Source organism: Phaseolus vulgaris, chromosome 2 (assembly GCF_051622355.1).
Source record: "Phaseolus vulgaris cultivar YP4 chromosome 2, ASM5162235v1, whole genome shotgun sequence".
In the NCBI taxonomy this organism is placed as follows: domain Eukaryota; kingdom Viridiplantae; phylum Streptophyta; class Magnoliopsida; order Fabales; family Fabaceae; genus Phaseolus; species Phaseolus vulgaris.
Genome location: NC_143499.1, coordinates 34906689 through 35024680, shown reverse-complemented (window position 1 = coordinate 35024680; position 117992 = coordinate 34906689). Strand labels below are relative to the sequence as shown.

Below are 117992 nucleotides of genomic sequence, written 5' to 3'. Positions count from 1 at the left end.
TGTTGATTCCACTTAAAAAAAAATATATAATATGCATGAAGTTGATTTTTCTAAAATTAAAATGACATTTCTTATGATCTCAAAACATAATTTTCATTATATAAAACATATTACACTAAAATTTAAAAACATCTTATTTCCATTCAATTGATTTAAAAGATAACATATTGAAAAACTCTAACTTTTTAAAAAAACAAAATTAAAATCAATTGAAAAACATTTTAACCAATTGAAAAATGTTTTAACCAGTTGAAAAAACATTTTAACCAATTGAAAAACAATTTGTTCATGGATTCATCGTCATTTTTTAAGGTAAAAGATAAATCAAAACATACAAAATAAAAACTAAACTACATAGACACATAAGACATTAAGTCTTCATCATGATGACTTCATCAAACATCAAAGTATTGGATCCTTGAGATGCCCAACAACAATAACAACAATAATGATATTTATTATCATTAATACTATTATTATTATTAATATGAATATTATTAATAAATTACAAAAAAGTTATTAAATAGAGTCTAATTTTGAGATTAAAAAAATAATTAGTTACTACATTAACTAAATTAGATATTATTTTAGAGACTAAAAGAATTGTTGTTATCTTAAGTAGTTTCTAGTTTCTATTATGAATAAATAATTTCTAAATTGGTGTCTAATTAACTACCAAAGTTTTAGTTATCGACTAATTATATTTTAAAGTTGATAGTTAATTAAATATCAATTTAGAAACTATTTCAGAATAATAGAGATTATTTTAGATACCAAAAATTTTTTTAGTCTCTAAAATAATATATAATTTAATTAATATAGTGACTAATTATTTTTTATCTAAAATTAGTCTCTATTTAATTATTTTCTTGTAAGATATTATTCTTAATATTATTAATTTTTTTATTAATATTACTATTACTATTATTATTTTTTTTATTCTTATTAATATTATAAATTTTATTATTAGTACTATTAATGTTATTAATAATATTGTTAATTTTATTATTTATTAACATTATGAATAATTTCACAATTATTATTATTAATGATAATAATAATAATAATATTAATGTTATTAACTATTATCATATTTATTATTAGTATTATTAACATTATAAATATCCTTATTGGTATTATTAATGTTATTAATAATATTATTAATAATCTTACTAACATTATTAATAATATTACTATTAATATTATTATTATTCTTAACATTATTAATATACTATTTCTATTAATAATAAAAATAATCATAAGAATAATTATAATAATAATAGTAATAATCATTATTATAAAAACAATAACAATATGATATGATTAAAATCTTAACTATAAATATTATTAATAAAAAATATAATAGAAAATATTTTTATGAATTTTTAGTTTCTAAATATATATATATATATATTTTGAAATTTTCAATCCAAATTCAAATATTTAGATTAGAATTTGGATTAGATTTTAAATTCAAATCCATACTTTTTATAAAAATAATTTTAATTTTTTATAAATTCAAATTCAAATATTTGGATTGAATTTTAAATTAAAATTCATATTCTTTTTAAAATTAACATAATATTAATATAATAATGTATAATTTTGTTAATATTATAAAAATATTAAGGAAATATAATAAAATTATAATTTAATAATACAAAAAATTAAAAATAACATAATACATAAATTCTTAATATTTAAATACATCTATAATATTTTAATTGAACTTGAAATTATTTATCAAGACTTTTTTTTATTGAAGAAGCAGTTTAGACTTAAAACTGCAACTAACATGTTTATGTAATTGTTTCATTGAAAAAAATAATTACGTGAGTCAGAATTTAATTTTTTCATGAAACATATTTGGCAAGCTGGTTGAATTGTAGTATACTTTCTGAGTTGGGTAGATTTAGTACGAACATCGAAAGAAAACTATTATTATTCATTGGAACTATATTATTGAAATTTTAATTTAAGACCCCTTGTTAGCAATTTAAACTATTAAACACAAATTGTAATAAATAAAAGTATATAAGTATTTATTACATTTTTAACGTCAATACACGTATTAAAGAGCATTCAATAAATATAAAACATTACCGATTTTGAATTAAAATATATGTCTCATTAATCATGTCAAACCAATTATTAAATAGATTAATAGATTAGAAAATAATTAATTGCAATTTAGAACATTTTAAAAAGACAAACATCAATAAATATATAGCCAAAGTTACGCTTATTTTTTAAAAGAATAAAATTAATTAATAAATAAATAAAACCTATTCAATGTGAAATAAATAAAATATTAATTCGTACATCAGTTAGCGCTTAAAATAATAGCGTTAGTGTTCATTTTCTTACAGAGATTTAATAGAATTTGATTAATAAAAGATATTCATATTTAATGTGAAAATTGATTTGTGAATTCCAGTGCTTAGTTACTAATTGGGCATAGTTCGGTATATTTTTTTAGTTTTTTCTTTGCAAAATTTTGGTGTTGTTTAGTGGCAATTGGAGTTGCTTTAGTGAGTAACTGACTGTTTTCTGATTTAATTTGGTTCTAAAGAGCATGTCGTTTTGGTGGAGATGGTGGAGAGAAATTTTGAAATTTTAGGATTAGAAATTCAGATTTTTTAATTTTTAAAATTTATATAAACAAAATAAAAATCTGATTTAAAAAAATTATAAAATGATCAAAATAAAAGTTAAATTTAAATAAATGGATCAAATAAAAAATGAGCAGTTTGATCTAATAATATATATATATATATATATAATTTCCTTTTAAATTAAAATACTTATCAAAATGCAATATATTTTATTTATATACACTCATATCATTTGAACAAAGTTCTCGCTCTTGTCCTTATTATAAAATATTATTAAAAAAAGAAACAGAGAAGTTAGTTGATTTTTTATATTTTTTTTAATGATTTAATATTATTTTGGTCCGAATATAAGTTGTTAAAAATAAATTTGGTTCTAATTTTTATTTTGTTTAATGTGATCCAATTTTGTTTAAAATAATTCAATTTAATCTTTTCTATTAGATTTTGTTCAAGGTCGTTAAATGATAATAACATAATAGATAAAGTTAGAGACATTAAATTACATTTGATGAACTAAAATTTGTTTCTTTTATATAGTTGTGTACCACTACTGGGCGAGGCTGGGACCCACCTGGCTGTCCGATGCTTAGTCAACCTGGCCGAGAGGTCGAGTGGCCGAGACTTTTGGAGACTTGGCCGAACGACCGAGAGGCCGAGACCTTTGGAGACTTGGCCGAGTGACCGAGTGGCCGAGACCTTTGGAAACTTGGCCGAGAGACCGAGACCTTAGAAGACTTAACTGAGACGGCCGAAGACCACAGGTATTTGGCCGATGGCCTACCCTCACCATGATAATTTGGCCGATGGCCGAACCCCATTACAATTAACGCTCAAACCGAGATCAGTAAAGCTAATCCATCATCAAGAATTAGGTAATGCAACCCTAAGCGGTATCCACCTCGATAAACGGGCCCAACAAGGTAGATCCATTAGAATAATATAAATAGCACGCATTCCAAGGAGTGAGGTATGTCATTTATTACTGTTCACCTACCTGAGAGCTGACCACCCGCTTTACTGACTTGAGCATCGGAGTGCCTTCGCAGGTACCCCCACCATCCGGTGATTCGCCCAACGACCGAGAGCCGAGTACCGAAGGATAAGCCAGAAGACGAGAAGAATCACAGTTCATCACACAGTCACCTGTCCGACCGAAGGAAGGAGAAGAAGACTTCAATAGTTCTCTAGGTCCGATCTCCCTAGCAAGAACAATTAGCGCCCATCGTGGGGCCGAGGGAAACTAGCTGAAGGAAAAAAGTAGATGGTTTCAACAAGAAGCATGGAAAGAATGACTGAAGCCGACCAAACAATGCTGCTGCTGTCTCTCCATAGGGAGATGACCGAGATGCGAAGAAAGGCCGAGGAGGCCACTTAGAAAAATGAGCAAGAGCTTCAAGTTCTCCGCAGGGAGAACGAAGATATGAGAAAGAAGCTAGGGGAGGGGGGACCCTCTGTCATACCGACGAACGTGGTCGGCAAGTCCTACCTCTCTCCTCCCAACCCAGATGTGGCCGAGGAAACGAGAGGCCGACCCCTTCCCCGCGAGACTGAGATGGGCGACGAGTCGTGCCTAATTAGGTCCACCCGGACGACCCTGACGGCCGACCCGAACCGCCGACATCCCTTTTCAAACAACATCATCGAAGTCCCACTTCCTGAGAAGTGGAAGGGTTTCAACCGAGACCGGTACGACGGGTCGACCGACCCGGACGAGCATATGGATGCCTACACCACCCATATGAGTTTCTACACCTCGGACGACGCCGTCTTGTGCCGAGTGTTCCCCACATCCTTGAAGGGTGCAGCCCTTAGTTGGTTCACCAAGCTCTCACCCAACTCCATCGACAGCTTTGCCACGCTCGTCGCAAAGTTCGAAACACAGTTCGCGACCAGCCGGCCGCACCATCTGACCTCCATTGCTGAGAACCTTCGTGGATAGGTTCAGTAAAGTGGCGATGAGCATCCGAAATCTGAGTCCGGACGTCGCCATGCACCACATGCTGACGACCCTGCGTCCGGGGCCCTTTGCCGACAAACTGTGCATGCAGCCGGCCGACAGCCTAGACGAGCTGAGAAAGAGAGCTGCTAAGTACATGCAGCTGGAGGAGCTAAGAGAGTTTCGCAACCAGGCCCGTGCCGAGGCCGGCGGAGAGAGGAAGGAAGAGAAGGACCGCCAGATGCGGCCGATACAAAGAACTGACCGGCGACGGGAGAATCGAGACCGACCAATTCGATTCTCGAGATACACACCGTTGACGACTGAGAGAGGGAGGATCCTGGACGAGGCCCTCAACGCCGAGTTGATCCCTCCCCCAAGGAAGGTGGCCAGCCCAAATAATGCCAACCGGAGGAAGCAGTGTCGGTACCACCAAAACACCGGACACTCAACCGACGAGTGTCAGGCTCTTAAGGATAAGATCGAGGAACTCATCCAAGCCGGCATCTCCGACGTTTCGTCAGGAATGGCCGAGACCCACCCGGCCGGGAGGATCCACCCAGGCAGACGAGGTCACCTCAACGCGGCCAAAATGACCGAAATACCAGAGGTGACCGACAACCCGCAAGGGCCGACCCCCCTCGGAGAGACGATCCCCCCAGGAAGACCGATCAGAGAGGTAACCGAGAGGTTATCAATACTATAGCCGGCGGCTTCGCTGGAGGAGGAAGCACGAACAACGCTCGGAAGAGACACCTCCGGGCGGTACATCAGGTGAACGCGGTGGCATTCCGACCGAGGATGCCACCCATCACTTTCACGGACGAGGACTTCAAGGGCGTAGACTACCGCCAGCAAGACGACCCGATGGTGATAGCGGTCGACATAGACCGATTCACCATACGAAAGACCCTCGTGGACCAAGGAAGTTCGGTAAATATCCTTTACTGGAAAACCTTCAAGGCTATGAGGATGGCCGAGACCGAGATGATGCCATACGACGACCACGTGATAGGATTCTCGGGCGAGAGGGTGGGTACCAAGGCTTATATCGACTTGTACACCACCTTCGGAGAGGGGAAGAGCACCAGGACCATCAAAATTCGATACCTGGTCATCGATGCCAATACCTCCTACAACATCCTTCTCGGCCGACCCTCTATCAACCGGCTGATGGCCATAGTATCAACCCCTCACCTTGCAATGAAATTCCCTTCGAAGACATGGGACATTCTCACAGTCCACGTAGACCAGAAAGAAGCACGAGAGTGCTACGCCGAGAGCCTCCGGGTGGAGCCTCTAAGGGCCGACACCTCTCCCCTTCGGGCGAGAAAATCCTCCCGAAAGAACCGCTCCCCCAGGAAGGACCGGCCGAGGGAGGTCCAGCCAATCGTGGCACTGGTAGACCTCGATCCCCGGGCAACCGAGGACAGGCTAGAGTCAAGAGAGGAGTTGAGGAGAGTCCCCATCCTCGACGAAGAGCACAACACGGCTGTAGGGATAGCCTTGGCGGCGGCCGAGGCCGAGATCATGCATGCCGCACTAAAAAAGAATGTCGACATGTTCGCATGGACGCCGGCTGACATGCCGGGGGTGAGCCCGGATTTCATCACCCATCGACTGTCCATATTCAAGGAAGCCCGACCGATCTCCCAAAAGAAGAGAGAATTGGACAACGAAAAGCGACTCGCGGCGAAGGAGGAGGCCGAGAAGCTCCTGGCGGCCGGATTCATAAGGGAGGCCCGATACACGACATGGCTGGCCAACGTCGTCATGGTCACCAAGCCTAATGGTAACTGGAGAATGTGCGTCGACTGCAGAAACATCAACAGCGCATGTCCGAAGGACACCTACCCCCTCCCGAACATTGACCGCCTGGTGGATGGGGCGGCTGGCCACAAAATTATGAGCTTCCTGGACGCTTACTCTGGCTATAACCAGATAAGCATGCACCCGAGGGACAAGGAGAAGACAGCCTTCATGACGGCCGACGCCAACTACTACTACGAGGTCATGCCGTTCGGCCTCAAGAACGCAGGGGCGACCTACCAGCGTCTCATGGACAAAGTTTTCAAGGGTCTGACAAGCCGGGCGGTAGAAGTCTATGTGGACGACATAGTCGTGAAGTCCGACTCGTTCGAGCAACATCTGAAGGATCTGGACGAGGTCTTCAGGGCTTTAAGGGGAGTCAACATGAAACTCAACCCCGAAAAATGTACTTTCGGGGTGGAGGGAGGAAAGTTCCTAGGCTTCATGCTCACCCACCGAGGGATAGAGGCCAACCCCGACAATTGTCAGGCCATACTCAACATGAGAAGTCCGAACACCGTGAAGGAGGTACAACAACTCCTTGGGCGGCTGACCGCCCTCTCTCGATTTGTCCCCCGCCTGGCCGAGAGGACGAGGCCGTTCGTTCAGTTGCTCCAAAAGGGCAAAAAATTCATCTGGGACGACCAATGTGAGGAAATCTTCAAACAATTCAAGGAGTTTCTCACATCTCCGGCCGTCATCCAGAAGCCGAGGCCCGACAACCCAATCCTGGTATATCTAGCAGTCTTGGAAGAAGCAGTCAGCGCTGCACTAGTGCAGGTTACCGAGGGCGAGGAGCGGCCCGTATACTTTGTCAGCCGAACCCTCCACTCGGCCGAGACCCGATATCAGATGATTGAGAAGATGGCTCTCGCACTCGTCCTCACGGCAAGGCGGATGCGCCCCTACTTCCAAAATCACTCCATAACTGTAAGAACCGACTACCCTATTTTTAAAATTTTATCTAAACCGGACCTTGCAGGGAGGATGATAGGATGGTCGGTCGAACTCTCCGAGTTCGACATACACTATGAGCCGAGGGACGCCATCAAGTCTCAATGCTTGGCCGACTTCTCGGCGGAGCTGACACCGCTATCCACCCTCTCGGGCGGGTGGACTCTCTATGTGGACGGCTCCTCAAATAAAACAGCCTGTGGAGCGGGAGTCGTCCTGGAGGGGCCGAGCGACCTCTTCTTGGAACAAGCCCTCCAGTTTGGATTCCGGGCGACCAACAACCAGGCCGAGTACGAGGCCTTGCTGGCCGGGCTGAACCTAGCCTACGACATAGGAGCGCGCGAGGTTACATGCAAAAGCGACTCTCAGGTGATGGGTCGGCCAAGTCAATGGAGATTTCGAGGTTAAAGAGCCCTTGCTGCAGCGGTACTACCACGTGGCCAAAAACAGTATCGCCCGCTTCAGCAAAGCACCCTTGCAACACATACCGAGGGAGGACAACAAGAGGGCCGACATCCTATCCAAGCTCTCGGTCACAAAAACGAAAAGCCATCAGAGGTCAGTCATACAAATATGGCTGAGACACCCTAGTGTGACGGAGGCCGAGGCCGAGTGTCTGGCTATAGAAAAGGAAGAAGCCGAGGCCGACAACTGGATGACACCCGTCATCCAATACCTAATGGACGACACATGCAAGGCCGACCAAGAGAGGGCGATGAAGCAACAATGCACCCGGTACACCATGATCAACGAAGATTTGTACCGGAGAGGCTACTCGACCCCCCTGCTAAAATGCATCACCAATAAAAGGGTCGGGTACATTCTGATCGAGATCCATGAGGGAATATACGGAAATCACGCCGGGGCAAGGACGATGGCCGCCAAGGTCTTGAGAGCCGGCTACAACTGGCCGACCATACAGAGCAACTGTGCCGAATACGTGAAGAAATGTGCCAAGTGCCAAGAGTTCGGCCCCCTTCACCACATCAGGCCGGAAGAACTGCACAACATCATCTCCCCGTGGCCGTTCGCCATATGGGGGATGGACATTATCGGTCCATTCTCCCCAGGGAAGGGGCAGACCAAGTTCCTCCTGGTGGGAGTCGACTACTTCACCAAATGGATCGAGGCCGAACCCCTCGCCTCCATCTCGGCAAAGAATGTACAAAACTTCGTATGGAGGAGCATTGTCTGCCGATTCGGCGTCCCACACACAATAGTAACTGACAATGGCCGACAGTTCATCGACCAAGGCCTACAGTCCTTCTATGACGACCTGGGCATCAAGTCCATCACGACCTCGGTAGAACACCCACAAACCAATGGGCAGGCCGAGGCCGCCAACAAGGTCATACTCAACGAGCTGAAGAAGCGGCTGGGCAAAGCAAAGGGCTGATGGACCGAGGAACTGATCGAGGTACTTTGGGCGTACAGGTGCACCCCCCAAACTACCACACAGGAAACACCCTACAGCCTGACGTACGGGATCGAGGCCATGATCCCAATTGAGGTGGCCGAGCCCACCATACGACGGCAAATGTTCGATCTCACCCTAAACGAGGAAAGCCTAGCGGTCAACCTCGACCTGGTAAGTGAGCTCCGTGACAAAAGCAAGATTCGGGAGGCTGCCTGCAAAGCCCGGGCGTTCAGACGGTACAACACCAAAGTCCAGCCGAGGGGTTTCTAGAAGGGCGATCTCGTCTGGAGAATGCGCAGCGATGCAAGAAAAAATGAAGGGAAGTTCTCGTCCAACTGGGAGGGGCCTTTCCGAGTCCGAGAAGTCGCACAAGGAGGAGCCTATCATCTAGAATGGCTTTCAGAAAAAATTGTACCGAGGATGTGGAATGCCACGCACCTCAAGTTCTATTACAGCTAAAATCAATAAAATCACGCACTCTTTCCTCACCCAACCAGGGAGGTTTTAACGAGGCGTTTTCATCAAAGTGTTGGAAATATTCTACCGAATAAGCAATGGTCGGCCGAACGCCCACCAAACTTGCTCGATTGACATCGCAAGTATTGGCCGAACGCCCACTTGCTCAATTAACATCGCAAGTGTCGGCCAACCACCCACCAAACTTGCTCGATTGACATCGCAAGTATTGGCCGAACGCCCACTTGCTCGATTAACATCGCAAGTGCCGGCCGACCACCCACCAAACTTGCTCGATTGACATCGCAAATATTGGCCGAACACCCACCAAACTTGCTCGATTGACATCGCAAGTATTGGCCGACCGACTGCCCACTTGCTCGATTAAACATCGCAAGTGCCGACCAATACGCTTGCTCGAATTTAACGCTCGCAGTTAATGACCGATCGCCCATATCTTAGTTGCTCGAGTTCAACGTTCGCAATTAATGGCCGATCTCCCATATTTTACTTGCTCGAATTTAAACACTCGCAGATGATGGCCGACCGCCAATATTTTACTTGCTCGAATTTAACATTTGCAATTAAATGGCCGGTCGCCCATATTTTTGGGAGACCGATTGATTAACTTGTCAATTTTTATGTCAAACTGAATGAAAGGAAAGTTGGTTCATATATTAATGAGAGGAAACAAGGTGATACAATGAAAAACAAAAAGAAAAGGCCACACCCCGGCCTCGGAGGAAATTAAAAATCAAGAAAAGGCCACAACCCGGCCAAAGGTGAACCTAATCTTGAATCTCGACGAACTCACCCTCCTCAGCCTCAACCTCCCCTCTCTGGACCTCGGCCTCGGCCGGTTCAGCCTCTTGAAGAGCCAAAGCAGCTGCCTCAGCACTTGGCATTAACCGACCCTGATAAACTTCGCAATCAAGGTTGAAGTTACCAGTGGCCGGCGGCCCGCCGTAAAGCACATGCGCTTGATGCACGGCCCTCTCGAAGCATTGCTTCAGCAACTCCTCGGCCTCCTCATAATTTTCATCAAGCTCGGCCTCGGCTTGCTCCTTTGCGAGTTGGAGGGCGACCATCTCAGTGGCCGAGGCAGAGAGCTGCCCATTCTTCTCCTCGACCAACTTTTTCAGATTGGCGATCTCGGCAGCCGCCTTTAGCTTCTCAGCTTGCAGCTGACGTTTCGCCTCGACCGCCTCCTTCTGCGCCAACTCCTTCTCGGCCACCTCTGTAGCAATCAAGGCCGATAGGTTGGTGTTCGCAGCTAGGGACCGCTTCAAGCCCTCGATAGCCTCAGAGGGTTTATGCTCCAAGGCTGACACGTCCTCGGCCTGACGGTCTCGGCCTTGAAGCCCGCTCTGAACAAGGACGACCGAGCGGCACATCAACTCGAAGTCGCTCCTCAGGAGTTCCGAGGGAGAGACGTCGCGTAGGGGGTCCTGAGCCTCCTCCAGAAGCACAACACGAACCCTCCGAGAGAATCGGTACCCAGCCCCCAAGATATCGAAGGGCGTGGGCGCCGCCCGGGCATCGACCACAGATGGACCGGCCTCCGCGCGCACCAAGGCCCCAGGAGAGCCCGACATCGCCTCAGCCGACACCCGTCGAGAAGGAGGAGGCGTTGGCATGGACCCAGGAGATCGGGTGGTGGTGGCAATATTGCTGGCGCCCCTCGGACGCTTCTTGGACTTGTGGGTGGGGCCAGTCGCCCCCTTGGACTTGTGAGATGGGCCGGATCTCGACCTTCACAAACCTCTCCTTAAAACGCTTATAAGAAAGGGGAAAGAGATAAAAAAGAATACTACCGGGCCGGCCGGCCAGCGAATGCCAAGCGGCCTTCTTGGCAGGATGGGAGCTATAGTAAGAAAGAAAACATGAGGGCGTGGGGTGAAGACGCATAACGTCACACAACAAACGAAAGGCTTGAAGGGACGCCCAGGTATTCGGGTGAACCTGGGTGGGAGCAACGTTGAGCGTCCGAAGGACGCCCATCGTAAACTCATCAAAAGGAAGAGAAACGAAAAGATCAACAAAAAAGCAAGTGTACATATAAAAGAAAGGGGGGCTGGAACCGGGCCGCCCCATGCACACCCTCTCGGCCGCCCCACAAAGTAGAATGCTAAAGTGGGAAGAAAACTCCTCCGCCTTTAAAACCGGTCGCCTGAGCAGAAATTTTGACACAGACTCCTCGGTCCCATAGGTAGACGAGATATCCATCACCCTAGGATCCACCCAACTAAAATCCCCTAAGGGAACGGCCATTGGGGGCGAGCTCGATCGGTCAACAGCATTGGCCGGGGCATCCTCCCTCACAACCTCCACCGGGGGTGGAGCATCGGCCACCCCAACCGAAACAGGGTCGGTGGTGAATGACGAAGAGGAAGGAGAAGAAGAGGATGACGATTCAGAAGACTCCCTCGAAGAAGAGTGACCGACGGGAGAGGACAGGTCGCCCAAGGGAGGGGGGGAAAGACTAGGCTCACAACACATAACTAACCTCGACTGATAAACTAAGCTGGGCGAAGAAAGACGACTGAACGGTCACTCAACTCTCAGAGCAGTGGACGAAGGATCACTCGATTGCCAGAAAAACTCACGAACACAAATATGGGATCTCGACGCTGGTAGACCCCTATTTATAAGGCCCATGGGCCTCGGAATACGAAACGTCAAACCAATCTCAACCGTTGGATCTTGTAGATCTAACGGTCCATAAACTCCCCCGCCCAAAAACCCCCTCAGCAATGCACGTCACGTCGCGCCGTCTGAGGTCATGTCACGCCGCCTAGTCAAGTCATACCTCGAGAAATGAGACGCCCGCGCGACCAAGGGAGGCCGACCGACTCCCATCATTAAAGACTCATCGGACATAACTTACGCATCTGCCCTTAAGCCTGGGGGGCAAGTGTACCGGTACTGGGCGAGGCTGGGACCCACCTGGCTGCCCGATGCCTAGTCAACCTGGCCGAGAGGCCGAGTGGCCGAGACCTTTAGAGACTTGGCCGAGAGACCGAGACCTTAGAAGACTTAACTGAGACGGCCGAAGACCACAGGTATTTGGTCGATGGCCTACCCTCACCATGATAATTTGGCCGATGGCCGAACCCCATTACAATTAACGCTCAAACCGAGATCAGTAAAGCTAATCCATCATCAAGAATTAGGTAATGCAACCCTAAGCGGTATCCACCTCGATAAACGGGCCCAACAAGGTAGGTCCATTAGAATAATATAAATAGCACGCATTCCAAGGAGTGAGGTATGTCATTTATTACTGTTCACCTACCTGAGAGCTGACCACCCGCTTTACTGACTTGAGCGTCGGAGTGCCTTCGCAGGTACCCCCACCATCCGGTGATTCGCCCGACGACCGAGAGCCGAGTACCGAAGGATAAGCCAGAAGACGAGAAGAATCACAGTTCATCACACAGTCACCTGCCCGACCGAAGGAAGGAGAAGAAGACTTCAATAGTTCTGTAGGTCCCATCTCCCTAACAGGAACAAGTTGTATAAGATATCTTCTTCTATTTCAATTTCGTTCTCAACCCATAAATGTTTTGATATCAATTTTCATTATGTTGCTTGCGTAATGATCAGCTGCAAACACCAATATTGAAGTAGTATACAAAATTCATAGTTAATAATGTTAGGGGTTTTGTGAGATTGATCAAGTGATCCTTTTTATACTGAAATATTTATAAAATATTTTACTTAAAAAAATCACCAAGAGTAGTAATACATTGACGAAATTAGAATTAAAATATATAAATAATATTCTCAATGTGAATGACCTATATACTTAATATTTATTAACAAGTCTAAATGCTTATATAAAATTTATATTGATATATAACTTAGCCTAATTGCCACCATACCTCATGAACCAACAACAATAATACCATTAGCCTAATTGCCACCAATACAATGCAAAAATATCACTATTAAAGTTTGGCAAACACTTCTTCAATAAAACTCCAAATTCATTCTCTCCTCACTGTAGGAAAAAAAAACGTTTTCTCCAAAAGTTACACATTTTCCTCACTGTAGATCCAAAATTACACATTTTCCATGTCAGCTTAAAATGTCACACGTATATCACGTACTCAATTGTTACTTAGATTAAGGAAATTAACAAAAATACCAAATTAAATGATTTAAACAAATTTAAAATCACATTCAACAAACTAAAAATCGAGGGAAAAATTGATTTATATTGATCCCAAAATTGATATTAAACATTTTTAAAAAACATTACCGACTTACCTATTTGACCCATTAAAGTATAAAGTGTCGTATAAAAGTACCATTTAAAACTTGTAGAATGAAAGTAAAAAAAATAATAAAGCTAAGGGCAGGGTAGTCTACAGGGATGCTCCTGCAGCCTCAACCTGAAGAAGGGAAGGAAACCTGAAATTAATGCCTACAAATTTGAAAAAGAAAAAGAAAAAGAAAAAAGAAAATGTTAGATTGGTAGCACACACTCTAAATATGGATGTCGTAACGTTCGGAATCATAGTGGGCATTATAATCCTCTTCTTAGTCATTGTTTGCTTCATCACAATCGAAGGCACTTGCAAGTCACGCTCCTAATTCAACTTTCTGCTACCTTTCTCTTCTTCAATTCTTTCCAATTCCCATGGCATTCGGTACAAAGAGTGTGGATTATTTGTCATTCCTTCTCCTCTGTTTGGCTCTTCTCTTATGTTTGGATCTGGGAATAGCTCACCAGTCTCACTCCCATTCCCATTCCCATTCTGATTTCTGTGGATCCGATGCCCATCATCACTGTGAAGATCACCACCATCATCACCATGACCATGACCATGACCATGGCCAAGCCCACGCGCATGGCCATAAGAACAAGATTGATGGTAAGTATAAGCTTCCCGAAGAGTTGGCGGAGGAGGAGGATATGAAACTATACGGCTTCGGTTTACCGCATCATCATCACCCTCACGATACTACAGAACTATCGGGTTTCGGTATGTTTGCAGATTTTCCCTCACGTCTTTCTCACCCTTCCTTTTTTTTGTGTGTTTTCTGAAGCTCTTTGTGACGATTTGAAAATTCGTAATTTCAATTGCAACTCGTGTAAAGTAGTTCAGTGTGGTGTTTTGATTGCCAGATTAAGGGAATTAGATCTATAAAAGCTTCGTGGGGAGATGTTGTCCTAGCTGATGTAGGTTTTACGTGCAGAGTGTGGAGAGGGTTTATAGACTGATGGAGAATTTTGTTATCATTGTAGAGTTGAAATGATGAAGCCTGTGTTTAGTGCAACTTATAATGATTTTTTTACTTAAAATGGGGCGATTGGGATTCCGCAAATGTTCGGCAGATACTTACATAACATGTATAAAAGTCACCAAGTTAATTTCCTTGCCGTAGCTATTTCCCTATGAAACTTTGAATTTTATTTTTCTGTTAATTTATGTTGTATAGTACGGTTATTGGGTGATAAATGACTACTAGCTTACCTCCAATTAGTGGAAAACTGTTTGTTTAAGTCAGTCCTGTTATAGCAGATCATACTCATGGTTTCCCTTGTCCGAAAGAAGTACAATTGGACCAATTCAACTTTTTCAATACATATTGGAGTTGAATGCTCCTCTCCTCCATTAGGCTTGTGCATATTTCTGTCTATTAAAAGCAGCCTCCTTTTACTAGACTTTTCATCTCAGTAACAGGAAAAAGAAAAGTCCCATTCATTATGTTATTCGGAAACTCTTATTTTTTTGTATGGAGATTAAGATTATCTTGTAAATGTCTCTTCCTCTTCAGGAATTTCTAATAGAATGCATGTTCCCTTTTAACAGTTTTATTTTTGGATAAAAACATATAAAAAATAATAGCATGAGATGCAGGCTGTTTATGCTATTTCTAAAAGGTTGAATCTTCTGATTGTTTCCAATTTGATGTTTATATAGTTCATTTATTTTTGTTGCAGGCCTTTGGTTGAATGCATTGGGCTGTTCATTTCTGGTGAGCATGGCTTCTCTTACTTGCCTCATTGTCCTGCCTGTAATTTTTGGTAAGTAGTTTTTTTTGTTTTGCATTTTGTACAGTAGAAATTATTTATTTCTCGATATGAAAGGCTTATCTACAGTATACAAAACTGAATTCTCTGGATCATTCACCTATTTCAGTACAAGGGAAACCATCCAAGGCTGTTGTTGATTCATTGGCTTTATTTGGGGTCAGGTTTCTTCTACCAACTTTCTTTGGTCTCACTATCTTGAGGTTTCTTTTATTACTTTTCTTTCACTATGTTTATCAATTTTCATTTTCAGTTGAGTGTCTACTGTCTAGTTTGTGAATTGATTGAAACTGGACTGGATCTAAGAAAGAACAAGTTGTATACGATGCATATTTATTGCTTTTGATAAACATAACCCTATGTGTTCAGTATACACAAGGCATTTATCCTCATCTTCTTTTCTTTTATTTTAATATGGTATCATAGTCATTTAAAATCTATCTTAGCGAGAGTTTGTCGGGCTTATCAGGTCATCTACTATCGGTCTGTTATCAGACCACCCATAATATATAGTCACATATATGAGTTGGAGGGTCTCCGCGTGAGGGGGTGTGTTGGAGATCCCACATCTTCTAGAAATAAAGACATTTCATAGTATATAAGTGAGTGTAAACCTCACCTTATAAACTGATTTTATAAGTTTGAGTCAAACTTAAAATTCACTTATTAATATGATATCAAGACTGAGTTTGTTATTTCAAATGATCAATTAGCAGATATTTTTACTAAACCCTTACGAGAGCATAGGATTGATTACATTTGTAACAAGCTGAGTGCATATGAGCTTGAGGGAGAGTGTTAGATATTATGAGATATTGTAGATATTATTAAATATTATAGATATTGTTAGATATTTCTATCATGTAATGGGCTTAACCCATATTTTCAGTATGTTTCTTTTTCTATATAAACATAATCCCATGTATTCAATATACACAAGGGATTTATCCTATTTTCTTTTATTTTATTTTAATACTATGAAAAGAAATACAGATGGCTACTAACCAAACAAGAGACCTTAATCTTTCCAAGTCTCTCTACATAGTTCTTTCTTGACTTTATTCTTTCTCGCCCTCCTCTCCCCTTTTATTGTGTCATTTCCTTCTTACAGAATTCTCCCCTTGGGTACCCTATGCTGCCTGCCTCATGTGCAGGTGGTTATTCCCTTTGCCACCAGTTGCATTACTTATGTCAGCTTCTAATCCTCTGCTTTGTCTTCCTTTCTTCCTGTGGTATGCCTGTTATAGATAGTTTGTTGAAGAAATTTATTTGTTTTACTTTGTGGAAGATACGATACTTAGAGATCATTAAACAGCACCACCTAAGGCCCTGTTTTGGGAGATCAATGGAATAAACTCTTTGATGCTTAATTCATAACTTCTTAATATTGTCTCCTCTTTCTTAGCAGAATTTGTAAAAAAAGAAGAGCCTTGGTACTTGAGATTTCAAACATGTTGGATTTTAAACTGAAGTTTGATTTTCTCTTTTAAATTGCTGGTGACTGATGGTGATTTCAGTGATGGCTCCTGCACCATCAAATTTCTTACTTTCCTTTTTTATTTTTTATTTTTCTTTTCATTAATGGGAGCAATTTGGGGGTAAAATTTGGTACTACTGTAATTCTTGTCATACATATTGTTAAAATTTGAAGAAATGATAAAATATTCTGCAAATATAAATTTGATAGGATATTCTTTATTTTTTTGGGTAAAAAAAATAAAGAATATCCTATGAAATTTATATTTGCAGAATATTTTATCAATCACTTCAAATATAATTCTTAGATTTAATTGAGGACAAAACAAGCATACAATTACTATGTGCTTAACATTTGTCATTTCCTGGGCTGGGGGTTGCATTATTTGGCATTGTGCAAATATTGTATGCCGTTATTTTATGATTTCATATGCAGAAGAGTGCCATTATTTTGATAGATCAGATTTTTCAGCTCTACTTGAAGAATATATTGATGTTCTTACTTCCTACATGGGGAATCTGCTTTTGGCTATTTAGAGGTGTTTCATTGAACATACAAAAGGCTGACAAGCTTTAGTTTTATTATAGGAAGATAACTAGTTAGCTTGATCTGTGCTACTTTTCCTCTTTTTTTTTTTTCTAATTGTTGCTTGTTTCTTATTTTATCTATTAAAAGTAGTCCCTAAAAGTTATGTCATCATTCTAGAAAGCTCCTTTAAGCTGTGCCCAATGAAAACTATTTTCCTGCATTCTACATTGACACAATTCATTATGCTGTTATTTCTGTGATTGATTTGACTGGAGCCTGAAACTTTGAATCCTAGTTACTTCACCACATGAAACAAGGACAATGATTGGGTTATTGGTGGCAAACCAAAAATTGAAGTTGCAAAAGGAAACAGAGAACATAGGAAAAATGGTAATACTGTATTGTTGGATCAAAAGGCAGAAGGGAAAATACAGGAAACATGGTTCCTGTTCGTAGAGCAAAGCTTCTTCAAAGAGTTATTGCTCTCTATCCATAACCAACTCTAAATAAAGAACAAGATGCCTCTCTCGCCTCACACTCCCTAATATAACCTTTCCAACTAATTGGCCCCACATACAATGTGTGTATCACTCTCCCTAAGCCAGTTCATCATTCCCTTGCACTCCTATTCCTCCTTTCATACATTCTCCAAATCTATTTGCAATTTGAGGAAAAATACTAGTCTTTGGGCCTAAAGGTTTATTTGGGCTGCTAACAATTACAAACTATTTGCTTTTTTCTTCTTTTTCACAATGATGACAATTATAACCTGTTTTCCAAAGCAAATACAAGATTCTAATTATTATCTCCACATTAAGTGCCTCCAACCCAAGTTTGTTCTATAACAAACAAATCTGATATACCTGAAGTATTTACCATGTCATTTACACTCCCATTTCACTTAGTTCATGCATTCTTATATACGTGTCTACAATGTTAAAGGACATCTTAGTGTGTGTTTTCTGTGTTTACTGCACATCTTTTCTCTAGTGTTGTTGTTGGCATTTCTTCTATAGTAATCTTCTTTCTAGATGCATGATACGTGGTTGCTTTGATGTAGTTTTGTGTATATTTAAAAATTTATCTTATTTCTTGCGGTGGCACATCTCATGTCTTTTGTGTTTAAATTCTTGAAAAATCTGTATGTGCCATTTTTTCTTTCTTTCTTGTCATCTTTGGTATTATTCTTCCTTATTTCGTTGTCATGACATTTTATACTTTTATATGGTTTGGAAATTGTGAGGGTCAGCACAATGCTAACTAGGAAAAGTTACTAAATTACCTTTTTCAATAACTTCTTAAATATCTACTTTTGTTTCTGCTTCATTTCATTCTCATTGACCATGTCTTATGCAGGCAGGAGCTATGTTGGGGGATGCATTTCTTCACCAATTACCGCATGCTTTTGGTATGAAACGCATCAGAACCTATCTTCTATATTAGTTTTTCTTTGTTAATTTATTTTTTGTTGTAAATTGGGGATTATTAGGTTAAAAATATCCTAATATCTCTATAGTAATTAGGAAAACCTTTGAATCTTCACATTCATTTCATTAGATTTTATTTCCTTTTTCAATAGAATGTGATTATTACAAATAGAGTTGAGAATCTAATTAGCTTTATTCAAGTTGGTATCAAAGCTCCTAATCTTGGGAGTTTGTTCCTTAGCCATAGTTGCCGCCTTGTCTGCCACTGTCCTTGAAGACTGTGGTGTAACAGAAAGGTGTGTCCCACACCAATGATCATAACGCTGAACCCTAACAAAAATGCCATGTGCCACCACCAATGTTAGCATGTGTAGCCCATGCATCTTGTTCCGGTTACACTAACACATTGCCTTTGCCACCACAGATAGGATTGTATTGAACCCTGAGTCCATCCCAAGGGGTGGTAATATCTTATTTGGCTTTGATTTGAGTAGATGAGTTCCTTGTTCTCTTGACAAACAATTCTTCTTTTACATTTGTAGTTTGTGTTTTTTCCTCAATGGAGGCAAAATTTACTCCCATGGTACTATTGATCTTCCTAATGTGGTGGGTCCCTACCAATTTGATAGCCAAAATTATTTGCAATGGAGCTAGTACATTTTAGAGGATTCCAAAAGGACGGTAAGGATCAAACCACATCAATAGTGGAGGATTGGGGTGAAATGACCCTAATTTTGAGATTTGGGATAATGAAGATTCTAATCATGACCCTGGTTCTCGACATAAGTTGAAATGATATGTTTTCTTAGAAAATTCTATAGATCTCTGAGATGATTACTTTATGGTTAGAATTCTTTATATATAGAGGCCGATGTACTGTTTCAAATCAACCAATTAAGTAAGATCTACCCTCATTCAAATAAATACCTATGGTATCAGAGCTCCCAAGAGACTCTGCTTTCACATTTCTTCTCTACTGTCTTAACTATGGTTATGTTTTTTTTATGGTTGCCTGAGGTTCAATCATTTCCTTTGATTACTGGGGTTGCCTGAAGTGCACCTAACTTGTGATTCTATCACTGTTGTTTTTGCTGTTGTTGGAGCCTGAAGTGCACCAAGAGACAGCTTTTTTTTTTAAGTTTTGTTTGGGTTTGGGTTGTATGATCAAAAGCTTGGGGTGTTAACTAGGGTTCTCTGGTCTTGAGAGCTATACCTTGTAGGATGTGATGGCATTCAAATTCATAAGTTTTGTACCCCTCTTTGTCTTGTGGATGTGTTTGATACTCATTAAGGTACAATACAAGGAGAATAACACAGAACAAATACCGAAGTTATGAGACAACTTTTTGCACATTGCATTATTTGGTGTGTTTGCGAATGTAACATAATTTATTTAATGGGTGAAAATTACTTGATAAATATTAGCTGTGTTTGTTTCAAGTAAGATAATTTCTCCATTTTAAATGTTTTGGAAGAAAAGGGATTAAGGATAAGGTACTGGATGTTGTTTACTTTAGTCCATTATTTATTGTGCACTTTACTTTTAGAAGCAAGTTTCTATGTTATGCTTTACATATAGATGCCTAGGCTTGCAGTGTTGTGGGTTGAGTTGATTCCTTTCAATTATCTTGTTTTTTCTTCCTATTTTATTAAGGATATCTCTATCCTTTACCTAATTCTCCTGTCTCTTTTCTCTTTCTAATTTTTTTTGGGCAAAAATTATTATTCTTTGACATGATATGATTATCTTTTATTGTAGGTGGAGAACACTCCCATTCTCATGATAGCCATGAAGATCATGACCATCATGCTAGTTCTGGACATGGTCATTCACATTCTTTGGCCGATCTCTCTATAGGGATATCCATCCTTGGTTAGTAGTGATATGCTTGATGTTCTTACCGATCATGTTGATTATTATTCACTTTAAATTATTGGTGTCCTATTTTTGACAAATTAGTTGAACCAAGCAATGTAGTCAAAATTGAGATCTTAAGATCGGAAAGGGAAGTATGGATTGTAAATTAGGTGATTGTAACATTTACAGTAAGATCCTACAAAATTTATGAAATTCATATATGCACTCACTAATTATATCTCACTTGAAACTCATAATTGAACTTCAATTCAATATGACAAACAAAAAACTATATAATAAACTTATAAACAATTTGTCAATAGGTGTAAATGCCCCATCCTAGTTACGTAAAAGTAACTCCTTCCTAGTTACAAAAGGAAAACCAATAGCTCCATTGAAAGGTATAACATTGAAAAACCTAGCAATAGCACTGAATTCTTATTATGTTTTTTGATTAAGCGGCTGAATTTTCACATGAGAAGATTGAAAACCACTAGAAGGTAAACCATTCATAATCTCATGGTGGGAAATAATGATGCATATAATAGGAATTAAAAGCATCATTGGCGGGAGTTAATTGTTAGTGGACATTAAAAAACTATTTAGTGGAAATTAATTGATTTTTAGTGGGCTTTATTGCTACATAATTTAGCCTATAAAAAGATGTACTTGTAATGCAATGGGATATATACATGAATTTTGAAAGAAAATTAAGTTTTCTCATTGTGAGAACATTATGGAGTTCCGAGTTATAGGAACCCAAATCTTGATCTTATCACGATAACCTATGGTGATCAACTCCATGACTTATCACTCACCTTCTCATATTTCTTAAGTGTGGTATCAATATCCTTCTCCAAACTAAATATCAGAATGGGTTTCCTTCTATTTTCTCATCAAATACTTCCACCGGATTCTCCATCATGATTGGGGATCCAGCACGTCGGACTAAATGTTACGAACCAAAAGGTGAATAGAGAGGAAATAAGGATTTTCATTGAATAGGATGAAAAGAACAATAAATAGTAGAACGCTCTCTCTTGTAAGGGTTTTCCCATTACAAAGGATATCTCTTTTCACAAAGAGCTAATAATGCTCTACCTTCCATTGCTACTATTGCCGCTTGTAACTTTTCTAAAACATATCCTTTAATTTGAAATACCTCTCCACTAGGTTAATCCAACCATACATGTCATCTCCTGAAACAACAAAGTTTATAATTTCCTCCATCGATCTTTATTCAACCCATACATCAATTTTGTTCTTGTTTCGTCCTTCCCTTCTACTATGTAGAAGTTATTTCATTGAGAACTGCTAGAATTCTCATCTTGGTTGTACTACAATTGAGGTTCTCTAGTAGTTCATCAAGCCTTCTCATAGCATCTTATTTATCATCCTCAACTCAAATTTCTTCATTGGATTCTTGAAATCCCTATCTGAACTTTCCATTCTTATGTACACCATGAATGGCTGCCCAGATTCGAGGGCTTTGATGCCAATGTAAGAAATGAGTTGAATATAAAAGAAAGTATATAATGAAGAACGAACCTTATTATATTCACTCAGTTGGGAACAAAATATACCTACTGCAGTAAAAGATTCAAGAATGTTTAATTTGGGAGCCTAATGTCTCCCTTACAACCAAAGAATACCTCCCTCTCCAAACTTTCATTTCTCCTCCTTCCTATTATTATATATAACTGACATTACTAATTACTGGACTTTGGGCCTTTTGGGCCTGAATCCCTTCCCTTCATATCTCTTCTTACATAAACTCTACTAACGGGGGGTCTGTTGCTAACAGAAACCATCAAAACAAACAACTTTCATAGCTGTGAGGAAAAAGGGTGATGGGGAATTCAAGGTTGAATTTATTTTCTGTTAAAGCCATGCGTGTAGCTGTGATTGATCACTTTCTTTACATGACTTCATATTTTTCTTTCATCCATATATTTCTCTCTAGTCATTTTTAGTGTTAAAAAATTAGGCTTATGCAGATGGATTCTTTAAGAACCACTGTTTCTTACAATGTTTTATGGTTCTTTCAGCTGGAATTGTACTCTTTCTTCTTGTGGAGAAGGTAGTGAGGTATGTCGAAGAAAACTCGGGAGAAGCTAATTCATGGACACATGGACATCATCACCATAACCACAGTAGCAAGAAAAAATTGAAAGACGATGACATTTCTAATAATGCAAAGGAAGACAGATTGCTAGATGAGAGAAAAGAAGATGATGAAGTGTCATGTGACTCTTCGAAGGAAGATAATCCTTCTAAATCTGAAACCGTACTCAGAAAGGTAAGACCGGCAATGAAATGTCACTTCAGCTGACTGAAGTTGAGATGCACCATTGGTTTGGTTTGAACCATTTTGATGTCACACATGCTATTACTTTTATTTGCATGCATTGTTGTTTTACCCTTCAGATGTTTGACCAGTTGTGCTGGCAAATTTGATCAGTAGAAAGAATATGATAATAAATATGCAAAACCTGAAGAGCTGTAATAGTTTGTTTACACTTGTATAATGCTGTATTACACATTTAGTTTAAATGGAATATTGGAGGGAATGGGGAAATTTATCTGACATTTGATATACTTGTATCACAGAGAATCGGAAGCAATGTGACCAAAAGTACTGTTGATAGCTCCTCAGATAATATAAAATCTTCAAATGTTAAGGAACCAGTTAGATTACCAACAAGCCTTGTGTTTGGTTATCTCAATCTTTTCTCAGATGGAGTGGTAAGCTATATTTTGGCCTTTTATTGGCTGTAAAATGAAGAAAAGCTTTCAAGTGTATTTATGCAGAATATGTTAATATTGCAGCATAATTTTACAGATGGAATGGCTTTAGGAAGTGCATTCTTGCTTTATGGATCTGTTGGTGGCTGGTCTAGAACTCTGTTTTTGCTGGCACATGAGCTTCCTCAAGAGGTTCAAAATCATCTTTGCTCTGTCGCATGTTCAGTATTATGCTATCTACAGAACATTTTCATCTCATTTTAGGCATAACTTAAAAGTGTAACGTGCAGTTTCCTGAAGGCCTGAAAAGTTTGTTTGTTTAATTCCACAAAGTGCAGCAATTGTATGTCTTTGTTAATGGAGTTTATTTTTCTTATTGACTAATTTTTTCAAAAGTTCATAAAAATAAAAGTGATTAATTCTTTTATTACTTGATTTTAATAAGAAAAAATTAGCACAGATATGCTAAAACATGCAAGATTATGGTGTCAGAATAGCCAAAACACATGATTCATATGATTACACTGAATTAAATTAAATTTTCTTTATAATCTTTTACTGTTGTTTATTTCTTACAAGGCATGAAAAATGTTCTACAGATTTCATCTGGGGATATACGCATATATGTGTGCATAATATACATGGCTGATTTATATTCAGATTTGAAATAGCTGTTCTATTTTCTTACCTATAATCCTTATCACTACTCATCTAGTTACTTTTATGAAATACATGTCTATGTCATTTGACCGGATGTGTATTATCATGCACATTCAATCCTATTAATTTGAGTCCATGTTATGATTCTGTTTCTTATATGATTCTTTTAAACTGGTGTTTACTTGAATCTCGTACATTTTTAAGCAATGTTGACATTCTAGTTTCTCGGGAGTCTTGACAGTCTTTGAGCCTATGAACAAGTCCAAGAGCTAACTTGGTGCATGTATAAAATGTGTGGAATTTTCATAGTAATTGGAAAAAAAATTGGCGACACCTGGTGCATTAATCATAGTTGTTTTACAATTCTCTTTTAAGAGTGAGTTCCACATTGTTGTCAAATAATTATGATTCTCTACCTTTTCTATTTTATCCCTTTAAAGCAGTTACAAGTCTTGAAATGACTCCAAAATCTTTATTAGCTCTTCACTCGTGATCTTATGTTGACTCAATTTTATTCACTCTGTTAAAATCAGCTTCTTGTTTTCTCTACTTATTGTATCCCCTACGATCCATTTTGTAGAGGGCTAAAGAAGAAGATTCTTTGTATGATTTCAATTTAATGTGTTATCTAGAGCATTGAACACTTGCTGATGCTGTCAGCTTTAAAGAAAATTAAGAGAAAATATGAAGATGGCTTCTTCATGTCAAGGAGGTGCACTAAATATTGCACACCCTTGCTGGGCACATCAAAGGGATATTTTAATGGTGCTCTATATGTGTACAGCTTAACTTTTGGTTACTGAGAAAACAGCATTTGTGATGCATTATTTGTCCTGTGAACTTCGAACTATAGCAATTTTATTTCTCTTGTTTGTGCCACTCAATGCATGCATAATTCGGATGACATCCTTTTTTAAAAGCTTCTAGGGTTCTCTTCAGAAATTAAAAACTAAAAATAGGGGTATTTTATAAAATATATTTCCGCCGAATTTCTGAGTTTTATTTAAGTAGATAAAAAATAGTTGCTTTTTATACTGTGAATGGATAAATATTTTTCTTGCTTTGCCAGTTAACTTCCTCCTCTATGAAGGATAATTTTTTACATGGATCAGCAGGCCTAATGCTTGCTATTGCAAGTCGGATCAATCTGGCATGAGAGCTGCCAGATCTTAAGTGTCCTGCATTAGTGACACGTTTAGGAAATATAAGTTGAGCATACAGTGTTAACATTTCCTAATTGGGGAAACAAAACTGCCTCAAATGATCATATTTCTGCAATTTCGAGTTTCATGTTTTCTTATTGTCATTTTGGAATGCTTTCAGTTTAGTATTTCTCTTTCTATTTTGGTTTTATTTATTATTGTTGGAGATCTCACATCAACTAAAAATTAAGACATTTCATAATATATAAATAAGTGCAAACCTCACCTTTATAAGGTTGAGTTTGACTTAAAGTTTGTTTCTTAATATGATACCAGAGCCAATATAGAGCCTATCCAAGTGAGAGTTTGTTGGGTTTATCACGTCACCCACTATCGGGCTGTTATTGGACCACCCATAAATATATAGTCTCACACACGAGTTGACAGCTTCGGCTTGAGGCAGGTGTTGGGGATCTCACATCGGCTAGAGATTAAGATATTTTATAGTATATAAGTGGGTGCAAACCTCACTTTATAAGTTAGTTTTATAAGGTTTATAAGATTGAGTTAGGTTAAAGTCCGCTTCTTAATAATTCTTCATATCTACATTTAATTGGTCTTATTGGTTTTAGATCTTACTTTTATCCCCCAAAACGTTTTATGCTTTTTGTTTCTTTCATGTACAGATTGGTGATTTTGGCATTCTGATTAGATCTGGTTTCAGTGTACCAAAAGCTTTGTTCTTCAACTTTCTGTCAGCACTGGTAGCACTTGCAGGGACTGCATTGGTGAGTGTTGTCTTCATTCAACATTTCACATGAATGCATTGTTTAGCGGATCCTCAAACAGCTTTTCGCACAATTAACATTGTAAAGTTTTTTTTAATTAAGACACTACAGATCATATATTGTGTACTGAATTGGTGATTGGAACAGCATAGTTAAGTAAATAAGCACATGAGAAACAAAAGGGCAGTCAACTTACATATTTCTGAAATAATTTTTTTTTATTTTCTTAATAAATTAAAATGTCCAAAACATGAAAAGAGAAATTCATTATGCCTTAGATTTCTATACAGTAAGAACATGAGAATTGTCCAACTTTTATGTACTATAATTCTTCTGAAATCGTATTGTTGAGGAATTTGCTGATTGGTCTTGGATAATTGTTAGTATCATATGTACGTACATTTCAATATCCTAGGTTCTCTTCATTGTTTATTATGCACAATGAACATAGAATGAAATAGAATAACTCATTGTTCTTGGTGCAGGCTCTGCTGTGGGGGAAAGATCCTGGACAGTCATCGTTAATTGAGGTAAGGAATGTATCGTAACGTATTTGTAGGTTGATTTCAAATTTCATTGATTTAAGCAATAACTTGTCTCTCTTTTGACAGGGGTTTACAGCAGGTGGATTTATATACATCTCAATTGCGGGAGTACTTGCAGAAATGAATAGCGATGGGAATACAAAATTAAGAAGTACAGTTGTCCAAATAATCTCGCTGACAATGGGCATGGCTGTGGCCCTTGGTATTTCCCTTGTAGAATGAACGAAATGTTGTCACTTCAGGACTTGCTCCTCTTGATTCCTTACGTGCCAATTATTTCACAAAAAATATGCAACCAGTCTACAAATGTTTTCTTTATATTTTGCTTTATGCTAAACGGTGAAGCCAGAAAAAGGCTTGCAAGGAAGGCGAACTGCGAGAAAATGATGCATCAATCAGAAGGTCAGGCTTTAACACCGAATGATTCCTTACTCCCTAACAGAGTGCAAACTTTGTACAGTAAATGCATTTCTTTACCGTCACTAATTCTAACTTATCACAACCCGTTTGTCTTTGTCAAACTGTATTTTGTGACATTTTTCTCTCTTTTGAGCTGTATAGCAGTCAAAATGCTTTCCTCTTTCCGATGCACATAAGACGAAGACACTAATTGTGTCTGATTGATATTTATCATTTTCTATCCTTGTCTTTATATTTTTGGTTTATGTTGCCTTTTTATTTTATTCTCTTTCAATGGAAATAGTGCCTGCGCCTGCACGCCTATATTTGGACAAGGACGGTTGATCTTATATAAAACTCACAGCACATGTTATGATGGGTAGAAGGTATTGTGAAATTTTAAGCAGAACACTTTATTTGCAATTATTCTTTAGAAATATCGGCAATATAACTGTCTTTTTACAATCCTGTTACAAATCATAAAATTGTGTATTTTTCATTCATGATTTAATGAATTTCATTTGCGATTTCATAGTCTTTAATAAATTTTAATTAGAGGATTAGGAGACTGGACTAGGAATTGTATGATTTGCACATTTGCAAACGCTGAAGTATAAAAATATCTGGATTTAGTAGAAAACACGAGGTACATTTTTTTGACGACCCACATAAGATGAATACTTAGGATCTTCCTTCTCCAATGCTTTTCGTTTTGCTCTATTGAATCTGACTCAGCTTATAACCAAAATGCATCCTTAGTTCCATGGATTGTTGTGATGGAATTTATTTCTTTGTTAAGACTCAAACTTGTCCAACTGTTGCAGCACCTGAAAGATGGTGATATTCTGGGATGGTAGGGGAGGGAGAGGTGGCATTCTCATTAATGGAGTCATCACAAGATCTCCGCCTCCGTTTGTGAGGGTGTGATGCCGCTTTCGTACTCCTCGAGCAGGAGGTTCTGCGACCAGGGATGTTGTTCTTTCCCCATTTCCCGTTGTTTCTGCTCTCTTCTTTAAGCTTTCTGCAAACCTCTTTTCATGCATCCTTTCATCCTACAAAGGTCACGTTTATGTCAGTTTCTTCCCTCAACTTCAGAGTGACCTTCAAATATGGAACCACTCCTTTTACACTGCGTTTTCCTGAGGGCCTTTGTAACAATCAGCCAAAACAAACATTAAAAATAAAATATTCTGGTTCTTATCTTCCTTTTTTAACCTTTTCTAGAGAAACCAGTAATTAGATTCATCTCACTATATTTAGTTTTCATCAACTTCAATCATTTATTGTTTGAAGAATAACTCTGAATATTTGTGTATTATCTTCCTGTAAAATTTTACCAAATTAAGAACATATTGAATGTTCTTTTATATTTAAAGTAACTACTAAATGTATTTTTTTTTATTTAATACTGGCTTATATGATATTACAAGAGAGGATATTAAACGAAAATATACAGCCCTTCCCTAACTAGAATCAACCTCAATAAATCTTTTACAATTGTCATGGATATCTAGAAAATAAAATCGAGTGATGTTATATAATATCTTTTGACATTTTACATTCCCCAAATATACTATTAATCTTGGAGAATTAATATAAAAAATGTTTTAGGACAATGGAAATTTATTTAATAAATATCAAATACCTTTGACGAACGTCTAGCTAGATGAGAAATACATTGACTGTATAAAAGATTTTTCTCCTTCTTCCTTTATTTTTTATTTTTTGTTTCAAAGCAAAGACCTGACTAGATATGAGAGATACATTATGAGAAATATCTGCATAGTACTGAGGTTCAATTAAGATATATAATGCTTTTCTTTCAAAGCTTGTAGCTATTGTCTATGCCGTACTAAACCCTAAAAAGACATTCTCCACATCTGTATGCTGTAATTCAGAGCTAGAAAGAGAAGCTCAGAAGGGTGTACCTTTCAAATATTGCAAGCCAATTTTTTTTTTTTTTATGTTTAGTATATCAAATTCTTGTGATAAAGTACGTCTCCAGAAACTTTACATGTCGGTCCCTTTGCGAGCAAGAGACTATTACGAGAACAAAATTATAAGACAAATGCAGAAATAAGGAATCAACATGGGCACTAAACAAACATAAAAACGAAGCTGCATTGTTTTTCCTTACCATGCAAAATCCCTAATTGTCATACTATCATATGATAAGATAAGTAGATAACTAAAGAAATGAACATATATACATGTGTAGGTGTGTATGCTTACATTAATAACGGAAGACTCGGGCATTGGGCATTTCACGGGACGATCTTCATCCGGTGGCTCCATAGGATGTTCAACTGGGAAGAAATCAGTGCTTTTATCAACCCCTTGAAGATGATGCACTTCCATGATGATACAGTTTTGTTGTTGTGTTGCACTAGTTTCATCTATCAAGCAAAAATCGCTCTCCTTTTGGTCCTAATATTTACAAAATTGTTTTTCACAAGCACCACATGCTGAGTGTCACAAGAATATGGAAGAAGAAAGGAAAAAAACAGCAAAGATTCTTCACCATTAACACACCCTCCAATTACCCATTTTCTAAGTGAATAGGTTGAGCGAGAATGAAGGTTTGAGAGCACTTACAAAATGATCCCCGAATGAAAATCCCATCAATATATGAGCTCATGCCAGAAGCTGAGAAAATGTTGGTTTGTCTGTCTGTTGTGTGTTTGTGTCTGTGAGAGCGAGAGAAAGAGGAAAAGATTGCAAAAGAGAAAGACAGCATAAAAAGGAGTAATAGAGCAGGATGAAAGAGAGTGTGTGTGTGTGAGAGAGAGAGAGGTGGCAATGTGGGATCACCTTGAACAGTTGAAGAGGAAGAAAGATTCCCATTGGGATTTTGTACTGCTTTTAAAATTTTAACCTTTTGCTTTCTTTTATTTTTAATTTTCATATGGGTCCTTGTCTCTTGGCGAATCAGAGGCATGCCTTTTCTTTTCTGCTTTGCTGCTTTTTAAGAAGGGTAGCAGCGTAGTTGGGTTGAAAATGTTGGTCTCTCTCTCTCTCTGTTTCTCTCTCTATCCCACACACACTTTCTGCTTTACTTGGATACTGCAAGAAGGAAATAAGCTACACATTTTGTGCTTGCTGCTAAGTTACATTACACCCATCGTAAATACCAAAATCAAAGCTTAGCAAATGAGATGTGGAGAAAGAGAAAGCGAGAGCCGAAAGCAAAAATATCGCGTCATTGCCATGACTCTAGTCTTCACACTTTTGAAGTAGCCGTTCGTTTGTTTCGATGCATGTAACATTCGTAAAGTAGCAGTACGTATCATGGAACAGTTTCAATATCAAACTACAATTTACTTATATAATGATCTAATATTCCTTTGAACATGTATAAAATATCTATTAAGTCAAGAACATTTTGAAAGCTTCAACCATGAAAGAGAAGCTTTCATCAAACATAAAAGAATATATAATAAGGTAAAGTTGAAAAGCAAAATCGAATTAAGGAAGTAATGAGAAAGAACATAGGTCACCTTAACTCTATGATAAGGATAAAATGTAATTTGATGTAGGATTCACCATACATCTCTACCATTAGAAATATTTTTTAATGTAGATGTTTCAACAACCGCTCTATTATCAAACTTTTTATTAAAGAAGATGCATTAATTACTACGAACTCAATTTTTTGGACTAACCTAGGTGTTTCACCAGACACACTATACAACCACAAACATAAGTGTTTCAATAAAGGCATTATCATTGGACGCTCAAATGATATTCTTCTTGAAGATCCATTTGATGGTTTTGATGAATCCACCTCCTTCGTTACAACTTGCATACTGATAAGGATATCACTAAAATCATATATGATGTTTTTCCCTTTAAGACCTCCTGATGGAGGACCATATCGGAAGATACATGTAGGACTCCTTAGAAAGACAATGGCTAGAAGAATAGACGAAGAAGAAAAAATTTGGAAGACTCTTCTTTCATGCAGGATAATATATTAAATCTCTAGTCTTGTAACAATTGTATAAAATAGAACATAGTTTCATTTTCAAAGTCTTGTATTCTAAGTCATTCATAGTATAAAATAAAAATCCTTATCCTAGAAGAAAGAAGACGTGACTAGCTTCTAAAAAAACTTAACTTGGAATGCAAGTTAGGATTTTCTAGAAGCCTTGGGTGGGTTTGCTAACCTAATCCTAACTTGTCACGCAATTTAGGGTTTGAGTAGCTTGCATGGAACACTACCTTAACCTTTCATGACTATAAATAAGACTTTTTTCCTTTGTAATTTCATACTTGATTGAGAATAATGAAACTGCTAAACTCATATTTTACATGCTCTTGTGTCTTAATCTTCTTCTTGCTAGCTTTCCTAGTGAACCAATGAAGTTGACTCAACCTCTTCTTGTTTCTACATGTGATCAACACAACTTCCATACTCTAAGGTGCAATCCATTTTCTTGAAGACTTTCGATGCCTTCCAAAATATACTAAATCTAAGGAATCTATCATTCACATGTCTTCTTATCCTTTTTTATAGCTTAGAGTCTTCCTCTTGTAACTCTTCATTGGAATCTTCTATATATTTGTTTCCTCTTGTCTTGCTTTTTGTATTTATTTCTTTTGTCTACTCTTTTTTATTTTCAACAAGCTCTTTCCTTATCCTTATTTATATCATCATTCCTTTCTGGGAGGAAATTCATCCATGAACTCAAAAGCCCTAAATCACATAAAGAAGTTATAGAAACATTGAAGTTATGACTCACACCGTACTCCTTAAGGAAATGGACTGCATTATTCATTATTTTTTTTAGGACTTGAAAATGATCATCTCCTTTATTTGGAGCTTGGATTTTCTTTGATTTGGAAATCTCTCTTTTCTTAGATGAACCCAAATCCAATCTTCTAGTTGGAAGAAAATCTCTTTTCTTCCTTTATTAGCATTGTTTAAATATTTTTTAACCTTTCTTTCTACTATTTTTTATCTTGACATGTAATTATTTTATAAAATTTGCTCTTGCATTTGAATTAGTAAACATCATGTCTTTCGGAGTAGGAAGGGGAAACAAATTAAGAGCGATTAAAACATTAAGCCCATAAACAAACTCAATAGGTGACTGGGAAGTAGTAGAATGAACTACTCTATTTTATTCAAACTCGATGTGAGGTATATGTGTTTGTCACTCTTTGAGATTTTTAGAAATTATGCATATAAGAAGTTGACCCAGAGTTTTATTAACCATTTCTATTTGACCATCAATTTAGGGGTAACAAGTATTTAAGAGATGGAGGATAATGCCTATCTTGTTCCATAAAATTCTCCAATAATGAGTAAGGAACTTAAAGTCTTGGTTAGATACAATGCTTATAGGAAAACCAGTAGTCTAACCATTTCTTTGAAAAATAAGTTAGCAATAAGACATTCGTAATAAAATTTGTTTCATGGAACAAAATTAGCCAATTTTGAAAATGTGTCCATTACCACAAGGATGGAGTCATGTCCATTCCTTTATTTTGGTAATCCAAGTCCAAAATTCATTGAAATATTTTTTTCAAAGAATGTTAGGAATTAGAAAATATGAGTAGAAACCATGGAGTAAGATAAGTATTATCATTGCCACTTCTAGCTTACAACAAGTACATAAAGTCATTTTTCGTTATTTGAGTACACAATGCCTCTCTAGTTTAAATACATGAAGCCTTTAAGATATTCGTTAAAACTCCTCTTTAGTTTAAGTATGAGTACACAAGGCTTCTTAAGGAAAAGTACATAGTCTCTCCAAACCATACAACAATAAAATTGTTTGATTACAAAGTTCACACTCAAACAAGTGGATGTGAAACTATATACTTCTTAATTCTAAAGATAACTACACAACAATGAAGGATTTACAAGTCGTCTAAAAGATGAACTTTAACTTAAGAACTTGAAGACTTTTTAACATTATTCTCATGCACATGAAACCTAGTTATTTGTATCTTGGAACCTTAGGTTTATTTTATTTTATTGAAAGTGCTTTCTTAAATAGACAACCTCAAGATTTGTTATAGGTTGCGTGCTTCAAAGCATTATGTGTTAAAAAAATTTCTAGAGGGTCGTAACTTTCATACTTTTTATCTTTTAGATGTTTGAATCACTAACAATTAAATTAATCATGCACACATTGATGAATCATACTTTGTGTCAGAATCTTCCTTAGAAGGAATTCTTAGTCAACTCATAGAGGTTAGACAACGTAATGTCATAAAGTTGTGTCTTGTGATCTATGTCTATGCTTATTTACTTGTGAGAGATTGTATGTCGCATTAGGTTGGAATGTTCTTGATCAACTAAAGAAAATGTGGAGAACTAAAAAACCCATGGTAGTAGATATAACAATGGCGAAAGCATAAGGATAATATGGTGAAGTTTGTGGCAATTGAAGAGAAGATTTAGGAAACAATAACTTGTAACCAAATGAAATGGAAAATGGATTAAAGACTAAAAAATGGTTAGAACGTGTCACTTTTGTGAAGAATCCCAAATAATAAGTGTAAGAAGATTTGCTACTTGAAAAGGCTTATCTAGATAAGAACTAAAGCCAACTATAGAACTTTCAAGACTATCAAAGACGATCACTTACAAAAGAGAATTTTCATTCAATCTTCTAAAGTGATTTTACAAGAGAGAGTGATCTTATTTATAGATTGGTGCCACAACCTATAATGTGGAAGAGACATTTTCATGTGTCTTGAAAGTTTAAAATCCTAAGTACATTAAGACTAATTAAGAATAATTAATCCTATAATTAATATTTAGTTAACTCTTAATTAAACAAGATACATGAGTGACTCCTTGAATTAAGGGAAAGGCACATGGATTGTTCCTAAATTTAAGGAGTTAGTTGGATATGCACATATGTTTTTCCTTTAACACTTCCATTCTTCTAAAGCTAGAAAAAATTGTTCTAACAAAACACTTAATGTCTTTTATACCTATGTCTTGTAAGATTTTCATTTGTTGGTAAGATCTTTTATCAAAGCAATATGTTCATGGATTGATTGGTCATCTATTATCTAGTGATTTTTGTATTTGTCACTTTTTCATGACTTGTTTATTCTTCTATAACATGTGTCGATTGCAAGATCTTGAATTTCCTGCTTGATGATTGACCTGTATCTTGTTAACAAGTTGTATTTTATTTATGATTTGATATAATTTACTTTCATCTTATACATGTTTTCCATTGGGTAGTATTAGAGGATACGGATACCAGAGTTACAGAAGGATCCTAATATTAATTGGGAGTCTTTTCTAATTATCAGTTGTTTCTCTTTATAGAGAAGAATAATTAGGTGTCTTTTCTAATTATCAGTTGCTTCTCTTTATAAAGAAGAATAATTGAGTGTCTTTTCTAATTATCAGTTATTTCTCTTTATATAAGAGAATAACCTTTATTTTATCTTTGTGTGTTACGATTCTAGTATTTAATATTGATTATTTCCTTCTTTAGTCAAACCCTAGAATGAGTTTACTACTTGTATATATTCAGACCATTTGTTTTGATTTGAATAACAAGAAAGAAGAGATATTCATTCTCATATCCTTTGTCTTCAGTTTACTCTTTTGTTCATCTTTGTTCCCTTTTGTTCATCTCTGTTCAATTTTGTTATATGGTATCAGAGCCATTTCAAGCCTATCCTAGCGAGTGTTTGTGTTGGGCCTATCGTGTCACCCGCTATCGGGCCGCTATCGGACCACCCATAATATATAGTCCCACGCACGAGTTGGTAGTCTCGGTGTGAGGGAGGTGTGTTGGAGATCCCACATCGACTAGAGATTAGAGCCTTTCATTGTATATAAGTGGGTGCAAACCTCAACCTCATGAGCCGGTTTTATGGGATTGAGTTAGGCTTAAAGTCCACTTCGTAATAATGTTGAAGATCCCACATCGACTAGAGATTAGAGCCTTTCATTGTATATAAGTGGGTGCAAACCTCAACCTCATGAGCCGGTTTTATGGGATTGAGTTAGGCTTAAAGTCCACTTCGTAATATGGTATCAGAGTTCTGATTATCAGAGCTCTGCTTGCTACATTTATTCATGGGTGAAGTTGATGATCCCTCACAAGATCTTAGTTCACCTTACCATGTTAGTTCATCAGATAATCCTTCCTTTCTTATTGTCCCTATTATTCTTGAGGGACCAAATTATCATCATTGGTCTCGTTCGTTTCAAATGAGCCTAATTTCAAAGAACAAAATATGTTTCAATGATGGAACTATAGAAACTCCCAATCGTACCAATTCATTGTTTCCAACATGGCAGAGGGCCAATATGTTGGTTGTTTCGTGGATTCTCAAGGTTGTTTCTCAATCCATCGCGCAGAGCATCATCTGTATGGACAATGCCTTTGACATATGGAATGATTTAAAAGAAAGGTTCTCACAAGGAGACATGATTCGTATTTCTGATATCCAGGAGATGATTTCTTCTTTTAAACAAGGTGAGTTGACTGTTACAAACTATTTCACTCAGTTAAAAATTCTTTGGGATGAACTTGATCTTTTCCGCCCGCTATCCACTTCTTCATGTGCCTCTAAATGCAATACTCTTGTGAATGTTTCTAAATATAAAACACAAGACCAGATTATCAAATTTCTAAGGGGGCTAAATGATAATTATTCGACTGTGAGAACTCAAATTCTATTGATGGACCCTTTGCCATCCTTGAATAAAGTTTGCTCTCTTGTTACACAACAAGAGAGGCAAATATTTGGTAATCAATCCAAGGCAATGATTGCTACTAGCAAAGGAGGTTATAAAAACAATGCTACAACATATGGCAGAGGTGCTAGATACGGAAGAGGAAGCAATGGAAGAGGATATACTTCCAAAATTTGTAGTCATTGTGGAAGGACAAGGCATACCATTGATACATGCTATAAAAAGCATGGCTTTCCACCTCATTTCAAGTTCAAAAATCAGAACCATGATCAGAGTCATACTAATGCAGTTTTTCAGAATACAAATTTCAATAATAATGAGCAGAATCATGAAGGTTCAAAGTCAAAAGTGGAGTCTCAACAAATTGGTTTTACTCCTGAGCAGTATCAAACATTGTTAGCTCTTTTACAACAGACCAAATCCAGTGGCAATTCTTCTAATCAAGTCTCTATTATTCCCTCCAATCCCTCCAATCAAACAGGTAATAATTTTATTTCTTCTTTTAGTTCTTGGATTATTGATAGTGGTGCTACTGATCACATTTGTTCATCCTTAACTTATTTCACTTCATATCATCAAATTGATCCTATTTATGTCAAATTACCAAATGGAAATCAAGTCATTGCCAATTATTCTGGAAGTGCTTTTCTCAATCAAAATCATGTCATAGACAATGTTTTGTACATTCCTTGCTTCAATTTTAATCTTCTTTCCGTAGCAAAATTGATTGATAAACTATCTTGTGTTCTTACCTTTGACTCTAATGGTTGTCACATTCAGGACAAAATAACAATGAAGATGATTGGAACCGCTAAGACGCAAGATAGACTTTATATACTCAGGATCCCATCTTACCAGAAATTTCAAATTAAACCCCTTGAATGTACACACACCATCAATACTGTTAATGTCAGTGCTAGTGATCTAGAAACCCTTTGGCATTTTCGATTAGGTCATATTTCAAATAAATGTATTGATGTTATCAAGAATAAATTTCCTTTTGTTAAATATAACAAATCTTTTGTTTGTGATGTTTGTCATTTTGCAAAGCAAAAAAGACTTTCTTTTCCTATTAGTACATCTAAATCAAAAAAATGTTTTGATTTGATTCATGTAGATGTTTGGGGACCGTACTCAATACCATCAATTCATGGTCATAAATATTTCTTGACCATAGTTGATGACTATTCGAGGTACACATGGATTTTTCTTTTGAAACAAAAATCTGAAGTTGTTAAGGTTTTGGAAAATTTTGTTATTTTTGTTCAAACACAATTTGAGACAACAATAAAAATAATAAGAAGTGATAATGGAACTGAATTTTTCATGACTAATTTTTTTGTCAGTAAAGGAATAATACATCAAACATCATGTGTCAATACTCCACAACAAAATAGTATAGTTGAAAGGAAACATGGTCATTTATTAGATGTAGCAAGAGCTCTTATGATACAATCTCATTAACCCAAAATTTATTGGTCATATTCTGTGACACATGCTGCGCATATTATAAACATGCTTCCCACACCTGTTTTAAATTATTCTTCTCCTCATGAAATGCTTTTCAAAACTGATGCAAATTTTAATGGATTAAAGGTGTTTGGTTCTTTATGTTATGCTAGCACCTTGTCAACAAATAGAAGAAAATTTGATCCAAGAGCATCAAAATGTGTTTTTATTGGTTTTCAACGGGGGACAAAAGGATATATTTTGTTGAATATTCAATCAAGAGAAATTTTTGTGTCTAGGGATGTTGTCTTTTATGAACATGTTTTTCCATACCAAAGGGTTCAAGATACTAGCAATGAAACTAACAATCCCGACATTAATGATCAAATTTTGTTTGCTGAAGATCAATTTGTCTTAAGTCAGCCATTACAAGCCATTCTTGCACCTTGTGATAATGTTGAAAATAGCAGTGATAATAATTGTGAGTCACAAATTGAGGTTTCAGAAGAAGATTGTTCCCATATAAACCAAAACCTCAATGAAAATCATGATATAGAACAAAGTTCTGAATCAGATCCATCTGTCCGAATGAGCACAAGAATAAAAAATTCACCTGAGTATTTAAAGGATTATCATTGTAATCTTAATGTTTCCAGTACATCTTCAAGCGTTAAATATCCTTTGAATTCTGTTTTGTCTTATAGCAATTTATCACCTTCTTACAAATCTTTTGTTATGTCTCTTTCTTCACATGTTGAGCCAAACACTTATTCTGAAGCTGTGAAACATGACTGTTGGAAAAAAGCTATACAATGTGAGATATCTGCTTTAGAGTCAAATCAAACTTGGGAGACTGCTCTTCTGCCTCAGAACAAAGCTGCCATAAGTTGCAAATGGGTATTCAAAATAAAATATAAGGCTGATGGAAAAATTGAAAGGTATAAAGCAAGGTTAGTGGCGAAGGGATATACACAAACAGAAGGCATTGACTACCTCGATACTTTCTCTCCAGTAGCAAAGATGACCACCATAAGGTTGCTTCTTTCTTTAGCTTCTATTTATAATTGGGAATTGAAACAATTAGACATAAACAATGCCTTTTTACATGGAGATTTGAAAGAAGATGTATACATGGTTGCTCCTCCTGAATTGACTTCTATTCCACCAGGAAAAGTTTGTAAACTAAAAAAAGGCTTTATATGGCCTTAAACAAGCCAGCAGAGAATGGTTTGCCAAACTGTCATCCTTTTTGCTTTCTATGGGATATACTCAATCTATGAATTATCATTCCTTGTTCATTAATTCTTCTGAAGGATCTTTTACAGCATTATTGGTATATGTGGATGATATAATATTGGCAGGAAATGATAAAGAAGAGATTGTTTGAATTAAACAAGCCTTGAATCAGACATTCAAGATTAAAGATCTTGGGAATTTAAGATACTTTCTTGGTCTCGAAATAGCAAGAAGTAAGACAGGAATAATGGTAAATCAAAGGAAATATGCATTGGAATTATTAATCGATGCAGGTCTTTTAGCCTGCAAACCTGCACTCACTCCTATTGATAATCATGAGAAATTCTCTTCTACTGGAAGTATTCCTTTCACAGATATTCAAGCCTACAGAAGATTGATTGGAAGGCTTATGTATCTCACTAATACCCGACCTGACATAACATTTTCTGTGCAACAATTTTCTCAGTTTCTTGCTAAGCCTACAATTGCTCACTATAATCCAGCAATTAGAATTCTCAGATATATCAAAGGGGCTCCAAGTCTTGGTCTATTTTTCTCTTCCACTACCTCTGTTCACCTGAAAGCCTTTTGTGATAGTGATTGGGGCACCTGTAGTGATTCAAGACAATCAGTGACTGGTTTTAGTGTGTATCTTGGGAATTCTCTCATATCTTGGAAATCAAAGAAGCAAGAAACAATATCAAAGAGTTCTTGTGAAGCTGAATACAGGGCAATGACCACCGTTACATGTGAAATTCAATGGCTAACTTATCTTCTTCAAGATTTCAAAGTTCCTTTTGAGCAACCATCTCTTTTATACTGTGATAATGACTCAGCAAGATACATTGCAGCAAATCCAGTATTTCACGAGCGTACAAAACATATAGAAATAGATTGTCACGTGGTCAGAGAAAAATTAAAGAAGGGTCTCATCCATTTGCTTCCCATTTCCACCACAGAGCAACTAACTGATATTTATACCAAAGCTTTAAGTCTTCAATCTTTTAAGAATATTTGTTCCAAGCTGGGTCTCATCAATATTTGCTTTCCAGTTTGTGGCGGGGTATTAGAGGATACAGATACCAGAGTTACAGAAGGATCCTAATATTAATTGGGAGTCTTTTCTAATTATCAGTTGCTGCTCTTTATAAAGAAGAATAATTGGGTATCTTTTCTAATTATCAGTTATCTCTCTTTATAGAAGGGAATAACCTTTATTATTCAGTTACGATTCTAGTATTTAATATTGATTATTTCCTTCTTTTGTCAAATCCTAGAATGAGATGAGTTTACTACTTGTATATATTCAGACCATTTGTTTTGATTTGAATAATAAGAAAGAAGACATATTCATTCTCATATCCTTTGTCTTCAGTTTACTCTTTTGTTCATCTTTGTTCTCTTTTGTTCATCTCTGTTCTATTTTGTTATAAGTAGTTTATATTAAATATAGTAAAATTATATAATAAACTTCAATGTTAATATCAAGTATATGAGAAAGACTTATATCTTCTAATAATTTAACTTATCTTTCCCTTAACTTTTGTTTGTCTCTTTTAATTGTGATTCACCATGAGTATTAAATTATTTACTTTTACACTCGATTTAATATTCAATACACAATATATGATTAATAATATTATATCCATACATGTCATTTTGTTTATAAATTTCTTCCACCTTAGTCTCCATATATTTTTCCTTTTCTTTTAATTAGATAATTTCTTACAATCATTTTCTTTCTTTTTAGAAAACTGAAAATTATAGCAATTTTGCATTTAGTTCTATATATTTTTCCTTTTCTTTTCAATTACATCATTTCTTACAATCCTTTTCTTTCTTTCTAGAAAACTGAAAAGTATACCAATTTTGCATTTAGTTCTATATTTTTTTTCTAAATTTTTAAATCTTGACGTATTTACAAATTTTGTATTAATTTTTAAAAAATATATATATTTATATTTTTCTCTTATTATTATATTAGCTTTTAATCTTATTTTTATATTAATGTTGAAGTGATATTTTAAATAATTTTAAATTTCTCTTATTATAAATTAATGAATTCTTATTATTATAACAATAAATATATTTTCATTCTAGTAGTAATATAACGAGACAGACTGTAGCTATTCCTATATTTTACAAATTTTTATTGTACTATGTATAAAATATAATATGACTGCATTGATATTTCAAAAATATATATTTAATATATTTAATTATAATATTTTATTTTAAAGATAATATTTTATCTTTTCTTGTATAATAATTAATATAATTATATTTTTCTGTCTATAAGAAAAATATTAAAATTCTTACAAATGTGATCCATTTGATATATTTTTTTTTTCATAACCATAAATATTTAAATTGGTTTGGCTCCGCCCTGTGTGTAGTTCTCAACTAATTTTAATATCATTTATACAAAGAAGACAAATCTCATTTATACAAAGAAGACAAATCTCATGATCTTTTGTATTTTTAATGAATTTTAATTAATATAGTAAATTTTGTTTTTCAATTTATCTTTGATGCATGTAGTTTAGGACATAAATTTTTCTTTCACATAATATTTAAAATTCGATTACATCATATTTTCCTTTAATCTTACTACGATCCAATACAAGTTTGACCATTTTTTAAAATATTATTTAATAAAATATTGATTATATTGCTAAAATACTGTTCACCCTGTTTAGCAAACATTCTTGTGAGATCCCGTCACATATTTCTCATCTCTTATAAATAATTGAATGATTAAGGGGAGTGTTCTTGATTTAGATTCTTGTTAGTGACTTTTTTTAAAAGATGATTATGTGTAATTTTGGATTGACGTTAAAAAAAAAAATATGAATGAGAAACATACATCAAACCCGAGAAAAGTTGTCTGTCGTAGCTTTGTTACGCCGCAGGTTGGGGCTTTTGCTCAAAAGTAAGATGATAACATCATCTTACCAAGCAAAAATCATGTCCATTTTTTTTAACATCTAACCAAATCATATGTAACTCCTTGGATCAATATTACCATAAATCTTTTACCACAGATGTTTTTTTTTTTACATGAGCAAATATGTGTATAATACATGCACTCAGGTAGCCGACAATAATAAATAAACAAAGTATCAACATGAAAATATATAATAATTAATTAAATTAAAATAATTAATAATATTAAGATTTTTTTGAAATTCATACTTAGTATCTCTATGAATATTAGCATATCAAATAGGATGATATCCTAACACATCATATTAGAAAAAAAAAAAAAAGTAAAACATGGAGACTAAATCAAAACCATGAAACAAGAGAGAACATTCTCTATTAAATCCTAAAGATAGAGAGTTGTTATTTATTATGAAAAAAATATAAACTAATGCAATATCGTAAAATGAAATATATAAAAAAATTCATTTTATTATCAATTTTTATGGTAACTAACTTATCAACACAATGATTTTTTTTTATTGGAGATGTGAAAATTTTTAAATTCTATGTCCCCATAAATCATCAAATATTTGTGTCATCTATCCTAATAGACCATACTTAGATAAGAAAAAGTTTGACAAAGCAAAGAATAATCATTTTCAAGCCAAAATCTTCTAAAACCATCAGAGTGAGCATACTCAATGACAAGAATGACTCTGGTGATCTCAAAATATAATGAATTCTAACAAGAAAGTAGAAAAACTCCTAATATACTCATTTCTACTACCTCCGAATATGCCAACACAAGCAGATAAACCAAAAGACCTTTTAGTAGCATCATTCGTATTAGATCACTTGAACTAGGACAAAAATCTTGGAAGGTCTCATGTTAATACCAAACATTTTAACACAAAAAAAATAAAAAATATGCATATGTTTATTTGAAGCATTACTTCACATACAAACACATTCCTTAACACTTAACAATATGAATAACAATGTCCCTGATTGCATCCAATAACCTTTTTAATCCTAACATTAAAACTAGAGGGGTTATCAACACTAAAAGATCGACTTTTGGACACATTCATCCACTATAGCCCCATAAGATTGTAAAAAAATCATCAATTTAGGCAAGCTTTTTTTATTAGCTTTGCAAAATACAAAGATATCATAAAATGAAAAAAAAAATCAAATGATATAAACTATATTTAATACATAGTTAGTAAGATAAAAGAAAAAAAAAATACTTAAACAGCATTATATATTTCAAGAAAAATGATATATAAAGAAATGAAGATCGAGATATTATAAGATATGACATACATATCTATTAGGGAGAATGTGATATTTAAACTTAAAGGGAAATTTAGTTCGAGCAATGCTTGATGAAGCTCTACTTAAAAATAATTCAGCTCAAACAAAATTAAGTCAAAAATTTAATAATGTGGTTACTAAAAAATGAGCCATGAGACGAATATAAATCTAACTATTTTTTCTAAGAAATTGTGTCACACGTCCAGAGCAATTATCCAACTTCTTAGGTGTGAAAAGTAGTTTATAGAGATTTACTAATTTTAAATTTTAAATTTTAAATTAATATGACAACACTATATATATGGTAGGAATATCTATTTCTATGTCAACAATACATTTGTAAAATCACTTCTATATATAAAATACCACAACACGATGACAATGAAAATAATTTTTTCCATATTTTTATTTTGTTCGAGGTTTTCACATTTTCTTTAATTTTTTTATTCTTTTTCATATATTTTCTCATATTTTTCGTAATTTTATTCTAAAAACGAAAATATAATTAAATTGTTTGTTTGTCTAATGGTTAATGTGGCAAAATGTGTTTATTGTTTATATTATTAATTGGTGATCAAGTGGTTTGTATAAACATATGTGTAATAATAGTATGTTTGAGTTAAGAGATCTAAACCATTTCAAAAATTGTTATTTAAATAAAAGTTAGGTAGAAAATCATAAATTGAAAGGAAAATAACTTGCCATTGTTTTTGTGAATTCATATTTTCTATATTGAAAATAACCCTAAATATTATCTTAAGTTGGTCTATTTTATTTTTGTATTTTTGTGATAAGAATCAATTTCATCACAAATGTTTCCTATTAAAGCAATATTATCTTGTATAGGAAATATGTTCAATTTAAACAAAAAGAAGAAAACAAAAATTTAGAACATTAACATAACAAGCTCTTGTCTGGACTGTATTCAAGGTTGAATAAGTGGCTAATAGAAGGCAGTAGGTAACAAAAGAAGTTAAGCTGAAATATTTTAAGTTAAATTCTTTTATTATATTATTAAAATAAAAATAAATATATATTAAAAATGTTAAACTTATTTGAGCATATAGGATTTTGTGTTGTACATTAATTAAGTCCAAAAGAAAATACAAAAAGCTTCTTCTGAAAGGTATTCTACGAAAAATATGCATAGGGTAGAAGAACTCAAATTTGCAAAGAAAGAAGATAGGTTACATGATGATTTGGTCGAGTATATATTTTTTATTATAATAATAGTAAATAAATTTATTAATAGTAGATAAAGAAATATTACTTACTTATTCTCTTGTTACCAAATAACATCTCATTGGTGTTATTTTTTTTATTCTTGTTCTTATTTATGAAAGATGGGAAAATGAAGAAAAGAGTTAGAAAAGAAAATGTGAGTGAAAAGATGGAGAGTTGTTAGTGCAGAAGGAGGGACCAATACGAAATGATGAGATTCTACAACGACTCTTCCAAACCCCAATTCATGCCCTAAGCCCATCTTCTATAAAAAAAATAACCCTTCATAACCCCAAAACCTGCTTTCTCTTCTCAAAACATCAATTATTTGAGTTCTGCTCCAAAGGACTCACCCAACAAATAAAAAGGCTATTTTGGGATATGAGGCTAGTCCTAGGACCACACTACCCTTCACATTTTTCTACTCCAAATTCAAATTATCTCACATTATATATCAATTGGGGGGAGAATGACAAAACTTTTTTCATCCTGCATTTTTCATTTCTATTCAAAAAATCAAAACACTTATAGATAATATTTAATCTTTAGAGATTTAAAAAGTCAATTAACAACAAATAAAAGTTTTTCTTTTTTTGACTACCAATTTACAAATATTTTCAATTTAAATGCATTAAGTATTTTTAAATATCACAATACTAAATCCATAAACAAATTAAATTTACTATAAAATTATGATTATTTTAAAGGTCATATTTAATCCTTTAAGTACATAACATAAAGTTCACTGGTGATATTGAGAGAATAAAAATCTGGCCGTGATGGTAACATGATGCATAACATGAAATCACTTTTGAAGACTTTCTAGTAAAAGTTTTGAAAGAAAAGAAAATTGAAAAACAAAACAAAACAAAAATTTAGAATTATTGAAGTATTATAAAGCTTTAGAAAAAGATAACATTTGAAACTAAATGAAAGAAATCAAAATTGTAAATGAGTAATTAAAAAAGTAAATGAAAAATTAAACTAGTAACTTCCTTTTTCTTTTATTCATTTGATAAATAACTTCTTTCTTGATATTTAAGGTTTTTTTATCAAATAAATAAATAAATAAATGGGAGTATAAGGGTATTATAACCCTTTTAAAAAAAACTAACAAATTTCTACCAAAAGTTAAAATGTTGGACCTCTTCCACATATTAAACTTGAGAACCTAAACATTATCATCAAACAAAATTAAACAAAAGGCATCATTACAGAAACCCTCACAAAAAACTCAGACCAACTAGTAGAGTTAACATCTTAATCACCAAGATATTTTGTAATACATGTTAATGGACCACATTTTATATGTACGACATAAACAAAAAGTGATATTTATTTGTGGATTCCTTGTAAAATGGTTGTTTTAGCTTTCTTGTTTACAACTCCACCCAGTAAATACTTTAGACTTGTTATTCGCTACTTGACTTTAACACCATCACAAGTGTCACATTAATGTGTTGTCCTCATCCTGGCTTCATTCACTATTTATTGTTCCACTATGCATATCTCTCTTGCAAACAAACAACACCCTACTTAGCAAATACACTAAGATCAAGTGAAGATATCATGTATATAGATGAAAAGCTCTTACAAATTGGACACTGTATCTAGTATTTTTAACAAGTTACTTGGTCAATGCATCATTCAGCATAAGAAAATCTAACCATTTTTATTTTACATATGTTATCCATGTTCAAGTTTTTAGTTTTTAGTTGTTATTGAATGCAATTTTATATTTAGTTGATTTTTTTTTATATTCTCACAATGACCAAATTTAATTTAATATAAGATTGAAAAAAAAATCAATAGATAGAATGAAGTGCTCTAATTACCAGTAATACTTTATCTATTTTTGTGTTTGTTATCAACACCATATGCTTATGTCTTTATTTAGCCCAACAAAATGAGACTCTTTTGTTTAAATAGAATTTACAATGTTTTTAGTGGTCAATTTTGATTGTAATTGATAGTATTAATGGATTGGCCATTTAGAAGAGTAAATGTTATATTTAAAGTATGATTTTTTTTCTATCAAATCGAGGAGGAACATTGAATAATGCTTCATACTTTCTATCAAATATCATATATCTCTACTTGATTTAAACATAAAATATTTATCTTCTATCGCATTTTTCTTTCCTATTGATATTTATATTAAATTCACAAAAATTTATTTAATTTGGTAACCTTATCATGCATATGTCTCATATAAAGCTTTTCACTAGTGAAATTTTTCAACAAATCTTGTAAAAAATAAATTTCTTAATATTACTCTCAATATTTACTTAAATAATTATAATTAATTATTACCAAAACATATCTTAAAACTTTATATATATATATATATATCATGCATAAGTTAATTATCAACACAATAAATAAGTTTAATTTCTTAAATATGTAAAATATCATTCCATTTTATATAATTAAATTAATAAATACATTTAATTATAAATGCACTCAACTCATTATTTTAAACCAATATTTAAACTTTTAATTTTAATTATCAGATAACTTGGTATTCTTTTAACAAAATCTCAATATTAATATTCAGTAATTTATTTTAATTTTTCAAATATAAATTTTAATTATCACCAATTATTCTCGTATGCTCAATATAGTTCTACACTTCAGAGTCAAGGTCAATGACAGTTTAAATACACCTTTCTCCTTTAACCCCCATCGAGATGTCTTTTAAGGACAAAACTGTAATGGAGTTTCGAATTTCAAAGCGGACAATACCTCGAATATGGTGATAATCTTATCGATGCTATTTTTCGACTTGAGGTTGGAACACCAATATTGTAATATGTTGAGTATTTTAATTTTTTCTCAATTCTAATTTAAAAACAATTGAAAAATCAGGTCAAAATTAAGTTTACGTAGAACCAGATATATTTTGGATAATGATACATTGACAACCCCAGTTTTTTATACAATCACACTACAATTCTCAATATTATTATTTTAATATTTTGTCATATCATTTAATTACAAATTTATCCTTTCATATATATTTATTTCTAAACTCATCACATCAAATATAGTATATAACTTCAAAAAGTTATCCATCTATATTTTTCATATCTGTTTTTGGGTGATGATAGGAAAACGATTTCTCATCATAAACAATGAATAATATTATACTATTTGAATAAATCCAGTGAATTGTATGTTAGGTTGAGAATTCCCCTCACTAGCAGGGCCATTAGAAAGAGTAGTTAACTGCGCCGTTGTTGTTGGAGAGAAGCCGGCAACATCATACACATTCAGAAAAGCAAGCTAATGAAGACATGCACGTAGACTCTGTGCATGGTGAGGGACATGCAGAAGAGTGACAAAAATTCCTTCTGGCCCAGTTCACGTTCCAGAATTAAGTAGAAGCTGTATCGTGGGGCCACAAAAAAACTCTTGATCCGTTTGATTTAGCCAGGTCACCAAACAATGCAAGTCATCCCATGACAAATGTTGTTTTGGGACAACACCTGATTAAGGTAACAACTTTGACGGATTCCAACACATGAAGACCAAAAATACGCCATGATGCCAGGTGGATGCGTTGTACAAAACCGAAACACATGAAACCTTCTGTGTTTGCGTTGTTGCCTCCATCATCCACGCGAACGTTCAAACCACACAGAATATGAACATACAAAATCTGTAAAGGAAGAAAAAAAAAATAATAGAAGTTTTCACTTGAGAAAGAAGGGAAGGTTGAAGGTGGTGAACAGATCACCACCATCTCCCTAACCTTAACCATATCGAAATAATCATCAAGAAAGGAAAATGAGGGCGTGGAAGAGAGCCGCTGGAGCCATAAAAGACAAGAACAGCATATGGTTTGCAAAGTTCGCGCGAAAGAGTGCGTTCCACAATCCTAAGTTAGAAACTGTGGTGATCAAGGCCACAAGCCATGATGATCAATGCATTGATTCTAAGAACGTGCAGAGAGTGTTCCAATGGTTACGAACCTCGCCCTTGTACCTGAAACCTCTTGTGTGGTCTCTCTCCATGCGCATGCAAAAGACTCGAAGTTGGGTTGTCGCGCTGAAAGGCTTGATGCTCATCCACGGCGTTTTCTGCTGTGACATCCCTGTGGTGCAACGCATAGGGAGGTTACCCTTTGACCTCTCAAACTTTTCTGATGGTCATATGAGCAGTGCAAAGGCTTGGAGCTACAACGATTTCGTTCGTTCTTATTTTGCTTATTTAGATCACAGATCGTCGTTTGTATCCTCCGAGGTTAAAAGGCTAAAGAAGAATAACAATAACAAGGAGATGGAGGTGGAGGACACGTTGATGGAAGAGCTTGAGTGTTTGCAAAAGTTGCAAGGGTTGATTGATATGCTTCTTCAGATCAGGCCTCGGAATCAGCACATGAATGTTGGTTTGGTTCTTGAAGCCATGGATTGTGTTATAGTTGAGGTTTTCGGTGTGTATAGTTTATTTTGCAACAAGATTGCCAAGGTTTTGTTGAGGATATATGAAATGGGTGGGAGGATGGAAGCGAGCATTGGCCTCAAGGTTCTTCAGAAAGCATCGATTCAAAGGGAGGAGTTATCTTTGTTCTTTGAGTTTTGCAAGGAAATTGGTGTCCTCAATGCCTCTCAGTGCCCCAAAATTGATAGAATTTCTCGGGAAGATATTCAAGATCTTAAGAGGATAATCAATGGTGCCTCTTCCAAGAAGGGTGGTGTTGTGGCAAATAATGAGGACAGGGCCATTGTGGTAAGACCCCCTTCTGCCATTGCGCCTGTTTCACACCAGAAGGAGTCGGAGAAAGGTTTGATGACCGTCATCACTGACCAATGGGAGGTTTTTGATGATGATCTAATGGTTGGCGCTAAAGGAATGCATACTGTCTCTGGTGAAAAGAATATTCTCAACACAACCAACCCTTTTGAAGAATCATATATCATGGTGCCTTATGTTCCTGCTCACAATCAACCTCTTCCTGATCTAATTAGTTTTTAGCTTATAGAACCCATGTTTACGTGTTGTTCACTTTTTCACTTTGCTAGATTCATTGAGCTATATATATGTATATCACTCTTCTGGGGGTAAAGGAAAATATGGGAAAATGGAATCCAAAGGGGTAACGTTCTTCTTATTCATTCTCTTCTCCACAAGAAGAACTTGTGAATCCGCCCTTCTATTAGGAAATTGTTGTTGAAAATGTGATAATTAGATATTGAAATTGCAGAATATTTGCCGTCATCTATTTTTACTTTTCTGCCCATGGATGTTAATTAGCTTGTTAATTGAGCATTTCAAATTTGATACATGTTGATCATGGACCTAACACCAATTTAATTTCGTTGGTGTACTGATATAGATTCTGGTTCTGACAAGGATTAATATCTCGGCCGATTACCATTACGTGACAAAGATAACATATCATACAAGTAAAGAAAAGGTCCATCATGGAAGAAAATTTGAAGAGCTCGTCTTCGAGTTTATTGTGATCTTTCTAAGCCACATGTTACTATTGAAAAATATAACAAAAGAAGAATGATAATTACTACCGAAGCACAAGAAAATCATGTGGACAAGGTAATGATGTTGAATGAGCTTAGGAAAGAACTAGCAAAATTGAGGAAGACAAGCGCAATGTGTTGAGGAGTAAAACATTTCTCATCCTTTAGACACTAAGCATAAACCAGAAAGACCTAGATGCTCACGAGTGGTACAATCCTCCCCTCAATATACACAAAGAATGAAAGCTCACAACAAACAATCAACACATGTAATGGATCCATCTACCACATCTCTGCTCATATTCATTAATTAACAATAGGAGGATCTTGATGACACCCTTTTTCACGACGGGATCAGGGAAATCCCGTTCCACCAAGCTGGAAAAGTATCGATCACAATTAACTGGTATGACGAGTCCAAAATGAGCACATTGACATTTATGTCACACAAATCGGCTTTTACACTACAAATAATGTCATATTATGTCGACTCTTTCAAACTTCACTCAAAGGTGACGCTTGAGTTGGTTTATGCGACTCCTTGCATATTCCATTGATTATTTCAATACGTTGTTCCGAAGTTCCACATGCAATTTGCCACAAGTCGAGCCCATCACTTCATATCTACCGTATTGGTTAACATCCGACTGGAGAAGGTAGAGTAGTTACAGATATTCATAGAATGTGTTCCTAATAGGAAGATGAGACCTAGAGAACTATTGACTGGCTTCGTCTTCCTCTTTCTTGTCGGGCAGTTAACTCACACTTCAATTTATTCCTTCAGCCTTTGTGTTACCTTCCTGGATGTCGGTTGCTTGATCACTCGATCTCCTGAGGAATGTCGAATGGGAGTACTTGTAGAAGGCACTCCGACGCCCAAGTCAGTAAAGAGTACTCGACACTGATTTGTCAGAGTATATTTAGTAATGACGTACCTTGTTCTTGGAATATGCGCTATTTATATTATTTTAATGGGCTTATCTTATTAGGCCAGATTACTGAATTGGATCGTACTTAGGGGCGTATTACCTAGTCCTTAATGGTGGTTTAGCTTTGCTGACCTTGATTTGAGCGTTAATGGGTTAGATGTGTCGGTCGACCCGCACAGACGTGTGGGAGCCGGTCAGCTCGGTCATGGGAGCCGAGTTATGGTATTAATCATTCGGTCCATATCAGTACACTTGCCCCAGGCTTGAGGATGAATGTATCTGAATAGTCTTTTAAATGTTGACCATCGATCGGTCTTCTAGGTTTAGTGACTGTTGAACTTTCCAAGGTATGACATGACCTTAGGCGACGCGATGTGACCCGCATTGATGAGGGGTTTTTTGGATGCAAAGCGTTGTGAGCCATTGAATCTGGGAGACCTAACGGTTGAAATCGTTGCGACATTTCGTCTTCTGAGGTCCTTGGAGCTTATAAATAGTGGTCCCAACAGTGTCGAGACACTATGCTACTTCTGTGTTGTTTGCTCTCAGATCCAAGTATTCTCTCATCCTCCTGGTGTATCTCGGTTTCAGCTTTTCTTTAAGGTTAGTGATGTCTTCCCTGTCTCGGCCAACTTCTTCGACTTTTGCTCCCCTTCTCCCCTTCCCGTGCGTCCTTCTTCTTCGTCCTCGTCTTCTTTGTCTTCGTCCTCTGGGTCTTCTACAACCGACTATCTATCAGTCGGTGTGGCTGACGTGCCGCATCAGGTAGAGGTTGTTAGGGGGGATGACCCGAATAAAGTTGTTGATCAGTTGAACTCCCCCCAGCAAGCCACCTCTCGAGCGAGTATGGTTGGGTTGATCCTAAGGTAGTTGGGATCTCTTCCGTCTTCTCAACTAAGGCTTCTGTTTCCAAATTTTTGGACAGATTCCCGTTTTGAAGGCAAGCCTGCATTCCAGTTTCTTTAGCGTTGAGCCTTGCCTGTCGACCAAGAGCGTCTGTATGGGTCGACCAGGTACCGGTCCTCCCTTCTTCTACATGTACTCCTGTTTCTTTTCGAACTTACATGTTTCTCTCCCTTTTGACAATTTCACAATGGATGTCCTTTAGACGCTCAATGTGGCGCCTACACAGCTTCACCCAAACACCTAGGCGTCCATTCAGGCCTTTCGCCTGTTATGTGACACCTCGCGTCTTCATCTTTCTCCTTCTTCTTTTCTAAGTTATTATACGTCTCACCCGGCCAATATCATTATGTGACATTCACTAATCGGTTGGTCGAGTTGTGTAATCTTCAACTCCTTTGCCACCTCTTATAAAAAGTTTAAAGAGAGGTTTCTCAAGGTCTATATTCGGCCGGAGGATGACCTATTTTTTTGTTGAGACCGATCAGTCGAGGTTTCCCCACTACTGGACCAACAAACCCCGCAACTTTAAGGAATGGCCTCGCCCGGCCGGAGGTGACGAGGAGTTAGAGGTTCTCTCGCCCTTCGATGCACTCCCGAGGAAGCTTCCTACGAGGAAGTTGATCGGCACATATACAGATTCTTCGCGTTGGGCGGCCATTGAGGGTACAATTATTTCTTTTGCTTTCGGTCGGTTTATTAACCGTTGATTAACACTTGGTTCTTTTTTGCAGAAATCATGGATCAAGAGTGCCTCCTAGCTGGCGGTGTACTAGACGCCTTCAGGGAGAGGGCCGCCCAGAGGAAGGGTCGGCCAAGCATTGAAGCACTAGGTGCTTCCAAGGGCTCAGGGGCCCGAACGGGCAAAGGGTCGGTCGACCCTTCCAACAAGTCTAAGAAATGCCAAGGGATGGGAGCAAAATTGCCACCACTACCTGGTCCCCTGGGTCTCTACCGACACCGCCACCTCGTCGAGAGCCGATTGACGTCAACTCTTCACTGCCAAGCGAAGCTGAGAAGGCAGTCGCCCCTCCCGAGACTGGCCGCTCGATGGAGGTTTCCATATCACCCCTAGGATTCCATGTTTCCATCTAATTAAAAGTATATGTGATGCAATCCTAACTTGTTTTGGTTTCTTCTTTGTTGTAGTTTTGTATGTTGCGGAAGAATGAACTTGAAAGTGACGTCAATGACTGAATTGAAGTGTGGAGAAGATGAAATGAAGAGGAAAGGTAGAGGCTTAGAAGATGTGTGGCCAACTTCTAAGAAGATTCAAGCAAAACACTAATAGAAGTGCAAACTTGAAAGTGAGAATTTGAAGACAAATGAGCTAGCAACTTGGGCAACATTTCATTATCAATTCAAATCTGATTTACAAGGGGGTTAACACTTGTATTTATAATGCTATGAGCAACCAAGGTGCAAACTTTAACCCTAAAAACTCTCCAAATGGTATAGAATTTTGGGTCTAAAGTTTAGAGTTTAGGGTCCAAGGAGACCCAATTGTAACTCTAGTTATGTGACCACAAATCTAGCGAAATGCAGTAACTCCGTGCTTAATGAAGCTCGTTTCTTGTCGATTTTCGCTTTGCAAAAGGAAACTTTCGAAAAAACAAAAACATGGTTTGTTGAGCAAGCCTTCAAAATAGACATCATGTTACGCGCAAGTCATTATTATCTAGAATCACAACCTTATTTAGAAAAAATCAACAAGATTTGGCTATGTTTTTTGTGGAAAGGTTTAATGCAGAAAATTATGAATTTGATGTCCAAGAATTAGCCACCCCTAATATGGTCGACAACCTCAGCCATATACAGTTAGATTAAATGATTGGTGGTGTGATTGTGGCCACTTCCAAACTCTTCGACTTCTCTATCGTCACGTTATTGTCGTTTGTTACTCTTATCATTTGCAAATGACGACATTCATTGATTTAGTACACTCGATTAGAAAAACATATCAAGTTGAATTTCATCCCGTTCGAAACGAAAATTATTGGTCTACTTATACCAAGCCAAATTTCATACCTGACCCCCACATGCGAAGTAAAAATTCGAGACAACTAATTACAACTCGTTTGCATAATGAAATGGACCAACCAATTCAAAACAAGCCAACAAAAGTTCTTATTGTCACAATAAAGGTCGCAACAAAGGAAATTGTCAATTTAAAGTAGAATTATAATGTTGTTTTCATCAATTATTTAACATCATCTACTTTTAATGACTTATATTCAATAATTTAATTTATTTTTTAATACATTTATTTTAGCATAAATATATATATATATATTATTCTTTTACATATTTTATAATGTATATTTTCATATATTATATAATCTAAAAATTTATACATAAATCATATCTTGAATTTTTAATTTTAACAATATTTAAAAAATAATCAATATTTTTAATTTATCAACCCAAATAATTTTTAATCCAAATTATTTAAAATTATTGTAAAAAAATTTATTTTAATTTTTCAACTTCATATATCATTTTTTTAAATAAAAAAAATTAAATGTTGGTATTATTTATAAAAATAACTTTTTTAACTATATATTTTATTTTGGAAAATATTAATTATTATTTATTTTAAAAGAAAATTTTCAACTGAACTTAATAACTTTAATTTACATAAAATATATTGTCAATGTAATATCCAATATTTTTAGAAATAATTTAAACTAAAATTCTCAATTCAATTAACAAATTTAATTAAAAAAATACAAACTAATATTAACACTTTTAACTGAAAAAATATCTATTTTGATATATTTTGCATTTATTCATTTATATAATATTCAAAGTGAATTGCGCATAAATTTTCCATAAAATGCCCTACACGCAGAAGGACTGCACCGAACAGCACCGGTTCACAAAAGAGAGCCACGCAGTACACTCACAATGACAGCACCGCTCCACAAAAGAAAACCACGCAATTTCACACCAAGACGAAACGGGAACAATCAGAACGAAAAACACCGCCTAACTGCTTTCGGCTTCTTTCGTTCATAAATCTTACAAATCTATACTAATATTAAGAATAACACCTTTTCTTACACTACTATTCAATCTTCCACATAGTTTCTTTATAGATGTTGAGATGTTGAATTCTACATATATTTTTAGACAAGTTTTTCCATAAACATTTTTTTTAGAAAAATAATGTTATAAATTAAAATTTATTTATTTATATACAAGTTAAAATTAACCTATACCTAAAGAAAAATAAAAATAGAAAAAACAATGAAAATAATTTCAATTTTTCTACCAGCCTTCTTACTCAACTTCATTGTATTTTTTATTTCTTTCTTCTTTTCCGTTCAAATAAATCATTTTGTTTTTTTCTTTCTTATCTTCTTTCTACTTCATTGTATTTTATATTTCTCTCTTCTTTTCCATTCAAATAAATCATTTTGTTATAAATGGGATAGTGAGTAGGTGATAATAAGTTGGATATCAATTTTTCTATAATAAAGATAAATTAATTAAGTTTTAAATTACAATTGAATTGTAATGTTTAGATTACTATATTTTTAAGTAAAAAAAAAGTTAATCTAGTGATGAGCCTTTTGTCCAGTGAACAATAAATAATTACAAACGCAATCAAGAGGGGTAACTTGTTCAAAAATTAACCTTTAGAAAAATTATTTTTTAAAATTGTTGTTGATAAAGAGAGTAACTCAATACAACAATTAATATACCAAGAAATAAAAGAATTCAAGATAATATACCAGAAATAAAAACACACTAAATACCACTGCAAAGTTATCAATACAAATTAAAAAAAAAATCACTGAAATGTGACAAATTTAATTACTATGAAAAATGTATAGTGCAAAGTTATCAATGCAAATTAAAAAAGAAAAAAAAAATTATCACCTGAAATGTGAGAAGTTTACTTAATATGAAAAATGTATAGCATAATCATCTAAAGATCATCCCTTTATTAGATGAATCTTGACAACTTTTTTTTAATCAAAATGTAATATTTAATATTCAGAGAAAAAATTTCTTTAAAAACTCACCAAGTTCCTTTCAAAAAGTATTGAAAGGTGTTCTTTTAAGAAAATTTTGGAAATTTTTCTTTTTAAAGTACTTTAAAAGAGTTCTATTGTTACTAACTGTTATAATCTATTATTTCTTAATATAATTGATTATTATATCATTTATGTAACCCAAAAACTATTTTAAATAAATATAATATTAATAATAACAATTGTTTATTTGTGAAATTATACATAATTGAATTATTGCTTATAATAATTAGTTATTTTTTGAACTTGTGAAAATCGTTTTTTACCTGAATAATCAATTATTATTTTAGATATATGTTCATAAAGATTAAAAAAAAAAATTCAATTCAAATTTTCTTAAGATTATTTTAGAGATTAATTCATGATTTATATTTTAATCATACTAAGATAATGAGTAATTGAGAGAAATTATTAACAAGAGGTGAAAACATCATTAATTGTCATGATCTACTTAAACTTTGCAAAATCTTGATATTGAATTCTTCTCTATCAAAATTCTTCTAGTACACTTTAAGAATATATATATATATATATATATATATATATATATATATATATATATATATATACTCATTTCTTCTAGTACACTTTGAGAATGTGTGAAAGTAAATTTGAATCCAGAGGAATTTGTTATCTCCTCAAGAAAACACTAAAAGTTTATTTCAAATAATATGATGACAAATATACATAACAAACGGAATTGTTGGAAAATAATCATCATTATTATTTACGAAAAGTATGTATGATTATTTCACACCCATATACATGCTCAAATAATGAATTTTGTCCTCAGAATAGCACTATTGATGAGAGAAAAAAAAATCACAATTAACCCCCTTTTGATTTTATTTCTCGCAATTCGGCTGCCCCAACTACTTTTTTCAGGGCCGAAATTATCCAGACATTTTTAAATGATAGGTAATAATATTTATGTATTGTATATTAAATAAGGTGGTCAGAATATGATTACTCTTAATTAAATTAGTTGCACTGGAAACACATATGCACATATGAAAGAAGCTTTTGTAGTAGGATAGATTAATAGCCGTCGTGGCCGTACAAATTATTTATTACTTTGCTGATAAAAAATAACATTTTGCTGATAAAAAAACATTATTTAGTGACAGTGAAAGACATGCATAATAACATTTTTAACCTCCAAGAACGGCTCCAAACTGAATTTCTTGCTGCATAAATACCGATCACACCGTTGGGTGGCATCATATGCATCTTTAATTATGGCTTCAACACAGGTTAGTGTCTTTGGGAGCTCTCATTCTGTTCTTGGTGTGATGGAAGTGGCCAACAAACCAGAAATGGGAATACCAGAAATGTATATTCGCCCACAAGAACCTTCAATTCCATCACATGAAGCCACTTTCCCAACTATTCCTGTTTTTGACTTGAAAACCTTGCTTCATGAAAATTCCAGAGATGCTGAACTTCACCAGTTGTACACAGCATGCAAAGATTGGGGTTTCTTTCAGGTTTCTACTCGGTACCCTTAATTTCTAATGTAGAATTAGTGACTAGTTATTTACTTTTCCATTTGCAGTAATTAATATAATATATATCAGAACACTGTTTCTTTATTCAGGTGGTGAACCATGGTGTTAGCTCCCAACTGCTGGAGAAGCTGAATCTTGAGATTGAGAAATTCTTCCAGCTTCCCATTGAAGAGAAGAAGAAATATCATGTGAGACCAGGTGATGTTCAAGGTTACGGAACTGTGATTAGATGCAAAGATCAAAAGCTTGACTGGGGGGACAGATTCTACATGTTGATCAACCCTGTTGAGAGAAGAAAGCCATATCTTCTCCCTCAGCTCCCTGCATCATTCAGGTCTTCTAACCAAAATTACTCTTTCTTTCCTTATACACACTTCCTTACATTCTTTTGATAAAAAGTCAGAGTTTTATCTTAGTAGTTGACATGATGAATATAAACATAAAGAAGCTAAATATGGATGTATGTATATTAATTTTTGAAGGGAAACCTTGGAGTCATACTTCAGAGAATTGAGGAAGCTTGGTATGGAACTTCTTGGGTTGCTAGGAAAAGCCATAGGGATGGAGATGAAGGAAGTGGAAGAGTTTTTTGTTGATGGGATGCAGTCAGTGAGAATGACATATTATCCAGCATGTCCAAAACCAGAGGTAGTTGTAGGGCTGACCCCTCACTCTGATGCAACAGGCATAACCATCCTTCACCAGGTGAATGGAGTGGAGGGTCTGGAGATAAAGAAAAGTGGGGTTTGGATTCCTGTGATCTTTCTACCAGATGCTTTTGTAGTTAACGTTGGGGACATCATGGAGGTGTGTCATGCTTTTCTCCACCTTTTCATAATTTTTTCTTCATTTAATAATATAATCATGCACGAGGGCTATTGAACTTGGTCTTAGGTTAGGATATGCACTTTAGTTTTCTGCATCAAATTCACTATACTTTACAAAACTTTTTTTTCTTTAAATTGATAAAACAAAACTCAACATCACCACGTCAGGATTACGTACGAAAATGAATGAAAACGGTTTAAATTTTTATCAGAAAGACAAATGAGGTTTTTCTAAGCATATGGTGTAATTTGTTTACATATATTAGTTAAATGGGTAACTTTTTTATTTATTATGAATTTGGATTGTTGCTATGACTTCAATATAAAGAAAAAGTTGTGTTATAGATACACAATTTCAATTGAGAATATGGTTTATCTAAAAGTTACGTTATGTTGATATGATTTTAGTAAAAAAAAATAATAGAGCTGATAATAAAAATAGAACTAAAGTTGATAAGGTTAAAGATGACTTTGATTGAATTTTGAATAGAGGCATAATTAAAGTTGAGTTATGATAGCACGATTTCAATGTAAAAACTATACTATTGAAGTCATGTCATATATGGTGCAAGACTTCACTTGTATGAAAAAATGTTTATTATATTTTGCTTTTTTTTTTTTAAATAAAAAGTTTGATTATATTTTTCTTTAAAAGAAATGGAGAGCTAAATAGTTTTTTCGTCCATGTATTATAATATGAAATTGATTTTTGTTTTTGGTTCAAACTTTAGACCAGGTACTTGTAATATGAAAATTATTGAAATAGGTTTTTCTGTATATGAAATTGATTCAATTTGAGGTTTTACTTCATTAATCCATTGGAAGTAATTATAGAGCATCAATTTGCAATCAAAACAACAACGAATTTTGGAATAAAAAAATTAACAATCTTTGAAAAAAACTAACAATCATTTCAAAGGATCAATTCCAATCTTTTTCATATTATAGGTACATGTATGGTCTAAAATTTAGCCCAATGACGAAAACTAGTTTCGTGTAATAGGGACTAAAAACATATTTAACCCAAAATAGAAATAATTATAATTAAATTATTAATTTAAAATTTTTATAAAATTAAGAAAGATTTAATTACTTTTTAAATGAAAAATTAATTAAACTACTGAATTCATGTCATTCATGATGGAGAACTTGTATGAAAAAATATTTGTTTATATTTTGCTGATTTTCTTTTGAAAATAAAAAAAGTTTGTGTATATTTTTTTTTTTAAATGGAAAGTTAAATAGTTTTTTTTCCATGTACTATAACACGAAATTGGTTTTGTCCTAGGTTCAAACTTTAGACCATCCAGGTGCTTGTAGTATTGAAATGTTTGTTATAGATCCTTCTAAGGGTGGGCAAAAAATCCAAATTACAAAATTCAATCCATAATTATCCAAATCCATATTAGTTTTAATCCATTTAAATGGATTTATCTCAAATCCAAATTCATATTTTTGGATTTTATATCCAATCCATTTAATTGTATATGGATTAGATATAGATTGGATACATTTTTGGATTATCCAAATTGTATTTTGGGTTGGATTTTGACTTGACCCGATTCAGGTTGAGCCAAGACAATTTGGGCCTAGGTTGAGCAAAGTCGACCCAAGTCCATGTCAAGATGAGTCGTCCAGGCCCAAGTTGAATCGAGTCGGTATGGGCCTAAGTCGAGCCAAGTCATTCCCAGCCAAAGTCGAGCCAAGTCAACCCTGGGCCAAGTCGAGCTGAGTGGGCCACCAGGCCCATGTCGAGCCAAGTTGTCCTAGGCCCATGTCCAGTAGATTCGATCCCGACCCATGTCGAGACAAGTCGATCCATACCCATATGCAGTTGAGTTGACCCGAGCCAATGGTGACTCGAGTTGGTCCAGGCCCATACTGAGTTGAGTCGGCCCGGGTCCAATACTGAGCTGAGTCGGCTCAAACCCACATTGAGCCAAGTTGGCTCGGACCCATATTGAGTCGAGTCCATCCAGGCCAATGTCGAGCCAAGTCAAACCGGCCGATGTTGACCCGAGTTGGTCTGAGCCGATGCAAGTCGAGTTAGACCAAGCCCAAGTCGATCTGAGTCGCTCCGGGCCGATGTCAAGTCGAGTGGGTGCGAGCCAATTTCGGGTTGAGTCGGTGTGGGTCGACATCGACTTGAGTCGATCTGGAGTTGAGTCGATCTAGGCCCATGTCGAGTCGAGTCGAGTCTGTTCGGTCTGATATCGAGCCGAGAGTTCCCGAGCCGATGTTGAGCCATGCAGCCTGGACGATATTGAACCAAGAGAGCCCCGACCAATGTTGAACCGAGTCGGTCGGGGCCGATATCGAGTCGAATCCGTCCAAGCCCATGTCGAGTTGAGTCCTTTGGGTCCGATATTAAGTCGAGCGGGCCTGGGCCGATATCAAGACGGTCAGGCCAAGGCTGATGTCGATCCGAGCAAGCCAAGGCTGATATCGAGCAAGACGGGCCCAGGCTCGATGTCGAGCCAAGCAAGACCGGGTCGATGTTGAGCCGAGAAGGACCGGGCCGATGTTGAGCCGAGCGGGCTCGATCGATGTCGAGTCGAGTGGGCCCGGGTCGATGTCTAACTGAGCATGCCCGAGTTGATGTCATATCGAGCGGGCCCGGGCCGATGTCGAACCGAGCGGGCCCGGGCCGGTCGAGCCGAGCAGGCCCCAGTCGATGTCAATTCGAGCGGGTCCGGGTCGATGTCGAGATGAGCGAGCCCGGGTCGATGTCGAGCCGAGCGAGCTCGGGTCGATGTCGAGGCGAGCAGGCCCGGGCCAATGTCGAGCCGAGCAAGCCTCGGTCGATGTTGAGTCGAGCGGGCCCGTGCCGATGTCGAGTCGTCCAGACCAATCGAGTCAAGCAGGCCCAGGCCGATGTCAAGTCGAGCGGGCCTGGGTCGATGTTGAGACGAGTGGGCCTGGGTCAATGTCGAGCCAAGTCAATCTAGAACGATGTCGAGTCGAGTCCGCTCGGGCCCATCTCATGCCAAATAAGTTTGGGTTGATGTCGAGCCGAGTCAGGTTGATCCGATGTGGTGCCGAGTCGGCCTGGGTAGATATCGAGCTGAGTCGGTTAGGGCCGATGTCGAGCCGAGTCGGCCTAGGCCCATGTCGAGTAGATTCGATCTTGGACAATGTCAAACCATGTCGGTTTGGGCCGATGTCGAGTGGAGTCGACTCGGGCTAATGTCGAGCGGAGTCGGCAGGGCCCATGTTGAGTCGAGTTGGCCTGTGACCATGTCGAACTAAGTCGGTCTGATGTCGAGCCGAGTTGGTTCATGTCCAGGTTGAGTCGGCTTAGGCCCAATTCGAGTCAAGTTAGTCTATGTCCATATCAAAATGGATTTAATATAATTGACAAAGTGAATTTAATTTAATTAACAAAGTGAATTTAATCTAGATTTAATCCACTTTAAATGTATTTAAACAAAATCCAAATAAATTTGATCTAGTTAAAATGGATATGGATTTTAAATCCAATCCATTTGTTTGGATTTGGATTGGATCTATCCATGACCGCCCCTAGATCCTTCTATATATGAAATTGATTCAATTTGAGGTTTTACTCCATCAATCCATTAGAAATAATCAAGGTTATCAGACTCGAAAGTCTACTCAGACTCATGGGAGGCCTATAAACCCAACTCATAAACTTGTAAGAGTCTACTTCACATAAAAAAATTTAACAAAAAAAATAATTCATGATAGCAAATCCATAATATTGAAATAAACAAGTTCATACACCAACAAAATAACAACACAAATGTTATCATGTTTAAAACTCTCATTCATTTAATCCTCTAAGGAAATCATCTCCAAGATATTCATGATCATCTCCATCATCATCTTCATCACCATCTTCATCGTCATCTTCATCACCATCAACATCATCATCAAAAACTATATTATCAAAATCAGTTGCATCTAGAATTGAATCATTTAAACGTGTTCCTCCAGCTAAGTCAACATTCACACCATCATCTTCAACTTGAGTTTGCTCAACCTCAACAACATTATCTCCTTCTTCAATTATCCTTTCGTTATCGTACTCAATGTCATCAAATGGGATAGCAACAGATTTCCAAATTTGTTTGTTTCTCAACTTCGAGTTATATATTACATAAACCAAGTCATTCGTTTTTGTTTTTATTTTTGCAAATGGTTTCTTCTTTTTATATCAACCTATAATTAATTAAATATGAAGTTTTTGTCAATATATAAATCAAATCAAGAAAAACCTTAAATAACTTCAAGAACTTGAATTACCATTTCAAATGAGTTCCAATTACGCTCACACCCTGAAGAACTACAAGTTAAACTCAAAACTCGAATAGCAAACCTCTTAAGTTCTAGAGTTATATCCCCTAACATCTCCCTCCATTGTCCAAGGAACATAACTTTCCTACACGCCTTTGCATCTTCCATAGAAAAGGTTCCTCTACCAAAGTGAAAATCAGTAAGTTGTAAATTATTTTTTGTCCTTTATGCAACATCGTTAACCAATCTTCTCATGCATATGTACAACCCCTCTTTCACTTCAACATCATCATTTCTAAAGTTTGGTTCATAGTGTAATTGGGGATTTAAGTAATAGGCAGATGCATGCAAAGGCCTGTAAATTTGATTATTCCACCTCTGATCAATGATTTTTCAAACAGGTTCATAACTACGTGTCAATTATGTTATATTAGAAATAATTACACAAATAAATAAGCATTTAAATTTAAAATGGAAGAATTTTAGAAATGTTACCTTTTCTTGATATTATCACCTCTCCTGTATATTTGATTCAGAGAGTAGCTTCAACACCATCAATAGATGTAGATATACTTTTAAACATCTTGTTAGTGCTACTTTCACTTTCTTCCTCACCATCCAAGGCTATTGAACTTTGTTTTCTTCATTGAGGCATTTTTAGCTTCTGAGACAACTTTCAACATTAAAACTTTGATTTCTTCTGGTATTGATACACAAGGTTCAAAGTCATATCTAGTTGCGGCAAGATGATGTTTGAATATGAAAATGCCTCCTTTAAATGTCTTTGAGCGATAATTACATTTCACTTTTTTCGTTTCCTGAAGCATCAATTTCATGCTTCCATCCAATATTTGTTCTATTTCTCGCAAAAGTCTTACTTCTAAGTGGTAGTGGAAATGCTGAATCTGAACCACTTTCAGACATCTTACAATCTGCCAAAAATCTTTAAAAAAATCCAATATGCCCAAAAATCCCCAATTTAAAAAAAAAAATCCCAATCTATCCAAAAATCTCCAATCTGCCAAAAATCTTAATCTACCCAAAAATCCTCAATTTGTCTAAAAATTCTCAAACCCAACCTAAAAATAACCCTAAACCCAATCAGCTAAAAAACTCCAACACAATATAAAAATCCCTAACCATTTACCAAATCTAACCTAATTTCCCAATCCTAAAACCTAAGTCCCACGACCCACAGTAGTTGCACATACCTGCGGTGCTTTGTGAGCGGCGCGGCGGCGAAGATGTGCGGTGCGACAAGGATGTGTAACGAGTGGTGCGGTGCAATGTGGATGCACGACAAGCGGCGTGGTGCGACAAGGATGCGCGGTGACAGACATGGTGCGATAAGGATGCTAGCGCGACAACGACAGTGAGGAAGATGGCACTGTGAACGTAAAGTATGGAAAGAAACCCTAAAATATAACATAATCTTAATGAAACACACCGTTTTGGGCTTTTTTTTCACAACTCGGAGATTCAGCCTCAAACTTGCGAGTTCACCGAATTTGACCGAATCTACTCCGGGTTTACTATAAAACGAGTTTACTCCTGAGTCGACTTGTGACTCATCAGAGAACCCTTAAACTCGTAAGGATTTACGAGTTAACCCTAGGGTTTGATAACCTTGAAAGTAGTTATAGTGGGCATCAATCTGCAATTAAAACAACAACGAATTTTGAAAAAAAAAACTAACAATCATTTCAAAGGATTAATTCGAATCATTTCCATACTATAGGTACATGTATGATTTAAAGTTTAGCCTAGTGACGAAAACCAGTTGCATGTCATAGAATAGGGACGAAAAACATATTTAACCCAAAATTAAAATAATTATAATTGAATTATTAATTTGAAATTTTTTTATAAAATTAAGAAAGATTTAGTTATTTTTTAAATGAAAAATTAATTAAAAAATGGTGTTAAAATCTTAAACATAAAACAAAAACTAAAAGACTAAAATATAAAAAAAAATGCCTAAAAAATACTAAAAAAATAAAAACTATTAGTTAATGGTTGATATTTTGAAATTTTGGTATCCCCAATCCAGTCCCCTTCGAGTATTAGCCATGACATTCTTTACCTCATTAGTTGTGACATTCCTTACCTTATTTCTAATAACTTTCATTTTTAACGCATCTCAATCTGAGTCCTCGTTAGAAAGGTATGACCATTTGAAGTTTTTTCTTACAAAGCTTTATAAAATTATTCTATTTTTTAAAAACAAAGAAAAATTATTTTAGAAAAATAAACAAAGTTGGAGTCATGTTCTGCATGCACGACTTTAATGTAAATTTCATACAATTGAATTATTGCATGAATAACACGACTTTAGTTATATTTTTACAATGTAATCATGTCATCATTACACGATTTTAATCAAATCTTAATTAAAAATTCAATTAAAGTCATTCATTGCTCGTATCTATTACTTTTACACTAAAAGTTTTATCACCTTGACACGACTTCCGACCATAGAACACATTTTGGACTGTAATTTTGTGCCTTTGTACGACTTCTTCATGTCCACAAAGCATAGCCCAAAATCATAATAAAAAAAAGTTATTCATTTATGTAATATACGTAACAAATTGCATCATATTCATAAAAAACCTATATATAAATAATTTATTATTAGTATAAATTTATTAAACTATGAATCAACTCAATATTTTATATAAAATTTTGTAATAAAGATTATTATGAAATAATAAGAATAAATTATATTTACTTAAAAATATAGATAAGTCTACGATATTTTAAAGATTTTGAAATAGTGTAGTGTGATTGCAATTAATTATGTTTTCAAAAGGTTTTTAATTTAACTTGTTTGATAAATAATATAACTGGTTTAGATTCATGTCCATTTGAAAGAAGTAAAATAAAGAAGGGAAGAGAGTAAAAAATAAGAATGATAAAGAAAAGAGAAATATGAAAAGAAATAAAAAAAAATATTCTTTCTCTTAACTCGTAAAATATTTTCTAAAGAACAGATAATAAAAATACAAAATATGTACTAATTAAAAAAAATTACTAAAAAATATTTCTAACACCAAATAGATCTCTCAAATAAAAAAAACAATATATAGAAATTAAAGTGTTACAGGATATAAAAATTGATTTAATATAATTTAAACTTTTCAAAAATATTTAACCAATTTTTTTATACAAAATAATATTGTAGGTTTACGCAATAAATCATTGTTTTGGGGAAAGGATATATTTTGTATTTCTACTATCTTTCTCCTTGCAACATGTAAATTTATTGTTATTTTGATTTTTTTTAAATATGAAATTATTAATTATTTTAAAACTTTGTATGCTTATTTTATTTTCCTTTCAAACATTAGCTTTAATTACTTTTCATTTAATCATTTTTTTTTCAAATTTTTACTAATTATATTAAATTAAGTCCTTTCTATATTTGAAAAGACACTCCTTTCCCCCTAAATCCAAGCTATTATTTGTCTTATTTATTTAAATAAATTTTGCATTTTTTTGTTTGTTTTTATTTATACTTTAGGATCTTGCTTAAATTTAAAAATGTGCAATATACATAATATTAACTGCGTTTGATCTACTCTAAATGATATTAAGTTGAGAAGAACTATCAAGGATGATAAAGTTTACTTATCAAAATTTAACGTGTATTCTTGAAATTGAAATTGGAATCACAAGACCACTTACTTGAACAGAAAGAAAGTGAAGGTTGAGAAAAGTTTAAAATTTAAACTATAAGAAAAGTAGAAAGGAAAAAAAATATTAGAAGTGGATTTTTATTTTTATTTTCGTTAACGTTCCTCCAACTAAATAAAAGAAAGGATATTTTTTACCATGTTCTCTTTGCACTTCATTTTATTTTCTCTTTTCATCCATTTCATAGGGATTATGATAAAAAATAATGAATACAAAATAAAATAAAAAGGTAACTTTTTGAAAGGAAAATTGAATACTTCAAAATAAAAAGAAATGCAAAATCATTTAAACTAAATTATTTTAATTTATCTTAAATTAAAAATTTATTTATTATAGAATGAATATTGGATCTAAAAGAAATAAATAAAAAAGGATGATTGAAAAATAAGGATGAGAAAAATTAGTGAAACAAAAATGTATAATAAAGTTAATTTAGAGGTATGTGATTTAGAGAACTGAATAAAAATAATAAAAAAGAGATCAATGAAAAAAATAGATATTTTTTATAGGTTAAACCATTGTAATTGATTCAATTTGTGTTTAGTACCTTAAAATAGCAAAGTTTAGAGAGTTAGAATAAATAAAATCATTTTGTAAAATTTCACTGAAGCTTCTCATTTGTTTCTATATATCTAAAGAGTGTGATGGTATTTCTTTTTACTTATTTCTTCTCTCACCGATTTTGATAACCATTTGTCAGCTTCTAAACAAATAAACAAAGTATGAGAGAAAGTCAAATCAATGTAAATGATAGAATCTCCTTATCTACAAAACTGAAGCTTTGGGTGATCTTGCAGATTCTAAGTAATGGGGCCTATACCAGCATAGAGCACAGGGCTGCAGTGAACAAAGAGAAGGAGAGAATTTCTATTGCCATGTTCTTCAGCCCCAAATTTGAGGCAGAGATTGGGCCTGTCAAAAGCTTGTTAAATTCTGAAAACCCGCCCTTGTTCAAAAGCATGTTGATGGAAGATCACTTCAAACACTTTTTCTCTCGCAATCTTAATGGGAAGACCCACTTGGAGAAAATGAGGGTTAAAACTCTTGACTTGCTGAAAGATTCAACTTAACTATCTCATTATCCATCTCAGCATCTTCTTGTATACATTTTATTTTATCAATCATAAACTCAAATACTGCACCTTTCTACAGTGAAAGTTGATATATATAATTATTCCAATGATACACTCTGGTACACTCTGATAAAATGACCATTCATTAATTTACCAATGATTATCAAGATAGAAACATCAAGTCACCGGATATAATTTAGCACATCGTAGACAGCGAGTCAAGAATTTAAGTGGCTTCAAAGTCAAAGAAAGAAAACAATATAATGAAACCTATATAATTATTCCTTGCTATTTTAAACAGATGATCTTTTTATTGTTTACCTACCTTCTGGTTCCTCGTATCCCTCTTTTCCCATTAACTTTGTTTCCTAATTGGCAGTTAAACTTTTCGCTATAAATTGAAAGTAGTCATAATAATTTTTGCATTTGTAATTTTGTATAATTGTTTTCCATAGTGGGACTCTGAACTACGAATAGCCCCATATAATTGTTCAATCAAGCAATAGATCGGGACTGAAATAGCATGCCTCATACAAGCAATCTTTCAGATACATGAGACCCAAAGTGTACTCACCAAGTCACCTCAAGAGCTTCAGAATGTTATTAAGTGGAGTACTGCCCTGCCCAGCCTCCTTAACTGCAGTTCATGCAATAACCATGAGAAAACAACAAACAAAGGGAATAACACAAATTCCACGCATCTCTTTGTTTGTAAGAGAAATCTGCATACTAAAATTTTCAAAGTCACAATTCACCTATTTGCTTGCCTTCACTAGAAAGTTTGTGATGAAATTATCTTTAAAACTTGATCAAACTCAAAAACAGGATAAAATGCCAAAAAAAACATGAAAGCATACTACAGAACTACAGTAAGAAAAAGACTTACCACTATGTGAAAAAAAATCAGGTTCTTTCTCAATATCATCTGCTATTAGAAATAACCCTCAAACATGTTCAGTCATTAATATATTCTACCATATGTCTCTACATGTACAGTTACCATTCACAAATCTATGGTATCTGTTGACATCCCTCACAATAATTTCCCTTTCCAAAACTCTTGTCATATACTTAAAAGCCACATGGCAATCCTTACAAATCCTCAAATTCTTCACAATCCTTAACGGCTTCCCTGGTAGTGCAGATCCACACAACATCCCAAACGCAACAGCCAACTTCTCACTGTGATACCATAGAGCCTCCTTTCTCTTTTCCTCCCGAACATTATGCAAGACCTCATCCCAAACAGGAACATACCCTAGTTTTTCAATATCCCCCATAAGCTCTGCCAACTTCTGATAAATTTCCTTGGACCTCTCATGCTTCCAATCCCCCGCCACAAACACATGAACTTCTCCCTGCACTTCAATCCAACTTCTCCCTACTTTTTTCTTCACCCTCCTATCCTTTATCATCTTCCTCAATTCTGCAACATCATCCCACCTCCCCACACTCGATAACACGTTAGAAAGAACAACATAAGCAAAATCATCATGCGGCTCTAGCTCCAACACCCTCTTCGCCATATACCAAGCTCTGTCGGCCTCACCAAGATTCGCACAAGCCCATAGCAGAGCTCGCCAAACTGCAGCATCCGGCTCAAACGGCATATTCAATACAATCCTCTCAGCACGCTCAAATTCTCCCATACGCGCTATTGCACCCACCAAACATGTACAATGCTCCAAACTCGGGTCCAAACCATAATCCACAATCATCCTCGTAAACCATTGATCAATCTGCCGAAACATCCCAGCATTACACAAAGCAGTCAGGATCGCCAAAAAGCTATACTCATCAGGCACAAGTCCACAACCTTTCATAGACTCAAACAGTTCAGAAGCAGATTCATAATCCCCTTGCTGTGCATAACCAGCCATCATTGCATTCCACACTACAATATTCATATCAGATAAACTGTCCTCAAAAACCCTCCTCGCATCGTTAACAACACCTGCTTTGCCATACCCATTAACGAGAGCACTACCCACCACCACATCGGTATCAAACCCCACAATAATTACATGTGCATGCATCATTTTACACTGCTCCAACGCAGCAAGCTGAGCCGCAGCGCGTAAACCCCCGGAAACGCAGTGAACAGTGGACGCCAAACCCCGACGAGTCATGTCTGTAAAGGCGGATAAAGCGTCCAGAGAGCGGGAATTCTGAGCAAGAGCAACGACCAAGGCGGAACAACAGACATTGTCCGGGTGGGGAATATCGGCAAACACTTTGCGGGCATTGAGGGGCATGCGGAACTTGGCGTAGAGGGAGAGGAGGGAGGAGGCGGTGAAGGGATGGCGGGCGAGGGCGAGTTTGAGGGCGAGGCAGTGGAGCGAGAGGGCGAAGGAGAGGGCGGAGACAGCGGCACAGGATTCGAAGAGGGAGGCGAGGGTGCGGTGGTTGGGGAGAGTGGGGTAGCGGAGCATGGCGAGGAAGTGGCGGAGGGAGAGGAGGGTGTTGGAGTGGCCGGAAATGAGAGCGGTCCATGAAACAACGTTGGGAGGATTAGGGAGATGATGGAAGAGGGAAAGGGCGTAGGAAGAGACGTTGGATTTGGAGTAGTGGGTTATCAGATTGTTCCACACTGCACGGTCTTTGCTCTCCGTTCTTATGGCTCGAGCGTGCCTGGCACGGGGATCCATCCACCATCTTCCTCCTTCTTTCTCCTTTTCATCACACCACACCATTCTTCCTACCACAACACCCACTCACTCTCTCTTTCATCTACATTTCTCACAACACTTTCCATTTCAACAACCATTGTAACATCTCTATTGCCTCAATCTCAGGTTTAATCACTTGGAACCTCATCTCACCTTTCAATAATTCAAATTCCCTCACTACAAATAGGTTTACGCAGTTAAAACATGCCTTAAAAGTTTATTCCTTATTTTGAATGCTCCAAATTTCAACTCATTATGGCATAATAATATGAACATCAACCAAGTGAGGACCGGTGATACCGTGATACAGGGTTACTTAAAAGGGTGGGCAGATTAAGTGTTTCCTTGTTCAATTCCCACTTTGGCAAAAAAAAAAAAAATTTATTTTTTGCTGAGTGAAAATTAGTGTTGTAATTTTTGTTGTTGATTGGTTGTGGATGTTCGGGGTTTTTTGCACTGACTTTGAATTGCTAATTGAGAAAATGTCTAGAAGCTTTGATGTTTGCGATATATAACAAATAGAATGTTGTTTCCAAGGTTCACACTCAACTCAAGGGATATAAAAATAGAAGCACTCTTATTCTAAGAGATAACTTCACATTCATGAATGACTTATAAGTAAGAATTATGTTTTACTAAACCATCTAGAAAATTATTTATGTAAGCACCCATAAGCTCTTATGGAATAAATGAATATGTAAGTGTATGCACATTAAGCGATTTTGTCATTGTCTATTTATTGTCAATTTGTCAATTGACAAACATCTATTTATAGGCACCACAAAAAGTTTTGTTATGGCCCACTACTTTTGCATTGTCCTTTGTATTAGAGTTTTCCATTAGAGATGTTTGACTCTCTGTATTTCCTTGTTATACTCCTTTGTGGAGGAAAAAGATAAGTTTTATCGAAGCAACTATTTTATTTGTATTGAATGCACTACAATGAGCATATATCACTAAAAAGGTAGGTAAAGGTAGGTTTCGTGTGTGTCATGGTCTATTTTGAAAGTTGTGAGAATGCTCTTTTAAGGGTATACAATCTTCTAAGTGTTCAATGTTGTATTAGAGTCATTTGTTGATATCATGGTCACCTAACTCTTCATGCATCTATTGCTTCTTCACAAGTAAGAATTTACTAAGTCGTCTTTTAAGAGATAATTTCACATACATCAAGAATCTACTAGTAAGAACTCTCTTTTACTACGTCGTTTAGAAGACAATTTATCTAATCACTTAGAAGCTTTGAAAAAATGTGTAAGTATATGCATGTTAAGAAGTTATGTAATTCCCTTTTCATCATCAATTCTTTTATGTGCTTGGAGAATTTTTATTTCTAGTAATCACAAAAAGATTTATTTTAACCCTTGTGTTAGAACTTCCTATGTTTGATTTTATACTTACACTTCACTTTATACTTCTTTATTAAGGAAAATGACAAGTTTTATCTAAGTAATTATGTTGCATGTATTGTTCTCACTAAAATAAGCATAAATCGCTCAAGGGTAGGTTGTGAGTGTCAAGATCTTCTTTGAATGTTATGATAGTGTTCTTTAAGAGTGCATTATCTTCTAGGTGTTTAATGTTGTATTGGAGTTGTACATCAATATCAAGGTCTTGTAATTATTCATGCATCCCTCCTCTCTTCTTTACAAGTAAGAATTTCTTAAGTCATCTTCTAAAAGATAACTTCATGTGAAAGATTTACAAGTAAAATATCTCATTCACTAAGTTATCTTAAATATTATTTATCTACACTAAAAATATTTGAAAAATTGAAAGAATATGAAAGTGTATGCATGTTAAGCAAATTTTCATTGTCTAATTTTCGTTAATTAATCAATTATTTAATGTGCATGACGAGCTTTTATTTATAAGTATCACAAAAAAAATTGTTGCGACCTAATACTTTTGCATTGTCCTTTGTGTCAAAATTTTCCATCAGAGATGTTTACTTTATGATAACAATTTTTTTATTTTACTCATTTGTTGAGATAAAGACAAGTTTTATCTAAGCTTCTAAATTGTCAATAATGAAGAACTTCTATGTATAGGCATCATAAAAAGATTTGTTGTGACCTAATGTCTTTGCATTGCTCTTTATGTCAAAGTTTTCATGAGAGATTTACTTTATATTAATACTTCACTATTATACTCCTTTGTTGTGAAAAAAAATACAAGTTTTAGCTAAGCATCTATGCGATCATATTGAAATAAACACATAGATTATGCATATGTTAGGATCTAGTTTTAAAGTTGTGACGTTGTTCTTTAAGGTAGACAATCTTTAAGTTATTTAATGTTGCTTTAGAGTCATTTGTTCATATAAATCATCTAACTTTATAGATTTGTCACTTTTTCATAAGCAAAATTGACTAAGTCATCTTCTAATTGTTTTTTCTAAGTCTAGAAGAAGATTTATCTAATAACTCATAAACTTTGAAAGAATATGCAAGTTTAAACAGTTTTTCCGTCATATCTCAATTGTCAATTCATCAACTTTTCATAAGCGTAACAAGCTTCTATTTATATGTGTAAAAAAAAAATTTGTGACCCAATATTTCCAAATTATTTTTTTGTCAAATCTTTTTATTAGAAATGTTTAACTTTAAGATGTACTTTACTTTTATATTATTTTGTTAAGGAAAAAATTAAACTTTATTTAAATAGCTATATTTTTTATTGTTACCACACTAAAATACACTAAAATGAGCATACATATTATTTTGTTAAGGAAAAAATTAAACTTTATTTAAATAGCTATATTTTTTATTGTTACCACACTAAAATACACTAAAATGAGCATACATTACTTAAAAGATAGGTTAAGGTAGATTATTTATATGTCTAAAAACTACTTTTTAAAATTAAACAATCTTCTAGACATTTAATATTACTTTAAAATCATCACTTATTCATCTAACTCCTGAGATATTTGTCACTTATTCATAAATTATCTAATATTTAATTGTCTAGTCTTTCAAGCAAACAAAATATATATAGACCTCTTTTACTTTTTTTTAATGCACATAACAAACTAATTATGTATAGAAAGTTATATATATATATATATAAATATATAACTTTTTTATAACATTTTTATATTGTCATTATAGTATTTGTATATCTAATTATTTGTCATCTTCTTTTATTTTTGACACCCAAAAAAAAATATATTGAAATAATATTAATCACATTAAATGAAAATTATACATTGATAATATAAATAAAATACCTAATTATACATAACAAACTAATTATGTATAGAAAGTTATATATATATATATATATTTATATATATATATATATATTTATATATATATATAACTTTTTTATAACATTTTTATATTGTCATTATAGTATTTGTATATCTAATTATTTGTCATCTTCTTTTATTTTTGACACCCAAAAAAATATATATTGAAATAATATTAATCACATTAAATGAAAATTATACATTGATAATATAAATAAAATACCTAATTATATATTAATAATATTAATATGAAAATTAAAATTTTCAGTAATGATATCTAGGTCCATTATTAATCACTTTTTTAACTTTTATTTTTTTATCGAAAATTTTATTTAGAGTTTCTTCTACGAATTATATATTTTCTACTCTAAGTTACGTAGTAAAATATTTTAAAAATGAAATATTAAATGAAATTATAGATAATTAAAATAACTGATTAATTTAAAAAAAAATAGGAACTAAAATTACCTTTTTTGAAAATATTTTAAAATTGAAAAAAAACTAAATTACAAATTTTATAAAATATAGAAATCAAATCACAATCCTACTTTTATTAGATAAAGGGCCAATTTTGTTGGTTTAATTTAATACATCAGTAATAGGGCCTCCAAACAATGCAAAACAAATTCAAAAAAACAATATAGTTGTATAAAAAAAACATAAAAATTGTTACCATTTGTGAGTTTCCTACGTACTTCTCTTTCCTTGTCGCCGAGATTACCGTGGTGGTCGTGGTCGACCTCTTGCTGTCTGTCCCATTCCCAAAAGCCACCGCAATCGCACCCAACTTCGTCTCTTGATCTATTATCTCAAGGTAACCAACGTTGATCCCAAAATCTATTCTTATAACGAACATCTCGATTTCACTTCCTCGTTATTCTTATCGTTTTGGACCATTTTGTTAGATTTGTTAGTTAATCTTCGTAAGGAGTTTGATGCTTGTGTTGATGAGTATGTTATCTCGTTATTGTTCTTAGATTTGAAATTGCACGGTTCCTGGGTTGAAATAAATGGGGTGCTTGGGGTGTTTGTTAGGGTGCGATTGGTTCAGAATACTATATGCGACGGACGTTTTGCGTTTTGAGGTGTATTTTCGCACCCCTGTTTTCTATGAAAAGTTTTAGGTTCCAAAGCCATTTCTAAATTGACTGTTTCATTTTTTTTACTTCGTTTTTTGAGTATCTTTTTTCCTTGTGCTCCTTTTGGACTTTTAATTATTAAAGACGAGTTTCTTTAATGCAGTAATATTTTACTTTATAGAAAAATTAGTATCCATTTATTACTATAAATTGCTTATTTTGTAGCCATGATTAGTGCACTGTTCGAGCTTGATTACTATAAATTGCTTATTTTGTAGTCAATGCTTATGTGTTTCTTGAGCATGATAACAACAATTTCAAATATTTTATATGATGATTTTTGGAGCTTTTTGTCTTGATTCTGATTGATCCAGAAAGGAAAATTTGTTTGTGCAGCTGAGGAAGAGATGAATTGGATTCAGCGCAAGATCTACCTTTACAATGTGACTTTTGGGCTCTATATGTTGGATTGGTGGGAGCGTTGTACTTTCAGTATCCTTTATTACACTATCTTTTAAATGGATTTCAACTCTTTCGTTTTTCTTTTTCTTTGTTATTCTCCTGAAATGCAAATTTTTTATCACTTTTAGATACTTATGTGTTGGTTTTCTTTAAAATATGCAACTGGGATTCATCAATTGTTGGAAACTTGTGTTCCACGTACTTCTAAGGTAGTGTAAGCAATAGTGGTTTACGTATTTTGGTTAGAAAGACAACTGAAACTATGACCAAGAGTTAAGGGATTTCTTAAATTCATATGCTGTCATGTCTGCTATGGTACTGCTAGTTGGATTTCCTAAGCTTTTGCAGATATTTTGGTGATTGTATTAATGTGTTTCGTCCTTCGATATGCTACTCGGTTCTTCAAGAGGTAGTGCATCTCTTCCCTTCTCATCAATCTCTTAATTAGTGACATAAATTGCGTTTGGCCATTTCTTAACATGCAGGTTGTTTAGTGGAATATAATGATATATATACATACATAGTTTGTTATTAGCTCTGGTAATTGCACGAATTCTTGTTATTTTGGAATACATATCTCTGCAGAGAATACTTGACATGCAGGTAGCAAATAGCACACTATGGCATTTCAGTATTCATTAACATTTTTTTGAAAAGCAAAAACGCTTAACCAATATCGTCTTACTAAACTAATTCCTTCATTTGTCTCTATCAACCATACTACAGGCTATATGTTAAATTTTGGAAAAAGCATAGATGTATGTATAAGTTATAACACATTTACAAGTTTCTACAATGATCAGATGATAACCATTGGTCAAAAACTCAAACTAAGTTGACACCTTTCCACCAACTTCCTTCACTGCTATAGTTGTAAATTAGAGATCCAAGCCACAATAAGCAGAGCCCTTCCATGGGGAGATTATATGTTTATATCATTGGAATCCAATTGATGTAAATACTTTCTAGTGCAGTGCTGAAATATCCTATTATGAGAGCATATCTTAGCATCCAATCTGGCCCTATTACCAATTCTGAATATGCAATTAAATGTGGAATTACATGTTCACTCCCATTTACTGATTTAAAATATAATGCTCAAGGTCTTCAATTAATCTATTGATCAAGGAAAGCTACATATAGTGCAAATTGTGGTAGTTTCTTCAATGGCACTGTTTAGACCAGCATGGAAATTCAACCTTATTATTATAGCTCTCAATTGGTAGGGAATATCTGTGCATGTTGTGATTGATATTACTGTGTCAATCTGGCCTTTTCTCCCTGTCTAAACTTTATACTTTTTAATGTCAGGTATGTTTGCTAAGAAACAAATCCATTCTCACGTGAGGAAGCAAATGTAGATTGTTACTTGGTGGCAGTTTAAATTAGTTGCAGCGGTGTATTTGGTATAGCTGACTAGGGAATATCTTGATATAGCTTCACTTAGAATTTCTTAAAGCTTCTTTTCATGCCAACTATACACCGTCATGATTCTTATTTGAACATTTCTTTACTTATAAGCTTGTATGGATGCCGTTTGATATTCTTTACATTGTAATAATTATTATTGGAAATGTTCGTTTAGACTTTTGAATTGTGGAAACTGTGAACTGTTACGTGATACCCAACCAAAATAAAAAGTGGGAGTGTAATTAAAAATAACATCTTTAACATTTGGAGACAATGATTAAAGCATAGTAAGATCAAATTAGACCCAAGTTGGTCTATTGATTTAACTATGTTTAAGCTTTTTATATTTTCTAAGATGGATTTAATTTATATTTAGATTAAATATGTTTTTCTTTCTTCTACGTCAAACTGAAAAACCTCTAGTTTAAACTTGTTATAGTACAAGAAAAAAAAAACATGTTTAACCATTTTATATTTCTAATGAAATGAATCCAAGGATCTTCATATATTATTACTTTTTCTTCTTTAAAGGTTCTTCATTTTAAGAATGTACTCGGAATTTTTAACTTCTATCTTTAAAGGATGTTCAAATTGTAGCTGAATTTGAATTCGAACAGTTAAAAATAACGGAGATTTTATCATTAAAATCTACGATTACTCGTACAAACATTTATAAGTTTCTAACCATAATGCGTGCGTGTTCATATAGAAAAAAAGCAATTAAAGCTAATTCCAATGTTTAAACCCTCTTGATTAAAAAACTCACCACCAAGTAAGGTGTTTGACTCACGTATCTGATCGTCCTTCAATTTTTTGCTTGGTGTGAGCCAACCCACAACTCATTCTTCAATATACACTATCTTTTAATAAATTATTGATGTCTTAGAGTTCTAGGAAAATCATTTAGTTAAAGTAAAATCTAAATCATTTTACTTCCCTTGCATGATAAGTAATAAACACGCTGTGTTTATATTCCGATGGGTTACCAATACCAAAAGATACATATAATTTGTAGTAAAAATAAATAAACAAAGCAGACACAATAAAATTTTAATAATTTTTTTCTCCATAGAAATTGAATACGGAATTTACAATAACTCATACTTCTCTCAATTAAGATCAACTAGACTCTCGAAAAAAATTGCTTACATAAACAGTAGTTAAATTCGAAATACACCTCAATTAAATATAAAGGACGAAACATATTTAGTACCAATTTCCATTTTCAAAAAATTTACTCATAACTGTATAGAGGTATCATTGAGAAAATAACTTAGAAAAACAATAACAACCAAATACTTTTGAAGAAATAGACAGAAAAATGAAAAAAAAAAAAAAAAAAAAACCTACTGTTTTAGAAAGAAGAATTGCACATTTGATCATAATATATATATACCATCCAATGCTTTACAGAGGATTTTGGTGTGATGTCCAACCAACCAACCGAGAATGAAAATTTGGGAAATATACCATCCACTCCACAAGATAATCTCAAAACTATTGACATTTTATTAAAGAAACATGCAAATTATAAGAAATAAATAACCATGTTTGGAAAGCTAGAGACTAGGATGTAAATCTTTACAACTAGGGGTTATATAATCAGCAACGAGGGTGGTCATGTGGGCCATAAAAATCACCACAAAAAGTATGAGAAAAAGGTATCCACTACTACACTCCATTCTCAGCATAAATAAATACTAAGGACATTCACACCTGGGTCAATGTTGTTGTGCCAGAAGACTCTATCTTGTAAACCTCTAAGTTTGCAGTAGCCACAGAAGACAAGTTATAAATCTCAAGAGATCGAAACTCATCACAGTCTGTGGAGCCATTTTTGGTGAAAAATGCAATAAGAGTATTCATCATCCTACTCACAGCTGACTGGAATTCCTTTTGGCCGTTAGCCGCAGTTGTAGAACTAATACTTGGAACTAGATTATGTACAACCGACCCAACCGGAGCCCCCTCCACGTATGATTTACATGCTGTCAGCAGGAAATATGCTCGGTTTCGGAAATGCCCTGCAACAAAATCCTCAAAGGGCTGCACCACAAGAAAGGTAAAGATACATGAGATCCATTATGATTTAGACAGTTTTCAGCCTCCACACACATCACATTCAGGTGTTTGAGTGTGTTCAAGAAAATAGCAGAGTAAGCTACAAATGACCAATGGTCAGCAAAAGCAATGAAACAGGTTGGAAAGTGAGAATTCAGAAATATTCTGCATTACTTTTTCTGCTCCTGTGGTATCCTCAACATTTTTTTCCTGCCCAGTAGTTTTAATTTTATGTTTTCTTCATGACACCCCTCCCCCCAACCCACCCCAGAACCAAGTTTTGTCTCTTCCTTACCATCCTACACAATCGTCCCCGTCCAATTTTCTGGTATCACTCTTGTATAAACTTTGAAAACAATTAAGCAAAACGGAAACAAGGTAACATTTTTTAATAAAAAATGAAAATATAAAAATTAAAACAGAAAATATTTTCTCAAAACAAACAGCCCTTAAGATATCAAACTATCAAGACAGAAGCTACCCCAATAATGCAGAATCAGATATTGTTCTAGTTTACAGACCTTTGGAGGTTTACGCAGGGTATACATCATTGTCTTCAAGGATAAAATAAATGTATTCTCATTGTACTCCTTAGATCTTCTTTGCCCCTCCGCACCAGGATATGTTGATATATATCCAGGCTCATTAAAGAAAGGCTTCTCGTTTAGAATTAGAGCTTGTATTGAAACCAATACTTGTAGCATGGTTGATTTTTCTGTAATCCAGTTCTCACTATTCTTACCATGCCAAGTTCCCAAAAGACTAAGGCAGACTTTTCCACATTGATATAAATTTGGATTTAGTCTTAGGCCACCTGAGTGGTAGTGAACTTTCTGCAGAAGACAATATGAGTTTACATAATACACAGCACAAGACACCAGACAAGTGAAACATTGATGATACATACCGGTGGAACTGCAGGATAGCAAGAAGGAAAGAGGCAATCAAAAAAGAAAAGACCATCATGATATGGGGTGCCTTGAGGTCCAATGATGACAACCCTTAGAAGCTCCATCTTTGATTCACTAACTCTCACAAAGATTGTGTCTGAAAATGAAAGCAAATTATCATAAAGAATAGTTTTGATTTCACCACAATGGTAAAAGGATGGATTATAAGAAAACAAGTTAAACGATGATTTACCTTTCTCCCAAAATAGATTTTAAGGATGGCAATTGTTATTTAAAAAAACTGGATAGAAAAAAATGCAATAGGAAGACACTTCAAATAACATATTTCTAGACAAAGCCACAACAGTAACAAATATCATCTTGCATATAAAGGATAAAGAATATCTTTGCTACAGAGAGAAAGAGATTTTACCAGGCAGATTTTCCTCTAAAATTTTCCATTCCTCCTGGATCTTTTTGGCCCAATTTTTAGGTTTCTGTATCATTTTAAAAAGCAATATTCTATTCCATCAGTTGATTAAAAGTATGGGAAATAGTGGGTAGACACCTAGAGAGATAAAAAGAGAAGTGTATGAATGATAGATGATATTATATGATAGGAAGAGAGAGATAGAGAGAAATATTTACTGTGAATGTGTTTGGAGTTATGAGATGTTCATGTATCATTAGTTCATAACTCTAAAAATATATGTCCTGCATATGCAACCTATCATTCAAAAATAGTTTCCCAATATTTATCACCTGTGACTCTGAAGTTCCCTCCTTATCATAGTGATGATCAGGAAAAGAATCAACAGTATCAAATTGCTTGAATTGTTGAAACTTCTGCATGACCGTATCATTAGTTTCATCCACCTTTCCCTTCGAACTAGATTCTGTACGGGGAAAGGCAACAGCTTGCTTGCATTCACTAGAAGAAATGTCCTTCAACCAAGGCAGGGATGCCTCCACCCCAGGAGGTAAATCCACACTGTCAAATTGATCCTGCATACTTGAATAATCATCTTCATAAATATCATCATTGTAACCAAAAGCATAATCAGCATCTTCATCTGCATCATCATCATCAATCATATCTGCATCATCATCAATCATATCCTCATCTTCTGGACATGAAATGTCAGAAGTGGAACCATTTTGATTGTTTGAATTCAGTGATCCCGAGGTAGAACTCTTGCAGAGATCACCACTCCCAGATGACTCTCCTACACTCATAGAATTTCCATGATCACTGATCAAAGCATCATCCTGCAAATGATTAAAAGTCAAAGGTCATGCTAAGCACGTGGGCTCATCACCAAGCAAAAGAGTCAGGATAACTTAATAGTTTTACACTGCCACATATTTCACCCTGTTCATTATCCCCCCAGCCACACACACACACCCTTTTTCACCCAATAAATGTTTTCTCTTCCAACCACAATCACGTCAAAAATAACCCATCATTTTGGAATAGCACAATATGATATGCAGGATTGACACAGGAAGTAACTTTGCATCAATGTAAAAATTAGTAAGCCCCCATGTCATAAGATCTCTGCCTATGTTGCAGGATGTAAGAACACTATTACTAAACTGCAGGCATACTTAAGATTCAGCCACAGATATTGATAGAGGCTATGAACTCAACTGTGATAGGGACTTAGGTATATTATAAGGTGCTTAAGTCTCGCATTGAGTAGTATGGGATGTTCTGTGAAGTTTGCAGATTGGTTCTCCTCCCTTGATATCTAGCTTTAAGGGGTGTTCCCTAGTGCTTGAGTGCTTATCAAACTCACTAATTTTAGGGGTTCAGTATAGGATCAACTAGTTGTTCAGTATAGGATCATACCCAGAATCATTTCTAAACCACAACCATGTACCAACTAGTTGTTCAGTATAGGATCATACCCAGAATGTGCAGGCATGTGTAAGTGGCCCTCAAACAAAAGACAGGGTTCATGCTTTTTCATAGCAGTAATATAAATATAATAACAAAATTTAACAGATACTTCCATACTCCAAAATCAAAAGCACTAACAAACACGTTTCCAAGTCAGTCTTTTGGCTATTTTCAAAGGTGATAGGCTGATGGTCGAATCCTTAGAAAAGGAAGTTTTATGGCATTTTAAGCATTGTCCCACCCACCCCCACATTAGTTAATTTCGCTACAAATTTAACGGCCATGTTTCAATTGTTTCAACACACCCGATGAGCCATAACGTGAAACGTAAAACAACAAAAAATCAAACCAGGAGAAAACAAAAAGAAAAAGAGGGTATAAAAAAACATATTTCATCAGAAGGAACACGAAAAAGCGCGAGTTTATAAAATTCCAACGATCAAGGAAGAAGATCATAAGCCCATAAAAAAACAAAACTTTACCCGTAATCTAATCAAGACAAACATGACTGATACAAACGATTGCACCAAATTCCAAACAAACAAAAAATATGAAAAAAAAAAAGAATCTTTTTTAGGAGAATTGTTATAAGGTGGTACCTGCTCCGGCTTTCGTTTCTTCATCCCAGAATTCTGGGGGTTTTCGTGAAGATCCATAGAATCAAAGGCTAAACTGATCCCCCACAACAGGAGCAGAGAGAGGTACCACCCAAGTGCAAACGAAAAGCCACTCCAACACTCCCAGAAAAGGGCTTATAATAGTACCAACTACTATAGATATTACTAGTATACTTGTACAGAACAAATGTTTGTTTAGGTTTAGGAAAAACATATAAATGTTCTTTTAGGTTTATAAAAAAATGCTAAAATGTTAAGAAAAATAAATCTTTTTCTATATACTCAATTTTATAATAGATAGTTTTTCAATGTATAAATCATATGTTTATATTTATGATAAATAATTTAAATTATGAATAAGAAAATTAAATTGTACCTATTGTTTAGAAAAAATAACGAATTTAAATTATAAGAAAGGCACAGTCAACAACAAATTTCTCGTTTCCTTAGTTGATGATTTACCGGATGCATTAGCAGGATCTACAGTTTTTTCAAAAATTGATTTACCTGCATGCAGGATAATCAAGTTCAAATGGAATCATCAACTTCCTCAAGATGCAACTTTGGGAGTTCTACTATGATTTGAAGAAATATCCTAGTTGCATTCTTGAGCACAAGAATATTGTTCTGGGAAGGCATTGTTATATTCTAAAATTTTGGAAATTTGATTAATACTATTGTTGGATTGTTAAAATTTAATTAGTAAAAAATGAAATTTAATTAGTTAGAGTTTAATTAGTTGAGATTTAATTAGTAGTTTTTGTCATTTATTATTTATATTTAGTTTGAATTTAATTAGCATTTTTATCACTTATTTCTATCATTTGTAATTTATAGTTTTCTATAAATAAGATTCAACTATATATGAAAAAAATATGTGTACCTTGTTTCCTTAAAAAAATATAATAAGTTAAATGCACACCTAATAAAATCTATATTTAATTATAATAAAAAAAATAATTAATATTCATGATTATGTTTTCTTTTTTAAAAATATAGTACTCAAATCTTGGTGGCAAATATTTATATAGTAAAAAAAATTACATATAAGGGTAGTATTTTCAAATGATTGAATTTTTTATAAATAGTGATAAGTTAGTATGATAATACTCTAATTTAAATATATAATTACGTAACAATTTCCTTTAAATTATCATTTATTTATTTATATTAGTATAATATGGTTATAAATAATTATTTTAGATTTAAATAAAATATTGTATTACATAAAAAAATCAAAATTATAATATATTACAAATCATATTTTTATTATTAAACTAACACTACTCTATTATAGTTAGGAGTGGCAAATGAGTATCCATTTTGACCTAACTCATCACTCACCTGTCAAAACCGACTAGAAGATTGATCCACTAAGGTTATATGGTCTTAAATTGGTAATTTGTCCCATCATAAAGTGCGTTGACAGACTAATGGGATGGTCTGCCACTTTTTAATTTTTCCTTTTTTGTGATTTTTGTGTTTTGGAAATTGATATCACTTTTTGGACAATAAAAATGTAAGAAAGAATAATAAAATTAAATCAAACTTTTATATTTTAATCAAATAAGATTTAATATCTAACAAAATAAAGTAAATATCAACAATAGTCTAATTAATCAAATGATATATAAAAAAGTTAATGTAAATAAAGTTGTATATAAAATACTGACCATACCAATTTTAATTTCAAAAGTATGAGATTTCTCTTTAAAAGTGACAAAGTTAAAGAATGACGGATTGACAGAGTAGTTGAAGATTGATTTATTTTTCTTTCCCGTATAATTCATTCTTCTTCATGTCAACAAGTTTAATTACAAATAATTTTAACTCAATTCCTCAATAAGAAAATTTCTAGATCATTTAAGAAAGAACATTATTCTTTGATGGACTTTGTCAAACAACCATATTAAAGAACTAAGGACGAGGAGTTTGATAGTTTTTATCCTTGTTTCTAGTTGTAGGTTATACTGTAATTTTTATCAATATATTAATTTCTAGAAATGATTTTTGCAATTAAAATTATAAAATCATGATTTGGTTAACTAGGTCAAACAAGTGTGAACAAAGTTAAAATGATTTACCAAATAATGTTTAAAAGGAGAACATAAATTAATGGAGTCAGATAACTACATCATCTTCTAACAATTAGGTTTTTAGCAGCTCATGACTTCACATTAACAAAAACTAAAAGAAAAACTATAAAAACTCGTACTACACAAATATTTTGATATGTCTAAGTGAATTAAGGTCTTCCTAGGATTAATAAGATTAATAGGGGTACTACTCTAGGGATACAATTTTCCAACCAATCAAGTTTAAAACAAAATCAAGCTAACAATACTATCCAATTCATGAAAAGCTAATATCAAGTTTCATTCAAGAATTTTATAAAAGTCAAAATTATCTAACAAAGAGTTCCATGAATAAAAATTTAAAATCTAAGATCAAAACCTATTCTAGATATAAATCTAATTTAGAATAAGATTTATGAGTAAAATTAAATATTTTAATCCATATCTATTTCTCCAAATTTGTTAGTTATCCATCTAACTTTTAGTTATTTTCCTCTCTTCCACTTCTTATTCTTGATATATTTTTCCTTTTTCTATCTTTCAAAAGAAAATTTGAATATCTCCCTTTAATTTCTCTTTTATGGCAAATATATTTGGTGTCTCATTTCCTTTGGTTATTTTAGTATAGATGGATAATTACTTTTAAAGTGAAATGTTATAAATGATTCTTGGTTGTCTTGATCGATATGACGAAACTACTACATATCTGGACAGTACACAACACATGGTTTAATTACTTCTGATGCAAAGATTTTTTCATGTGAACATTGACTAAAATCTCATCGCCTAGCTCGCTCGACTCAAGGCTAGGAGGTTGTGTATCGTCCAAGTTATATCGGTTATATGACCGATATGATCTTAATCAGTTATTTTCCCGATGTGAGGTAATCGGAAAAGTGATTGTTATTATTTAAATTTGTTGTGATATTATTATGAACATAAAAGTTATTGTTATTATTTAAATCTTTTGTGATATTATTCTGGTGAAAAAAGATAAATGGGAGGAGATCAACCAAAAAACTATATATATAGAGCATGACCCCAAAAAGTAAGATAAGTATTATTCTATTCATACATATTACACTGATATATTGTATGCTCTTATTGACTTGATTGTCGGAGTATTGTCAACAAGTTGAGTCTCTCTCATGTTGTTGTGACCTCAACACATTTAGGAAGTTTTCAATTATAATGAAATATCGAACACCATTATGAGGCAGGTCTTGCTTAAAAATTAATAATCCCTCTCGAATGCACACACAACACTCGACCGAGGAAACTCTTGCTTAAAAATTAACAATTATCCCCGAAAACACACACAATGCATTTCAAAAGACACGATTAAGGAAGTTTTGCCTAAAAAACGACAATTCCTCCCTATGCCCAAAAATTACTCCATTTCGACTAAGGAAGCTTTGCTCCAACGTGGCACTACAAAAAATTACTAAATAAAAATTAATTTAATTTTTTTTAATATATTGACTAAATTAAATACTATTTTAAAGACTAAAATATTATTCGTAACTAAAATGGTTTCTATTATGAATAAATTTATGAAATAATTTCTAAATTGGTATCTAAATTAGCTAGCTACTAATATTTTAAATTTTAAATTAGTCTCCAAAAAACTAATAGAGATTAACTTAGAATATAAAGTAGTAAGTAGTTAAAACCTTGGTAGCTAATTGTTAGATACCAATTTATAAACTATTTTATAAATTTTTATTAATAATAGAAACTACTTTAGATACCTATAATTTTTTTAGTTTATAAAATTGTCTCTAATTTAGTCAAGTAGTAACTAATTATTTTGGTCTTTACAATTAATTTTTATTTAATGATTTTCATCTGGTAATAATAATAACTTTTTCTTATCATTTTTATTTATTTATTATTATCATATTTTTTTGGTCTTATTTATCTTTCTTTTTCAAATTTTGCAAGAGTTTTAGAAATCTAATAATAAGTTATCTCGAATAAAATGAAAGGATCATTAGACAATATATAAGAAATAAGATTTTTCATAACTTTTTGATATAATATAATTTAACAAATGAGTGATGATATGTTGATAATTCTGTACCAAATTATAATTAAAAAAGAAATAATATTTTATTAAAATAGAGTAATTTTAGAATTATATTGATGAAATCATATTTGTAAGTGAAGTTTTCTAATATGTAATTTTGAAAGTAAAATTTATCTTTAACAATAGATAGAAGAAGTTGGTGATGGATACACAACAAAAAAATGTTAGAAGCCCATTGGTTTGAGTATATATAGAGAGAGAGAGAGAGCATAGTGAGATATATATAAGGTTTGAGTGGGTGGTGAGAAACCATGTATATGCTTCTGTTGAAAGGGAAGTGTTCAGAGAAGGAATAAAGATAGCTTGTAGAACTTATTCAGATTTTGTAGATTACCAGAAAGCAAGGAAGCACAGCTCTAGGGTTGAAAACAATGAGTTCTTCAATCTCTGAGAGGTCTCTCATTTTCTTTACCAAAGAATCAAACCCTGGATCAGACATTTCCTTAATCTCTTGTAGAGGATTATGGATTCTCCCAGCAATTACTCTGCACAGGATTACACATTTTCTGAGGGCAGATTTGTTGTTGGATGAAGAAATTGAATGAATGGCTTTTCCACTGGTAGAAGTGGTGCAAACCCCAAGTGCACCATGAAATGATTGTTGGTTGGAGGAAAAACCATGCTTGAGAATTTGACACACTCCACATTGGTCTAAAGTGCAAAGGGTAGAAGAAGAATGATTTGAAGCAATGGAACATGCTACTGTTGTGCCATGAAATCTCAATACCTCATTTCCATCAACAATGCATCTCGGGTGCTCCTTTTCTACCCTTTCTGCTTTCACCCTTACCATTTCCCTACATTCCTCATACCATGCAAACGTTTCTTTCTTGCTTTGGACTCTCAGAACACATTCAATTTGTTCTTCTTTATTTTCCATAAAGTTACCTTCACATATTTGTTCGATGATCTTGCTAGAGGAATCTTCTCTCTCAAGTTGGATCACTGAAAGAATTCCATGTTAAACTTTAGTATATATATACTTCTTTGCAGACAAATTATTATATTTGCAAGGTACTCATACTTTCACATCTATCAAAATTTATACGACTATCTTAATTACAATAACTTTTATTAATATTTAATTTAATAATTTAATTTAATATTTTATTAATACACAGAGTTGGTAAATGGAATTAAGAAAAAATGTGGATTTTCAAAATAATTTTTGTTATTTATAATTTAATGTTGCAGAGTCTTTTGTACTTACAAGGAAAAGGATACGTAAAGATAAGCGAGAAATATGAGGAAATTATAAATATATTGAAATGATAAATTAAACAATATTATAAAAGATTGCTATATAAATAGAAAAAATAAGTTTATCATGTGAATTAAAAAAAATTAAAATATTAGTTTTTCACAATTTATTGAGTAAATAATTATAACTTATTGACTGTTAAAAAAAATTCAAATTAAATTCTTAGAGTTTTGTCAACAAATTTTAACGCACATATTTCCATAAGCAACATATAAAATAATAAATTAATAAAATCTTCATAATCATTTTTTATAAATAAAATCACTAAAAACAATTCAATTAAAATTTTCATAACAATGCCAAAACATGCCACTTGGGACTTTTTTTTAGCTCAATATGTTAACTCGTTAAAAGCAGCTGGGGTTGACATGGTAAGGTTGTATGGACTGAAATTGATAATTCCTTGTGTCACTTTTTAACTTTTTTATTTATTTTGGATCTATTAATTTAGTTGTAGTCATTGATACAACTTTTTCGATAATAAAAATGCAAGAAAGAACAATAAAATGAAATCAAACTTTAATATTCTAATTAAAAAAATGTTAACAATCCTTCAACGAATCAAATGATATATAAAAAATTAATGTAAATAAAGTTTTATATAAAATATTATCACCAACAATTTTAATTCCAAAATCATAAGATTTCTCTCTGAAAGTGTTAAAAATAAAAAAAAGGGTAAGTTAGTGGATAAGCCAGCCGAGTCAATACGAACTAACGGGTTCAAAAGTTTGATTCACTCTACCTAAATGAGACGAGCTAGTGGATCGGTTTGTCAAATCCAACCTACTTTGTCGTCCCTATACACACTTAAAAAATCAAATTTAATTCCAAACTTAATTTCTTTTGTAATTAAATAAAAAAATAAACAAGTAATTAACTAGTAAAATATAAATATTCGAAAATAATTTTACTCATTTGCAATTTTAATAGTTTACAAAAATTTGGTGCTCTTTCATCTTTAGTGTTGGTACAACATAATGAGTTATGGAAAAAAAAAAACTCAGCAGAAACACATACAATGAAAAATCTAAAAGAAAACAAAATATACTATTACAGATAGAAATTACGACAAATCTAGAACTGGTCAAATCCATGTTTAAATGAAGGAGAAGCCTTTTACTTTGGTGAACCATAATTTCCTTTTTCACCCAAAACTAAGAAACCTAAACCGGATACATTCTCACGAGTTCAAAACCCTCTGTAAAGTCCCAAAAATCACATGAATATCTCCAAATGTTCCAAATATTCACACATAAAACTATATTATTAAATCGTCAAACTAGTGTAATATATTTATAAACACTTCAAACTCATTAATTTTCCTAGAAAAAGTAGTGATCTTACCTGAATGTAGATGGGCATTTTCTTGTTGTTCAACAGTGTGACTAGATTTGATTTTGTCTTCACGTTGACGATGACGTGTTGATATTGGGGGATGATGATTAGAATCTTTGACCACCTTTTTCTTTGAGAAAACATGACATTCATCACAATCAACACAAAGTGTTTTTGATGAAAGTATTGTTGCAGAAGGAGGCTCTTCTATACCATTCCCATCTTCATGGCCTTGAGAACTAGGATAACATGGACAAATCTTAATCTCACCACTTGATCTATCAAAGAAAATTTCATGGCTAACTTGGTTTTCTGACTGTCTCTTATTTCTCTCATCTCTCACACTCTTAGAATGTTTCTTTCTCTCATCTCTTCTACTTTCCTGCGGATCATGAACTTCTGATGAATGAGATTTGCAATGAAGTGATTTCTTCAGAACATGCCAAACCTCTGACATTCTCTTGATGTCTTCTTTCTCACATGTGAAACATTCATTACCTATATGTTTTTATCCTTTCCAACTGCTAAGGTAAGTGAAAATGAATCATTAATTTTTTGTGTGAATCACATAATATCAACCTGATTGTTTTCTTTGTTTGGAGCATTCACAAATGGGAGGAAATTCACGGAGTGCAAATTTTGTTAACAGTTCCAGCTTCCTATATAGAAAAACACAAATAGTTGTAACCTTCATTTATTTATTATTTAAACTGTAGAGATTTTCCTTTATTTGAAACAAATTATTTCTATATAATCATAAAATGAAATATTTGTTTTGGTTACACCATAAAAAGGAATATGGGTTCTTGAAAAAAAATAATTAAAAGTAATAAACTGATTTTACTTTTGTTATGCAATTATTGTGGAGAGAGAAAAAAATAAAAAAAGAATCATTCTTATGGACAGTTTATTAAGAAGAAAAAAGAAACCTTATAAGGTCTTTAAACTCAAACCCACTTGTGCTACTTTGTCACCCTACTTCTAAGCTGTGAAAGAGAGAAATTTCTTACTTCCAGGTTTTTTAATATTTTATTTATGAATTTTAAATTAATGATTCAAAATAGGTATGTAACAACGTAACTTTTCTTAAAAACAAAAACAGAAGCCGGACTCCTTCACAGTGCCATTTCCTTCTTTCACTCTCTCTTCATATTCTCTTTTTTTTCTCTCTCTTAATTTTCTCTCCCGATCTTCATCTATTTTAGAATCTCTGATCGGATCACGTTGTAGCTGGCAAGTTAAGGAACACGTCATCAATCTTGGTGGGGTCAGTTGAGAAGTTTAATCCTCTCAACTTATTCTATTATATACTGAATTTTTATTCTATTTGAATAATTTGCATTAGGCCCGTAAATCTTGAAGTTTATCCTGTGGGAAATAAAATTCTAAAAGTTGCTTGGAAAGCAAGCAATTGAAGTAAGAGAAACAAAATTTAATTTTTAATAACACCCTAGGATAGAAGATCTGAATGCGGAAGGAATGTGATCCCAATATTCAATTTTTTCTTGCAGGAATGTTGTGTATTTATATATTAGATTTTATTTTATATATTATTTAAATTTGTAAAAATATTATATTTTGATGGTTTAATATTTAAATGTTGTTTTTTTTATGTTAATTACGTTTTTTGAATGTTGTAGATCGTGTTTGCAATGATATTGTATGATGAAATGGTATGAAATTGAATTCATACATTTGGGATAATATATGGACTGATGTTTGTTGTGTATTAAGTATTGATGCCTATGTAGTAACAGAGATCTCCGAGCTTCATTGATGATCTAAGTCACATAGACTAAGATATCAGGTGGTGAGAAACTGATAGGGGAGTTCATGCGCACTGTGAGAAGCTGATGGGGGAGTTCATGCACGGCTTGGGTTGTATTGAACTTATCCTGATCCTTTCTATTGGATTCGCTGGTAATCTTTGGATCAGGTGTAAGTCTCTGGTAGGACTTACTTAATACGGGTCTTCCGGAAGACATTGTTTGTTGAATATTCTGAATGTGTAGATCCATGTGAGATCTATGTGATTGTTTTATTGTTGAGATTTGAAGAGGATTGAATAATTTGAGAAATTGACCATGTAACTTGGTTTTCTCTTTTGATTTAATTGTGTATATTATAAAATTCTATTTTCACTAGCTTACCCTTGCTTTTCTTATTTTGTTTGAACTGTGATGACTGTACTACGTACACAAGCAGGTGTTTGAGGATCTGAAGAGCTTTAGGGTGTTGATTTTGAAACTTATATTGTAAATATTTGTATTTTTATATGTCCTAATCATGTATTAGGAATGTTTTGAAAAACTTTATGCTTGTATAGAAATATGTAGAACTTGTATTGTAATAGTTAGATGTTATTTTCTAGAGTGTTATAGGTGCACCTTCAAAAAAAAATTCATCATAAGTTTTTTTTTATCAAGAATAGAACAAATAAAATTAAGTATTACCAATGTGATTCATATGTATTATTTATAGATTTTTTTAACCCTCTAATAATAAGGACAAATAACCACGCATATATTCAATTATAATTAAATACTTAATTAAAAATAACCAACAAATATATTCGCATATATTAATCCAAATAAGTTCAAGACTACATCATGTTTGGTAACTACAGAATTTGATAAAAAATAAAAATAAAAAAACGGTTATAGAGAACTTATTTTTTACTATTACAGTATCAAAGAAACTTTATAATTTTTGTGTTCTAGAACTCGCAAATTATCACGGTGTAAAACACCATCAAATCCCTTGTTTTTACATATTTTTTAAAAACATACATTTACTCTTTTACTTTCTTTGTAATCTTTAATTATATTCTTTATTTTTCATGTCTCTTTCTAATTTGTTTTTAATTACATCTTAAAGATAAGTTTGCATACATACTAGCTAGTTAATCTAAATAACTTATAAACTTAGGTTAGTAAATTAAAAAAATAAATTATTCTTAATTCATGAAAAAAATGCAAAAAATAGATGAAGGAATGAAGAAATAATAAAAAATTAGAAAAACTTAATCAAATTTTACTATTACTTCAATGAAAAAAAATTACGACTGATTAAAAATTATTATGAAATTTTCTACAAATTTTATTTTGGATTTGACTTGCCGGAATAATACTTTGTTGAATATCTTATAGAAAATTTCGTTGAAACTTATACATTTTTCATAAGAAAATTCGCTAAAATTTCTGAAAATTTTAACTTTGTAAAAAATATTTATCCTTCAACATATCACTGTGAATTTTTTACCTGGGAATTTTATATATAATAATCTACAGAAAAAATTAGCTGAAAATAAAATAAATTCTAGAAGTGTTAATTACATTAGCTAATACAACTTTATGCCTGTGTGACATCCAAATATACACAGAATTACTCAAGATGAAAATGATTAGTAAAATAATAACAAATACTTGTTATTATGTCTTTCTAATCAGTCTAAAAATAAATATTGCTCACTGATTTAAATGTAGGAATTCATTCTGCATATTTCACACAATTTAATTACAATAATCATTGTACCAAAATTCTCCAAACGAACAAATCAAAAAAATCTAAATACAAAATTATTGTGGTAACTCTTTTAAGCAAGAAGAGCCAAAAAAAAGAAGAAAAAACTAAAATCAGAAGAGACTATACTATAATAAAAAACATACATGTTTGAATGAATGGGACCTACTTCCTCCTGTGCATATAGTTTAAAAACTGAGGTTGAAGCATATTTGAATCATCATAGCCATTAGGGTCAAATCCCCGTGGTGGACCTGGTCGATTTGACAGGGTCTGGAATGTTGCATCGAACTGCAATTGAGAAGGAAGAGTTTGCAAAGCACCATTATTATATGCCTGCATTGTTTGCATATTTCCATTGTAATAACATGATGATGAGGAGTTTTGGTTTTTGTCTGATCCATTCTCCTGTTGTGTACCCATTTTGTGATCATCACTTGCACCAACTTGATTACCCCAATCCACAGTTCCATTTTTTTCCATCAATTGCCTAAAGTTTTGGCCCAGTTGAAACAAAGAAGGTACATTTTGGCTTAGATGAAATGGATAAAATGGTACTTGGCTGTTATCATTAGGAGGGAAAACCTGTGTCTGAGACATGTTCTGCATGAAATTGAGATGACTACCTAAATTTTGGGCCATGTAGGGAACACCTGCTTCATCTTTGACTAATTCTACTATTGCTTTCCCGTTTGAATCTTGCTTCAACATATTCATCCTTTGAGTACAAACATCAAGCTTAGAATCCAGAATGCTAACAAACATCCTCAACTGTTCCTCTCCAAGAGCATCGTAAGAGTCATCCCAGGTTGGGTACATGAGCTGGATCTTCCCTTTCTGCACTTTGGAAATATCACCTTCAATCCTTTTCATCCTTTCACTGAAATACTCTTCCACATCATACACCTTCGGACGCCTATCACTGGTGGTGTTCAGATATTTCTCGATCACACATTTTAACTTTCTTGGATCTTGTGGCCATATTTCAGGTTCATCAAGAAACTTTGATGCAAAGATAATTACACCAACATCCACCGAACAAAGAGTCGAAAACTCGTAAACTTTCTTCATCAATCCGTTCTTTCTCTTTTGAAATGTTGTCTTTCGAGCCTTCTCTTTTTCAATCAGATCCATAGGTATTCTTCCACGCCCCATTTTCTGCTATATACAATAAAGATTGCAAACCTTTAGTTCTACACAAAACTTATATACCCGAATAGTAATATACAATAAGATTCTGCAACAACAGAATTGTTTAACTTCAAAACTGTTTCTTTGCATCAAGAATTTCAAAGGTGTTAATCGTTTCAGATGACAGTGTTGAGTTGAAGATATAAAACAAAACAAGAACGATCCAATAAAACCAAAGTTTTCATACACATGCATAAAACATAAATAAATAACATTAACATTTAATGATTCAAAAAAAATTACTATTTCGTTAACATATAAATGTTCATACCTCTTTGATCTTCCTTTTCCGTTTGTGCGTAATCGTTTTCCTTTTGACAAAAGTCTGATTTGTATTATCTCTTGAGCTTTTGTGGTTTTCTTCAGTTCATACACATATATAGCATGAGAGCACAATGAGGGCTGTCCAAATCTGTGATTATATAATATTCGAGATTTTAATTTCCTTTTTAATCATTCATTTTTTTTTATCGCTTTTGATTACTGTTAGATTATCCCTAATTAATTCCAAAAATCTAAACCATTATATTGCAGAATCCGGACATTAAATACATTTTTATTATTTTCTTTATAAAAAATTAAATACATTTCATGACTTAAATCTTTTAAACTTAATTCATGGTTTCTTTATCTGGTAAGTAAAATATTTAGAATGATTCTAATCATTGACATTGGCTAATAAATATATTAACAAAGTGAATTTTGAGAAATAATATTGATGAAAACTTTTATTACTTCACAAAATCATCTTTATATGTGAGATAACAAATTGTCCTCGTGTATCATTAAATATCTTTCAATTCAATCATATTTTTTCAAAATTCACCATTATTTCTTTCAATTCAATTATATATTATTTTGATTAAAACAAAATCAATATAAAAATATATTTTTCAAAATATACTAAAAAATTAAAATTATTTTATATCTTTATTATTGTTATTAATTTTAACAATTTTTTACATAAATTATCATAATAATATTAAATTATAATTTAATGAGTGGATCAACAAAAATTATTTTCAAAACAAAGTTATAAACAATATAATATTTGATAAAAAATACATAAATGTAAATATATGTATATGTGTATATATATATATATTGTTAATTTCTTATACTTTCAAAATATTATCAATAAAAAATTTAGTTAGTATCATTTAGAAATGAATTTATTTATTGTTAGGAAAAATGAGGCGACAATTGAATTTTCATACTTTTAACTATAAATATAAAATATATTATTTTAATTCAGTCGACGTAGAGAAATTAAATTACATAAAAAATAGATTTAATAAGAAAAGTATTTTTAACTAAGTAAGTAGGTGTATTTGGTTATATGAATTTTAAAATATCTTTTATAAAAATTATACTATTCAATTAAGCTTTTACTTAGATTTAGGATCTAATGGTGTTTTTTTAGACTATACAAAAAAAATACCGTGTGGTTAAAGATAATTAGATTTTTTTTTAAAACAACAAAATACGTTTATATTTGATTAAGATGTCTTTCTTTGTAAAATAATTCCTTATAATCAAGATCACAATAGGTTGGATTTCATTATATATCATTCTTGTCTTTCGAATAAAAATTTATATCAATCTTTCCTTTTTGGTATAAAATTTGTAGGTATTGTTTGATTATATCATTCTTCTCTTTCAAATAAAATTATATCAATTTTTTGGTATAATTTTTCTGTCTTAGATTTATTTTTTTAGTGATAAACATGTTTTTATTTATACCATCCTCCATTTAAATATTTATTCAATACTTTTCTACAATTATTTAAAATTAAATAAAAATATTATTGAGAATAACATGTGATTTTCTTCATAGTGTTAAATGAATATAAAATAATTATAATAATAGTATAAATTTTAAAATAAAGTATCAATTAAATTGAGAATGACTTCATAATTTAAAACAATAACAGAATGAAGAAATAGAAATACTTTTTTTAATGGAATGCGTGTGCTGATAAGCTAGCTAATTTAAGTATATATCGTTTTTGTTAACATATGAGTTTTGGTCTAGTTCTCCCGTATTTTTGTATTTTTTTTATTTAATAATACTTTTTTCATGTGATGGTAAATGATTGTTGTTACTTGAGGTGTCAGTGTAAGTAAGATCTTAAGTTGCATAGTGATGCCTAACATAAAAGCTTTTATTTTAAAAAAAAAGTTAACTAATTTAAGATTTATTCATAAAGAATTATTTAATTGGTATAATAGGCTTCCATCTAGTTTGTTCTTATAATTATTTATGAATAAGTATAGTTTACTTATGTATCGTTTTTGTAAATATACGAGTTTTGGTCTAGTTTCATAATATTTTTTTTGTATTCTTTTTTTAGTAATACTTTTTCCATGTGATATATGATGACAAATGATTATTGTTAAGTACCTGAGATGTCAAATTGCATAAAAATATCTTACCTAAAAACTTTTATAAAAAATATATATATAAATATTCATATTTATAAATAGATAAATTTAAAAAGTCGGTTATTATTTGTAGTAATATTTAATCAATTCAAATATTTTTTTCCGTCAATATCAAAACTGGTTTTGGATAATACTCTCAAATATAAGTTTATTCTTCTTCTTATTTATGCGAAATTTTAATTAAATTAATATATTTCATTTTCAATATTTTTATAGTAAAGATCATAGTTCTTAATGAGAAAACTTAATTATTTTTCTTTCAACGAATCTTGTTTTTTTTTTTTGGCTATTGCTATTTTGAATGTTTTCTGAAAGTTCACGAAAATGTTTCAAATTTCATAAATTTATAAAGATATTTCAAAATTTTAATTTTTAATATGTAAATTTATTCCTATACAAACTACAAAATCATAATCACAATGCTTTTAAAATAGTTGATAAATCATACCTGCGATTTTTTTAAATATGAAAATTTCTTTTATGTGAAAAATATTTTTTTGAATGTGAATCGAACATAGGCATAAGCAACAATCGAGTCAGATTATATTCTGACTCAATTTCACCAGTTCAGCTTATTTAAAATTCATACAGATTATTTTAGTTTTGAACAAGTAAAATATAGATCGTGAAAAAGATACATGGAATGATTTTAATAATTTTTAAAGAATATTTGTGTGATTTGATCATATTAAAATTGAAATTGAATATTTGTGTATATATTACTAAAATTTAAGAAAAATTATTCACATTTTAATGAAATTGAAAATAGATCAAGGAGGATGGAAAAGGTAAAGAAAAAGAAAAAGAAAGAAGTGAAAAGGTTGTTTGAATCGAAGGAAAAATTAGTGAAAGTAAAGATAAAGTGTTAGTATATTTGATTGATAATAGAATAAATTTGATTCTATATTAATATATTTGAAAAATAATTAAATGTAAAAGAGAAGTTATTTAATTATTTTAAAAAATATATTTAATTATTTATTTTATTAAACAAATAAATAAATTATTAGTGAATAATTACATTTTTTTCTTTTTTTTTTATAAAAGTTCTCATGTTAGGCATCACAATGCAACTTGTCCTCTCAGCAAGGCTGACACCTCAAGTAACAACAATCATCTGCCATCACATGAAAAAAGTATTATTAAAAAAAGAAAAAGAAAGAAAATACAAAAATATGGGGGGACTAGACCAAAACCCACATGTTAACAAAAACGATACATAGGTAGACTATACCTATTCATAAAGAATTCTAAGAACAGACTAGATGGAAGTCTATTATACCAATGAAATGATTCTCTATGAATGAACCCTAAATTAGCCAACTTATCAGCACATGCATTCCCCTCCCGAAAAATATGAGTAACCCTAAACCTGATTGTCCCACAGTAATTAAGACAAGAATTTCATCGATTACGAAGCATCCACGGAACATTAGTCCTAGCAGTAAACGCAGCACAAACCAAGACCGAATCACATTCAAGCCAAACATTTGTAAGTCCCATCTTTTGAGTTTCCTCCATAGCATGTATAACTCCATAAAATTCAGCAACCAAAGCAGTCTGAACTTCAAGAAACCCTGAAAAAGCACCAATAAATTCTCCCATACGCCCACGAAAAATACCTCCACAAGAAGCAAGACCAGGATACCCCCTAGCAGCCCCATCCGTGTTAATTTTAACCCAACCTGGTGAAGGAAATTCCCATCTAACAGGAAGAGGACGAAGAACTTTCCCACTACGAGTCTTAATACCAAAAAACTTAATCACGTTGAAATCCAACATATCATTCTTCATTGAAGCTTTAGACGAATTTCCCACTAGACAAGTTAAATCTTTAATTACCGAAATAGCCTTAGAAACTTCAATCTTTTCCTGAAATCTAGCATAATTCCTCATACGCCATATCATCCATATAGAAAAGGTTGTCATAGCAAGCTTAATCAATTTAACCAAAGGACTACCATCACTCTTAATAAAAGAAAGAAGATCATCCTTATTAGAGAAATGAGAAGTAAGAAAAATCTGGCGAACCCAACTCCAAATATGTAATGCAGTAGAACATTCAAAAAATAGATGTTGAATAGATTCTTCATGCTTTTCACAAAGCGTACACATAGAACATATATGCAAACCCTTATTCTGAATATGCTGATCCGTAGGAAGTCGCCCATGAAAAGTTTTCCAGAGTACTAGAGTTTTGGAAGGCGGAATAGATGAAGACCAAATGAACTTACCCCAATCACATGGAACTCCTGGTTCCAAGAAAAAAGTCCTAGTCGATTTAAGAGTGAAACGACCAGACTCATCTAGAGTCCAATTAGGAATATCTTGTTCCTCTCTAACCATGATATGATTAAAAAACTGCGGCATATGCTGTAAAGATAAGGGAATATTCCAATCATAACCTGACCAAAATTGAGAGACTGTATCTGGAATGCTAGCCCTATCAGATAACCCTGCAATATTTGCTAAAGAAGTAGTAGAACACCATTTATCATTCCAGAAATTAATAAAAGAACTTGTACCAACAGTCCAAGAAGTATAATCAAGTATGATAGAATAAAATTGCTTAATTCCAAGCCAAAGAGAGGAGGATCTATAAACCATTCTAAACTCGTATTTTGATTTAAGAACTCTGGCTTTCAAGAGTAAAGACCAAGGTTTGTTGCTATAAGCAAAGTTCCAAGCAAGCTTAAGAAGATATGCATTATTTTCATGATGAAGATTAATAATATTCAAGCCTCCATCCGCAAGAGGTGAACAAATTTTCGCCCAATTAACGGTAGCGATTCCTTTTTTCATAATATCACCAGTCCAAATAAAATTCCGACACCACTGCTCAACTTGCTTAATAAGTGAAACAGGCCATTTATACATATTAAAACTATAAGCTAGAAATCCAGTAATCACTGTATTGACCAGCTGGATCCGACCCATCATGCTAAGAGATTGACCTTTCCAAGATGCTAGCTTCAATTTGACTTTATCAGCCAAAGGTTGAAGAAACCGACACTTTGGAGCACCAACAAAGATAGGCACTCCTAAATAATTGAAAGGCAAACAACCATGACTACAAGAAAGAATATTTTGAATTTTGGTGACAAATCTTGGAGAATTATCCATGGTGAAGAAACTACTTTTAGAGTTATTAATATATTGACCAGAAAAATCACCATATGTTTTAAGAAAAGTACTCAAATTTCGAAGAGACTTAATATCCCCCCTACAAAAAATAAAAATGTCATCAGCATACAAAATATGAGAGGGAGTGAGATAACCTTTCGGACTAGCCATATTTAAAATCTTCTTATCATTCACAAGCTTAGAGATACCTCTACTAAGAACTTCCTCTGCAAGACAGAAAAGTAAAGGAGACAATGGATCACCTTGTCTTACACCTCGACTGCAGGGAAAAAAACCCACCAAACTACCACTTATTCTGATAGAAAGCATAGCTGAACGAAGAATTGTACTAATCCAACTGACAAACGAGGGGTGAAAACCAAAGCGTTTCAAAACTAATAATAAGAACTTCCAACTCAGAGTGTCAAAAGCCTTATGAATATCAACTTTGTAAGCCACATTACCTCCTCTAACCTTTTTAGAAAGCATGTTAATAGCTTCAGAAGCAATACCAATGCAATCCTGTATCTGTCTACCCTGCACAAACCCATATTGATTAGGAGAAATGATTATAGCAGCCACAAGAGCAAGCCTATCCGCCAATATCTTGGAAATAATTTTAAATTTGAAATTAGCAACAGCAATTGGCCTGTAATCTTTAATGGAATCAGCACCCTGAATCTTAGGAATAAGAGATACCACATTACTGTTCATTCCAGGGAGAACCCAATTTTGTTTAAAGAACTGTTGAACAGCATTACAAACATCTGTCCCAATAATTTCCTAGCAAGAATGATAGAAAACACCACCAAAACCATCAGGACCAGGAGCACTATTACCGTTAAGATTAAAAACAGCATTCTTGATTTCAGAAAAATCAGGACATTTAATCAACATCATATTCTCCTCAGAGGAAACCATCACAGGAATATAAGTACCAATAAAATCTTCCATATTATCAGTATCCAGAACATTAGAAATAGACTCAGCATAAAGATTTTTATAAAAGTCCAAAATATGATCCTCAATGATTTTAGGATCCTCCGTAACCTCATTATCAATCCGTAGACGATGAATCCCACTAGAATTATTTCTCCTTTTGACCATAGCATGGAAAAAAGCGGTATTACGATCTCCATCCTTGAACCATAACATCTTAGCCCTTTCTTTCCAAAACAAATATTGACAGTGAAGAGCATGATCAAGCTCCTCCTTAGCAATCTTTTCTTGACAAAGAAGCCCATCACTATCAGACAAACTAGCAGTCTCTAAGTTTTTTTGAATACCAAGGAGGATACCCTGCTTAAAAAGAACTGCATTGTGAACATTACCAAAAGAATTTTTATTCCAATCTCGAAGCTCAAGTTTCAACCTTTTTAACTTATGTTGCAAGATAAACATAGGACAACCAACAACCTTATTAGCCCAAGAATCATGAATAAGCTTCATACACGAAGTGTCCTGAAGCCACATAGAAAAGAAACGAAAAGTGTTAACCTTCCGCAAAGAATTACTAGCAAGACTAGCAAGAATAGGGGAATGATCAAAACAATTTTTAACAAGAACCTGACACACTCCATTACATAAAGCCCTATCCAGTTTTCTATGAATTCTATGCAACCCTCTCCTTCCGTTACACCAAGTATAACAAGACCCAGTAAAAGGCATACAAGAAAGGTCATTAGTGTTAATCCAGTCCAGGAATTCATTACAAGAAACCTGATTAGGAGCCACCCCCCCTTTACAGTCATCCGCCGAGAGCACAGCATTAAAATCTCCCAGAATACACCAAGGCCCTGTAAAGAAACTAAGATCCCTCCACAAAAATCGTCTAGACAAGTATGTGTTAGCACCATAAACACCTCCAAAGCTAAAACTTTTATCCTGTAGAAGACAAGTTACAGAGATAAATTGAGCATGAACCAAGAAATTTTGGACAAGATTAGGAACCGACAAACACCAAAGCTTAGCAACTTTATTAACAATAGGAGACGTAGCCACCAAATGCATATTAACAGATTTGAAAAGGACATCGAAAGCATTAGTGTACGGCATCATGGGTTCCGCAAGAAAAACCAGGAGAGGTTTATGTAGATTAAGTAAACTAAGCAACATCTCCACAGTTTTGTGGTTTCCCAATCCTCTGACATTCCAAAAAAATGAAGAGACCTTCATTGCGACGTTGTAGAGAGAACTGCCTTAGCAATTTTCCTGGATTTACCAGTTCCCTTAGGTGGTCTCCCTGGAATTCTTTTAGTGCGAACTGTTTCCTCCCCATTATCACTGTCAACATCCTCCATGTCATTAGAGTCAGCCCAAAATTTTGAAACAACCTGATTTTCAATATGATCAGAATTAATTCCAACAGTGGTAGGCGGAATAGTTGAAGCTCCCATATGAGAATCACCTCCCACATCTGTAGTTTCCAAAGCATCAAGAGAGGAAAAGTGATTTTGAAGGACCAACGATATTGCTTTAACATCCCCAATATATTTAGCCTTCTGAGGGGAGGTATGAGGCGACTGAGATGGTACAGTCACAATAGCAGAGACCTCCACATTAGGATTAGTATCTGCATGTGATTTAGCCTTCCGAGGAGAGGTAGTACGCAACGGAGATGGTACAATCACAGGAGCAGAGGCCTCCACATGATGACCATCAATAAGAGTCGTTGAATGTGACTCTGAGTCCTTAGCTTGCATAACAGCAAGTGAGTCCAAAGTGGGAGTGGACAACCCCTGCTTGGGTGAGGACCTATCATGATCTGAAGCATCCTCAAGAGGAGGCATATCTGCAAAATCATCCTCCCGTCCATTTGTTTTATCAGCAAGGTGACCCAAGGGTGACCCTACATTAACCCCACCAGTAGCATCAACTTTCAAATTAACAATGGGACCTTCTAAGAGCTTCGTCTGCAGATCTTTTTGCCGATATTCTTTACGTTGGTTTGGAATCGTGGTCCTCCCTTGTTCCTGTTCATCAGAAGGTGTCTTCTGAGAAGGTTTATGTTGAGGCCCAGGAACACGACCCTGGTCATGGATCACTCGACATTGAGCAAGCTCGTGCCCAATCATCTTACAATGAGAGCAAAATGGAGGGAGCCATTCATATTCCACACCAGCTACAAAAGCAAAGTTTGGACGTTCAACCAAGAGATGATCAGGAAGAGGGGACAACATATCAATATCCACCAGCACTCTAGCAAACATACCCCTATTCTTTCTCATAGTATGCTCATCCAAAGACAAAGGCAAATGGTAAATTCTAACCCAGGTCTGAGCTTTGGTACTCCTCATGGTAGCTGGGACAAAGTCTTTTGTCCAGGCAAACAGTCTCAATAAACCAGGAGATAACTTCAGGGAACCCATCCCGAGAGCCCATCGCATGTCCTCTATAGAAGCGAACTCAAACTCATAGAAACCCTTTCCAAGAGGAATTGCTTTCCATGGTCCAAGAGTTTTCCACACCAGCTGCAACTTTTTAGTTAAATCCAGGTGTGTGAGAGGTTTATCCCCCTTAGATAGAATAACCCGACCATGAAGATGGGTTTTGCAATCCTCAAGACCAGCCAAGTAATCTGCCTCATCAATCCGGACAGCAATCATGTCACCCTTAATACAAGGGGTAGGGAGCTGGGACAAAGGAATGTCACATGTATTTCCCAAAGCCTGAGCAAAAGTCTTCCTTTGACCGGACATAGAATATACTTTATTATCAGGACATACTTTTCGATCCATCAAACAAGTCCATGGAATGAGGAAACCCGCAGAGCCCTCCGCCATTTTAAAAGGCTAACAAGTTGCCGCCAAGAACTTCCGCAAGACACACGGAATAGCGACCGCCTTCGCTGTCGCGCGAGCCACCACCTCTGCAGTCACCGCCGTCGGCCGCACCGGACGCCTCGCACCAGCCCAACAACCACCGCACTCCGTCGACGTCGTCGCGCAAACGCCTCTACTGCACAGGACCCGCACTACGTCGTCTTCTACAGCTCTCGCACCACCAGCGAGCCACCGTGTCTCCCACTGTAGCACCGCTGCACCTCCAGTTCCGCTGCCTCCAGGAAACCCTAAAACCCCCAAATCTTCAATTTAGGTTTTGGGTTTCGTAAATTTACGTTCCTGTGTTCAGAAATTGATCCCCACAAGCAATCGCAGCAAGAATACCCACTGTTAATGCATCATCGACACCAGAAATCGGTGAAATTTCCTAACTGCTTCTGCAAAAGATTAACGAGGCAGAAGAAGAACAGTTGGCGATACTCTCTCTCCAATCTCGTTCCCGATTTTTTTTTTTTTTAATATTCTACTTTGTGTTTCTCTTTTGCGATGTATTATCTTAAATAATTGGTAGCTAATTATTACATTTTTTTCTTTTGACAAAAATATTATTATTATAATAACTATCAAAAGAAAAATATATTATTAAATTAAGAAAAAAATTTATTATCAATTATTATAAAAATAAATAATTTTTTTTAATTTTGTTGTTTGTAATTTTATTATTGTGTAGGTGGTTTTTTTATTGGGAAGAATTATTTGAATTTTTTTAAAAAAATAATTATTTATAGAGTAAAATTGTAAGAAAATGATTTTTTTTATTTGTTTTTAAATTCAATTTTTTCTAAAAATTTAATATTTAAAATTTTAGTTTAAAATAAATAATTGTTAAATTTATCACAATTTAATATTATAAAGAATAAAATTGAAAAACAATATAGTTGTTTTTTTTATAATAATATGGTTTTTATAACTTTCTTCTCATGTTTATGGATAAAATTAAAAAAATTGTTTTGTTTTTTGTTTGTTTAAGTTTTGACTTTTTGAACTCTTCCTTGTTTTTCTTAACTTCCAGTCCTTGGAAACAAAAATTAGTTCCAAACCTGACAATTTTTATCCTTATGGACCAGATTTTATTCACCCAAAGTTACATGATTTAACTCATTCAGTCTTTTTAAAAAAATCTTACATATTTAAAAAATAAATATAGTAAATACTTGAAATTTTAATTATCTTTAATCGTTATTTTAGGAGAAATATTTTGCTAGGTTGAAATTCTTTTATTTTAAAATTATAATTTATTGACTAACAAGTAGTTTAACAACACAAAAAAATATAAGTGTTTGGATGTGAAATAGTTTCGTTTTATTAATTTATTTTTTTAATTTTGAGAGACTAAAAAGATTTTACACTAAGAACTAATATCAGTATCTTATCTAACTTAAAAGTATATTTTGAACCAATTATTTTATATTATTTTAAATTATATAAAATTAGGAAAATAAGAACAACAATAATTTGTTATATTCTACATATAATTTTAATATTTTATAACTTGTAGGGTTTAGGGTTATATACTAAGATTTTAATAAATACTTTTACACAGAAAAAGAAGAAGAGGGGAAACATATAATAAAATATATTTAATATTGCATTTAAAAATAAAATTTGAGATAAGATTATATTTAATGATTACCTTCCTATGTACCAATGCACATTGAAGTATTACACGTGTTAATAGCCTATTTGACGAAACACGTGCCCCTTTGGACACAACTACCCCATGGCATTTCCGTTATTCGAGGGCGAGAGCGAGGTCAATTACCGGAAGTCAACAGTTTGAGAAAAATAAAAATTGTGTTTTGGAAATTTTTCTTCTTCTGCTCCTTCTACCATTTTCCTTTCACTTTCTCTTCCTTTCCATCTCTTTCTCTGGTTTCCCCTTCGCATTTTCCCTGCGATAGAGACAACAGAAAATCACGGTTTCAACCACGCCAATGGAGGAAAAGCATGCAGCAGCCTCGGAATCCGCGCACGCCGAATCTAACGGTGTGTCTCATGGCTCCGACCACGGTTGGCAGAAGGTGACCTACGCTAAGAAACAGAAGAAGAAGACCAACAATAGCGTTAACGCCTCCGATTCTCGAGCTAATTCCAACAAGCTCGTTCCAAACGGGACTTTGTCTGGCTCCGATGGCGTTTTCCGGTCCCTGGAGCTGCAATCTGAGGATCGGCGCCGGAAAATTTTGGAGGCGCAGAAGGCGGCCGATGCCGCATACGACGACGATTTCGCGCCGGTCAGATCAAAGCAACGGCAAAAATATGACGAAGATGACGAAGACGACGAGAATGTGGAGCATTACGCGGAGAACGGGAAGGCGGAGGAGAAAAAGGTGAAGCAGAAGAAGCCGAAGAAGCCTAAGGTGACGGTGGCAGAGGCGGCGGCGAAGATCGACGCTGCTGATCTGGGCGCTTTCCTCGTTGATATATCGGTAGGGTATTGTCCATTGAATCGCGCATTTTTAGGTTTTGTTTTTTTGGTTTGATCTGTTGGATCAAGAAGACAATGCGTTTGGATTCGTTTAGTTTGATTTAAATTTGTGTCTTTTTGTTTGTTTTCACATTAGGCATCCTTCGAGAAACAACAGGACATATTGATGATGCGGTTCGCTGATTATTTTGGACGTGCTTTTTCTGCCGTGACCGCATCTCAGTTTCCCTGGGTGAAATTGTTCAGGGAGTCAACTGTGGCTAAGATCACTGATGTGAGTATTGAGTTCCTTGTTTGCTTATTGTTTTCTTCTTTTTAAATATTATATAAAGAGTTTCAATTTGTTAGCTTAATGATTCTGAAGTGTTTAGATTATTGTTGAATGTGGCATGCATGTGGACTTTGAAATTTGTGTGTGAAATTATGATAGCACCCAGGATTTGTGGCAACATATTGGGCTGGTTCTGTAAATTTGTAAAAGGTACGGACTATTTGTTATCATCGGTCTTATTCAAGCAGTGTCTACATGAACATTGAACTATTTACAGAGATATACATACGACAGTAGGCGCAGACTATACTGCTGAATAAGAAACGACTGTAGCAATAAGATCCGATGTTAAAAGGACGTTGCTTTCTTTTCAAAATAAATATGTAGTAAAATCCTGTGAGGAAACGATACGGTGAAACAAACTGAGTCAGTAATACTTCTGCAGTTTTTTAATTTAGTTGTCATGCGATATAACCGTTTTTGTATGTGTTTTATCTGCAATTTTCAATAGCAAAAGCCCTGATTATTCCTCCAAAAAAGATGGCTCCAATTGGTTTTGTGGGTTGAACTTTTGTGTAACTTCTCAATGTGTGTGATTGCTTTACAGTTTAGAGTGCTCTGTTCTTCATGCACATTTTACTTATATGGCTTCTTTCTTTCTTTGCTATTGCTACTTGAAACTATTTGTTTTAACTTATGACATTGTTTGTTATGATATCATTTATCTCTTCATATATATGAATCATTAAGTGTCTTTGGTGTAGTGAAATTTATTGAGGTCTCCTTCTTAGTGTGTGTCTGGAAACCCATTTAGATCAATGCAAATGGGAATTCACACTTTACCAAGCACAACACTAGGAAGCAACATTTCATATATCATTTGTATCCAATGGAAGTCACTTTCATCTGTAAACTTTACACACTAATTCTGTTCTGATATTGTTCCATATATTGTTAGTTAAGACTTTTCCTAAGTCTTTTGACTTTTTATATATAGTACTGTGTCTTGTTATTGGTGATTTATGACCTCGAGAATCATATTAAAACGCATTCATTCATCAGTTACAGAATCATAGTACTGTGTCTTGTCCTTGTCGTTTTATGGGGTATTGATGTTTGAAGAATATTTTATATTTATTGTACATATTCTATCTTTTAGTGTTTTTCAGTGTCTTGGTTCTACTTTCTGATATTTTTCCTATGAAGTGTATTGATGAATTTCCTTTTTTCCAGACGCCACTTTCTCACATATCTGATGCTGTATATAAAACATCGATTGATTGGATTAACCAACGTTCTCCTGAGGCACTTAGTTCCTTTCTGCTTTGGTCTTTAGATAGCATTCTTGCTGACTTGGGTAGCCAGCAAACTGTGCCCAAGGGTTCCAAGAAAGCTGTGCAGCAAGTTTCTTCAAAATCTCAGGTAATTACACTGAATACTTGTTTGTGTCTAGAACTAGTGGTTTTTATTCTTCTTTTGAAATTTGGATAATGGAAGTCGCCTGTGTTTGTTGAAACAAAACTAAGCTAAAAGAGAAATTTCAGTACAGAATAGCTGTCTATTAAGGGGAGTTTCTGGAATAACCCATGTGCTGAACAGGTAAGAGGTCAATTGAACAATTTTGTCCCAAAGCATAATTAATTAATAAAGGACATCTTCCTATTTTTTGTTGGAATATTCTCTTATAACCAGATGTATTAGGGGTGATTGGTTAGCTTTCTGCAACTCTATAAAGGGGGCTTTCTGATAACTATTTGCTCAAACAGTTAAGAGGGTAATTGAAAATCTTGTCCTAAAGCATGATTAATTAGCCAACACATGGTCCTGTATAAATCCAAATATTCTCTTTAAACCAAATGCAAAATGGATGCATGGTTGGTTTGAAATTCTATGGATATGCCTTAGTGCAATTTGATTTATCTATATTAATTTATTTATTTGTAAGAAGTTGTTAGCTTTGATATGATAATCTCTGCTTTTAAATGTTCAAATGACTGGATTGCATTAAACACTGCAGGAGCGACAATGTTGCTAAATTATATATTTAGTTAGTTCTATTTATGTTTCCAATTTCTATCAAGTGAAGGAATAGTCAATGTCAAGACAGATAACACAAATAGGTGCTCTTGAGACATATATAGCTGACAAACATCAGAATACACACACAGGCATATATATATATATATATATATATATATATACACACTTAATTTTTCTTTTTTCCCTTTTGGGGATTGGGCATTCAGTGAAGTAGGAGGTCAAATACCCATGCTCTTAGATTGCCATTTTTTGTTTGTGTTAATTAGGCAGTTTGTTTTGCTTCATTATTCAATACTTCTGTTTTTTTTCTCTAGAATTAAATGCACCTACAAATGAAACAATTGCTTCCATTTGAATATCCTTTAGGTTATGTTTGACTTAGACAGTTCTTTTGTTCATTGTAGTTTCTGTATCTTCTGTTTTATTGTCTTGGTTTTGTGAAATTTTTATGGTAAAACAATTGTCTTGACAAGTTTTTGTAACTTTGTTTTCTAAATCACATCAAGCTTTACATGATTTAGGGTTTTGGGTTTTGAAAGACATATATACTATTCTTTTAGCTCTTCTTTTCACTTGTAAACAGACATTAAGTTCACATTACCTGCAGGTTGCCATGTTTGTTGTTTTAGCAATGGTATTGCGCCGGAAGCCTGATGCTCTTATAACTGTGTTGCCCACATTGAGGGAGAATACAAAGTATCAAGGGCAAGATAAGCTTCCAGTGATTGTATGGATGATAGCTCAGGTGAGGGATAGATGCCAAAATAACAATAACTTAATAGAAATCCCCTAAAAATTGAGTTGTTTGACTTTTAAAGGAGAAATGTAGCATCTCATTTTCCCTTCATTTTATTTATGGTTAATATTTCTGTGTAGGCCTCTGTTGGAGATCTCTCGGTAGGTTTGTATGCTTGGGCACGAAATCTCCTACCCATAGTGATTGGCAAAAGTGGTAACCCTCAATCCAGGGATTTGGTTTTGCAGCTGGTGGAAAAGTATGGAAACAGTTACCCTTTTTTTTATATATATCCCTAATTCATCATTGCTATTGTCATCACCATTGTGTTTTTTTTATTTGACGGCAGAATTTTGTCTACCCCAAAAGCCCGACCTGTTTTAGTAAACAGTGCTGTGAGAAAAGGGGAACGATTAATTCCTCCTTCTGCATTTGAAATTTTGCTCCGGGTTACCTTCCCTCCATCCTCAACTAGAGTAAAGGTAGATATGTTCATCTGGCTTTATATGTTTATATTTGACTGTATCATAGCTCCAAATCTTCAAAAAATGTCAATATGCTGCTGCTTTTATATATAGGCTACTGAACGATTTGAGGCCGTATATGCCATTCTGAAAGAGGTGGCTCTTGGAGGTTCTACTGGAAGTAAAGCAATGAAACAAGTTTCGCCGCAGATATTCAATTTTGCTTTCAAAGCAGCTGGAGAAAGTAGGCAAACCTGATTTTATTATTTTATTTGTGCCTATTTTTTTTTTTGATGAAATAAATGTTGAGAGTATTCTAAAACATGCTGTATTTTTCAGACAATCCTGATTTATCAAAAGAAGCAGCTGGTATTGTTATTTGGTGTTTGAGTCAAAATACGGAATGCTACAAGCAATGGGTGAGTATTTTTGTCTCGAAGCTTTCTCTTTTTGAGTTTAGGCAAGCTTTTGATGTTTTTTTGGATAGAGCAAGACAACTTATTATAAGAAACAATTTCTTTCCGATCTTTTTTACTATATATGGCAATCTGATAGGTAGTGTTCTGATATTAGAGAAAGACTGAGAGTGTTAATCTCTAACTAAACCCAATGCCCCTAATTATTTCTGCCACTCTGTTTATTGCCGCCAACCTTTTCCAAATCTTGATGAAATTGTTACTAACAAACAATTACTCCCTCACCCTAGACTAACAGAAGCCATCCCATTGAGCTTATTATCTAACCAACCATGATACTAGATTTACATCTTTGATCTTATTCCTTATTGTATATGGACAGGAAAAAGTTTATCATGACAACATTGAAGCAAGTGTTTCAGCTCTGAAGAAGCTTTCCGATGATTGGAAGGAGCAATCAGCAAAATTGTCTCCTCATGAGCCACTGAGGGATACCTTGAAGAATTTTAAGCAAAAGGTAGTTTCTAAGTCAAGATCTATATTTTCAGTTTATTGTGTCTGGGATTGCTTTCCAACACTGTGACATGGGCTGGTTGAAATGTGTTTTTATTGTACTGAAGTAGCAGAATGTTCGGACATGGTATGTATTGATGTAACTATTTTTGGGCGCAGAATGAGAAAGTATTGACTACCGAAACTGATGCTGCACGTCACGCACACTTCAAGGAGGCCGATAAATATTGCAAGATAATCTTAGGAAGAGTTTCACGAAGCCATGGATGCACATCTTGTTTAACCTTAACAGTTCTTGCTTTGGCTGTGGGTGCTGCCGTTCTATTGTCCCCCGGTATGGAATCTTTGAATTTTAAGAAGCTCTCCGAAGTTTTCAACGTTTAGTACTGAGTACTTGAGAATATTCCGCATTACTAGCAGTTGGTTGCTCCAAACAACAATTTCTTTTCAACCCTACTCATTCACAATGGGCAGCCTCATAATAAAGTGCTTAATGCGGAGATTGTACACTTAGTTCAAATCCTGTTCAGGTATCAGAGAATAGTTGAGGTCAACAATGGTTTGGGGTTTACTTTAGTTAGACTATTTTATAATTTATTTGTTCTTGTGTCTGTTGAGTCTTAATTTTAGTTATCTTATGCCTCCATATTAAGTACGCTGGCAAAATGCCAATGAGGTAACTACAGCTGTATCCTGAAGTTAATTTAGTTGTATCAGGAATTTTGGTGTTGCATTGCGAAATCTTTACTCTACCTTTTGCTCTGTTATCATGGGCTCACGCTTTTGTCCTTTTCAGTTGCTTTTTCCTTTTTTATCGATGTTTTGTTTTCCTTTAATCGACCAAATTAAAGAGATATCAAATGGTCGATTCAGTGATTTATAATTGTTGAACCACTCAGTTCGATAGCGTAACTTAGTAAATCAAGTGCACTGCCTTGATTCTGCAGAATGTGTTGAAAGGATTACATTAATTTCCACCTCGGCACGTCGCATATTAATTTGAATCGCTTGACATTACATCAAGGTCAATTTTATATGTTGCAACCGAATCCCATTCAATATTCATGTTGTAATAAAGAAGCAGAAAAATAGGTATTATGCTACATTCACAACAAAGTAGTTTTGGACAACTAAACTTTTAGAATTACGATAGAAGAACTGTTTAGTTGTGTTTTAGTCTAGTTTTATAGATTATCATAATCTTCAGGTTCGGCATATGGGTACTTTGAATATGAACTTCTAATTTTTGAAGGATCTTCAGGTACAGACCAAGGGTACTGCATGGAAGGGTCCCGTGGGAATTTCCTGAAGTTCAAAAATGGTGCCCAAAGAATAACCCTGCAAGATTTTACACGGATGTGCTTTTTGAAATGTGCTGCCAATTGTTACAACAAACAATTTCAAAAGAGAAGCAGAGTTTGGTTTTAGAGAAAGAATTGCTCACCCTGGGAAGAAAATGAAGACAAACATGAATTGGAAATACATCTCCAGCAACCCTCTTCTGTACCATCTTTTCCAAAGCCATAACATGATTGCTGGCTGCAATTCACGCAATTATGCACACTTACATATTAAAACTCAGTTTGGATGCTCTTGTTAGATATATATATATATATATATATATATATATATATATAATTAGGACAAACTTAAAAAGTTTTGAAAGAAAAGAACTTACTGGCACCACAAGGAAATAAACAAACAAAACAATCCCCAATTGTGTCAAAACCCAGCTTAGTTCTGGCCGGTTATTCTCTCCTGTCACTGCTAATACTGGTTCCTCCACCTGCTCAAATACCCAACACTTCACTTTTCTAAATAAAAACAAAAACAACTACACTTTTGTAAATACAACACACTTCTAACTTTTTTTTTTTTATCTCACTTTTATGCTGATAATTCTTTTTTTTTTAATTTTCATTCTTACATTACAATAAATACGTATATAAAAAAAGTTAGGTAAAAAAACAAGGATATAACTAATAAAAGAGTAATTAATATTATCTCTAAAAACAACATGCAAGCAACAACAACGCTAAAAAAAACTCAATTAAAATGGAAGAGAGAGAATACCAAGCAATCAAAATCATAAAATTACTTTTAGCTAGGACAATGCTAACCGTGGATGCTGGCAAAAGAATAAAATGAAAACTTTCTAATTAGAATTACTATCAATCCATTCTACTGCCATCTTGAATGCAATCAACTTAAAATATTTCTATTAATTATTTAATGCTTGTTTGGATTAAATTTTTAAATAAGGAAAAAAAATCATAAACTAAAATTGACTCATGAACAAGTTAAAAATAAAATTTTAGAAAAGTTGTATAAACAAGTATTTCTCAATTAACTTATATTTTAATTAACTTAATTTGTCAAAAAACTTTTATAAAAAAAACTAACTTAGTTTACAAATTAATTTTCTGTTGGAGGAGTTAGTTACTCAAACATGCTCACATGGTATAACTAAAATAATTTTTCTCTAAGCATTTCTATGAAAAATGATAAGAAGACAAAACTCCATTAAAGAAACTGTTTCAAAAAAATCCATAGAATACATGCTAGGAGTAATCCTTTAGAAAAATGCAATATTAATGTTACCAACAGTCTTATGGCAATTCACCATAGCTATATATACTTATTGATTATTTAAGAAGAGAATCTTTGGGTACTTGTTTGGTGGAAGAGTAAGAAGAAGTGAATTTGTGTGTAGAAAAGTCTCACCAAGGCCAAGAGTGCACCAATATGCAGAGCCAAATTGGTATAGTTTAGAGTGACACCATTATCTGCTTTGTGGGTGTTGCATGTGACCTGCAATGAGTTGAGGTTAGGGAAGTTATTGAATGAAAGGGGTGAAGAAGAAGTATGAGATAATGAATTGGAAAATGAAAAAGCAAAGTACAGTGTTTTTGTGATATGATCTTTTGTGCTTGGAAGCAAAGAAGAGAGAAGTAGTTCCAAGTGAGGAAGAGGGAAGAGAAGGCAGAGCTTTGGGAACATGGAGGCTGAATGAGCACCTCATCTTTGTTTAGAGCTCTCACTTTGCCTCCTTATCACTTCACTTCCATCAAAATTATAACCAAAAACTGACAAAAAACTAAATGTGTGGATTTCAGATTATATCACACTCATCCACTACCACTTTTTTCTTGTCCATTCAACTTATGCTCATCAGGTTAATAGAAAAAAAATAAAATTAACCTTTTTTTATAAATTAAAATTAGTTTGTATATAAATTATTCTGTATAAACTTTTGTGTAATTTTTATATTTTTTATTTTTAACTTAAAAAATTTAACATATTCCATTTTTCCTAGAAATTCTTATTGAGAAATGCGTGTAAATGTTTTTCATAAACCTGTTTGGTTGAGTTTTTTTAGTAGCTGTACATTAACAATTAAGTTTTAGTGGCAAGGATTCCCCTGATGCGTAGACTTGTTTTAATAGGTTCGGTTAATATTTTTAGTTCCTTAATTTGTTTAGATCCGTCTCACTACGTTTTCTTTTTATATTAAAAAAATAAAAATAGTTAAAAAATATTTTTTTCTGTATTATATTATTTAAAACATTTAAATATACAATGCTTTTAACTTAATTATTAACATTTACAAATTCTAATTGTTAATTATAGTTGATGCAAAGGATTTTAACAATCACTGATACTGTTTAATTACTTTTAATTTGATTTAATTAATTTTTAAGTCTCTTATATAAATTTATATTAATTTATGTATTTTCAATTGAGTTTCTATTATTTTTTAAAACTAAATTGTTTTATATTTTTCATTCAGTTTTTATTGTTTAATTTTATTTAATAGGATAACTCTTATGTTGTCTCACCATCTCTTTTATTTGTTTTTATATAAAAAAAAATGAGCTTTTGTAGTGAGTATAAATTGATATTGTCATTAATGTAAAATTACAAGTGACTTTTATTTTTTTTATTTAAAGATGTGTTCGATAACTGTCATCATGCTTTCCATGACTTCTACCCCCATCATTTACTACAATATCGAGAAAGAAATTAACGTAGTCATCACCATTAATATAAGTGATAACGAAAATTTATTATTATTCAACACTTTTAATAAAAATCAAATTTCATTTTACGTTAACCACGTTACCGTTTTATATTAACCACAAAATGTCACATTCTTAACACATTTTCAAATTTGCGAATAAGTATTTAAACCCACAACTTTTGTAAGAATTTGTGTTGTCAGTTAAACAAGTAACCAGGCTATGATAAGCTTATCTTACCGTGAAGAAAATCATCTAAAGTTTTAAAAGTAAAAAATTGAGGTGGAATTTGGTTTGTTTCAAAAGATTGCAAGTATTAATAAGGATATAATAATTATCAAATTATACGCAATTATATACAATTATACGTAATTAATTTGATAATGATAGAATCTCATGATTAGTAGATCACCATTAACTTGTAATTTGGAGATTTCGTACACATATATATTTCATATACAAAAGAATAAGGAATTACCATTTCTTAATTTCTTACCATCTTCTTATATATAATATAGCAAAAGTTTTAGGTCACGGATAGTGGCAAGATCTTGATGACGCCACATAATGAAATTATATTCGTCAAGTTTGAGACTGGAAATTGTAAATTGTTGAATAGAAGAAAAACCATTTTGAGAGGAAAGAGAAGAACATTTGAAGAAGAAGTGGGAGAAGAAACCATGAGTCAAGAAAGTTGGCTCATGCTACCATGTTAAAAAAATAAAATAAATGAAAGATATGGAGAAAGAGAAAAATAAAATTGATTTATTTAATACGTACTTAAGACAGTTACATATAATAACTAAATCAAGTAATATGGTAAGCAAGATAATAGGAGAAGACAACAGCACACCAACCATCCAACCAGCTAATGAAAAATTAAATGATACAACCTCAATTGATTTTTATTTTTTTAATATTTTATATTAAGAAAATTTAATAGGGATTCAATTGAAAATATTAAATTTACGAAACTTAAAAGAATTAAGACTTTTATTTATTTTTAACTATTTTAGACAAATACTTTTGAAAACGTTTAAATTTTTGGGTTTAAGCATACAATTGTATATTTATATTAATACAAATAATTTGATCTCCAATTAAAAAAATTAATAAACAAATTTTGACATTCTCAATTTTTGTGATGAAAAAAAATATAATATATTTAATAGAAATAAGTAGTAATGGATTTAAGAAATTAAAGAAGATAAAAAAAAGATAAAATATTTACATCACGCTTAAAAGTTGGTAATTGTCTTAACCGTATGTCATGCTTCCTTAAAAAAAATCATTGTAGTTATTGTCCTTAGACTTACTTTTTCTAATAACTATTTCATCAATTTTTACATTTTAAATTTCTCTCAAGCTATTTTTTAGGTGGTTAAGTTTTTTAACAATTTTATCGACATGCACGATGTCTTTCATGTCTTTTGAATTTTCATATTTACAAACCTATACTTTAAATTTGTTCACTTACAGACATTAATGAATCAATTAAACAATTTAACAATATATATTAAAATTAAAGAAGAAAATTATAAAAAGAAAAAAATGGAGAGTGATTCATTTTGCATGTTAAGAATTTGGTTAAATTGGATTGATATAATAAGTGATAGCATAAACATAGAGAGTTAAATAAAGTTATAAATTTAAAGTAATTTCAGAATCATTAAACTAACAAATTGAAACAAGTTGTATGAAATATTGTTAACATTATTCCAACATCCATTTCACATAATTGTTTTAAATTTCTTCTCTTCCATGTGCTATATTTAGAATTATCTCATCAATAAAAGTTTAAATTTATATCTTTCATCTTATTACTATTTTTAATTCAATATCTATTATCTTACCTATAGAGTTTGTATATTGAAATAACCTTTTTAAATTAAATTTATATTATTAAACATGAAATGATTTTTCATTATTAACTTCACATACCACAAATTTTAATAATATGTTAAAAACATTTAACATTACTTGTATGACATTTCAAAATAATTTTCATTTCATGTAACAAAAATAATTGCAGTTTCACTCAACAAATGGACAATAGCATAGTTATTTAAACATTTTTTTTTTCATAACACACTAATCAAAACTATCTAATATATCATCATCACCTAATATTTCATGAATGTCTCGTTCGAGGTGAGTTTAATATAGTATGTCTATCATGCTTATCTGATCAATATATTTAAGAATGCACATAAATCATGTTTATTTGTCACTCAACTATTATTCAATCATATGAGAAATTAAAACTATTGTGTGAACTTCATTGTTCTCCCTAAACAAAAAATTCATCCTTATACCCATAATATTCAACTTTATACTAAGAACTATTTTAGCCTTTTATCTCATGACTGTGTATACAAATGGCCAGATCATACAAAATGAGAAAGGTGTTCATTTTCAATGTACTTCTCCTAAACTACTTAGGGTCTCATTCAAGTGCACCTTCTTTATTTGAAAAAAAAAACCCAATTTGATTTAGGTATTCCCAGTGACATAACATTGAAGAAATTGTATCACCGTCAACCTAAAGTTACAAATGCCGATCTAACTATGTATGATGTTAGCAAGATATTAACTTATGTTTATGTAGCCCTAATGATTGTTTCGAAGTCCCAATTTCCTTTCAATATCATCATTGAAATGTACACTATGTTTATAATATCTACTAAAGAAATTATAATGCTTATAAACCCACCTATAACAAACTCTTTTACAAACCTTAACCCTTTTATTTTCACCAAAACAATACTTTACTTTGGATGACTTATCCCTATAACAATGACCATATAACATAATTGATATTCGTTCAACTATTTCACAAGGTCACACAAGTACTAGATTAGAGACCATAAAAAAGTCACAAAAATCAACTATTGACATTTGATTTTAGTTGTTAATCAAAAGAGCATTGATGACTTTGAACAAATCAAAATTAATGATGTTGTCGTGGTCTAAATGATCAAGCATTGGGAAAAAAAATCAAGGTGTTCACCCAAACGCACAACATGCAAAATCATGAAATAAGATTGGATTATTTGTCTAAATTAAAATTTTTGCCTTAAACAACCTTTGATGAAATTATTTGTGACTTACAAAATAGTAGCTACCTACAAAGATCCACCTTTAATTGAATATATAAGTGTTGTATCAATTCTTTGAGTTCCATTTACTTTGCATTAAGCTTTAACTTAGAGATATATGTAATTTCAATTGCTCTTACATAAATATTATTTTTCAATTTCTATTCCAACAATTAATATTTTTATGTATGCTAATATTATTTATCAATCAACATTAGTCACTATTTGCTCTATCAACATAATTAATTCATCTTCTTCAACTAATAAGTTTTTTCTTTTTCTATCAACATCAATACTGATTATTTTCATTTAATGTTAATTGAGGTTGATTTGTATCAACACATTGATCAAAATTAGTTATCCCATCGATTTCTTGGTTAACATTGAAATCATTTTTTTTTTTTTTTTATGTTAGCCATACCTTTTTTTTATGGAAAGTTATGATACTATTTTTCATCTAATGTAATTTGGTGTTTTTCTATAAATGTTAATAAAATTTATTTTTATTAATATTGTTGAGATTATTTTTACACTAAACTAAATCAAAATTATTTCTTGAGAAACATTTATTAAAATTTTCATCATCCATGTCAATAAATTATTTTTTATTGATCTTAACAATATTTTTCTATTAATATGCTTCATGGTTATATTTGAATCATTTGTCACTCAAAATTGTTTTTTATCAACCAATTATTGTTATTTTTTTTTGAAATTGGTTAAATCTTTTCTTATTATTAAATATGGAAATTTAGACCAAGAACTCTTTTAGATGATATGAGGTGATAAAATATTTTAACTAACATTAATTAAAAAATAAATCATAATTAATGATGCTTTTCTATTAACATGAACTGAAAAAATAATGTAGATTTTAGTAAAAAAAATAAAGCACACATTATAAAATATTTAATTATTAAATATATTTGATATTTTTTTTTTATATTTAATGATCATTGAAGTACTCTTTATCAAAATAAAAAAATAACAAATATTTTTGTCTATACATAAAAAACAAATACTTAAAATTTGATATATTTTTCTCAATATTACGAAATTCTCTAATTTAGCCTTGTTATGGATGGCTGTGAAACCTTTTATTAGTATTGTCAAGTCAGTCTGATTTTTTTGTCAGCTATGACAGAATGAATGTACAGACAACTTTCAAATTTTGTGACTTTATAAATTATCATTTTTAAAATACCAAATTTACATTTCATCAATTTTTTTTATAGGATTTGCATGATATCATAGAAAACTAAATTATCATCCTTAATTTGTAGAAAAACTAAACTAAACTGTACCAAATGTTTTTTTCATTTATAAAACTTGAACTTGATAATACTTTTACTTTTTACTCATATGTATTAAAACATTGTAATTAAAAATTCAACTTAGTTACAACAATGTTTAGAATTACTGTAAAATGCAACAATTGAACTCTTTTAAAATTTAATAAAATCCCATAATTTTGAAGAAAATTTAATGATATATCTGCAGTTGGATAATGAAAATAATTTGGAGTTGAAGAATAACCAGTTGAGTTGTGATTGTGGAATGAGGCCAACTACAAATTTACTTCTCTCCCTTTCATAACAAATTTCATTTCCATCATATTCAATGTCCTTCATTGCAAATAGTTAACAATAACTAATTACCAATTATTGCAGCATTGAGACACCCACCCATGCTAATAATACTACATCATCATCGTCATAATAAAATAAAAATAAAATAATAATTATAAAAAAAGAGAGTTATTAAAAAGAAAAGGAAAAAAAGAAAAAACGATGATGATTCACAGCGAAGGAGGGGCCGCAAAAAGCCAAGGTTGTCGGAATTGGATTTGATTCTTCACTTGGGCTGAGTCTTACGGATTTCTCCGATCGAAGTTCGTCACTTTCTCTCTCTTGATCGACACCCACCACGCGTTAGAGAGAGAAACCCGAGAGATCGGAGATGGGTACGCTTCAGTCTTGGAGGAGAGCCTACGGTGCGATCAAGGACACCACCAAAGTGGGTCTTGCCCATGTCAATAGCGATTACGCGGTAATCACTGTTTCCAAAGATAGGATCTTTCTTTCATTTTATATATCAATATCAATTTTGCTTATGTGGGGTGCTTCTTTGATATTCATTCGTTCCCAATTTTAGGATTTGGATGTTGCCATAGTCAAAGCTTCGAACCACGTCGAGTGTCCCCCCAAAGAGAGGCACCTCAGAAGTGAGTGATTTGTGGGTTTCAGATCCGAATTTATTTGATCTTCTTTTTGGTTTGGCATGGAGAGATGATGTTCATCAAGTTGAATTTTTTACGGCTTTGTTGTAGAGATTCTGTTTGCCACGTCTGCTGTTCGACCAAGGGCCGATGTTGCTTACTGTATTCACGCCCTTTCCCGGCGGTTGGCGAAGACGCGAAATTGGACGGTAGGAT

At 33.5% G+C, this 117992-nt stretch overlaps 13 protein-coding genes across 16 annotated transcripts in view; 7 read left to right on the top strand and 6 right to left on the bottom strand.

The window, feature by feature from the left end:
- The first annotated feature begins 13502 nt into the window (after nt 1-13502).
- On the top strand, nt 13503-27052 carry IAR1 (ZIP metal ion transporter family). 3 transcript variants are annotated; one of them, XM_068613444.1, is made up of 11 exons: nt 13503-14178; nt 15141-15224; nt 15340-15389; nt 18592-18643; nt 20422-20535; nt 22569-22819; nt 23131-23265; nt 23350-23457; nt 25754-25855; nt 26341-26385; nt 26467-27052. In XM_068613444.1, exons 1-11 carry the CDS (start codon nt 13833-13835, stop codon nt 26620-26622), a joined length of 1443 nt encoding a protein of 480 aa, XP_068469545.1. In that variant the 5' UTR covers nt 13503-13832; the 3' UTR covers nt 26623-27052. The 3 variants fall into 3 exon arrangements, 2 of the variants coding, with proteins under 2 accessions (XP_068469545.1, XP_090154800.1); XM_090298674.1 differs by having other exon boundaries at nt 13521-14178; nt 15340-15433; XR_016518668.1 differs by having other exon boundaries at nt 13544-14178; nt 23363-23457.
- A 349-nt stretch (nt 27053-27401) lies between these two features.
- LOC137811641 (uncharacterized) lies at nt 27402-29579 on the bottom strand. Its single transcript, XM_068613445.2, has 3 exons — nt 29395-29579; nt 29032-29226; nt 27402-27851 (listed from the first exon to the last, which is right to left on the bottom strand). Exons 1-3 carry the CDS (start codon nt 29419-29421, stop codon nt 27594-27596), a joined length of 480 nt encoding a protein of 159 aa, XP_068469546.1. The 5' UTR covers nt 29422-29579; the 3' UTR covers nt 27402-27593.
- Nucleotides 29580-34858: 5279 nt separating this feature from the next.
- Nucleotides 34859-36297, top strand: LOC137809402 (uncharacterized). The gene is made up of 3 exons (XM_090297947.1): nt 34859-35770; nt 35897-35963; nt 36263-36297. Exons 1-3 carry the CDS (start codon nt 34859-34861, stop codon nt 36295-36297), a joined length of 1014 nt encoding a protein of 337 aa, XP_090154073.1.
- A 10934-nt stretch (nt 36298-47231) lies between these two features.
- On the top strand, nt 47232-48843 carry LOC137809718 (putative clathrin assembly protein At1g25240). Its single transcript, XM_068610809.1, has one exon. It carries the CDS (start codon nt 47420-47422, stop codon nt 48605-48607), a length of 1188 nt encoding a protein of 395 aa, XP_068466910.1. The 5' UTR covers nt 47232-47419; the 3' UTR covers nt 48608-48843.
- A 7290-nt stretch (nt 48844-56133) lies between these two features.
- On the top strand, nt 56134-66458 carry LOC137811639 (oxoglutarate-dependent flavonoid 7-O-demethylase 1). The gene is made up of 4 exons (XM_068613442.2): nt 56134-56469; nt 56580-56824; nt 56973-57297; nt 66068-66458. Exons 1-4 carry the CDS (start codon nt 56221-56223, stop codon nt 66338-66340), a joined length of 1092 nt encoding a protein of 363 aa, XP_068469543.1. The 5' UTR covers nt 56134-56220; the 3' UTR covers nt 66341-66458.
- Nucleotides 66459-66744: 286 nt separating this feature from the next.
- Nucleotides 66745-69496, bottom strand: LOC137811638 (pentatricopeptide repeat-containing protein At4g33170). The gene is made up of 2 exons (XM_068613441.2): nt 67230-69496; nt 66745-66980 (listed from the first exon to the last, which is right to left on the bottom strand). Exon 1 carries the CDS (start codon nt 69034-69036, stop codon nt 67315-67317), a length of 1722 nt encoding a protein of 573 aa, XP_068469542.1. The 5' UTR covers nt 69037-69496; the 3' UTR covers nt 66745-66980; nt 67230-67314.
- A 3434-nt stretch (nt 69497-72930) lies between these two features.
- LOC137811635 (uncharacterized) lies at nt 72931-75390 on the top strand. Of its 2 annotated transcripts, none has more exons than XM_068613438.2 (4): nt 72931-73079; nt 73741-73836; nt 74155-74215; nt 75118-75390. In XM_068613438.2, the coding sequence occupies exons 2-4, from the start codon at nt 73752-73754 to the stop codon at nt 75128-75130; spliced, it is 159 nt and encodes a 52-aa protein (XP_068469539.1). In that variant the 5' UTR covers nt 72931-73079; nt 73741-73751; the 3' UTR covers nt 75131-75390. The 2 variants fall into 2 exon arrangements, with proteins under 2 accessions (XP_068469539.1, XP_068469540.1); XM_068613439.2 differs by having other exon boundaries at nt 72940-73079; nt 73723-73836.
- A 1312-nt stretch (nt 75391-76702) lies between these two features.
- On the bottom strand, nt 76703-81300 carry LOC137811634 (putative ubiquitin-conjugating enzyme E2 38). Its single transcript, XM_068613437.1, has 6 exons — nt 80670-81300; nt 78930-79436; nt 78601-78664; nt 78185-78324; nt 77799-78110; nt 76703-77262 (listed from the first exon to the last, which is right to left on the bottom strand). Exons 1-6 carry the CDS (start codon nt 80724-80726, stop codon nt 76927-76929), a joined length of 1416 nt encoding a protein of 471 aa, XP_068469538.1. The 5' UTR covers nt 80727-81300; the 3' UTR covers nt 76703-76926.
- Nucleotides 81301-85167: 3867 nt separating this feature from the next.
- LOC137809401 (uncharacterized) lies at nt 85168-87907 on the bottom strand. The gene is made up of 2 exons (XM_068610519.1): nt 87460-87907; nt 85168-85796 (listed from the first exon to the last, which is right to left on the bottom strand). Exons 1-2 carry the CDS (start codon nt 87905-87907, stop codon nt 85168-85170), a joined length of 1077 nt encoding a protein of 358 aa, XP_068466620.1.
- A 3205-nt stretch (nt 87908-91112) lies between these two features.
- Nucleotides 91113-92133, bottom strand: LOC137809400 (floral homeotic protein AGAMOUS). Its single transcript, XM_068610518.2, has one exon. The coding sequence runs from the start codon at nt 92125-92127 to the stop codon at nt 91138-91140; it is 990 nt and encodes a 329-aa protein (XP_068466619.1). The 5' UTR covers nt 92128-92133; the 3' UTR covers nt 91113-91137.
- An 11178-nt stretch (nt 92134-103311) lies between these two features.
- LOC137811632 (uncharacterized) lies at nt 103312-109182 on the top strand. Its single transcript, XM_068613435.1, has 10 exons — nt 103312-104002; nt 104138-104275; nt 105506-105694; nt 106920-107057; nt 107189-107307; nt 107398-107530; nt 107627-107756; nt 107852-107931; nt 108311-108445; nt 108601-109182. Exons 1-10 carry the CDS (start codon nt 103508-103510, stop codon nt 108823-108825), a joined length of 1782 nt encoding a protein of 593 aa, XP_068469536.1. The 5' UTR covers nt 103312-103507; the 3' UTR covers nt 108826-109182.
- Nucleotides 109183-109435: 253 nt separating this feature from the next.
- NDHL (inorganic carbon transport protein-like protein) lies at nt 109436-111527 on the bottom strand. Its single transcript, XM_068613436.1, has 5 exons — nt 111344-111527; nt 111166-111252; nt 110120-110227; nt 109886-109980; nt 109436-109779 (listed from the first exon to the last, which is right to left on the bottom strand). The coding sequence occupies exons 1-5, from the start codon at nt 111461-111463 to the stop codon at nt 109626-109628; spliced, it is 564 nt and encodes a 187-aa protein (XP_068469537.1). The 5' UTR covers nt 111464-111527; the 3' UTR covers nt 109436-109625.
- Nucleotides 111528-117221: 5694 nt separating this feature from the next.
- LOC137811637 (putative clathrin assembly protein At2g01600) overlaps nt 117222-117992 on the top strand; it is a 7549-nt gene continuing 6778 nt past the window's right edge. The window contains exons 1-3 of the mRNA XM_068613440.2: nt 117222-117607; nt 117713-117782; nt 117888-117985. Coding sequence (XP_068469541.1) covers nt 117518-117607; nt 117713-117782; nt 117888-117985 — 258 coding nt within the window. The 5' untranslated portion in view covers nt 117222-117517. The remainder of the gene's footprint in view (nt 117608-117712; nt 117783-117887; nt 117986-117992) is intronic.

What these genes read in the sequence shown, in the direction of transcription:
- IAR1 (XM_068613444.1), top strand. Translation starts at nt 13,833, where the DNA reads ATGGCATTCGGTACAAAGAGTGTGGATTATTTGTCATTCCTTCTCCTC. An exon ending in ATCTTTTCTCAGATGGAGTG is followed by an intron (nt 23,266 to 23,349) that starts GTAAGCTATATT and finishes TTAATATTGCAG; the next exon opens with CATAATTTTACAGATGGAAT. An exon ending in CACATGAGCTTCCTCAAGAG is followed by an intron (nt 23,458 to 25,753) that starts GTTCAAAATCAT and finishes TTTCATGTACAG; the next exon opens with ATTGGTGATTTTGGCATTCT.
- LOC137811641 (XM_068613445.2), bottom strand. Translation starts at nt 29,421, where the DNA reads ATGGGATTTTCATTCGGGGATCATTTT. An exon ending in TTTCATTCGGGGATCATTTT is followed by an intron (nt 29,227 to 29,394) that starts GTAAGTGCTCTC and finishes TGTAAATATTAG; the next exon opens with GACCAAAAGGAGAGCGATTT. An exon ending in CCGAGTCTTCCGTTATTAAT is followed by an intron (nt 27,852 to 29,031) that starts GTAAGCATACAC and finishes TGACCTTTGTAG; the next exon opens with GATGAAAGGATGCATGAAAA.
- LOC137809402 (XM_090297947.1), top strand. Translation starts at nt 34,859, where the DNA reads ATGGGTGAAGTTGATGATCCCTCACAAGATCTTAGTTCACCTTACCAT. An exon ending in ATCAGAGTCATACTAATGCA is followed by an intron (nt 35,771 to 35,896) that starts GTTTTTCAGAAT and finishes CTTTTACAACAG; the next exon opens with ACCAAATCCAGTGGCAATTC. An exon ending in CAATCCCTCCAATCAAACAG is followed by an intron (nt 35,964 to 36,262) that starts GTAATAATTTTA and finishes TGTCACATTCAG; the next exon opens with GACAAAATAACAATGAAGAT.
- LOC137809718 (XM_068610809.1), top strand. Translation starts at nt 47,420, where the DNA reads ATGAGGGCGTGGAAGAGAGCCGCTGGAGCCATAAAAGACAAGAACAGC.
- LOC137811639 (XM_068613442.2), top strand. Translation starts at nt 56,221, where the DNA reads ATGGCTTCAACACAGGTTAGTGTCTTTGGGAGCTCTCATTCTGTTCTT. An exon ending in AAGATTGGGGTTTCTTTCAG is followed by an intron (nt 56,470 to 56,579) that starts GTTTCTACTCGG and finishes TTCTTTATTCAG; the next exon opens with GTGGTGAACCATGGTGTTAG. An exon ending in ACGTTGGGGACATCATGGAG is followed by an intron (nt 57,298 to 66,067) that starts GTGTGTCATGCT and finishes GTGATCTTGCAG; the next exon opens with ATTCTAAGTAATGGGGCCTA.
- LOC137811638 (XM_068613441.2), bottom strand. Translation starts at nt 69,036, where the DNA reads ATGGTGTGGTGTGATGAAAAGGAGAAAGAAGGAGGAAGATGGTGGATG.
- LOC137811635 (XM_068613438.2), top strand. Translation starts at nt 73,752, where the DNA reads ATGAATTGGATTCAGCGCAAGATCTACCTTTACAATGTGACTTTTGGG. An exon ending in GTGGGAGCGTTGTACTTTCA is followed by an intron (nt 73,837 to 74,154) that starts GTATCCTTTATT and finishes AAGCTTTTGCAG; the next exon opens with ATATTTTGGTGATTGTATTA.
- LOC137811634 (XM_068613437.1), bottom strand. Translation starts at nt 80,726, where the DNA reads ATGGATCTTCACGAAAACCCCCAGAATTCTGGGATGAAGAAACGAAAG. An exon ending in AGGGAACTTCAGAGTCACAG is followed by an intron (nt 78,665 to 78,929) that starts GTGATAAATATT and finishes AAAATGATACAG; the next exon opens with AAACCTAAAAATTGGGCCAA. An exon ending in TTTAGAGGAAAATCTGCCTG is followed by an intron (nt 78,325 to 78,600) that starts GTAAAATCTCTT and finishes TTTCATTTTCAG; the next exon opens with ACACAATCTTTGTGAGAGTT.
- LOC137809401 (XM_068610519.1), bottom strand. Translation starts at nt 87,907, where the DNA reads ATGTCAGAGGTTTGGCATGTTCTGAAGAAATCACTTCATTGCAAATCT. An exon ending in AAATGCCCATCTACATTCAG is followed by an intron (nt 85,797 to 87,459) that starts GTAAGATCACTA and finishes GAATTCTTTCAG; the next exon opens with TGATCCAACTTGAGAGAGAA.
- LOC137809400 (XM_068610518.2), bottom strand. Translation starts at nt 92,127, where the DNA reads ATGGGGCGTGGAAGAATACCTATGGATCTGATTGAAAAAGAGAAGGCT.
- LOC137811632 (XM_068613435.1), top strand. Translation starts at nt 103,508, where the DNA reads ATGGAGGAAAAGCATGCAGCAGCCTCGGAATCCGCGCACGCCGAATCT. An exon ending in TTTCAAAGCAGCTGGAGAAA is followed by an intron (nt 107,757 to 107,851) that starts GTAGGCAAACCT and finishes TGTATTTTTCAG; the next exon opens with ACAATCCTGATTTATCAAAA. An exon ending in TGAAGAATTTTAAGCAAAAG is followed by an intron (nt 108,446 to 108,600) that starts GTAGTTTCTAAG and finishes TTTTGGGCGCAG; the next exon opens with AATGAGAAAGTATTGACTAC.
- NDHL (XM_068613436.1), bottom strand. Translation starts at nt 111,463, where the DNA reads ATGAGGTGCTCATTCAGCCTCCATGTTCCCAAAGCTCTGCCTTCTCTT. An exon ending in TTGGTGCACTCTTGGCCTTG is followed by an intron (nt 110,228 to 111,165) that starts GTGAGACTTTTC and finishes GTATTTGAGCAG; the next exon opens with GTGGAGGAACCAGTATTAGC. An exon ending in TTTATTTCCTTGTGGTGCCA is followed by an intron (nt 109,981 to 110,119) that starts GTAAGTTCTTTT and finishes CGTGAATTGCAG; the next exon opens with CCAGCAATCATGTTATGGCT.